Below are 104,260 nucleotides of genomic sequence, written 5' to 3' on the forward strand. Positions count from 1 at the left end.
GGGGACTCAGATACCACCACCCTTACTTGCCATTGCTTGCTGAGAAAAGGAATGACAGTTTTGCAATTTTTAAACACCTGGGATTGTATGCTTTCAGATTTACCAGAGAACTATGAATCAGGTCCACTTTTCACAAAGCAGCAGATCTGATTTCACCCTTTAAAGGCCACATCTCCATTCCCTTACTTCTCCTTCTAACAGGGAAACAAGGAACTCTCTAAAGCAAATTCCTTTTGTTCCCATTATTTTCTTCCCATCTGGCTTTCTTGCATCTTCTCGTAAAGTGCAGAAGGCACTACTGGTTTAGATAATTTTAAAAGGAGTGTAAAAGCCTCAGTAAACAAAGCACATCACTCTGGAGCCAGCAGCGGGTTGCTGCACCAACATCAAGCCCTCAAGGAGGTGACAGTGAGAGCAGGACACAAACTCCTTACACCCCACTTCTGTCCCCAGCTGAGATAGGCCCTGTCACACACACCACTTTTCCTCCCTGACATCTCCTTACCTTCTCTATCCAGAACAGGACCATCTGATGGCTATTCCCCCTCTTCAGAGTCTCCAACCACTTTCAAAACAAAACAGAGCAGCCAAAAGCCTCATCCAACACCCTCCCACCCTTGAGGTGGGAGCTAAGGAGCTGTGTTAAGTGCCCGAAGTGCCAGCTGAGTTGGGTGACCACATATGATCATCATCCTTAAACCAAACACATGGCTTGGAGTCATTACTTCCACAAAAGCCTGCCCAGATGCTTTATTGGCCACAGCTGTTGCCAACATGGCCCTGGCAACTGGGGCTCAACAGAACTGTCAGTCTGTGATGGACTGTGGATGAAATGGTGACTGTAATTTGAGATCAGGCCAGCCAAGCCTTGGACAATGACCCTGCTGCCAGCACCAGCCTGGGTAGGGTCAGGCAGCAGAGGCAGCTTAAAACCTGGAATGAAATGACTGAGACTCTGCTGCAGGAAACCTTGGGTTGAGTATGAAGGAGGGGAATGTGCCCCTGAAAGTGAATGAGAAGGTGAAAGGGGCACCCATAGCTCACATTAGCCACCCACTGGGAAGGGACACCAGTTCAAGCAATTGAAGTCTCGGGTGGGGTGTGTGCCTGCAATGGTGTGTGAATGCTCAGGCAGCAGCTTCTCCCTAACAATTGTCATGACTCCATTCAAGGAATGTTACAGTCTGTATCATATGCTGCTCTGGATCTAATTTCAGACTGAAATGGTGCAGCTGGTCACTAGTGTTACAGTACATGTTGACAGTATTAAGAGCATTATCTCAGCATCTGCAAGGAATGTCTTCACTGAGCTGGCATGACCTTCCCTTATGGATTTGTTTTGTTGCAATAGCCTTAACGTTTGGCTTAGCTTCATATCATCCTGGTCCTGGAGTTCCTGAAATCCTGCTTGGTTGTACTGTCGGGAATGCACCTCGTGCTCTCCTCTCAAGCAGAACAGGACTGATGTCTCCATGGCAGGTGAGTACAAGGACTGGCCCCACTGCATTTGAACCTGGGTCCCTTTCTGCTTCACACAGTGTAGCTCCAGGAATGGAGCCTGGCACCTTTACCTGGAGTTTGATTCTTTAAAAAGCTAGGAAGTAACATGAGTGATCTGGACACCTCTTATGACAGAGTGTGCTGGAAATAATACTTTGTATGTGTAGCTGGAAGCACTTGGGAACGACGATGCTGTATACATACTTGCTATATACGTACTTGCTGTGTACATGCTTATTTGCGCAACTTACAGCAGAAAAATAAAAAACACCTCTCCTCTGAGAGCAGTCTCAAATGCCAGATGACTTTGCAACCACAGAAAGAATACCATGGGACCAAGAGGCACATTTCTTGACTCCGTCTTCCATTTCAGATCTGCCTCAACATACGTAAGCTCTGACCAAAACAGTTTAGAAAATGACTGAAATCAGGTCTATTGTTCCAAACTAATAAAACACAGCAAATGCACTGAAGTTACTAACTCCAGAAGGGATTAGCACAGCAAACTCTCTGGCTCATCCCCTGAAGAACCTGAAGAAAATGAGCAATAGTCAGCACGCTACAAAGGTACAGCCTCACTCTCAAAGGCCTCAGTAACAACCTGGGAGAGGAGGCAACAAGAATACTTCAGGCATACAACCACATATCATCCACTACGTTACCCTTAATGAAAAAAACATCTAGCCAAACCTGTGCTCGTGTTTCCCTGGAAAAGAAACAGTAAGTCTGAAGGAGGGGTGGATCTTCCCCAAAGCCTCACCTTCCCAACCTCATCAGCCAGTGCTTCCTTTAAGCTCCTAAGAGAGACAGCAATAATTGGGACCAGTGAGGTGGGTTTTGTCATCTCAGATTGACAAGGCCTTTGTGGTTGGCCTAGGTTCAGCATTGATCTACCATGGGATTCCATAGAGAAAGCAGGACCCAGCCCTATCCATAACAATGATTTTGAAGCTGTAATTCTAGTACACACCTTCAACCGCTGCACAAAGCAACCTCAGGATAACTTCAGAAATCTCACACTACATTCATGACAGGACCAAGTGGTGTGGGCATTATTATTGCCATACGTCCTGCGCTCAAGACTGGCACCATGACACCGTATCTACTTCAGGCCACATGAAGGGGTTTATTGGTATTTTTTCACCAGTCCATTCTTGCACCAGAAAGAATTGCTCTTAGTTCACAGATGTTACTGTCCCACTCTCAGAGCAGAGCAGCTGTAAGAGTCCTCCAGAAATCCCACTGAACTTGAAGGCTCAATCTCCATGGCTGAAGGGCATTCAAGCATCTGGGGCCATTTGGTCTCTGCAGTAGTTCCAGATTTCTGAGACAGCTCATATGATTCCACTAGTCTTGATGCAAAAGCACCTGTCTTATCAGTTACTCCCATTGGTGTTTGAAAATCATTTTCTGTTCCCATATAAACATCACTATGGGCCTTTGTAACTGGCAGGACTGAGTTTTCAGGTTTAAGTTGTGGATCTTCTAAATGGAAAACATCTACTGCACCTTTCAGATGGTCACGAGTGCGTTTCACACTTCAGGCTGGGCAAAATGATCCCTCTTCTGGGAGACCACAACAAGCATTTGGAAGTTAAAAGTAGCCCATAAGAGCAAGTTCTGGGCTGCCAGATCTGTTTCCCACCAAAGGAATCACTGAGAGAGATGCGGGTGGGAGGCTTCCCACAGATTTCCTGCACACAAAACTGTCACGGGGGCCAGCAAATGCAAAGCAAGAATGCAGTGAGTAGAGCACAACCCCAGTGGCTCTTTGCAGGGGAGACTGTCACTGTTGCATTCCATAGATGACTCAACACATCTTTTTATGTAACTTATTTCATAGGAGCCTTCCAGTATCTGAAGGGGGCCTATAAGGACACCAGAGGACTCTGCATCAGGGTCTGTAGTGACACGTCAAGAATTAATGGGTTAAAACTTAAAACAGGGGAAGTTCAGGTTAGATGTAAGAAGGAATTCTTTAATGTGAGGGTGGTGAGGCACTAGAACAGGTTGCCCTAAGAAGTGGTAAATGCTGCATCCCTGGCACTGTTCAAGGCCAGGTTGGTCAGAGCCTTCAGTAACATGCTCTAGCGTGAGGCATCCAGGAGTTTGAACTAGATAATCTCAAGGTCCTTCCCAACCCCAACTATTATATGATTCTTTGCAACAGAAGCCTATTAGCAGCTTTTTAAAAACTGCTTCAGGAAAAACTAGTGGAAGAGTACTTAAAAAAAATTAGAATTTTTTTTGCTTTAAAAACAATTATGGGCTGTTTTTTTCTAATACAGAAACTCAATTTACAACCAGTTGTAAATAGGCAACATAAAAATGACACAGTGAATTACATGTGGGAACTAGCCAGCCCTGTGTATTTTAAAGCACTAATAATTAAATGTCTGGCTAACAGTTCAAATCAGAACCCCATGCAGCACAAAGCTGAAAACCCCAAACCCCACATCCTTTTCCTCCTGACCGATGGAAACAGCACCTTCGTATGGAAGAATGTGCATCTCTTTCTCCTCTTTACACTGTTGCTAAGGGCACTGAACTCTCTCCTCATACAGTTACCTCTGCTCCTACTTGGACTAGCCCTATTTTGGATGGAGTTTTATTCACGAGTCTTTTTTTTTTTTTTTTTATCTCACATTTTGAAAAAATATGTTTTCTACGATTTGCTAGAACAAAAGCAAACCTTTGTCTGAAATAATTTTTTATTTGCTTCATTGAAAATGCAGAACATTTAAACAAGATCTGCATAACTAAGTACCAGAAATTATAAATACAGCTGAAGTTCAGGTCACTTGCTCTTTAAGGTGACCTCACTGTTGAGCAAATCCTGACAGAAGTTAAATTTACACAAAGGCAGAAGAGCACCTGAAACTGTCCCTTTGCCAAGACTTTTATCAAATTAAGACCTCCAAATACAAATTAAGAACACAAATAAATGGGGCATTTCATGTTCAGCTGTAAATTAATACAAAATACCTGAAAAAACCCTCTTCATCAGCAAGACACATCATTAGCCATGACCACTGTAACAACAGTGTTTATGTGTGGGGATTTTCAATAGCACATTCCAGAGCCATCTTTGTTTCTGGACCCAACAGTTCCCCCTCTCATCCAGCACAGCATTTACCCATGGTTTTGGGGTTTGTTTTTTTTGCTCCTTTCTTTGTCACCTTTGGAAATCCATCAGGTTCTGTTACAATTTCCAGGACAAAGGAAGCATTTTCCTTTTCTGCTACCACCTGAAATTCCGACTGCACAGCATGCAAAGGTGGAAGGCTTTTCACTATAGCAATAGGGCACCAGCACTTCTGCTCCCAAGGCTCCAAAACCCAAACCACGTATGTATGGAGCCGGGTTCCTTCCCGAAAGAGTAGCAGAATTAAGTACTTCTGAGTTCAGCTACAAAGACTGTGGTCAATGGCAAAACACTCCAATGAGCTGCAGTGAAACCTCAGACCACGAGCACTACAAGCTCCAAGCCAGGAGACAGAGAAAGCCGAATGCCAACCTGTGCCAAGCTTTACTGCAATCAGTTACTCAGTGGCTGGCCTCACTGGCCTGCAGCCCAAGTGAAGAGGAACATTTTAATGTCAGCACTCCACCCTTTGCTGAACTGTGCTGTGCATTCCAGCTTAGCAGCTATAATATGGTAAGCCCCCAGTAGGGTCAAAGAAGCCCAAGAAAAGAGGAAACTCTTATGAGGGCACCCAACCTTCCCTGAACTCCACTGTGATGTCCCAACGCTTTCATCTCCTGTTAACAGCAGTACAAAATGTGAGAAACAAGACCATTAATTGCTACAACAGGCAGCTGAGCAAGAAAACTTTGGAGAACAGCATCATGACTTCCTAAAATGTGTTTCAGGAAAAACCTGGCAGATGAGGCAGCTCCACACTCTGTGCCAAGGCACAACCCACCGTCACGTCTCTGCAAGATCTAGAGTCTAACTGCCCCATGTAACACAGAACCACCACCAATACATTCTCATTAAAAAATAACCTTCAAGTTTCACCTGAATTCTTCTCTAACAAGTATTTTTGTTTTCAGGAGCGGTAAAGATCTGAATCAGACTTGTGCCATTACTTCATCAACCAACTAGAAGTCTGTCCATAGCACCTCTTGTCATTGTGAATTTTAAATCTCTAAGTACTGTTTAAGAAGTTTTTTTCTCAGTATTTTACACATTATAAAAGATCTGTTAAAACAGGATTCAGTTATAAGGCACATTATCTTAAAAAAAAAAACCCTGCTTGTAAGTTTTAGGACACTGCTTCCGAGTAAGAATTTTTAGCAGCAAGGCCTTGGAAAAACTACCTAAAGCAGGCTGACCTCTAGCATCCTGAGAGCCTTCAGCATTTGGGTATCACCAAGATCAAGCTCCTATGGCTTCCATCATCCATCCACCAAACCACAAGCCAGTATTCCTCTTACCAGCCAGGCGAGTGCATGTTTTTGTCATACTCATTGCTATAGCAACAGTGGACAACAGCACAAGGCAGCCATGGCACACATGTAAGACAAGCCACCTTAATGAGAGGTGGGCTAACAACTGTTTAAATTTGCACCTGCCCCAAGCTGGGGCATGAGTGAAACCACAGCTCCAGCCATGTTGTGACCTTGCCTTCCTGGCACAAGCAGCACCCATCTCTGCAGCAGTCTTTGAGAAACCCCTCATTTGAAGCAGTTCTGGGCATCTTACAACACAGAATGACAAGTATGGGAGGCATACCACACATTTAGTGAGCTGCAAGACTAAAGCACAAGAAGATAATTGCTCTAATCACCAAGAGCTCGAACAAACTTTGACACACACTTTGGGCACATAAAGCACTGAGAACTGTGGGAATCAAGTTCTGGTGGTTGGTTTTCAACCCCAAAAAACTTTCAAGTAGAGCTTTCAATATTGTACACTCTGAACAAAATGCAAGATGTCTCCATTTCTTCTCTGCCCCTACTTCATTTCCCTCTCACAGTAACTTGATCCAAGGCCAAGTGTGGCCTAACAACAGAAGAAAAGCTTCAGCAGAGCAGCTGAGGATCTAAGCAGATAAACAAATGGCCCAAAACCAACCTACCCACCCAGAAGCCTTGGCAGATGTTAGGCCTTTGGAAATAGCGTAAGCAGTAGTGAAGCACTTTCATATCCAGTTCCTGAAATTTATTTTGGAGGAATAACTCAGCATTAGATGTAAACATGGGAGCACATCAGTATAGTAAGCTTACATGCAAAATCATCATGTTGAAAAGCCCTCATACCCCACCAAACCAGTGCCAGTGTGTCCACTCCCCAGTGTGTATGAAGCCCAAATTAGGCCTCCCTACCCCCAGAGCAGTGCTGCTGTTAACAGCTTTTAGACTGCAGGAAGCCATACTTTTAGATACCTGCAGGACACCACTGCAACCAGAACCAGCTCGCTTTTTTAAATTATTGCAAGAAAGAAGAACAAGAACAAACCACCCAAAACACCTTTGTCATATGTGTATCACACGAAGTAAGACTGGGGACCAGGAAACTAAGTCATTACCTGTCGGAGAACCAGGCAGGATGCCTAGAACTTGCACCCACCCCTCCCCTTCCTCCTTAAGTTCACTGAACTTAAGCTTGTAACTACCCAAGGCACTGAAGAGGATTTGACCTGCACCAAGCAGCTGACAGGCACTGAAAGTTGCTGGAATTAGCTACTACCAACTCAATTTCCTTTTATTATTTCTCCTTCGGAGACAATGGTAGAAGTATGTAAGGACGCACAACCTAGTACTTTTTTGAAACCCTGTGCTATGTATTGTTCAGCATATAACACCATCACCTCAGTACAACACTAGCACCCAGGCTTGTAGGGGCCTAGCTCCGCATGTAGAGCCACTGGAAAACTGCTGTAATACGAACACAAAGGAAACCAAACTTGAGGCAAACAATCACTTCTTCAGAGACTAAAGCAGACTTAAAATATGTTGAGAACTGCTGAACTTTTATGTATTACCAGTTTGCAGTAGCACTGCAGCAGCATTGCAGATTTAACTCCCACTGTTAACAGACAAGTCTGTGACATGACTCATTCTTAACACTTTTATTCTTACAGTTCTAGGTTTGAACTGCACATGCAGAGTTGCGTCACAATAGAGATTTACAGTGGATTCTATTCTATGGTAGAGTGCAATCCAGAATCCTGAAACAGTATAAAAAACAACTTTAAACATCAAGATCTTGTTAGGAGGCAAAAGGGTTAAAGCTTCCCCAAATATTTCAGCTCTCCTAGATACCTAGTTACTAGGTACTGTATGTTAGACAGGTTTAGAGTTGAAGAGCTGTATTAACACAAACTTACTTGGAACATCCTGATGTCATACTGTCTTTGTTACCTCTTTCCCACATTTCTGGCAACTAAGAATAAGTCAAAAACCCTGCCATCTGCAACCAGCTAATAGAGACGAAAATAACTACTCCTTACTTGCCTGTTTAGGGTTGTACAGTGTTAAAAGAAAATATTCCCTCAATGGCATTTGTATCTCACATCAGCTGAAAAAGCAATGTAACAAAAATAAAGGTATAACATCTTTGAAAATAAATATAAGAGGGAATGCAGACAAAGTGTCTAAGATTTTTTTTTTTGGCAGGTAACATTCATAATATACAAAATATAACTTATTCGTATTAGCCAAGGAAACATTCGTGACTTCCTGTGAACTCATTTAATCCACCTCCTCCATGCGTGATGTGTCATCATCCCCTTCCAGAGGTGGCATCTCCTCAGTAACTGCTGGACTAGCTTCTTCTGCAGCAGTATCATCTTCATCAATGCCTGTGCAGGAAACAAATACATTGGTGCCAAGGGTGAGGATGCAAGATCTTTCTCCTTTGCACAATTTGAACTAACTTAATAAAAATATTAGAGGGTTCCCCCTTTCCCACAAGCATCAAAATGATCTCTGGACAGTCACCGCCCTCCAAAGGCCCAGCATTCATGGGAAACAAGACACATTTGTAACTTACCCAGGCCAAGTTTAATCATCCTGTAAATACGGTTGGCATGTGTCTGAGGATCTTCCAAGCTGAAGCCAGAAGACAGCAGTGCTGTCTCGTACAGCAAGATGACAAGATCCTTCACAGACTTGTCATTCTTATCAGCCTCTGCCTTTTGCCTCAGAGTTTCAATGATGGAATGATCAGGATTAATCTCCAGGTGCTTCTTTGCTGCCATGTATCCCATTGTGGAATTGTCTCGTAAGGCCTGTGCTTTCATGATCCTCTCCATGTTGGCAGTCCAGCCATACGTACTTGTTACAATACAGCATGGAGAAGTAACTAAACGGTTGGACACAACCACCTAGAAAAGCGCATACAAAGCACACATCTGGAATTTAGTATTTGAATGTGTGTATGGGATTTACTATCCCCCCTGATTTAACCAAGGTTTAACTACAAAATGCTGCTGGCCATGTAAGACTGAAGACTCACAAGACAAAGCAGAATTGTGCAATGCCAATTAAACAGAACCACTTAACTTCACTAAAAAAAAAAAAAAAAAACGAAAGACACCTTATCTGTAATACTGCATTTTGCATAATTACTCTCCTTCAGAAGGGCAACTGTAACATTATTACTTGAGCTTTTGCTGCAGCAAATTCATTTCAGACCATTAAACTTACTGCATATGGACAAACCAAGTACTGCTAAATTACCTTTTCTACTTTCTTTTCAAGAATATCTTTCATTATTTTGCAGAGATTTTCAAACTTGGCTTTCTTCTCCTCCTGCTTCTTTTTTTCCTCCTCATCCTCTGGAAGCTCCAAACCCTCTTTTGTTACAGAAACAAGGGTCTTGCCTTCAAATTCCTTCAGCTGCTGCACACAGTACTCATCAATAGGCTCAATCATGTAGATCACTTCCAGGCCATGCTTGCGAAGACGCTCCACAAAAGCAGAATTAGCCACCTGATCTTTTGTCTCACCTGTAAACAATGAAAAGGCCACAGTTGTGGTCTGAGCCTCAACACTAACATAGCAGCTTGTTTATTCTCTAGAACCTATGCCAAATTTTCACCATGTGATGCCCAGACCAGGGGAAAAAGGGGCACAAAACTAGTATCACAAGCAAATATTAGGCTGGCCCGTAGAGACTCAAACCTTTCAAACTGACACCCACAGCCTGTAGTACACTTCTTACTTGTTTGAAAGTAAGCAAAATTTCCTGTAATGCCAGGCAGAAGTGTTTCCCATTTCTGCCAAGAATAATGTGAGGAGACCTGTACAGCATTTACCTTAAAAAAAAAAAAAAAAAAAAGTATCTTATGCCGAAATAGTTAAGTGGATTGAACATTAAGTCTTAAAAAATTCAAACTCCTGGCTGTTAATAGCTAAAACCTGAAAAAAGTCATGTTAAAGCCACCATGATGATTCTAAAGCATACTTTAGAAAGTATGCTTACAAGTACAAAGATGGGCAAACTAGCTGTACAAAGGGCATTACATTATCTGTAGCTAGTTCTGCTATCCTCATGGACACAGTGCAGTATTTAGGGTTCCACTGACTACCAGAGTAAGTAATGACAAGCGTGTCCTGCAAGAAGAGCCACCATGGTTTTTTTCTGTTTTCTACCACCCCCCGAAAGATAAATTGTTACCAACTCACCAGTGATGTAGTAGACATGCTTCTGGTTTTCCTTCATCCGAGTGCAGTAATCCTTCAAAGACACCATTTCATCACCAGATGCAGATGTGTAATACCTCAGCAATTCTGACAGCTTCTTGCGGTTCTGGGAGTCTTCATGTATTCCAAGCTACAGAAATAATAAAAAAGTGATTTCTTCAGATAAACACTAGACTGTTGGTTAGCATTAGCTAACAAGTAACAGTATTATAAATCAGAAAGACTACCACAAACCTTGATATTCTTGGAGAACTGCTCATAAAACTTCTTGTAATTCTCCTTGTCCTCAGCCAATTCAGTAAAGAGTTCCAAACACTTCTTCACCAAGTTCTTCCGGATCACTTTGAGGATCTTGCTCTGCTGTAGCATTTCACGAGAAATATTCAGAGGTAAATCCTCAGAGTCCACCACACCTCTCATGAAATCTGGAAGATTAGAACGAGAATTGAGCATTGTAGACAGTGAGTGCTGTAGGTCTCCAAGAAACCAAAATTAGCTGTCACCACCTAAGTGGCTCTATACTTGCAAAATAATTAATTGGGGTCTACACTTTTAGACAACACCAAGCAGCACTTTCAACTCCCATTACATTTAAGGACTTGGCCTTCATCCTTCCGAATGTCTTTAAACATGAAGGAAAAACAAAAAAGACTGATAAGCACTTCCTCTCATTTTGGGAAACCCTTTCCTCAAAGATATACTCACTCAGATATTCAGGGATCAACTCCTCACAGTTGTCCATGATGAAAACTCTGCGTACATACAGCTTGATGTTATTCTTCTTCTTCCTGTTTTCAAACAAGTCAAAGGGTGCACGCCGTGGGACAAAGAGGAGAGCTCTGAATTCCAACTGCCCTTCCACAGAGAAGTGCTGTGAGGAAACAATGTCATTTTAGTATATCTGCATTGCTCTCATTTGCATGACCATTTAACAACTCTTCAAACACGCAAGTAAAACAATAACTATTAGAGATCTCAGACAACAAACGAAACATGGATCAGAAACAAGCACTTTCTCCAGTCAGACATATCCAACTTCTAGTCAATTGTTACTGAACAAGCAGATGAATTCTAAGACACACTCAGTTCCCTATATTACATATTGAGCTTCAGGAACCAACTAAATTCTTACAGCACCTCTCACTACAGACCCAGAAAAAAAAGCCAAACACTCACTCATCCCATTTAGCCATAGGCCTTTTTAAAACTAAGCTATAAACCCAAGTAACTCCCCTTACAATTACCTGAAACCTACTCCCCAAATTTTTAAACTACATTTGATAACAAGCTACAAACTAGGAAGGCAGCCTAAGTTTTACTTAACACTGATCTGGATCAAGGTTGTGAACACAGCCTTAGCAGCCAAAATAACTGTAACACAAGGTCTCACCCTCACATACTATCAACTCCAAATACAAAGCAACCTATCAGACTAAGATGTGGGACAATGCATCCAGTTCAGCAGCATCTTTACCCATTTTACAGCTTTAGGGGCAACAGAATTGTATCTCAAGACTGACAAGCACTTACTTTGACAGCCAAGTGGTCTTCCCAGTCATTTGTTAGACTCTTGTAGAATTCCCCATATTCTTCATTGGTTATATCATCTGGATTCCTGGTCCAAATGGGCTTAGTCTTGTTCAGCTCCTCATGATCAATGTACTTCTCCTTGATCTTCTTTTTCTTTTTCTTGTCTCCATCCTTCTTTTCTTCTTCTTCATCAGAACCAACATCCTCTATCTCTGGTTTATCCTCTGTCTTTTCCTCTTTCTCTTCTTTTTCTTCTTCCTTTTCCTCAGCCTCATCATCACTCACTTCCTTATCACGTTCTTTCTCCACCTACAATGAAATTATTAGTTTACTTGAGAAACCCAGAACTTCTTTTACCATCAGCCCTGAAGTATCCCTTGTAGTCTTAAAGCTAGAAATTACAATGGCAGCAGATTTTCCTCCTACATTCAGCTGAAGACTTCCATTCTGGGCACCAGAAAAAAAGGTGTTTCAGTTTCCACGTAGCTGTATAGTAAGTAGCTCAAGCTGTTTAGTTTAATCACACTTCCTTATCACTAAAAATACATCAAGATTAGGTTTTCAGTAATTTGGAAACTATTAAAAATATCAGCTTTGTTAAACATGTTACAGTTTTGAGTTTTTGTTATTTAAACTTAACTTTATGAATCTGTAATCAACAGCTCTGTAAAATGGAGTCCTATTAACAGAATTTAAATGCTGCATTCATATAGCACTTACAATTCTCCTTCACAGACTACTCTCCCACTTCAAAAACTCATTCTCTAAACTGGCAATACTTATTATTTAGCTTTCCAAGCAAGATACATACAAAGAGTGTAATAGGATAGCCGATGAACTGGGAATGCTTCTTCACGATTTCTTTGATTCGACGTTCTTCCAGGTATTCAGTCTGATCTTCTTTGAGATGCAAAATGACTTTTGTCCCACGTCCCAAAGGTTCACCTAGAATGGAGTTTACATGCTTTACATGTGAAGCAAATCAGACATTCTGTAACATGTTGCTCTTTAAACAGCCACTGCTCTACCAACAGATTTCTTCACCAGTGGAAGAACATAAGCTTCTGTGTACCTCACAAACATTCCCTCAGCCTCACTGTACCTAGCATGTACATTCGTAAGCTCGCACAGTGTAGAGTAATTGTAAGAGTCAGTATTTCCGTATGTAAAGCTTCGAACATTCAAGTCTTCATTATAATTCACCTTAGTATAACTTACTCACACATCCTGTTACATATAAACCATTACCTTGAAAAGTGGAAACAGCTGTGTCTGTGTTTGATGTAACACATGACTAATACCACCATCCATCTGGTGTTATTTTTGTCTTTTTCAAATCAAACAGTATCTGAATGACAACCAGCTTTAAGTTTTTTGAGAAAAAAAACGTTGAACACTCACCATTATCAAGCCTGACAGTGAAAGATCCTCCAGCTGATGACTCCCAAGCATACTGCTCATCATCATTATGCTTGGTGATCACTGTCACTTTTTCTGCAACCAGGTAGGCAGAGTAGAAGCCAACACCGAACTGACCAATCATGGATATATCAGCCCCTGCCTGCAGTGCTTCCATAAACGCCTTGGTACCAGACTTTGCAATTGTACCAAGGTTGTTGACCAGGTCAGCTTTGGTCATCCCAATGCCTGTATCAACAATGGTCAGAGTGCGATCATGCTTGTTTGGGATCAGGTTAATTTTCAGGTCTTTTCCAGAATCCAGCTTGCTTGGGTCAGTCAGGCTCTCATATCTTATCTTGTCCAAAGCCTGTAAAAAAGGGCACAGGCTTTAGCATTCCCTGAGCATTCCTAAAAAGTCCAGCATCCCTACTGACATGAAGCAGCCTGGGAGCCTATACTTACATCTGATGAATTAGAAATCAACTCCCTCAGAAAAATTTCCTTATTGGAGTAGAAAGTGTTGATTATCAGAGACATCAACTGAGCAATCTCAGCCTGGAAAGCAAAGGTCTCCACCTCCTCCTCCATTGGTTGGTCCTGAGTTTGCACAGCTTCCGGCATCTGTAAGGACAGAGCAAGCTGAAATACCATTCACAGCAGCTTGGTGCACGTAACCATTTGCAACCAGTAAGAACATTTAAAGATAAACACATTTAATTGTTGTTTCAAATACAGCACCATAGCAACACCAAAAAAACCCAACACCTAGCTCCGATTCCTCACCAGCAAAAGCTCAGAAATTTTGAGATACACAGAAACTAAGCAGAAGATTTTAACTACAGATTTGCACCGGTTTGGTGCAACACAGATTTTTTCCTCTCCTCCAGTAGTTTGGAAAGCAACATACAACTCCTGCTTCCCTTATCACAAAGCAAGTATAGATCGCGAAGAAACACGCTGATCTGGGCTCCTACATTTCATGAACTAGTACTTCCCCTTTCTCTTACCCACCTCGTATTTTGCTCGTACAACGTATCTTCAGATACAAACACTATCCACACAATTCAATATCGGAACTAAACCTGCTGCCCAGACTACCCTCTGTACGAGACAAAGCTCAGAAACGACGAATTCAACTCAAAACCGAAGACCTCTGAAACCACAGACTTTAATCGCTACGGAATGAATCGAGTCCAAGTATAGCACTGCAATTCCAATCAAACGCTAATAAAACAGAAAACCACCATCTACTGCACTTAACTCTAACGCCGCGGTGCCCTTTAGACGATTCCGAGCCAAGCCCGCGGGCGGCAAGAACCATCCCACGCGCCGCCGCGCAGCGCCCCCTGCAGGCTCTCCACGGAAGCACGAAAGGTTCTAGAAACTGCCAGAGCCTTCCCCACCCACCCCCCCTCCCGCGCACAGAGCGCGCTGCCGAGCGCCCCCCCACTCCGGCGCGGCCGAGCAGTCATTCATTGAGGTGAATGATCCCCAACCGTCCGACCCACTCCCCACTCCGCACCAAAGCGGGGCCGGGTCACCCCCCTCACACCCCTGCGAAAAGTAAGCTACTTCTGCCTGTGGTCCCCTCCGCAACCAAGAGCCTGCAACACCCATCATCTCCCACCCCCATCATGCGAGCGGAACATGGCCGTCCTCCTTCCTCCCCCCCCCGCCATTTTTTCCTCACCACCTTACTCCAAGGGCAGAAACACCAAAACTATCAACGATGCAGGCTTTAGATACATCAGCCCTCACCCCTTTCCAGCCATACCCCGACTGCGGGCCCCAAAAAGCCTCTGAACCCATTTCACTTTTTACAGGTACTATAAGGGAAGGTACTGAAAAAGCTGCAGCACCACACGGCCGCCTTCATCTCCCAACCCTGCATCCCCAGCACACGCGTCAGCATCCACCAGCCAGCAGGATCTGAAAAAAAAATCACTCCCTCAGCAAAACCATCCCCCTGTATAACCAACTATCACCACAGCCTCCCTCACCGCTCACCTTGGCAGGGGGGAAAAAGCTGCTAGTCTCCTCAATGAAACCACAAGGGCGCTTACTCTCACAAACGTACCTTCACCAGTGCGCGCGCCCTTCCGCTTGCTTGGCTTATATATGCCGGGCTCCGCCTCCTTCCAGAACCATCGGGAACCTTCACTAAGAGGAACGGTGGAGGGGGGCGGTGCTGCGGGCGGGGGGGTGACCAAGGGTAGGGCGGAGACCTCCGGCCACGCCGCTATGGGGCGGGGTCGAGCCGCTCGCAGCCAATTGGAGCCGTTAGTGAATAGCGTCGGCTGGTGCGCGGGTCTCGCGCAGGCGTCTCCCCCTACCTCACCCGCCCCGGCGGGGGCCGGTTCTGCGCATGGGCAAGCGGATGAATGAGCGGCGCGCTCCCCGCCTGTCCAACCGCCGGCCCGCCCGGGGAGCAGGGGGGAGGTGAGGGGAAGGCGCATGCGAAGTGGCTGCGTAGGGTGGTGGTTGGGGGAGCTGCCCGGGGGGTTGCGCAAGCGGCGGTGACGTCATCCGCTGCCCCGCGCCTCTCAGAACGTCCTAGAAGCGGGCGGTGCCGCGCGTGTTTCTTTTCACCCTTCCCCCGCGGTGGTCTGGGAAGGGACTAGAAAATACTCGGCTGCACCCACCGGGAGAAGGGCCCAGAACCGGGGTGTGGGGCGGCAGCCGCAGCGGCTGGGCTGGGCCGGGCCGTGCCCGCTGGGCTCCGGTTGGATTACTGGCGCCGGGCGGCTCCCCGCAGGCCGGTTGTGCAGGTGGCTGCGGCTGTGCTCGCTCCCTCTTCTCGGGCCAGACCTGTCTGTGCTGCCAGGCGTAGCCGCATGAATCGTGGCCTAGGGATGCTGTGGTAAAGCGTTTCGCGTAATCGGGGAAAACTCAATCACTTCACCCCCAGCAGTGTCAGTCTGCAAGTTAAACAAAAACGTCTGTCTTAGACTATATTTTTGTGCAGGGTCAAGTGATTAAATCGAAGAAGCTCAGTAGACCTACACAGCTATGCAGTTATTTAAGGGTTTAAGTGCTAATAGTAGCTGTCAGATGCCAATGCTGTTCAATTACCAGGCCAAAGCATGAAGCCTGATGGGATTCTCTTCCTGGATATGGCTATCTAATCTGTGGGAAATCTCAGTTGATGTTCAAAGGGCACAGCTTCATACATAAGTTTATCGATCATGCATAAAGGATAAGTACATGTCTGACTATACCCAGTAGCTCTGATTATGGCACGTACCAGGGGTGTTAATTTTATATTCTGAGCAACCTGATTGGGAGCAGGGAGTTAAATGCAGGTTTTCCATCTCTTACGAAAGTGCTCCGCATCACAAATGTTCCAGAGCAGGCTTCTAAAACTTTGTTGTTGGAGCTGATCCACTTTTGGGGATATAAATACCAAGTGAAGCCACATGTTAAAACTGTACACTGATGTAACAGTGAATCTAGACAATCTCTCTGCTCTAAGGAGTAGCTATTTGCTTGCTTGAGTAATATAAAAAATGTTTCTGTAGAAAGAATTCATACCAGGTGCAACTTTTTGGCATTTTCTGTTGGTTCTTAGATGTACCCCAGAGTGCTGTCTAGTTCAACATCTGACTGATTTTGGGGAATGAAATTTTTACACGCCTAACTCCCCTTCTGCTACTAAATTACCCTGGGTAGTGTGCCCCATGAATTAGATACATCAATACTTGGGTCTATTAATGTGTTTAACCAAAGATCCTCATGCTGAATTTACCATTCTTAGCATCCACTTTCCTGCAGTTTGGCCTAGACAAGCAATCTGATTGAATTGGGGCTTACAGGCTTGGTTTTGTTGCATCATTATGTCTTTTAGGGAGTTTTCAGTACTTCTCATTATCTGACAAGAAAATACATTAAGTATGCATGTAAACCGTAACATAGGACCCATCAAGGAATTAAAGTTACAGCTTGTTTCATTGCAGTTTCTGCAGTATCTGGGTCAGTATGTGCATTGATACAATGGCTTACAGGACTCTACCATTCTAAAATGTGCTACAGCTCTGATCAAAGCAGTAGGCCTACATACTGGGTCCTGCAGGTTGATTTAATTAGAAAGAAAAACTAATTGTGGTGTCAACAATAACATGAGGGTGTATAGATGAGCTGCTGCTCAGCACACAGGAGAGGAGTAGGAGTGAGGTTATTTGCTCACCATTCTAAGCCACTGAAAAAGCTGGATTTCAGCCAAAACTCAGCCTAGAAAGTTCTGCGCTTATGTCCGGGTCACCTTTTGGTGGGTACTCTGGTGGTTTTCTGAACCTTCGTCAAGTCTGATTTCAATGCATTTATGATCTCCATGGGTTTCTTTTTCCTTTCAAACACACACACTTCTACAAAATAATATGCACCAAAATAATTTCCTGAATATTACGTGTGCCTTTCTTTGCATAGTGATTATGATTTCAATGGTGTGACAGCTGCTTTGGTTCTCTGCTTCCATAAAGGAGCTTAATTGCTTTTTACCACTTCCCTAATAAAGTGTGGCAGTTATACCCAACCAGAATGATGGAACTTTCATGTTTTTGTTAGATTAAAAATAGTCCTGGTATAGTATAAATGCCATAGGACATGCCTTTTAGGCTGAAAGCCTCTTAAATTCAGATTCCATTAAATGTTTTCTAACATTTATTAGTGAAAAAATAACTGCCGTATTACAGAGAACTGCTAAACTATTACGATTTATAGAAATTCGCCCAAGCATTTTTTTTTCTCGCTAATATCCTACTGATATTATTCAGGATATTATTTAGTAGGACATCCTTTGGAGATATCCAGAATTTTAAGAGTACCACTTTTATCAAAATATTCAAGATGTTCTAAGAAAATCTTTTCCTCTCTAATCTTTTGGTTAATGTGGATTCAGTTATTCAGACTTAGAGACAGATGTAATTTTAAGCGTATGAAGACCTATATAAGGTTTTGCATATGTCTGCAGGATCATGCACCTTTATGCTGTCTAATGTAGCAGCCATATTTCTTTTCTCTTTTGTGATCATGTTACTCAACTTTTGAAAGCAATCTTCAAAAGCAGACTGATTTCTTTTGTCAGAGTTGTTTGACAAGTGCACTAGGAGAAAGTAATCTCATGCCAAACCATCTGAAGTTTTCCTAGCTCTGCTTAACCCAAGTTCCTGTGTGCCTGTGTAAACCAAATATTTTCTTCATGACTTGTAAATAATCTATATTCTTTCTGTTCTGGTATGCAGTGAGGGCTTATGAAGATAGGCACTTTGTTCCTATGGTTACTCTATTTTAACTGATCCTAGTTTGTGTTGCTTCAGTTTTAGGCTAAGCAGACTGGTTCCAGACTTGCTTTCTTTCTATTTTGGAGGAAAATCTGAGCAGAAGAGTTCCACTTTTCAACCAAGAGATTAATATACTTCATATTTTAACTGACCCCTCTCCCCATCATCCGAAACCCATCTATCCTTCATCTGCCTGCTTTTAATGTTCTGCCTGAGGGAGAAGCAGTATGTCCTAGAACTGGTGCATGCAGGTGTGCTTGGTAAAGGCCGTAGCTGTGCCACTTCCTCCTGGCTGTTAGGCCAGCAAACAGCGAGGATAAAGCTGAATTCTCCCTGCCACTTCTTCCATCAAAAGAGGCAACAAGAGCACATGGCTCTGTTGCCCACCTATTGATTTTGTAGACCTTAGTATCTCTGTGATCTCTGTATTTTGTTAACTTTGATTGAATTGGTTAAATAGGTCAAAATTATTATGGAGAGACTGACGGACAACAACCACATTGTTGCCTGTACTTCATTTCCTTAGGAATGTTTTTAGTCAAACATTCTTCCATTTTTTTTTAACAACTATTGTAGCCAGTGTCTGAGGGGTGGTTATATGGGATTTAATTTTTTCTGATTATACAGTAATAAATAAATAACATGGGGAAATTGCCATTTATTTGGTAAGATTTGCTACTTCAAACATTACTGCAAATGCAAAGGTAAAAATGCCCAACAACCACAATATTAAATTCTAACTCAAAATTTGAAGCCGAGGCAGGTAATTGATTTGCAATTTTCTTGTCAGAATCTGGGAAACTTTGGCTTTCAGAAAATCCAGATTTGAATCAAATGTTGAAGAACTATGTCTTTTTAAACCAGACACAGTTCTATGCCAACAGCATGTGCTAGGAAGTGACATTGCTGCGCTAACTGTATGGGCTGCAGTGTTGCGTTCGCTTTCCCAAGGATTAGCCCCATACTTGTTCCCTATGTGCATTTTAATTGTATTAGAGTATTTAATTACACAATTTCATAGGACTCCTTGCTCTATGAAAGTTACAAAATTAAAAAAGAACAAAGTAAAAGATGTTTGGAAAATACTTGTTTAATGTTTGAAGCATTGAAATAACCCAGGAAAACTGGGGTTTATTCTTGATCAAAGGCTTCTTTTGTTTTGCTGAATAAGACTTTATTTTTATAAGCCACAAAGAAATTAAATTACATTTGCATAGAGAATTCTGAGTCCAACATTTAACTAACTTTTGAGTGCTTGGTGTTGTAGCCTTAATGCTTTTGTAACATTGCTTTAAAATTAACTCTGTTGGAGTTCTGACAGTTTTGTGATGTTGTTACCTCAGCGCTTCAGGGTTTACTTAAGGAAAACAAAACAGCAGCAACTGAAATTACCTAAACAGTAGATTTCAAAGACTGACATAAGTAGAAAGAAAGTAGTTTTATTTAACACATGGAATTATGCATGTAAAATCTGTGTTATCATTAATGAAATGTAAAGCTGGCCAGGGATCTCTGAGCAAAGCTTCAGGCTTTCCTTGAGCCAGCTTGTTTCCTAATTTCTCATGTCTTACTGGAAGAAGAAGTGATCTTAAGATTTAAACGTCACAAAAAGAAGCGATTCATACTAGAAATAGGATGGATAGTCACTTAGAAAAAGTATTTTTGCGATGAAGAGGTATCTGAGAGACAGAGAATTACTCTCATAAAATGTAGTTGTACTTTTGAGCTGTAGGTGGCAGCAGTAATTGTATCGACCAAGGGCAATACGGACACATCTTTTCCTCTAAAAGCCTCAGGTTCTTGAAATGTGTGTATAGGGAGTGTGATAACTCAGACTCGTTGCTCTCAGAAGGAATTCTGAAGGGACTTAAACTGTTGTACAAGAATATTATAGCAAAAGTCAACAATTCCACTACTAACAAATGTCAGTTATAATAAAAGCTCAGCTGCGTAGGAAGGCTGAGAGAATGGAAAGGCCTAGATTCATGGAATGTTAACAAGGTCCAGAGTAATTGTTTTATCAGAAATTACTTTATATGATGGTTGCTACAAAACTAATGATTAGGTTCGGTTTATAAGCACTACAATTTGATATTTTAAATTGGTCCTCATCTTAATGTTTCCTTGTGACTAGAACAAGGGAAACTGCCTTTGTAGTTCTATACATTATATCATGATTTACACTTTCCCAGAATAAATACATAATTATGCATTTCTAAGCTGAAGTTTTATGTACAAAGCAAGAATTGTACCTATGCAAACTTACCAACACAGGCATGTTGTCTTCCACAGTTATAATTGTTTCTTTCTAGTATCTGGTTCTGCTCTTTGCTTCAGGAGCTTTGCAGGACCTGTTTGCAGAAATGTCTGCAGGTTTTGTCTAGCATGGGACCAAAAATCCAGTTGACACAGTTACTTGGTTTACAGAATGACAGTAGAATGTCATGCCTATCAGAATCCCCCTTAAATCAGGAATAGTTACATAAAAATGATAGTTTTGGAGGAAGAATGATAGGTATGTTGGCAATTGTAACATTTATTATCTAGAACTATGAGCTTTTTTCCATTCATAGGTATTAAGCTTAAATGGATCCTAAATCAGAGGGAGGAGGAACTTGAAGAACAAGCTCTTTCAGAGAGCAGGAGCTTCGACTAAAAAGCCCTCAGAAACAAAATCCAAGACGTCCCTTGAAGACGTAAAAAAATGATAGTGATAGTGAAGTTACATCCCTAGGAAAATTACTTAATAGTGCCTCAGCATCAACAAGCATGGAAATAAACTTGCTACTTTTTTCCATGTATGTATTTCAGTTCTAAGAATTGCATTCCGTGCAACAGTAAAGGCTGTGGGTTTAGTACATGTAATAGCTAAATGCTGTTGCATATTCACCTGCAGGTATGGGTATGTATGGATCACTTACCTTATTTTGCATGCCTGGTCAATTTGGTGACAAAACTATCCTTCAAGTCACCTTCAGAAAAGTAGAACTAAAGACTCTAAAATCTTAAATCTAAATTAATTAAAACTAGGAGATATCTACTACTGGAAACTATGTCACAAAGTATATATTCTGTACTTCACTAACTTATTCTTGATGTGATAGTAGTTATTTTTCAGCTTACTGAATACAGATGTCATTTCAGAGTTGAGTTAGATAATTAGAATGTGACAGAAAAGTTGATAGTAGAAAACAAATTTTGGATTCATTTTAAATGAATCCAGAATTAGAAGATAAGTTCTAGTTTTGGATTCTAAGCAGGTAAGCAGATGCAGAGGGTAATAGTTCATACAATCACCTGTACTTGAAAGATCACATTTTTGCATAAAGGAGATTTTATACGAAGAAGATACTATTTTATGCAAATAAGATACTATTTTATATAAAGAAGACATTTGGATCAAATTGGTTTAGTGCCTTCAACAAAAGCAAGAAGAAAAATTGATTGAAAGGCCTTCACCTACTTCAGGAACACTTCTGAATCATCTGCTTCTTAATAAGTACAATTTTTAGAGACAAAAAACCTTCAAAGAAACATTTACCTTAAAAATCAGAGGATTTAGGGAAAGAGTGAGAGCAATCTGGTGTAGAGATCTTACTTACACTTTCAGATCTAGTTCTGAATCGAATTTTAGCTGTTTACAAAGGGTTGAGAAAGTAGGTTTACAAAGCAGCAATGGCTGGAATCAGGGTAATTATGTTAAAAAAAAATCAGTTACACATTTTTATTGAGGATACTGAGCATGCAATAACCTCAACCATCTCACTTCTAAGAGGGCACAGAAATGGGAAGAACTAAAGAATCTTGTGGAACTTCTACTTAAATTAGTGTAAAAATCTGATGAATCTGGTTCTAAAAGGAATTTGCAGTGAGGACTTGTAGTTCATTACTGAGTTTGAATTACAGCTCGAAACTCGCTCTGATATCACACAGCCAAGTTAAGTTGGATCTGACTAGTATGAATGGAGCAGTGTGAGAAGAAGCTGTAGGAAACCTTGGCCAGGAGTTTGCCATCTTAGCTTAGGAGCTGCACTGAAGCCTGGGCCTTGGCTTTGATCTTTGCCTGAGCTGTGCCTGGGTTCAGCCTTGTACTTTGCTGATTCCAGCCTTGTTTTGCTGACCTGACTTCTTGGCTTGTCCTTAGACATACCTCATTATTACAGATGCATGTGGTGATCATTGACCTATTGGGTGCAACATCACTGGACCAGTTCTCTTCTTGTTCAGGTACCGTGGGATTATGACCTTGTCAGTATGCTCCCCTGCTTGGGCCTGCCTTGATTTTACCCTTGGCTTCTGGCTCATCCTTGCTGATGGAACAGTCTGCTCTTTTGCACCCTGACAGTATGGTCAGGCCCTCCTTGAAAGAGGTGACCAGGTAGAACACCTCATATTCTGGAAAACTTCTTTCAAAACTTATGTCTTCTTTCCTTGTGATGGTCAAGGAAACTCTGAAGAATGTTATTAATCCACTTGTCAACTTCTTAATTCTGCTCTGCTGCAGTATCTGTAAAGAAATATTTAAAGTCAGCTATTCAGAATTCAGAACACACTGGAGTATACTGTGAGTCTGCTACGTGCCTTAAAGTTTCACATTTCATCACAAAGCATGATTCAACAAAAATCTCAGAAGTCACAGGAATTCAAAAAATCTGCAGGTTCAGATTCCACATTTTTCAGAACGTGAGATCATTAGCATTGACCATGAAATTGATTATTTCTAGTATTTCAAACCTAGGATATAGTCTTTACTTTGGCACTCTATACTTGTAAAGAAAAGGCAAGAAATTGGTTTAAATCTGGCCATATGCTGTGGGTAGATTACTTAGTGCACGGATGATAGGGTTTTGTTTTTTGTTTTTTTTTTTCTTTTGTATTTCAGGCAGTACTTACATTTTATTAGAGATACACTGCTACAGGGAAAAAAAAAAAGGTACTAAAATGATGGAGTACTTTCAGATAATCATAGATAAAGGCTTCACAGCTATCCATGATGAACACTCTGCTTAGGCAGTTTAATGTTACTTTCCTGCTGTGTCAGACAGATCAAAAGATTTATTTCTTGTGAAAAAACATGAGAGATCTGAATCCCAGCTTCTTCTCCATGAAAGAATGCTGAAAGAAAGAATAGTAGCAGTAAGATAATTCTGATTAAAGCTGACTCTGAGTAGGTACTTTGAGAAATTTTGTCAAGAGCTGTGTAAGTACTTGATTAATCACACACAGATCTATCTGTAGGCTACAGTAACGAGGCATAGTGAATCAGAGGGAAAGTCAATTTTCATCTCTTTCAGAGATGCTTCCTGCCATACTGAGGCAAATCTCCTGAAGTAACTCGGCTCTTTACACTGAAATCCTGTGCAGTCAGCTGAGCTAAGGGTATTCTTAGGCTAGTTAGTATGCATGTCAGTATAATGCTCTACATTATACAAGTAGGACAGATTAGAGTTGCTAGAAGTCACCAGGTTATTTCTTGTTTGGAGTGGTGCTGCTTAATACTTGCCAGGAGATATTTCTGCCTTTTTTTCTCTCATCATTTACAAAACAAAACAAGAGAGAGATAAAGAACCCTCCAGAATGGCGCTTTCAGCTGGGTGGGAGTCATATTGACTCCTATGATTAACAAACCAAAAACTGTTTCAGCTGCTGGCAGCCCAGGATTTTTGCATCTCTACTTCAGTTGGATATGTATGGAATAGGAAAAGTACCTTTATTTTGTCAAATTTGAGTTACTTCAAAAATTTCTAGTGTTTAAAATAAAAGCAGCAAGTTCACTCTAACCAGAAAAGTTTTTTATTATAAAATAAATCTATAAAAAACTGATGACAAAATGTATTTTTCTGTGTTTTGTTTTTGCTGTCCTTCACAGTAGATCTGCAAAGCTAAGTTGCAGGAAGGGATTTTTCAGCTTTTATTCCTCAGGACATAGCTGCTCTTTCTAATGACTTACCTAAAATTGTATTTTCTGAGACCATTTGTTCACAATGAACTATCTCTCTTACCTGTGGTTCTGCAGAACTGTTACAAGTTTGTTTCATCTGACAGAAATACAATTCTGAATTTATACCAAATATAACTGTGATGACTTGGCTTCCCTATCTCTGGTTGTCCAAGACAGGAAGGTACAGTGGGCCATTCTTTTCTCTAGAAACCCCTAGGTTCACATTCACGTTATTTAATTTGCATGTTAATTCCATCTTGATTGATTTCCCTGAATATCACTGGTTTTTTAAGAGTGAACATCATAGAATCAACTAAGTTGGAAAAGACCTTTAAGATCATCAAGTCCAAAGATCATAATAAAAGTCGAAGATCATCATCATTGCAGGTCATATGAGAAGTATTTCCAACTTTGCAGTTTTGTAGAAATTATTCATTAAATAATACTGATACACTGGGCATTCAAAGAACCTTTCTAAATTGCCTTCTGCTAAGTTTTGGAACTAGAACCATAATAATTCTGGCTTAAAAGCCAGCATTACTAATCAGTCAGTGCCAGACCTCTTTCAGAAGCATGTCTAAATACGTCAGATTTCTTTGGCTCCAAATATACAATATTAGGATACATCAGTATAAAATACACAGAGTTTATTGTTTCACCTGCATAATTAGGATCCTTAGCTAGAATACGTATTTTCATTGTCAAGTAGTGCAGATTTTACCAACAGCATGAATTCTGTCTTGCTATATTCACTAGTATAAACGTTAGCTTTATAAGACATCCTCTGGATTGGTGCATGAGAAGCTCACCATCTAGATGCAACTGATACGTGGTATAGCTATCCTACATACGTAGGATCCTAGTACATAGGTAGTCTTCTTAAACTAAACCATAGGAAAACAAGAAGTTATCATACAACAGTATGTACAGTCATAGAATCATAGAATCATAGAATAGTTAGGGTTGGAAAGGACCTTAAGTTCATCTAGTTCCAACCCACCTGCCATGGGCAGGGACACGTCACACTAAACCATGTCACCCAAGGCCTCATCCAACCTGGACTTGAACACCGCCAGGAATGGAGCATTCACAACCTCCCTGGGCAACCCATTCCACTTGACCGGTCTTGTTCAACATCTTTGTCGGTGACATGGACAGTGGGATTGAGTGCGCCCTCAGCAAGTTTGCTGATGACACCAAGCTGTGTGGTTCGGTTGATACGCTGGAGGGAAGGGATGCCATCCAGAGGGACCTCGACACACTTGTAAGGTGGGCTGATGCCAACCTTATGAAGTTTAACCATGCCAAGTGCAAGGTCCTACACCTGGGTCAGAGCAATCCCAGGCACAGCTACAGGTTGGGCAGAGAAGAGATTCAGAGCAGCCCTGCAGAGAAGGACTTGGGGGTGTTGGCCGATGAAAAAATGAACATGAGCCGGCTTCAGTGTGCGCTCGCAGCCCAGAAAGCCAACCGTATCCTGGGCTGCATCAAAAGGAGCGTGACCAGCAGGTCCAAGGAGGTGATCCTGCCCCTCTACTCTGCTCTCGTGAGACCTCACTTGGAGTATTGTGTACAGTTCTGGTGTCCTCAGCATAAAAAGGACATGGAATTGTTGGAACAAGTCCAGAGGAGGGCCACGAGGATGATCAGGGGACTGGAGCACCTCCTGTATGAAGACAGGCTGAGAAAGTTGGGGCTGTTCAGCCTGGAGAAGAGAAGGCTGCGTGGAGACCTCATAGCAGCCTTCCAGTATCTGAAGGAGGCCTATAAGGATGCTGGGCAGGGACTCTCCATCAGGGACTGTAGTGACAGGACAAGGGGTAATGGGTTCAAACTTCAGCAGGGGAAGTTTAGATTGGATATAAGGAAGAAATTCTTTACTGTGAGGGTGGTGAGGCACTGGAAATGGGTTGCCCAGGGAAGTTGTGAATGCTCCATCCTTGGCGGTGTTCAGGGCCAGGCTGGACAGAGCCTTGGGTGGCATGGTTTAGTGTGAGGTGTCCCTGCCCATGGCAGGGAGGTTGGAACTAGATGATCTTAAGGTCCTTTCCACCCCTAGCTATTCTATGATTCTATGACTGTATTATAAAGCAAGAAAAGTCATCACAAGATTTGATTTATTATCATTAGTTAACTTTCCATTTACATTCTGGGACATCCCAGAGTTTAAATTTTACTGTTATGACAAAATAACAAAATAAGAAAGACTGGAGATTCTCACTGTCCTTTACCTGAAAGGCCACCTGTATAGGTACACTCTGAGGTAATGATTTAATTTTAAGAATAAGCTTGAAATTTCTCTGTGAAAATAAGAGATATTTGCTTAATTGGTATAATGGTGAGACTAATATGGACTCACTTATAATCCATTAAAGTCAGAATAATACTGCAAGGCAACACATTTTATTGTAAGTGTTGTAGAGTGCCTTCTGTTGATCATTTAATGGTAACCAAGCCTGAAACCACCCAAAGATGTAGAGTTCCTATTTAAGATACGCACATATTTAATGTTGCTATGTAAGTTATGCTTAAACAGCCCACATTATTAATCTGTGTTGAATAAAGACCATGAGAGCCTTGTGTCTCACTATTAGCTGATTTTATTTTGCCCACAGTTGTCTTCTGTTACAGCTGTGGGAAAGAGAGAAGACAAGAAACAAAATCAGGGTGACTAGAAAGATTAAAACAAGATTATGTTTGAATTTTCCAAAGGGAAGTGATGGAAAGAAACACACTGTAGCCACATTTCAGCTTACCTTAGCAGAGCAACTAATCTTCATGATCTAAGTCTGTCAGTAAAAGAATCACTGTTACCACTCATCTTTCTGCAGAATTGACTCTATGTAGGTAACCTTCAGTCCAAGCTTTTTTATAAAAATCAGCCATTACTTGGTAGAAACATGCAGCAGCAGAGGGAAGGTAGAGAGAAACTGATCAAGACTTCTTAGGCATGGAGCAAGTCATGACAGGTGCTGAGGGTGTATTACTTTGACATACCAAAGGCTGACTGGGTTTGCTAGCCCATATGTTAGAGGCAAGCAGCCTCCTCATTTGTTGTTCAGAAACTATGATCCTGATCCTGCACTTAAAAAGATCTTTTATAATTTATCCTTGCAGAAGGTAAGTAAAATGCTACCTACTCAAAATAATGTTGACTTATATTGATATTGCACAAATACAAATGATAAGGGTAAACCTACAGAATCACAGAAGGTTTGAGGTTGGAAGGAACCTCTGGAGGTCATCTCATCCAACCTCTCTGCTCAAGCAGGGCCACCTAGAGCAGGTTGCCCATGACTATGTCCACTAACAGCTGCTCTGAAATGAACCCATTGAAGGGTGACATCCCTTTACAGTTACGCAAACTGGAACCACAGCCCCCTCAGAAACAATTTTAAAGCTGGATGGTCTGCAAGAGCAGCTGATTCTGCCCCTCACGCATGGGCTCTCCTCAAAGAGCACTGAAGAACAGAAATGCTCTCTTTGTGAATGGGGCTGTTTGGCTAAAGTGTATTAATGTACTCTTCATGATTTTGAATGCAAATGAAGATAGTAGCACCCTAACTTGTAAGATCAATCCATTAAAGCAAAGGAGAAGCTTAGAAACTATGTTACTAACACACTAATGAGGTTTCCTCCTTGGTGCTTGCATTATTGCTGCAGTGGGCAAAGGGAGGAATACGGGTCTCTGTGTATGCCCTGCTACCAATCTAAGAGCTGGGACATGAGAGTTCAGCATGAAGTCTCTTTCGTTTGCAATGCTGTTAGAATTCACCAGATGGGGCTAATACAGCAAGTATAAATATTCTCTATAGAAGTTACACTGAACAAATATAGATAGGTAGAGAGCAACATATATTTGTACATATGGCATAGGAGTTTAAACCTTTTTTTTCTGAAGTTAACCCACTCAATGAGTCCATTATTTACAATAGAAACTTTATCTCAATAATTTTCTATGAACTGTATGCTCAACTATTCAACCATTCACCATCCCCCCCCAGAAATCAACAGCTGTCTCAGGAAATCTGTATGTTAGATTAGGCTTGCTTTTTTTTTTTTTTTTTTTTTTTTTTAAATCTCTAAACAACATCACATACATAAAAATGGAAGGGTATATATGTTGTCTTCCATTTCTAGATATTATGCTTTTTTCTGTGGTTAAATAAAAATACAAATAAAACTTAAAAAATTAGTTTAAGCATATAAAAGTGTACAGCTTTCCCTTTTCATGTGGTACATGAATAAAGAGACTGATCCTGTCTCCTAACTCCACCTCCCAGATTTAGTTTCATGTACAGACTCTGAACATACTGAGACATTGCAGTAAAGTTTTAGTTAGCTGTTTTTTGAGAAAGGCAATTCCTGTGTGCCAGTGCATCTGTCAGATGTCCTCATCTGTGTCAAATGACCGAATCAGGAAGTTAGTATCTGAAAATTGAATGTACTTGCCTGTGAAAGATGTCAGACTAATGTTCTCTATTAACAAGCAATTCTATCATTATTGCTATCAAAGGAGATGAAAATACATCAATATTTAGTATGTATCTACCTTATGTTTGATGTTAGCATGTTATACCTACTTATGAAAAAAAATCAGTAAAAAAATAGACATCAGATGTATTTAACTAAACTGACTGAACAGCTATTGGGAAATTACATTAATCACATTATACCTAGCACTTGGTCATAGAAGGATGGAGGCAAAAGACAGGGAATGTCACACCATTAATGATTACTTGATTACTGGTAAGTGTATGTTACAGAAGACTACATTGTATGAGCTGGATAAGGATGATAGTTTCAGGTAAACCAGAAAAGCAGGGACCCAAGAGCATACTCTACATAGGTAATCTTCAAACCACACTTCTCTTTAGTAATCCCATCATCTGCTTTATATGTGCAGTGAGAGAGAGTAGAGAGAAAATAAACAAGTTTCATTAAACATGGAAGAAGTCAGACTTCCAGTTAGGCAGTTAGACTGAGTGCTGGTAAGTTTTTATGATGAATGATTTTTTTGTATGATGAAATTATAATGTGCGTATGATAAGAATACATGCATCATATCAATAAATCCCCATTCTCCTCAGCCAACCTCTCCTTTGTCTTGTAGATGACAAAATCGCCGTAATGAAAAAGGCTGCAGAATTTGTATTTGAAAGTTTTGTCTAAACAGTTCCACAGTTCCACCCACTAATCTTCCAGCTCCTAGATATGAGTAAGTTCTGGACACCAGATGGATGACAAAGACTTGTGAATTTAACTTGTGTCCTTCTTGACTTACAAACCAAAGTCATGAGCGTGATCATAATAATGACCATTATGAAGCCAGCAGATAATTCAGAAAAATAAGCTCTCCTTTCTTTATACATGCAATGATTCTACTAGTGCTGAACGAACAGCCTGTACTATGCAGTATCCAAAGCTCCTGTGCTTCGGTGAACTTGTAGAGACTCCAAAAAAATCACATTAGAAGATCATTTATCTAAAACTTCAATGCTTCATCCAAAACAATTTGGAGACGGCCATTCCAGCCATGGAACTGAAATTATACTTATTACACTGATGGAGAATCTCCTTCTATGACTAGACAGAAAGCAGATAGTCATTCTTCTTCTGAAGCACTCTGCGACATCTTTGAGATAATATGGCCTCATGTGAGAAAGGTGATAAGGGAAAGTAGAATGTGCTAACAAGTTTTCAGTTTCTCTTTGAGAAACACACCAAAGCAACAGAGAAGGATCTCATCATCAGTTAGGCAGATGACCTGGAGGAGACTGAGGAACCTAGGATAAATTCAAGACATCATAAACATACCTCTCTTAAGTGCAAAATGCTCAGAGGCTCTCGATTCACCTTTTAGATCTTACTCACTTCTTTGTTTTAGGCTGGTAATGCTTCCCTTTCCTTGGCTGTTAAAGTCTGTTCTTTCCAAGGACACCTTTCTCAGCTTTCCTTATTTCCTGTTCTGCTTAGGGAGTCTTAAAACACACAATGGCAACAACTTTGCTCGCATGGATGGCTGTTAACTGTTACACCAAGTACAGGTTGCTTAGCTGACCTACAACACCTATCAGTAACCATGTATTATCATAACATGATAACCACAAGCTTCCCAATGAAAACCAGGTAAGTTAAATAGCTGATTCTGATAGAAGATAAAATAATTTTGACACATTTATGGACTGAATCTTTTGTTGCTTAAAAACACGTAATAGTCTACTGAAGACTGCAGTTTAGGAGTGTTCTCAACCTTCTCAACGGCACTACATTCTCACACTGCAGTACTGATAAGCATCACTGGCTAGAAATTCCAGTTCTGTAAGAAACTGAATCATTGCTGCTGGCCAACAGTCAGACCTTACTAATTCATAGGTTTCTCATTCCTCACATGGATTACAGCAATACTGTGTATGGATGTCTTCCATATTTAGGGAGTTTTGAGAAGTACATAATACTGTAGTACATCTTAGAAACACAAGGTATTTGCAGATGTATCACAACCAATCTCTCTGGCTTCCCATATAATTTAAATTAAATTAATTATCTCAGTCTTATCTTCAGAGAACATAATTTCCAGGACAGCTACAGCTTCAAGATAAGCACTGTATTGACAAGACCAGCACTTTCACTATGGAGGTATGGCAGTCTGTTCCAGAGGCAGCTTGGAGAGAGCTGAGTGCAAACACCAAAATGAAGCCTTCCAAAACCACAACAGAATTCACTGTTATCCAATCCCAACTGCAAAGCAGACTTCTTTTACCTTGTCTTCTTCAATCCAAATGTCTGTTTTGTAAAAATACCCATTTAGTTTTAAGTAATAACCCTCCCCAACTATGAAAACAAAATGTTTCACACGCTCTTGCCCTGGAGGAGGGATGAGAATACAAACAACATGCGATGTATTCTAGCATAGCAGAAACTTGGTAACAGCCTTTCATTTTGTAATACATATCATAATGCATTATCTCATGTATTTAGTGTTAAATGTATGTAGTGGTTAAGAAAAGATTCTTAACGCAAATAAAGTGCTACAAAACTAAGCCATAAGCAATATTTTCTCATGATGAAAGCAAGTTAGGAGTACTTTAAAGGCCATGTAAGTCATTGGAAGCAGATTTCCAACACTGTAATTATTTTTCTTCTCCCGATACTAAATGGAACTTGCATGCCATTCCCCTCATCAGCATCAATCTTTTGAGTAGTTCAGATGCGTTGCTTATGTATCTTTCTATGCCTCTGCCTGTTAGTAATTCACACATATTCATGATTTGTTAAAATTTGACACATTGCAAAGTTTTTGACTCTTACGACTCTTAAGCCAGTCACACACTAAATGCCTAAACTGGTTTTGGCATCAGAAATCCAAGGAAGACTTGTCAGTCTTAACTGGAGTTGACAGACACTGCAAAGATGGTCTCCTGGTTTCTATATCACAATCTGCAGGCAGTGCACACCAGAATAGATACCGTTTGCATGATGGAATATGGGTGTAGTCACCATCCTCTCTGGTAAAAGCATCACTAAGATCAGTTGTTGCACTTTTCAGCAAGTAACAGAGAGCATTCAATTAAAGCACCGAAAAGTTTTGTTGATAACTGTACTGTATTGCGTAAGTTTTAAGGCTGTAGTTTCCTTGTGGCCAGCAAAAGCACAACACTACATCCTGAAAAGCTGCAGGACCAATTTATGCCCTGCATATGTCAATCTCAAAGGACCATACTACTTTATTAATGTTTTATTGTTCACTCATGCATTAATGAGTGAATTTTGCTCATGTTCATTTTTCAGTTTGTCAAAACATTTATGAGAAGCAAAGGCATGATGCAGCACAATACTGACTGACCTGTATTTACTGGTTACACACTGCGTAGAAAACAGCACGTTTAGCAGTGTCCTCATGGGATCATTTCAGAACTATCATCTTTGGTTAGCTTGAAACAGAAGAATTTACGAGTGGTACAGAGAATTTTTTCAGAGGGCTTATCTCTGTAATCTCCTTTTCCCATTCTTTGACCAAGTATTTGATGACTATTGTTGGTGGTGCTGTACAATAGTGTTCTTGTGACTTGCAGCTGTGTTTTTCAAATGAATATTTGTGTTGGATACTCAGTGGAATCTCTCAGCAGCTTCTGTTGATGTTTCTTGGTAAATGTTAAACACTACATCAATTCTTCGACTTTCTGCACCATCATATACTGCTGATAACCAGGTACTTGTTAGCTTTGTTTATTCTTTGGATCACACTCATTCCATCAGTGACAGAGGGCCTGCTGCGGTTACAGTACAATTTGCATTCCACATGGTTCCTCTAACAAAGTTGCCTGCTTTGTTCTTCAAAGTGATCTATCCAATGTTGTCAGTGTGTAACGAATGAGATACAGTGAGTATGCCTGCTTAGAGTAATATTTTTTTAAAAAAAATCTTATGATGATTATGAAGAGATTCTTGCGCTTCCTGCTCCTTTTGGTGACTGAAAACATTCTTGCCTTCTCTCTGGAAGTCCATTCGTGAAATTTCCACATGCAAGAACCACACTCAGTACGATTCTTAATATAATTGTCCCTGCCCATGGCAGGGGGGTTAGAACTAGATGATCTTAAGGTCCTTTCCAAGCCTAACTATTCTATTCTAATTGCAGGTCTGCTCACCTCCTCTATGTGCTTTTAGATTATCAATACCATCTAGCAAGGTTGGCTGCTAACTTGATAAAATCTATTGGCTATTATTGATTGGTTTTAATCTTAAGAATTTCAGGCAAGACTTCAATACCTGACCACCTTTTGGAAGTTTGATTAGCTTGTACAGGTATTTACTCAGGTACATACTCTGCATGAGTTAACCTGGAGAACTTCGGCTGTTGCATGTCTCTCAGCTACCTTGTACTACTATTTTGATGGTCAGCAGCAAGAAAGTATTAAGCTGCAAACTAAATCTCTTTGAACTAAATTAATTTGAAACAATTAATCTGAAATCCCTTTAACCCCCTGGAGTCTGGATGGACTTCTGTGGTTGAGCTGACCTAGTGGAAAGAAGAGGAGGTCCTGCTTCCCTCCAGCTCTGTTGCGCATTCCTGTCCTCACACTTACACAGTCCATGTTTTTCATTTAACTCTATTAATCTCACATTTTATGGGAGTTTAATTCTGTATCCATTTATCTTTCAGAAATGGCTCATTACAGGCCAGATGAGCACTGCTGCTTGGGAGGGAAGAAACAGCAGCAGATAGTCACAGTCAAGAAAGCAGAGAGCAAGACAATGCCTTTGGTAGCAGCTGCACTGCAGCAACACACCTACAGCATGAAACTATACCTTTAAAGTGTGCTTTTACTATTAATATGGTGATTAACTCTGTGCTGCTTGTCTCCCCCTGGTTGCACATTCCCAAGTCCCTCTTTATTTTGATCCTAGCAATTCTGTGATGAGTTGCATCGGTCTGGCTGCTGATCAACAGTTGGCTTACCCAAGAACCTGTAATTTCTTTGTGTGTATTAGTTTTCAAGTGGATCTGACTCACCCTTTGGTTCCATGGTTACTAGAACTGATACAAGGGAGGTAATGGAGATATGTACCTGAAGACAGAAGTCAAACCCTTTCTTACAGGTGGAGATCAGTCTTAGATTTGTTTGAGTCAATCATGAGGCTCTCGTTAGTCAAGCTCTTTAAGCTGACACTGCTGCCAAAAGAAATAGTCCTGCCTCTGCCCAGTGAAAACAATCTTTCCAACCCTACACGACTTCCACCTGATGTTGATGTAGTTTGCTGTGCAACACAGCTGCTTGTACAGTTGCACGATGATCGGAACAATGAGGTGAGTTATCTGACAACCAGTTTTTCAGGTTACCGTTTCAGGTCACCTCCCCAGCCTGGCTGTGCGTGCAGCTAGCAGCTGGAGGTGGTGCACAGCTGGAGAAATGCCGATGCTGTCTTCTTCAGCGGCAGCGTGGGCTTGACATGAAGCGTCAAAGCACAGCTGCACACTTGTATTTGCTGTCTCAACTGATTTACCCGCGGGACACTCCCAGAGGGGTTTAGCAGCCCCACCTGACCAGGCTTGCAGGCGCTGGCGGGTGTTCCGGCAGTAACGTGTGGACAAACCAGCCCATGGACATAGCGAGGGCGATGGCGCCTCACTCTGATCTCTCACCCGGGAACTATCAGCCCCTCACTAGCGGCTCTGCCCCAGGGCAGACGGGCACCTCCGGTTCCAGCGCGGCCCCTCAGACGGTGCCGGTTACGCCCTCACCCCACGCACCTCCCACGTCCTGCGGCAACGGGTCCCTGTGAGCGCGCAAAGCCCCTCCTGACACCCTCCAGCCAGAGCCCACGCCCCGGCTCTCCCTGTTCCCCGCGGCAGCTCCCCTGCACCACTGCCTCTCCGCGCTCCATCATCTCAGCGGGTGACCCCCTCCACCCAGTGCCCCGCCCTTCCCCGCGAGGGCCCACCCAAGGGCAGGCGACGCGAGCCGGCGTGTGCGCAGACCCGCAGTAAACAGGTGCCGCCGCTCCTCCCCCTTACGTCGTTTGCGTGGCCGCCTCCGCGCATAGCCGTGCGAGCGCCGGCGGCGGCGGCGGTTGCGCAGTGGCGCTACATCCGGGCACTGGGGCAGGATGAATGCTCCTTTCCAAGATGGCGGCGGAGGGAGGAGGGAAGGAGATGAACGAGATTAAGACCCAGTTCACCACCCGGGAGGGGCTGTACAAGCTGCTGACCCATTCGGAGTACAGCCGACCTAACCGGGTGCCCTTCAATTCGCAGGGCTCCAACCCGGTCCGCGTTTCCTTCGTCAACGTTAACGACCAGAGCGGCAACGGGGACCGGCTCTGCTTCAATGTGGGCCGGGAGCTCTACTTCTACATCTACAAGGGGGTCCGCAAGGTACCCTGGCTTGGCCTCTGGGCTGAGGGGGGAGTGGCGGGGACTGTGCGCCGGCCGCCCGCCGAGGGTCCGCAAGCTGCCGGGGAGCGTGGGAGCCCCGCCGCAGGAGCTGCACCGTGGGCGGGGGGCTGAGGCCGCCTCGTTGGGCCGTCTCTCCTCCGACCCCCTTGCCGCCCGGCGGCCTTGCGCCTGGCAGCTTTTCGGTTGCGGCCCGGTTGTGGCTGGGACTTGAGCCGCTCTCCCGATTAACTGGCCTGCGGCGTAGTGGCTAGGGCAGGGGCAGCGAAGGCCTGGGTTTGGAGGGCTGTGTGACGAGACCGGCGCTGGCTCAGTACTAGAGAGCCACGTCAAGTACGGTGTCACCAACGGTTGTGTGTGTGAGCCTTTGAAGGGATGCAGTTGTTTGGGTCCTCCTTGGCGTGCAGGAATCAAGGTTGGCTTTCCATTGGCAAGGCAACCCTGGGCCTCCTTCACCTGCTGCTTCAGGTCTGAGTTTGCTGAATACCGATGCCTGTCATAATTATGGTGATGTCAGTCCCTGCTTCCAGAATCTTTCTAGCTTTGAATGGCTACAATATTAACTGTAATTTTAGGCCTTCACTGTGACTTTGAAGTGTGAACTGGTTTTAGGATTGTTTCTAAATGGGAGCAGTGGGATGAGCTGAGTTTTAAATGTCAGATAATTAACATGGATAAAGTTGCTTTTGCAGGCAAGAACCATTGATGCACTTGATAGAGACTCCTTACCTGTCATTATTTGATGCAGGACTAACAGAGCATGGATATGATCTTTTGGGTCACCACATCTATGAACAAACACTTTCTATTTGTTGTTTCTTAAGGTCCTTGATTTTATGGGATTTAGAGGGGAATTCAGAATTTGTCATACTGAGTGAACCTGTGTCACTCCTGATATATGTAAATGCAGGCACAACGATTGTCAGTTTTCTGTTTTATGTTTCCAAAAGTGGGTGTTTGTTACCTTACATACTTGGGACTCTGCTGCCAGAATGTGAGTACTTTGAAATCTTTTTGCTCGTAGCCCGCAAGTCAATATGGGCTGAAGGTACACAGAACTAGTGACATACACAAGGATGTGCAGGAAGCTTGTGCATGAGCAAGGAATTATATCTGAATCGATAGTGTTCTAAACTAGTGCCCATTTCACTCCTTCTCTGTATAAAGTGTAAGCACCAACTGGAGAGTAAAGGCTATGTGGTTATCTGTTGACTGTGACTTAACAGATCTGATATGTCTTGTATAATTATATGGGAAAGTGTGCATATAGAGTTTAGTTTCATCCTTTAATGAATTTTAATAGTCTAGTTTTGTTTTAAGTAGTACTTAAACAATAGTTTCTTTCAGCATGCAGTATTTTTTGTCAAATGGTGTTTGCTGTTTATAAGCAGCTGCTGTGTTTACTATTTACAAGGTATTTTGGCTGGCAGTTTTCTCTGAAAATCTATATCCTAAATTATTACCATGTTTGGATTCTGATATGTCCATGTTTTCCATACAAAGTAACTGAAGAGTGCTCTCACTAAGGTTGCAGAGCAGGGCTTTATGTAGTTTAGTAATGATACATGTGATTGTTGCAAGTTGTCTTAGTCATCTCTTGCTACACTTCTGAAAAATAAAAACTAAAGCCTGGAATTTCATTAAAAATAGGGAACTAATAACTTTTTCAAATTATAAAATAATTTTGAGTATTTGATTTTTTTTCTCCTTTTAAGATGCTAAAGCTGTTGGTGGGATACACAGTGACTGAGATCATTTTAGTTTGTCAGATTGTTAAATTGAGAGCTTTGAAGTGTACCTGTTAGTGTTGAATATTTTTTTTCTCGAAGTAGTATAAAAAATACATTGTTAGAACAGAATTAATTTCAGTAGCCTTTTACAGTGATAGCAATTTAAAATACAGTGTATATTCTGTATGTGTATGTAATACATTAGTAAAGTGAACCTAAAGAAATAGTTGAAATAGATTGAAACACAATTAAGAAAAATGCTTTAAATGAGAATGAGGAAGGTGGTCTGTCTTAAGCTTGTAATACTTGCAGCTTTAGAATTTATTTTGAAACTATTCAGTTGCAAGTCATTGCTTTTTCTGTGTACAAAGTTGACATAGAAACAGGCTGACAGTCTTTCAAACTGATTATTTGAGCTTTTCAGAATCAAAAGGTATCTTGTGGCTATCATAAAAGGGAGAGAGCTGTTATTATCTAAATTGACAGTATATAATTCTGCCTTTTAAGGACAAACTGTCAAACTGCATGCCGTTTTGGTCTTGGGGGGGCAGAAGGAGAGAGGGACTTCATCTATTGAAGACCAAGCAATTTGGGATCCACTGCACAATACATATGCTAATAACTCAAGCTTTAACTGTTGGTTCATAATTATCTAAGTATCCTTTAAAAGAAATTCCCTAATTACTTTAAGACTATAATTGTCAATTTCGTAAAGTCGTATTAGATTATGAGTTGAATTCAGTGAAGCTGTGTTGTGGGTATGTATCAGGTAGATAAGATCTTGCCTTTTTTTTTTTTTTTTTTTTTACCATTTTTAAGATCTGCTTCTTTTCTTGCTAAGAAAGTATTATATTTTTAATGAGTGGAAGAACCACCAGGACTTTAAGTGATTGTATCTGTTGGATATTGAGATAATTCTTGCATTGGTAATCCATTGCAGATCAGTACATATGAAGTAAGAGTCACACTTAAGCCATGAACAACACTTAAGAATAAATATTATGATATTGAATCAAAGATACCACTTGAGAGGACACATCTTGAAATCAGTAATGCTAAGATTCTTTTAATTTCCCTTAAATTCTAAATACATTGCATCTGCAATGTTAATTTGTAAGTCATCTTTTAAAGTAGTGTCCTGGGTTCAACCTTCATCTGTTGTTATCAAGAAGGAGAAAAACTGACTGCTACTGCTGAACCCAGGACAAGTAGACTGCTAATGTATGTGTTCTACTTAGGATATTTAACCCACTTAAAGAAAAAAAACATTTCTGGTGATGTTCCTCTAACCTTGATCCTTCTTCCACAAAACTTGGTTCAAAAGTTATGTCTAATGTCTAGGACAGTGGTGTGGAGATTGGAGTAGTAATAAACTGTGATAATAGTTTGGCAGAGAGACAAGAGAGAGCTTTGGGCAGCAGTTCAGGCTGTCTTTAGAGATGTTTTGAAGCAAAAAGGTATTTTCTCCCAACTTTGTTATTTGCCTCTTTAAAAAGGAAGCTGAACTTTTACTTTTTCATGCTTCCATGTTACCACTAAACTTTACTTTTACTATGAAACATCACCATGTTCCCATGATTTCTGTGTCATAGAAAGCACATCAATTATGAGCCAGTGCATTGTTGTTTTAATAATAAAACCTAGGCAGCTATCTTTGTGTTAATAAGGCAATGCAGGCCTCCAGAAAACTGCTGCTTTCTGACTTGGATCCATAGAAAAAAAAAAAACCAACCAAAACCCTATAGTTTAGTAAGGAGAGATTAAATTGTGATGGAATATCTGGTTGCTTTACCTACTTATGTATATAGTTATTCTCAACTACACTGTCAGTGGGGTTTCCCTTTCAGTCCTCCTTAACTTTGGTTCTAAGGTTAGGTGCGTACAGTGATCTCTTGTTAAACAGAAGGGGTAAACTTTCATAAACTCAGATATCTAGTCACTGCTTAAAATGATGGTTTAGCAGTATAGTATCCTCTTGGCAGTGTGCTCCTATCTACTTGTCATGTTTGGCAGTGCTCAGCCTCTGGTTGAGCTAGTTCAGCTTGTTAAACCAGCAGCAAAGTACTTGCTCTTTTTCTGGGTAGATTTTCTTTTCATTTGGTGAGTTGAACTTTCTCATCTTGGGGTCAGATATTAGCAGGCACAGTGAGAGCAAAGAAAGGGCTGGTGGTGGGTGAGAAGAAGGAACAAAGCTACCCTGTTCAGTGGCCTGAGCTATCAGGTCGGATGCCCTGCCTTATGAGGTATCTCCCTAATAAAGCCTTTACTTCAGCCTTAAGTCATATTTAGAGGATCTGTTTACATGGGATTGTTGACTGAATTTTGATTGAGAGTTATAGGTGTTAAAGGAAGCCCTTTTTATTATTTCAGGAGTTTGCTTCTTCATGGAGTAGGGTTATAAGGTAATAATTCAAAAATTAAATGCGTACATGCACGCACACACACACCACAGCTACCTAAAGCAGAAGTCAGTCAATAATTGTATATATTATAGCATATTGTAATGGTGTTGGAGTAGAAGCATACGTAGGTGATAAGCTCAGGTTGGCAGAGGCATGAAGGGCAGAATCTGTTGACAGTCTTTTTAACCCTACATTAAGCAGATTGCTTTAAAGTAATTGTATTTGGTCGATGAGAAAATGAACATGAGCCGGCAGTGTGAGCTCGCAGCCCAGAAAGCCAACCGTATCTTGGCCTGCATCAAAAGCAGCATGACCAGCAGGTTGAAGGAGGTGATCCTGCCCCTCTACTCTGCTCTCGTGAGACCTCACTTGTGTGCAGTTCTGGTGTCCTCAACATAAAAAGGACATGGAACTGTTGGAACAAGTCCGGAGGAGGGCCACAAGGATGATCAGGGGACTGGAGCACCTCCCATATGAAGATAGGCTGAGAAAGTTGGAGCTGTTCAGCCTGGAGAAGAGAAGGCTGCATGGAGACCTCATAGCAGCCTTCCAGTATCTGAAGGGGGCCTATAAGGATGCTGGGCAGGGATTCTCCATCAGGGACTGTAGTGACAGGACAAGGGGTAATGGGTTCAAACTTCAGCAGGGGAAGTTTAGATTGGATATAAGGAAGAAATTCTTTACTGTGAGGGTGGTGAGGCACTGGAATGGGTTGCCCAGGGAGGTTGTGAATGCTCCATCCTAGGTGTTCAAGGCCAGGCTGGACAGAGCCTTGGGTGACATGGTTTAGTGTGAGGTGTCCCTGCCCATGGCAGGGGGTTGGAACTAGATGATCTCAAGGTCCTTTCCAACCCTAACTATTCTATGATTCTATGATTTGTACTAAGATGAAAGTAATCTCATATTTAAACTTATTTTATTAAGAATTAGCAAACTGGCAGCCCCTGGTTATGAGCAAAAATATTGATGATATGTAGGATTCCTTTCTTTGCAGCTCTTTAAATTACCTTTTTTATTTCTGGCTTGATAATGGAGTCTTTGTCCAGTTGAGAAGTGTTATCCTTGGTGGTGATTTTTATTCAATAGACTGTTTAGCTAGGATCTTGTTGCAACAACAGAATGATAATGGGTGGCATTTGTTGCTGTGCTTAATATATTGTTCTGGCAAGGGTAGTGTGAGACACTTCTGGGTAGGAAGCTGGAATCTGTGGAGCAAACCAGCAAATTTTCTCAAAATGTGGCGGGAAGGTGAGTTTATATTACTGTATATTTAGACATCACTAAGCTGTGTCAGGCCCCTGAAAAAGATGCACCTTTTAATAGCAGATATGAGCTATAAAAATGCTGAGATTTGCAAGGATCTCTGATAATACACTTGCTCTGAAGCAGAGGGAAATATACCTGCATCTTCATGACCAGTTCTTAAACTCGCAGTAGTAACAAGAATTCACAACCTCCCTGAATAAGTTGTTTTGGTGCTTAGTTCATCCCTCTGCTCCCTCCCCAATATCTAACTAAACTTCTTGTTCAAGGGAAGCAAAACAAACTGCCAAACAAAAAAAGCAACCAGCAAAAAAACCTCACAACCAAACAGCCTGCATGCAGTTATTCATGGTGGACATAGAGGACATAGAGATCAGTTGATTATTGTCTTCAGTTTTTACATATTTGAAAACTTGTTAATTTGTCTTCTCACTTTTCCTAAGGTTCTTTTAACCTTTCTTCTGAGATCATGAATTCCAAATGTTTGATTGCTCTTCTGTTGGCTTCTGTTAGCTTGCATTTGTGGTAAACTAGATACATAGTACTTCCACTGTAGATACATAGTACTTCCACTGTGACTTCAGTGCAGAGTAAGGGGCAGTTATTGCTTGCTGTGTCTAATGTTCTTGCTAATGCATTGAATAATGATGCCTTTTTTTAATTCTGCTTAGACTTACTTGGATTGTTTCTTATCATATTGCTACTTTTCTCCATTTTTATCCATGCTTTGATATTTTTTGTTGTTTATAAATATTATGTACCATTTTCATTGATTTTTGTTGTATTTATTAGAGTGTTTTTATTTCTGATTGTGCTGCATATTGCAAAATATCAGTCTTGATATCATTCACAGATATGATGTGTGCTTTCATCTGTTAATGAGAACTTAAAAACCACACGTTACATTTGCTGCTGACCTTTTTCTCTAGTCCAGTTATTTTTTCAGAAGGCTATTAGATTTTTTTTGGTGCTTGCTTTATGCAAGTTTACCTTGTGTGCTTTATTCTCCTTTGTCTAGGTGCTTACAGTCTGATCTGTTTCAGTGGTTTTGATACCAAAGAAAGGCTTAGTGCTATGATTAGTTGAATTCTACTAAAAAGTGTTCTGCATTTAAATGTTTATTTATACCAGAATCAGACATCACTATTATTGTGAAAGAGATGCCAGGCAAATTGGTTAATGTACGTACCACAGTAAAGAGAGCAGGACTTTTTTCAAAGGTATCTGGTCCCATCCAGCATCTGGGAAGATAACAGTTTTTCTGTGCTGGAGGTATTCGCATAGTCCACATGTCTCAGGTGTGCTGGATGTGACACTGTAAGTCTGTTTTGTCCCTCTTCAAAAGGGTGTTGTAGATTCTTTTAAATTCCTTTCCCCACCAAAATCCCTTAATTTCTTGCTGAGCTTTTGTTTCTTCTCTATCTTGTAGACAATAGTTATGTTGGGACTGTATTTGCTAGTCCTGTGGAGGTATTGTGCCTAGATCAGAAATACAGATCAGCTGTTGATCTGTGGTTGTGAAGGTATTTGAAAGTCTTGGAGACTTGTTTCAAGTGTTTAATGGATGGATATACTTAGCACCTTGAGTTTTATGATGTAGATAGATGTTTTCTTTCTCAATTCTATCGGGGCTGTACTGACAAGACACAAAATAATCTGCAGTTTTCTGAAGGGTGTTTTTTTTTTGGTAACCCCTTCCTTCCAGTGACACTTCTGAAGGAAATAGTGAAGGGCTAATGTAGATTGCAGGAGTATAGATAAAGTGTTTAACTTCGTTAACAATTTGTTGTGAAGCTTATATAGAGCAGTTAGGACTGGCTCAGGGAAAGACTGAAAAGCTGCTTTAGAATGACAGTGTTAAACTGTTAAATGTTTCTTGCTGTGGGAGAGAGCAAAATATCTGCAATTGACAGTTTGCAAGATGATTGTTATCTGGAGGCTACTTGTGAGTTATAGATAGTGGCATTAGTCTGAAGTGCTTTTACTTCTTTTAGCCTGTGTTTCAAGCCTGTATCGCAACTGTTTTGACTTCAGTAAGCTGTTGCAGTATGGCCTCTGAAGGATTGCTCTCTGAGGTAACAGTTCTTTTATCTAAGGCTGCCTGTTTGGCTGGCATGTTTGAGAGTGAATACTAAGCTATGCTGGCCAAACCCCCAAACTGGTATGCAGTGTTTTGTAAACAGTGAATTTGTCAGGGATTTGTCTTTTCTTTTTTTTTTCTTCCACTGCTGGTATGATCTGTTCATTGTATTGGCGTGTATGTGTCATAATACTGTACTTACATGAATTCAGTTGGGGGAATTTGAATTAGTGTGAAGACGTTAATTGTGGCACTTAATCTTTGCAGATTGACAAAATTTTAGTCACTGTTTCACAGATGCAACTAATAGTCAATTGTAACAAATGCTTTTGTGTCTGTAGTGAGTTTTGTGGGTCAGCTTTGTCAGATTATTTCCAAGTGTTGTGCTATATGCTTAAATTAGGAGTTTGCATTATGCTTTGACATCTGATAGTCTACAAAACCCTTAAATTGTTAACCATTAATAGTTAGGATGTACACTGAGGATACCTCAAGCTCTAATTAAACGTTGCCTAGATCCATCTCTCAGAGATATGAAAGCCGTAATTGTCATGTTTGACATTCTAGAATCAAATTTAATGCCCTATTTTGAAATATTATTGTATTTCTCTGGCTAAGGGGAACCATCTAAAATACTTTCTTTTTAAGGACAGGTATCTGAAGGCCACTTGCTGTCCAGTTGTTATGACTGTGAGTTGACACACTTGGACAAATTAGTATTGAAAACAGTGCTGCTAGTGCCTAATAATACCCTTATCCTCTTAGAAAGCTTAAGAAAACTAAACAGTAACATTAAATGTGCCATACTGTATGTTGAAGTAATAATATTCTGTTGTATCCTTCTTGGAAATTGAGTATTTTTTCCTTCCTTTCCTCACCCCCCCTTTTAAGTCCAAAAGTATATGCAGTCCATATTCTAGTATCTACATCCTTCCCATTTCTTTCCCTCTGTAACTTAAAATGAAGCAGCTGCTTTTGCTTGTTCTGGCTTCTGTTTGGCAGACTGTTGGTAGACTAGATGAAGCCCTGTAGTCTTTGTGGGCAGGACCACTAGCTGCTACACTTGAAATCTTTCCAGTGGTAGTGTCAACTTGCACTGGGATTTTTCTCTTGCATTATTCAGTAAAGCTGTTCATAATGGAATGATAAGATCTCTAATAGATGCTTTCTGCAAAGTGATTTCAGTTTTGGTTTACCAGCTGTAATCTGTCTTTAATTTCATGAGTTAACCATAAGGTTCTCATGTGGCTGTGATGGTCAAATAAATACTTTTTTCATTCTGTGAGGGATTAGAACATAGATGTATTAAGCAGTTCTTGATTTAATAATGCCTCATTTTGTATGCCTAGTGAATCTGACAGCTGTAGTAACCCAAATGCTAGTCTAAGCAAGAACGTTAACTTAATGCCCTGGAGTAGGGAGAAAACGTTGGATGCTATAAGCAAACTTCATTATCCCCAGACTCCTAGGAATAGTAATAATATTAGTATTATCTTACAGGAACTTTACATATGTTTTGTCAGGGAAGTAATGTCACACTTTGAGAGGTTTCTAGTTTATGGCTTCAGTGCTCCCTTTCAACTAAAGAAAGGGGGAGCTTTGACAACATGAGATGCCAATACGTACTGAAACTGTCTGTTAAAAATCCACAAGCCTGGTGAAATAAACTGTTGGAGCGATGCTCTCAGAGCACTTTAACCTGCACAGTCACATGGATAACACAGTAAACCTGAATAGTTGTGCAGATTTTCTTCAGATTAGAGGTGGATATTGGAACATGACCCTGGTACAAGTTTGAAGCCATCATTGAAGTGAAATTTTGGCAGATGTTGTTGTAGAGTACTTTTTTTGTCTTGATTTTTTTTTCTGCTTTTCTGTTATTTACTGTCCTCAGTATTATAGAAGAATATTTATGATTTCTTTTTAAATTATGTTCATAAGATTTAAATTATAGTTTAGATGGTTGGGTTTGTATAATTTAGTGGTCTGAATCATAGGATCATAGAATAGTTAGGGTTGGAAAGGACCTTAAGATCATCTAGTTCCAACCCCCCTGCCATGGGCAGGGACACCTCACACTAAACCATGCCACCCAAGGCCTCATCCAACCTGGCCTTGAACACCTAGGATGGAGCATTCACAACCTCCCTTGGGCAACCCATTCCAGTGCCTCACCACCCTAACAGTAAAGAATTTCTTCCTTATATCCAATCTAAACTTCCCCTGCTGAAGTTTGAACCCATTACCCCTTGTCCTGTCACTACAGTCCCTGATGGAGAGTCCCTCCCCAGCATCCTTATAGGCCCCCTTCAGATACTGGAAGGCTGCTATGGCAAATACTACCTCTAAAAATCGGCTAACTGTATTGTGAAGCCATAGATAGAGGCTTAGCCTGCATTTTCCTTCAAATTTCCACCTTTGTTTCCTACTAGGATCTATATAGCAAACAGATTTATTTTTCAGACTGTATGCTGCTGAATGCAGGATTTCTTAGCTGTCTTATATCCCATCTTGCATGTGTCACTGTAGGTCAGTTCAAATCATTGATCTATTTTTTCATAATTAATGAAAGAATTATAAAAAAACCCCCAACTTTAAGAGTGGCTGTTCAGTGTGATGTATTAATCCAGGAAGATTTTTTTCAGAAATACAAGGTGAAGCTTGTAAAAGAAAGATGCTTGGGTTCACTAGAGAATTATTGCTGTTTAATAGTATTAGTGATACATCTCAAGAGGTGACTTCTGTGGTCCCTTGTACAGAATAACTTGGGGCTCTGTGTCACGTACAGTTAGCAAATGCCTGCCAAGTTGTAAGATGCTTTTTAAATTTCTGACCTTATGATAAGGGTGGGCAGAATAGATTCTGTGCTGGTGAAGTGACTGTTCAAGTGTAGTTCTATGTTTGAGCCAAAATGCAACCTCTATAAATGCATTAGACTGAACTAGGATCCTTAAGATCAGTGTCATCAGCAAACTTCCTGAGAGTGCACTCAATCCCACTGTCCAAGTCACTGACAAAGATGCTGAACAGCACTGGTCCTGATACTGAACCCTGCAGAACGCCACTCGTCACTGATATACACTTGGACATTAAGCTCTTTAGTGCAGCCATCCAGACCCAGTGTTCCATTCCTCAAATCCATGCCTCTCCAGTTTAGAGACAAGGATGTCACATGAGACAGTGTGAAATGTTTTGTACAAGTCCAGGTAGATGATGTCAGTTGCTCTCCTCTTATCCACCAGCACCATAACCCCATTGTAGAAGACCACCAAAATTGCCAGGCATGATTTGCCATTATAGAAGCCATGTTGGCTGTCACCAGTCACCTCCTTATTTTCCATGTGCCTTAGCATGGTTCCTGATCCATAAGCTTTTGGTTGGCTCCTCATCCATTCCCAGGTGGAGCTCTATGGACTACAACTGGTCACTGACACAGAGGGCAACACCCCCTCCTCATCTCCCCTGCCTATCCTGAAGAATCTGTAGTCTTCCACTCCAACACTCCAGTTATAGGAACCATGCCAGGTCTCCATGATGCTGGTAAGATCACAGCCCTGCAAGTGTGTACACATCTCTAATTCCTCTTGTTTATTCCCCATGCTATGTGCATTTGCATAGAGGTATTAATGCTGGGCCCTCGGTGAATCTGGCTTAGAGGCTGGATTGTCTGAATTCTTTTGTGCTGCTCTTCAGGTGCTCTCCTGCTGACCCGTGATCCCTCTCCAAGCTCTGGACATCTGTTGCTGGCATCTATTCCACCATCGTAGTGATAGGAAAGGGATGGATTGATGTTCCCCTCTCCTGGCAACTTTAGCTTAAAACCCTCTTCACCAGCTTGGCAAGCCTGTGCCTGAAAATGCTTTTCCTCTTCTCTGACAGATGGACCCTATCAGCATGCATGTATTTCTTCTGAGCAATAGTTAGCCCTTTTTGCAAAAAAGTATTTGGCTTGCATTGATCTGGTTGATCTGTGTATTTTTTGTTAGTCCTAAATTGATAGTGGCTTTGCTTGTACATAAGAGAGAGTCAAATGGGACTGTTTGTAAGACCAGTGCTTGGAGAAGTCCAGTCTTACGATGCTAGAAAATGCTTTTGCTGTGCCTTCTCTTCAGTCATTTGGGAACCCTTTCTTCATTTGTATCCCCTCTGATTAGTAGGTGTCTTGCAGCTGTGGCACTTCTAGTGCAGGTTGATACAAGAGAAATTTAGATTTGGACAGTCTGCTGGTATCAGTGCTGGATAAAGGTATTCTGGACAGTAGAAATCCCTAGTGTGTGTAGTATTAGTATGCCTGTAGCAGTGGGAGGGATGATTTAATGGCTGGCCCATGTCCTGTCAGTAGCTTGTGTTCGGTTCTGTGCCTTCATTTAGGCTTCTGTTAGGAACTTGAGCAAAACACTTCAGATATGGGCAGCTACTTAGTGGCCTGAGCTACTGTCTGCGAAGTAGATCAGTAGGTGACAATAGATAGATTGCTCACTGCCTCCTGCTCTTGAGACAAAAATCGGCCTGAGGAAAGAAACAGCGTTGTGTGGCCATTTGGTTTAACAGTTTTAGCCCTTTCATGATAATCTTTAAAGGAAGTTATTAACAGCTAGCAGGCAAAAGATTGGTTGTGTCCGTGTCCGTCCCTTCCCCCCCCCCCCCGCCAATATCTGTACTAGTGAAACTGTCAGCACTTAAAGTATCTTAATGCTTTGCTTACTTAAAGCTATTGGGAACACTGGTGCTGAAGTTGGGAGCATTCTGCCTTTTGCTCTAAAACTTCTGAAGCAGGATTCTGGTTTGTGGACTAGGTGGTATCCTGGAACTGCTACCTGTGGGATTGTGAGAAATCTGAGTTCACTGCAGTGCATCTGTATTAGGGGTTTGGTCCTTGATATTTGCTTTCTAGGAGCCTGGGCTGCTACTCTTGTTCTATAGCAGTTTTTACCTTATTGTGTTGGGTTGTTATGATATGTCTTCAGCCCCAGAAGGGAGATGCATTGCAAGTAACAACTTAAGAATAAGAGTTAAGGCAAATATGTTGTGTTGTTTGTCTATTACTAAATATGATCAGAAAAATCATAAATCGGTGGGTCTCATTCTGGTTTTGAAGCATAGGTTATATGTTTGGTTAATAATTTATTCACATAACTTCTTTGGAACTGTTCTGGAGCTCTTAGAATAAGACCAGTTGAATCTTATTTTTAGTACAAAAGTAATTAGGGCTTTGTTCTGGTAGTATTACCATGCTGCAACATGATGGAGTTATGGTTGCTTAAAACCACTGTATCAGAAATGTCTGGTATTCCTGCAGGGCTTGCAAAATCCAGCAGTAGCCAGAAAAGGCATAATTCAGCTTGATGGACAGACATTGCTTTGTTGTATTTGACTTTTATTGAGCTTTGTAATTAAAAAATATAACTTAACTGTAGCAGTTGTTAATTAATTTAAGTTTCTATAGCAACAGGGAATGCAGTGAACTACTATTGAGACTGCTTTTCTGCAACACACAACTTCTTATAAACAGTGAATTTACACTGCTGGACTAAAACATTGTTTTGTTATAGCAATGGATAATCCTGAACTCTTTTGTTGCTGCCTTTTATTTTTATTTTCTCTCCTAAAGAAATAACTTATGTGCTGAATAGGGGATGGGACAAACTTTCAAAGATACATACCAATGTGTAGACTGGTAGAAACTCAACTTACTCCTACTACTAGTCTGTATGGTTTTTAGTATAATGAAGCTATACTGGTTATATTGTATTAATATGAATTTATACTTCTACCTGTTGACAAGTCTACATGAAACTGAACTTACTGATTTAATAATAATGATCATACTGTAGCTTTCAAATTTCAAGTAAATCAATTTAGTTTAGTCCTAATGCTGTTCCCTGAATCAGTTGGTCTTTTGGTTATTTGTTCTTTGTAGGTTTGAAGTCTGTTTTGTTTGCTTAGATACTTTTGAATACCCTTAAAAAGAGAAATGTTCTACTTAAAGCTTCACTGTTAAAATTGGAAAAGATTAGGGTATTGTCAAGGGACGGCAGGTGTTGGGGTTTTTTTGCCATGAAACACGCTTGTAAAGCCAGCTCTTGAGTGTTACTATATTTTGATTTTCTAAAAGTTAGAAGAAATGAAGTTTGAACAACTTCAATGATTAACGTACACCAGCCTTAGTCTTTCAACAGGGAACTAAATTTTCTGTGGTGTATTTTAAGGATACTTAGGATGTCTGATCACCAAAAGAAAAAAAAAAAAAAACTCAAAAGCTGCAATTCTGTGTCTGGCAAGTTGTGTATAAAGTCAGCCTCAGTGAATGCTTTGATAGGTGTGCATGTATTGTTAAAGTGCATTTTTCTGCTATGTATAAAATCATAGCTATGTTTTGGAGAAGAAAAAAAAGAAGATTCAAAGCTAAAGTGAAAGTAATGGCTTTGAAGGTGTGACTGACTAGAACACTAGTCCAACAGGTCAGCTAACTTTTGCATGTGCATGAGGAGGAGGTGAGCAACGTGGAGATGATGCTATCATTCAGTCATGCAACGTTTCTAGTTTGTTCCATGTTTTGGGGGTCATCAAAAGGCAGTCTGCGAGCTCTTAATTTAAATGAGTGTCATCTTTAACAGATACAACTTTCTAATCAGTTTTGCTTACAGAGCTGAGTCAATTTAAACAGTTTTCCAGTGAAAGTAACTTAGTAAGTGTTTAATAAGTATCGCCTGTGAACTGAATGAGAACAGTTGCTGAATTGTGCCAGAATGTGTGGTTTTACTTGAAAGCTGTTTGATACTTACATACCTATTTTCCTTATTTGAATTTATTTCTTACATCTAGTATATGTATCTTACCTTTGTTCAGCTTATCTGAATCATGCCTCATTCAGCATTTACAAACAGGTGAGAAAGAACTGATTAGAAGTGTAGGCAACAGTGACTAGACTGGAGGAGTGGGAGGAAATGAAAGGATCCCCTGGAGGATAAGGAATAAAGAGGAGATCAGAAAGGTAGCTATTACTTTTTTACTTCAGAGCTATGACTCTGTTATAACTTCTAGATTGTGCCTATTAAGAAAGGAGTTACAGTTAACTAAGCATAAATCTTAAGTGTACCTTGCAAACTTAATTATGAAGTATGGTTAAGGAAAGCGGTAATTGTTATGATACACTTAATTTTTTCAGTTCCTCAAAAGTGAAGAGACTAAAATATGTGCTTCAGTGCATTACAGTTTTACAAAAGGAGGTATGTTCTTTACATGTGGCATGTGGCAGTCTGTAAGTAGTATTGCAGCATGAACTTCATTCGGTGCCTGTGAATATTTGGTATCTGCTCTCTGCTATTCTGAAATCAGTTCCATATTCCTAATAGTCAAAACTTCTGCTAAAACCCATTTGACTGCTAGTGTCAAGCAGGTATTTTCTTAAGGCACACCCTTGACTGTATTTAGAGAAAAACATGCAAGAGTGCTACTGAACACACACTCACTACCACAACAACAAACCCGCTCCCCAAATCCAAAACCCTGAGAATTCTTAACTGCTTCATATTACTTTCAGTTCTAGCTTTTGAAATTGAGGTAGTAGACTTCTGTGTGTTCTGTTTTTCTTAAAGTAAAAGATAGTTTCCCTGCAGTGGGAAAACATCAATGTATAATGGGCATTATATAGACAGTTTTATTTGAAGTTCAGCTGCTCAGTGTTTCTCGTGTAACACTCTGGTAGTAAGGAAGAACTTATGTTCATGTCTGTGTGTATACTAGCAATTTTAGATTAGTATAGCAGATGTTTTAATTGAGGGAGTCCTAGAACCTTAAACTCACTTTGCTCTGAAATGGGGAGAGAATGAAAATGCTTAGTTTTTGGTATCTTTTTACATAATTTACTGATTATGAGGACTGATTTACTGTGACAGTTCTTGAGAACTCAAGAGTCTCAAGTAGAGGTCTTCTAGGAGTGGTTTTGGAAACAGTACTTTAATTGGTGACTTTGGGTCAAAGAAGTAAGCACACGTACATGGTAACAAAATTCTCTTAAAGTTGAGAGGCATCATTTTGTAATCAGAGCATTTTATAAGAAGAAACAAGCTGATAGCAGAACAGTAAGTGAAGTTAAAATTCATTTAAAAAAGTACATATGGAATTCTTCCTGCAGCCAGAAAACTTTGAAAAGATGAAAACCAGAGTGTAATGTTGATCACAAGCTGAGCCAGCCTGTGATAACAGCTGTTGAAAGCAGGAGATAAATGCAATTCAAAGATACATCAAATGAGGTTTACGAATAGAAATAAGGAAGCATCTTTAATGCCATTGTACAAGGCATTGAAAAGATGGCTTTAATATTGTATAAAATTCTGATTGCTTGTGTTGATGAAGGTGATTTTCAACTCCTGCTACTTGGAGAAGATGGTGTCTAATGTAAAATTGGAGAAAGAAGAGTGTGATTTTTTTTTTTTTTTTTTTTTTAGTTAGCTGGGCAAAGCAATCAATATTTCTTAAAGCTGTAAATGGAAGAAGAGAAGAAAGACGGGAGAGAATAAATAATATAAAACCTTCCCTAGATGTATGAGACATTGCCAGGTCTCACATGAATCTCAGTCATGCAAAATTTACTATTCAGAAGAGTCCTGCTCTTTGACCTGCCCTGTTGTAAGCTGTTGCTGATAGTTAAACTGCATAATGAAAATACTGTGGTGTGATAGGCTGCAGATTTTATGGGAAATACAGAATAGATTTCTAAGAAGGGGTAGGATGTTTCATCCAGAAGCTTCCTAAGAGCTGAGCCAGATGAACAAAATGCAGAAAATGTATTTATAGCTTTAGCAGTCCAACTATCTGTGAGGTACCCAGTGAAGCTATCTTACATGCTTTTAGATGCAGGAGAGTAAATGAACTATAAAATATGGAGGAGCTGTAGACAGTAAAGTCCAATGAAAGGCTGAAGGTACAGCTGGCTTTGCAGATATCATGAAAAAAACATGCTATGTTTTATGGTAAAACTATCTCAGTAGTTTTGTAGGGAAGCTTCCAGGGGGTTTATTTTGTTGTTTGGGTACTCTTGAAGGTGGTTCTCTGTATCGTAAGCTTGCATTTATATAGCAGGTCAGAACTATTTCATCGTGTCTTGAGCCATGAGAAGAGTAAAGAATGAGAGGTTTTCTTGAATAGTAACATGAGGTGATAGTGGGTGCATTTATTTACTGTAAAGAGGTGACCAGCCAACTCATACTTGTTTTATATTTATTTGTTAGGTTTTTTTTAATCGTTTTTTATTTTAACTATATGCATTAGTGAGATTGAAAAAACTAAGCAGTAAGCTTTTTTTTTCCCTCCAGGTTTTCCTAATCTGTTTTTTTACTTATTTTTTAATTAAATTTTAATATGTTGAACTATGTTTTCTGGGAATTAGAAGAGATTTCATGCACTTAAATTGGGTGTTTTCTCATTCATGAGCCTGTATTTAAGATAGATGTTTGAAGAAAGCTTCCTTCAAAATGGATACAAAGAGAAGCTAGCAACTGTGGCCTGGCTTTGCCCTGTTAATGTTAATCCAAGATCTTCAAGTAAGATGTTAGCCAGTTACCTGGCCCTTCTTGCAACAGAGCGGTTTTCCACCAGGATGTAAGCTTTAATGTGTGGAATATCTTTCTCATTCAAATGTGTTCTTGAAACAAATATTTCCTTTCTGACATAAATGTAAAGTCTTCTCTCACAGGAGAGAAGATAGTGTCAAATAAAGACTCTGCTGATCCAATGTAGCTCCTTATATATTGAATATACCCTGTTCCTCAAACCTGCGTGTATTCTCGCTATTTTGTAGCTATGAAATGAAGTTTCCCGATTATTCTCCCATGTTAAACAACAGCAAAAATCTTTTGAGGTTTGCAATAGTTAATAAAGCGGTTCCTTCAGTATGGGAATTGCTCACTTTACTCCTTGGAATGCATTAGGATGTTAATGTATCTTGGTCAATATACAACACTAAACAGTTAAACAGAATTTCAAGTAGAGGCTCAGGCTGCTTGGTTACCATGGCAAACACAGTAGGAAATTCATGCCAAAGTTCGGAAACTAAGATACACAAAAGAAAACTTGTAAACTGAAATAATTGCGTTGGAGGGTAAATGTAGTTGTTTATCATTTTTTAGAGTCTATTTTCTAAAGAATACTGGTTTAAAATCCTATTTTTATCAGGCAAATCTTAATTGCCAGTTAAGAGTTTCACACAAAGCAGACAATATTCACAAGCAGGGAAGAGTGACATTCACTGGTGGCTTGCCCTCTTAACTGTAACGATGTTGAGTGAATAGCATAGCCTCTTGGAGACTGAAAAATATGACAACCATAAGTACTGTAATCAAGTAATTTATGTGCCATGTCTTGTTTAACAGATATGATTAGGGTAATATCTATGCATATATAATGATTTGTCTATATTAGTGATTATGTGTGTTAGATCATATATAGGATCTGTATATATTTATTGATTTGTGTGTTCATGATTATATTACATTTTTTAATGATCTGTGTATATTTAAGATCTTGTAGTATTACGTCAGTATACTTGGCAAAATCTGATATTGCATGTGACTGGTGTACAGTTTTCTATAGGTGTGTTTGTGTGCAAATCATGCAGTTATTTCTCTCTTTCTGAATGTAAATTAGGATCTATATTTGCATGCATCTTTTAAAAAAATGTATCTGCTCCCAAAGGGAAAGCTGTTATATAGAGGGGACAGTCTGTGGCTTGAGAGAGATAATACTAGAAACTTCTGAAGATTGAGGCTGGAGTTGAACATTGAGATTGTGTGCACCTAGCCTAATGTATGACTTGACCTCATGCATTATGCATAATGCATTGCATAATTTGGATTGGGGATTGTATTAAATAGTTGGAGGCTAAGAGAAATCAGTTTAGGTTATAATTGAGAAGCTGATTAATTTACCTCTGCTACAAGCACAAGGTGTCTTGGGAAGGAAGGCAGGCTTGATGTGATTAAGTAGGAAGTGGTGTTATTTGAACATGAAATGCTGGAGGTGGTGGAACAAACAATGTAGTATTAGGCTGAAATGGTATTCAGGAGTTCCCGTGAGTTTTAACTGTTAATAGGCTGAGCTGCAGACAAGTAGTAATGGTTATACTGAATGACAGGTTAGTCTGTGCTTTTTGCTGATCTCTTTAAGAAGGACTTACTGATCACTTTCTAATTAAAACAGAAGTAGAATGTGAAAAATCTGGAAGATTATACTAGGGCTTAACTCAAATGAAAGTAAGAACACGGAGGACCTGGGATGATATGAACTGTGCCAGTGATTAGCAGCAGTAAATAAAACTTTGAATAGGTTTCATCCCACAAAGTTTAACATATGGTAACTTAGAGTTCTGTGGTAGATCCGTAACACCAGGAAAAGAAATAAAGAGAAAAGCAGCAGAAATTGAAGGTGGACTAATTTGACTCACTAACTGGCAAGAGGCAGTTGTAATGAACTTGGGAGATGCACTAATGTTAGGTAACTGAGCAGGAGTATGTGTTCCCACTAAGCTTTTGGTGGCACATACTGGAAGAAAGAACTTGAGTCAGTTTGAAACCACTACACAAAAAGAAGAGGGTGTTGCTATAGATAGCTGTTAATTGATCAGTACTCAATTCCTAGCTTTTCTTTATTGTAAGAAATAGAATGAAGACTATTAGAAACAAGAATGGAGTAAATCATATTGCATTGTATAAATCAGTAGATCCATCTATAAGTGTTCATCCAGGTCTTAAATAAAAAAAAGTACTATTACAAAAATGTTCGGAGAAATGGTGAAAACTGTATTAACTGAAAACTTCTGCAGAAATACTGAGGAGGATGGAAGTGCTTATTCTGGTAAGCATTATAGGTGCTGTGTATGTAAGGAAAGCAAGACATCATTGTCTCTTCCTGGGAACAAGAAGGTATTCAGTAAAATCAGAGGGGAACAAAATTCAGAACTGGTACTTTTTCCACATATTTAACTTTATCAGGATGTCTTGCTTTGATCATTTGAGTTAATAATGGACAGAAAGTGGGTGTTAAAACAAAATACAGCAATATTCACAATTCCATGCAGTAGTTAATGCAAAGAAATCCTGTAAAGGGTTCTAAAACTTCTTTAATTGCAGTTTTGTTGTGGTTTAAGCCCAACTGGTAACTCAGAACCACGCAGCTGCTCACTCAATACCCTCCCTTTTTCCCGCCCTGCTCCTGGTAGGATGGGGAGAAGAATTGAAAGAAGGTAAACCCCATGGGTTTAGATAAGAACAGTCCAATAACTAAGGTATAATACAAGCCCACTACTATTGCCACCAATAATAATAATGATAAGGGCAATAACAAGGGGAGAGAATAGATAACTAAGTGGTGGCAAAAGGGAAAAACAAGCACAGGTGATGCACAATGTGGTTGCTCACCACCCACTGACCTATACCCAGCCTGACCCAAGCAGCAGTCTGAGCCTTCCGGGTAACTCCCCCCAGTTCATATACTGGGCATGATGTGCTGTGGTATGGAATACCCCTTTGGCTAGTTTGGGTCAGGTGTCCTGTCTCTGCTTCCTCCCAGCTTCTTGTGCCTCTCCTCACTGGTAGAGCATGAGAGACTGAAAAAGTCCTTGATCGGAGTAAGCATTACTTAGCAACAACTAAAAGCATTGGTGTGTTCTTAGACTAAAGTTGAAAACACAGCACTGCACCCGCTACTAAGAAGGAGAACAATAACTTAGAGCTGAACCCAGGATAAATTTACATGTCTTTCTGGAAGAAATCTAGCATGGACAACAATCCATTAATGCAGCTAACTCCTTGAATTTACTTTTGGAACTTATTTCTGCCTACTGTTGAATAAATGATATTGAAGTACAAAGTCTTGGACTGTGGCTCAATTCTGCAGTCCATGGTTATGAAATATGCATGTGCCATGACCTGTTAGATCTGTGTCTTAATTTTTAAGCCAGGGAAGGTGATACCGGTATAAAAATGTGACCCGTCACCCATGGTTTATTAATAGCCCTGAGATCATTGTTTTGAACTTAAAACTGCACAGTGAGATCTCTTTCTTACATATATCCTTAAAAAGAGCTGAGTAGGGGGAGAAGAGGAGGAAGGTGTCTGCATTGCATGCAGAATGTACGTGCTTCTGAATAAGGTTTCTTTTGAAAGGTTTTTATCCAGCAGGCTGAGCCACGGTTAAGCCAGAATTCTGTAGACCAGCCACTGGGAAGAGAAAATAAGACTGATATCATGCCACCTTTTCTCTTCTTCCTATTAAAAAATAAAAGGGCAACCGATTGCTTAAACCAAAATAGAATATCTAATTCGGTTCATGTCTGTTGGGAGTGTGTGATACAGTGGCTATATTCAGAGTTGTTTGAGTTTAAGCAGCCTGTTTACAGATTTAGTGTGGCCAAATGCCTAACACTGAAATTAAAATCTGTTTTTATCTGAATTGATCATGTCATTAACTGACATGCACAGTTAAGGTGAACTTTGCAAAAGGAACTGTGAAATACTGCTTTTCCTAACTGTTCTTCAGTGCAGGTTTCTGAGTGATTATTTAGATGCTCAAGAGCAAGTTCAAGCTCTTGTGCTCTTTCTGTATCATAGTAAAGCAGTATTGTGTGAAGTGCGATTTAAAGTATTGGAGTGCTTCTAGGGAGGAAATGGACACATGTTCTTCTGCAGGTATAGTAAAAATTGACTTAGTTAAATATGTAGATACAAACATCTTTTGAAAAGCTAAGATACAATGTCATGTCATTTCCCTGCAGTTTTAATGATTTGAATTATAGCGTGGCTTAAGATTGCTTGAGTTAATTGGAGTGCTTCCACTCTACTTGCTGGAGTTGGTAGGCTGTTTGGTTTCTTTTGAAGATGCTAAGCTCATAGACCTCTTCAGGCTGACCAGGCTTGCTCTGGGAGAGCTGTGCTGGAGGCTGTGGGCAGAGTTCATTAGAAAGAACTCTTTGGGTCTGACCTGGCTCTTTGAACAGCACTGTCACACTTACGTGGTTTGGCCTTCTACTCAAAAGGAGTAGTGTCAGTGTGGGTGTTATGGGTAAAATGGTACTCATTTTACCAAATCATTTTCATTATTTACTGAACCCAACTATTAAAATGGAGTTTCCATAGTAAAAACCAGGTGATGCAGCATGAACTCATCCAGAATCCCAAACTGGAGCATTCTCAGTTTAATTCAGGACTTGTAATACAATAGACTCATTGATCATGAAACTGATCTGGCTTGCGTTCCCAGTGTGGTCACCACCTCTATACTTTGGGAGGTATATAATAGAAGTGCTTAGCAATTACACATCTTTTTTCCCCTTCTCGGGTGGTCAACCTGTGAAGGAGACATTCCCTTACGTTCCCAGCCTCCCCCCCCCCCCCGCTTTACAGCATTATTTGAGAGTTCTGAAGGTTTTGAATGGCCTTTGGGTACCCTTGAGACCTGCCTGCTGATTGTGATGGGGGTCACCATGTTGGCACACATACAGAGTGTGTTTTACCCATGACCATTTCATCTGATCTCGAAAGTTAAGCAGAGTTGGGTTTGGGTCTTGTCTGGGGTTAGATGATGATATAGGAGGACCAAGAGATTTTCCCCGAGGCTGGACAGCTGTGAGTGACAAGGTGTGTGGGATAGTATGGGCAAGTATCTAGTCCACTGGGCCCCTCCAGTGCTTTGGAACTTCACCACTGAACAAGTGCAAAATCCAGAAAAATTAGTAAAACACTCAAATGAGGTGTGTTGTCATCCTGGTCATACCAGAGAGGGACAAATCATGGCAATGTGCTGGGGCTTGGCCTATGCTTACATTCAACACTATCCAGCACCTTCAAAGGGAAAAAAAGTCTCTGGGTCTCATAATAAAAATTACTCATTTTACCAAATGAGTAATGTATTGAATAGAAAATAAGTTTCTGAAGGAACAATTTCAGTGACTTAAGACCCCTGTTGGGTTGTGACAGGTGGAGGCAGCAGCAGTGTTCTCTGCTCAGGAGACAGAGGAGGTTTGGTTTGGTTTTTTTTTTTTTTTTTAAGTTGAGGGATTCAAAACCTTGTTTGACTTTCCCTCAACCTCCCTGCCTTACAGTAGTTCAGAGGTGTTAACATTCCTGTCCTACTTTAATGCCCTTTGCCCAGTCTTACAAGGAAACAAAGAGTGAGTTGAGTCTGTATGCACCTGTAAAGTAATGGGGATTTGAAACAAAAAAGGATTTTTCTTTTTTTGGGAGTCTGCTGTTCTGAGTTTCTGAACTCTTAAATAAAATTGTCTACTTTTTCCAGAGCTATACGTAGACTGGTGCTTTCATGTTAGATAACTTCCAGTAGGATGTGCTGATCTATACTGCAAACTGACAGATATTTTGGTTTATAGCCAACAGCTTTGTAACACTGTTATACTAAGTCATAAATCAAACAGTCCTTTACATAGGTTCTTCGTGGTGTTCGCATCTGCATTCTTGATTTTGCCAATTGTGTAACTATTGGTTCAGTGAATGTCACATAGATTAATTTCAAACCAGTGGATGCTCTTTGCTCCATTTGAGTGCTTAGAATAATTCTGCTAGAAACAGAATACAATTAGTGTATTGGATACTTCAGAAACCTAAGTTGATCTTTGCCTAAATGTGGATTTATGTCCAGTTGTCTGTACAGGAGCTTTTACCTTAATGTATGTGGTCATAGTTGTCTCTTGTATGAAAAAATGCTGAAGTCTTGTTAAGTAGTGCTTTTTTTTCTTTAAAGAGTCATGTATGCCTTCTGTGGCCCCAAGTGGAAGTTAAATCTACAAGGGAGAAGAGTGTCAAGTAGCTTCCCAAATTTACAGGCAGCTTTGTACAAAACTGATCTTTAAGACTTTGTTATGGAGGAATTGCGTGGAACACTTGAAAAAATTAGGTTAAATAAAATTACGTGGTGTCCCTGTTTTTACTGACAGAGCAGTTCTTACACAGTATCCTAGAAACTCTTTGTCACATGCCTTAAGTGTTCCTGTTCAGCATTTAATCAAGTGCCTTGTAACTTATAAAAAAAAACCCTTCTGCAAAGATATAGGAACCCATTTATGAGGAACTGTGTTGTTTGGGAGAGTAAATAAATGAGTGGAAATAAATCTTGAAATGCTTTTGTTGGCAGCAGGTATAAATGCAAATGATTTTAAACTTTAAGTGAGATTATTAAAAATATGTATTAGAAAAACAGAAGATTTGCCACCTATGCCAAATTAATAATAATCATGTCTCGAAGATCTTAAGATGGAAATAAAAATGGCACAAATTGGCAGCTACACTTTCTGGAGGTTTTCTAGAGAAAGCAAGCTAAAGTCTTTGAGGCAGTGTGTTAGAAGTAGCCGATCTTGTTTTCCTGCCTGCTAATTGTTTTGTCCCAATTTTGTAGTTTTTCATTTTCAAAGTTCGTGTTGTCCATTGCAGCTTTCATCCCTTGCTCATAGGTTCTTTTGCCTTCAATTAGTAAGGAACAAGGGAAAGTGAATGTATATGCTCATTCATACTTGTATGAACGTATGTGTTCTAGTTCATACTTGCCCTTATATAAATTGGCAGCAAATCCAGCACTAGTTGTGCTGTTGTGAGTGTCAAGCTGTTGGTGCCTCAATTCATAGAGTTGAAAGATTAGCCAAATTTTAGAAGCAAAACTAAAAATAATTTTCTTGAGGTTAACAAATGTGGCCAATCTAAAGCAGTTACATAGAACACAGTGTTGCCAAATAAAAACCTAAAATGTCCCTAGCAGTAATGGATTTGCAAGGCTTGGGAGACACTCAAACTAGTCTGTGTATACACAGAGAACACCTATTATGCAACCATTAAAGTGCTAAGCACATCATTCAGGTATGGAAAAAGCAGCTCTTCCTTAAGAAATCATCCTTAAAGAAACCTGTCATAGATATGTGTAAATAGAGCAATTTTACAAATGGTGATTGTCTACTGGCTTTTTATAGAATCCTAAAGAGAATTTATGCTTCTTTACAAGTATTCCCAGAAGCTCTTAGACTAGTTTATAAGTTTTTGGGCGGCTTTTGAGGAGTCCCTGAATGTATGTTCATTTGTACAGTACCTGAAAGGTTCTTGAATCTGACTCTGAAATTTATATGAGTTCTTGTCAGACATTAAACTTTCTGCTGAGAAAGCTAAGGTCATTAGTCAGCAGTTTGTCAGCCGCCATGCAGTTATATTTGTAGGAGCCAGCTTATTGCAGATTGGCTCTGGCACTTTGAATTTTATTAGGGCTTTGTAGTTGCAGGAAGCATTGCCTGGACTTTGTTGTGTGTCTCACATAAATTAAGCAGAATTTTTTTCTCTACATCAGCACTCTTCAGAGGGAAAGACACCTAACTTGTTTCTGTAGTTTTCTTCCTGCATAAAGTTCCTTTTAAACATAAGACAGATCTATTAAGTAAGCTGGGAGTGGCCATGTTGCTGCTGTTTTGATTGTTTCTAAGCTTAGGATTTCAGGGTTATTCAGGTAGGAAGGGACCTCTGAGAGTCTAGTCTAACCTCGTGCCTAAAGCAGGGTCAGACCAACTTGAAGCAATTGTGAAATAGCTGCAGATGATTTTATTTATTGCTAATGTTAAGAGAGCTGTATTGTATGTTTTGTATTAAAAAAAATCATCTGGAAATCTACTCCTTTGATAATAATGAGAGGGATTTCCAATGTGAATATTGAAGCTGGTATTTCTGGCAGAACTGCTTGTGTACAGAAAAAATAGAGCCCACCAGAAAATTCTACAAAAGTGCCTACCATAACTCTGCTTTCTTGCTGTATTCCTCAGCTTTCTCTGACCTTCAGCTAGCTCTGCTGTAAGGAAAAGAAGACCAGTGCAGGCATGGAGGAAAAATACACAAGCTGTAAGGGGCCTGATGGTTTCGTTTTCCCTGTCCTTGCTAATACAGTGAGCAAGTCGGTCCTGGAAGACTGCCCTGTTCATGAGGGGATACTTGGCAAGGTGCATCAGCAGGGGTTACCTTGCCTCTTTTTTCCAGCTGGGTTTTAAAGAGCATCTGTGAAGTTCAGTAAAGTTCACTTAGAAATCAGTTCCTAGTGTTATTATTCGTGTTACTTGTATAGCATTATAACAAGCACAGCTTTCTCAAATTGTTTTGGTTTTAGTCCAGGGACCATTAAATCCCTGGGCAGCAAAGTATTGAAGACAGATCAAGCTATGGGTAATCACTTGTGAATTCCAAGCTCCAGAAATGCTGAGGAAATTGCTTTCAAAAGTACAATGTCTTGGTTCTTTGTGTCTTCTCTTTTTATTTTGTAGTAGAGCTTTATGTACATAGCCAGTAATCTGCTGTTTAAGATCAATTAATTCTCTGGACAAGAGAGATTTTCTTAAGAGGATTTTCAGAAGTAAACTTTTTATTGAATGTTAAAGACCTAATATTCTGTCTCAGTCTCACAGCTATGACCCACTGAAAGCCGGTCTCCTGGCAAATCTGATATTAAATACTACTAAGTATCTAAAAGGAGCATTTTCATGACTGCAGTTGGAATTATCTGAGATAAATTACTAACTATTTTCTTTTTCTGAACTTGGATGTTTTGTAACTTGAAAGGAAATGTAGCATCTATGGTAAATTGCATTCAACTAAAATTTGCAGAAAGGTGCAAATTAAGTTAGGAAAGAAAAAGTACAGGAAGAAATCACATCTGTTGATGAGCATGTTTAAATACTGACTTTGAAATAACATGATTCACTTTGGGAAATCTTAGTATGAAAGCTCTAAGTCTTGGATCAATAGTACATAAACAGAATGAATCTTGGACAGGTATTAATCTGGCTTTGACCTTAGAATTACATACAGCTATGGAACAAAGGTTATTGATGCCCATCCTAATCAGACATTTCAAACATCGGAATATGAAAACTTAAATGATTTGCTTAAGACTTACATAACTGGGGTTTTTTTATTATTATTTTTTATTTTCCCAATTTTCTTCCTAGTGTTTTGGTACTTAAAGTTGTGTGTATTGGGTTTTCATGGCAAGGTTTTCGTAGTGGCGAGGCTACAGAGTGGCTTCTATGAGAAGCTGCGAGAAGCTTTCCCTATGTCTGTAGAGCTAATGCCAGCAGCTCCAAGATGGACCTGCCACTGGCCAAGGCCAAGCCCACCAGCTATGGTGGTAGCACCTCTGGGATAAGAGTTAAGAAGTGGGGGGGAAAGTGTGCAGGAGCAATTGCAGCTGGAGCAGAGATTGCTCTGTAGACCTTGATGAAGACCATGGTGGGGCAGGGTGTCCCCCTGCAGCCCATGGAGATCTGTGGTGGAGCTGATATCCACCTGCAGCCCATGGAGCATGAGCAGGGAGCATGAGCCATGCCAGAGCAGGGGGGATGCCTGAAGAAGGCTGTGACACTGTGGGAATCCCATGCTGGAGCAGGCTCCTGCAGGACCTGTGGCTGTGTGGAGAGAGGAGTCCACGCTGAAACAGGTTTGCTGGTAGGACTTGTGACCCTGCAGGGGACCCACGCTGGAGCAGTCTGTTCCTGAAGTATTGCACTCCATGGGAGGGACCCACACTGGAGCAGTTCATGGAGAACTGTCTCCTGTGGAATGGAGCCCACACTGGAGCAGGGCGAGAATGTGAGGAGTCCTCCCCCTGAGGAGGAAGGAGTGGCAGGGACAACTTGTGATGAACTGACTGCAGTTCCCTATTCCTTATCCACCTGTACCACTGTGGGGGAGAAGGCAGAGAAAATCTGGAGTCAAGTTAAACTCAGGAAGAAAGGAAGGGTGAAGGGACAATTTTTTAAAGATTTGGCTTTATTTCTCATTATCCTACTCTGACTTGATTGGTAGTAAATTAAAACTAGTTTCCCCAAGTCAAGTCTGTTTTGCCCATGATGGTAAATTGTTGAGCCATCTTCTCCCTGTCCTTATCTTGACCCATGAGAGATTTGACTTATCTCCATGAGACAACTATGTTTTAACTGAAAACACTAGCTGCATGTAAATAAAAGGCGGAGCATCCGTGTCAGTAGAAGCCTGGTTAATTCTGGGTTGAATTAGTTTATTTTTACCCCATTTAAGTTCAGACAGATTGTCACTGCCATCTGGTTCCCAGAGAACAGCTATAACAAGCATGGTAAAGTCTGTGCTTAGATCTAATTTATCAGAATTTCATGTCTTGCTAGATCTGTTATCACACAATTTCAGAAGACTGGGAACTTCAGTCACACCAAATTTGTTGGACGGCAAAAACAAAAGCTAGTGATATAAAACCTCAGTCAGACAAAAGAGCAAGGTATAGTTCCAGTCTGAAAATAGCCACCTATTGATTCTTTGTTGCTGAAAAGGATAAGATCCAGAAGGAGAAACACCTGGGAGTATTCATGTTTTCTGCTGGCTGGGAGAGTCTGTGGTTCTCTGATTGTTCAGCATGGTTCAGGCTGAGGTCTGTTTACTTTAAAAGGGATGTTCCTTCTTAGGCATTGGGTCCTGCTGGAGCCTTTGTCCAGAGAACACAACCTTGAGTCTCATAGGTTAACCTTGCTAACGCTGCATTTCTTTCTGTATGTTTCTGTAGAATGGTCTCCAGGTAGAGATGCTACCTCAGTTTTGAGAGTTAGCTCTAGGTATAATTTATTTTATAATGGTACAGGACAAGGGAGTCTTGCACAATATAAGAGGTATCTGTGTGGCCTCTAGGATTTGATCTTTGAGCTTCAAATTACAGATTTACATCTGTATGTGTGTTCTTTGGTGGTCATGTGTCTTATCCTATGATCTCCCAGCGGAGCTAGTATTCTATTTAAGTTCTCCTTGAAGAGGTATTGCTAATACTATTTTCTGGCTTATAATGGATTTCTGGGCTCTGGAGAATAACTTTAATTTGCTGACTTTAGAAGTTGGAATAAGTCATCTCTTTTGGAGTTTTCAACCACGAGGCTGTATACTTGATTAAACCGGTTTATAATAAATGCTGCAAAACAGAAGAGCAGCTTTAATAGTGTTATGTATATATGCTTATTGTGAGTATATCATGGTTAAATTTACTTTGGAAATGGCTCACATGACATGATTCACTGTGTAGCTAGTTACGATTTTTCTGTATTCATTGGTCTAGTTTCTGTTTGTGTAGTTCCATGCACACTGAGGATTTGCTGCTCTTTAGACCTTATCCTCAAGGGTTTAATACATTGGGGTAAGTTTCTTTTGTGCGAGGCTTTTCTTCCTCAAAGAAGTTTTGTTTTGTATATTGCTGGCTTGATTTCCTCTGACGAAACATACTGAAGAAGTGTATGTCAGAATTAGAATCAAGAGTCCCAAATCACAGCTACATCACAGGTCTGGAATATTGTTGAATATCTGCAGCTTTCTAATTACGGACTCTGAACCTGGTAAATAGGGATTGGAAAAAAAAAAAAAAAAATTGAACCTGATCTTGCATATGAAATGTGTGGGGTTTAATCTCTGGATGATGAAAGATTAGGTTGTCTTCACAAGTGATCTGGGGATAAACATGGGTGACAAAACTGAAAAGGCATTTTAAATTGCTTTTCTGTTTCTTTTGATTCTTTTGACACTTTAGTGCCAGATCTTCAGTTGTTTATATTGAAGTTCCTCAGTTTTGTTAGCACTTATTTTGTCTTATTTTAGCACTGTATTTGAAGTCTGTGTTCAGTGTCAGAAGCACAATTACTTTGTAGCTTAATGGCTTAAAATGTGTTTTATAATCACAGCATCAGCATCTTGAGTCAGTGTTCCTAGCAAAATGCTCTCCTAGGATCTAGTTGATATTTTTTAATTGAGACCAGTATTTTACATTTGTCTGTTATAAAAGGATAGACTTACAGTACAAGAATCAGGTGATTGAAAATATGCTGTTCTTAATCCAAAATTGGTTGTACTCAATATTGAGAAAGCTGCTACTAGGAAAGTAGAAGATAACTTGCTTCTGTGATGGTATGCCTCTTCTGGCAGGAGGAGCCTTCTGGGAATATATTGTCTTGAGGACTCACTGCAGCTTTTGTATTACCGAACAGTGGTCACTGGTTTGTGACAACCTGCAAAGGCTAGGGGTAGACGTAGTGTTTAGCAAAATTGAAAAACAGAGGTATTGCATTATATGAAAAGATAGACCTTTTGACAACATCTTGGGATGTCTTTCACAAATAAAAGGTTTCTTCTAAAAGTAGGATTTTGTGACTGCATAAATTATTGCTGAGTGTAAACCTTATTTGCAAATAGAGCTGGTTATATGCATGCATTGTGATAAACTGTTTTAACTCTGTTTGCTTTCTTTACAGGCTGCGGACTTGAGTAAACCAATAGACAAAAGGATATACAAAGGAACACAACCTACATGCCATGACTTCAATCACTTAACAGCCACAGCAGAAAGTGTCTGTCTTCTAGTGGGCTTCTCTGCAGGCCAGGTCCAACTTATAGACCCTATTAAAAAAGAAACTAGCAAATTATTTAATGAGGAAGTAAGTAGAAATCTTAACATTGTCTCATGCAATGTGTTTGTGGTATCAAGGATCCTAGATTCTCAAAGTTCTGTAGGTGGCTCTCTTTGTCTATATAGTTTATTGTTCAGTCACCACCTTTGTTTTTCAGCTGTTTCATTGGCTTGGAATGGCTATGCAAAAACATTATTCATGAAGAAATCTTTTGGGGTTAAGATTAGAAATTAGGACTTTCTAGTTTCTGTAATACTGTGACTAGTGTTAATTACAGTTAACTGAGGAGAAAGAAGGTCTGCAGAACTAAATGTTGCTGCATGTGCTCTGCAGTCAGCTGTTTCTGAGGCTTCTGGTTCTGAGTGAAGAAGAAAACATTTATCTTCTATTTAATTAGTATTCTGGTCAACATATTAAATAAGGTGAAAATACTAATTTTTATGGGTAGGATGTTACAGCAGACACTGTCTGTATCAAGGATTCCCGTAGGCTTGCATGGGCAAGACTACGATATCAAGCTGAATGCTGCATAGAAAAAGCCGAAGGCTTGTGAGGTGTTCGCCGTGTGATGTTCCTGAAAGAAACTCTTCACCTACTTTTTTTGCTGCTGAGTTGTAAGAAGATAGAAGGGGGTACTGTTGGGGATACTAATGCTTAGTTACCAGGCCACTGGCTCCCTTTATCTGGTAGTACTGGCATTCTAAGAATTTTAAGTGTCTGGATGCGAACAAGGAAGGAAATCTGGTAACTGGTACAACTTTTGACAGCACTTTCTGCAGAGGATAGCAATAGGAATTTGGGTGGGTTGGGGGAGATGATTGGTATTTTGGGGGTGTGGGGTTTTTTTCTCCCTTTTGTGTTTTAATCCAGCTGCAGGTGAACTGTGGGGGGTAATAGCAGATAGCAAAGAGCTTTGGTGGTTGGTTCAGTTTTGTGGCTTTTGTTTGTTTGTTTGGTGGTTTGGTTGGTTGGTTTTGGGTGGGGTTTTTTTGGGGGGTTTTGTGGGGGGTTTTTTTGGTTGTTTTTTTTTTTTTTTTAGCTATTTAAAATCTGGATAAAAGCTTTGCAGATAAAGGTAAGCCTTGCTCAGCTTTCAAACTGAGCAAGCATATCTTTCCCACCTCAGAGAGATGTGTTGCCTTGCTCTGTCTTTGTGCAAAGAAGGTTGAACTGTTGTTCTCAATGGGGATGTTTTATAATTAGAGCTGTCTAATTCCTCCTCAGATTCTAAAAGTAGCTACAGCTAGATCAGAAGAGGGGCGCTTTTCTTCTTACGTAGCATTTTCCCACCTGCTCTGTCTGCTTGTGTCGAGTGGGAAACAGTGCTGGAGAATCTCTTAATGTTGCAGAGTACTCTGGTAGAAACCTCTGCATACATAGTTGAAATGTTCATTTTAGCATTGTCCTAACACCCTTCTGCCTGCACTACTGCACTCCCCTTTTACTGCTCTTCCTCGCCACCACCCCCACCCAAAAAAAAAAAAAAAAAAAAAGCCAAAAAAACCCCAAAACAAAGCCACAATCCACCTCAAACCAAAAAACACCAAACTCACCACTGGGAGTGCTAATTTGGATGGGAACAAGTTATTTGTGCAAGTACAGCTTCAACTTAATCTTGCATGGTAATAGTGCAAGTATTACAAATGACATTAGAAGTACTCTAACAGCTAGAGTTTCATATCACAGAACAGTTCCCACTCTTGTAGTTGAACTGTGGTTGCTTTGGGAAAAACTTCTGCTGAAATATTTAATAAAGGTCCAGTGTGTGTTTACGTGCCTTTGTTATTTACTGTCTAGTGTCTACAGTTTAAAGAACTATACAGCCTTTAATGCAGCTTGTGGTAGTCCACAAGTGACAGAAGCATGGAAGCCACTTCCATTCGACACTATTGTCTTTTCTTTCTCTGGAAGCATTACTTCCTGTGGTGGGAATGCATCTTTTGGCAGTTTGGTGGAAAGTAAAAGAGATTATCTGTTTTCTACAAAGCTAGCATAAGGATTTGTTCAGTGCTACCAAAACTACGTGCAGAGTAGGCTAGAGTTAAATAACAAATTCTTGTTTTCTGCAGTGATGTTATGTGCAGATAGAACCAATTCTAAAACTCTGTATTTTTGATCTGTGAGTTACAGTATTGAAGTTTGGCCTGGAAGTGTTTGGAAGTTTGGGCTTGTAGCTAAAAGCCATTTCAGAGAAAGGTTAGTGAGCACTGAGTTGGAGCCAGTTTGCTTCAAGATGAACGTGGCTGTTGGGTTGAGTGTTTGAGAATAAACATGTCTTCATAGGCAGAAGGTGGTCTAAACAAGGGTTCATATATTTTGACAGATTTAGCATGAATGCTAGAGGTAATAGAATTCACTACCTGGCCTGTTAGTAATTTGGTGATTCAGGTAGCCCAAAGCTGTCTTTTGACTATCACCTGTGGTAAAGCAATCAGGATAGCGCTTAATCGTATGTGATATGTGAAATAACTTTACCTGTTATGACACAGAAAGTTATATTGAACTTAAAATGCAAAGACTTTAATACAGCATTAACTTGTTACTCTTTTAATTCTGTTGATATAGAAGACCATGGGGACTTGAAAGGCTGATATAAGTGCTACTATAAAGCTTGTGGCTGCCTACCTAGATCAGTCTGTAACAGCAGCAGTATTCCTTCTAGCTGTGTCAGAATTTAATTAGTGGCGTTTTCTTATTTCCAAAACCAGCCAAGTATGCCTCACAGATTCAGTTGTTTTCACATGGTGGTTGTTTCTTCTCAAGTTAGCAAATTGAATTATGATTCTTTCATCGTACTCTGTTTATTATAACTAAAATCTTAAGTTGCATTTTTATTTCCTAATAAACTTTTCCTATACCTGTGTTGCCAAAGCTCTTTGTCAGACCTTAATGCACATTCTTGATTGTCTCAGTTTTTTCACTCCTTGTGGCCTATGCTTATAGTTTTGTCCCTTCAGGCTTGTGCAAAACATGGCTACCAGGATAATCTTGGCTTGCCTTGTCTTTCCGACTTGTAACTGAAGCTCCTTCATTTATTATTCCTTCACCAAACTGGACATAAGCTCCTTATCCCAGTTACCTCCCTGATTGCTTTGTATTGCTTTCAGTCCATTTTTGTAACACAGCTGTTGGTCATACTGACTTCAGGTCTTGTTCCACTGTGCTGCAGAAGTGCCTGAGCCCAGCTGTACGCTTTTAAAACTTCAGGAAGTGCTAAATTTAGAGGTTTTATCATCTTGCTGAATTTAAAGCTCTGCTAGTTGAGAAAAGAATGAGTTGTGTGTAGTCAGTTGCTACATATCACCTTAAAGTCTCTCTGCATCTTGTCTCCTTGAGCTAATCTGTTCTCATTGCAGATGGCAATCTTCTGTTTTGTTCATGTTCTCCTTGAAGTAAAGATCAGGCTTCCAGGATTCCTGTACAGTATTTAAGATTGTGTAGCTGAACATGATTATGGACTTAAAATGTCATTTCTAGTATAAAAGTTGAGCAACTGCTCTTAAGAGTAGAGGGTGTATGTCAGGTTGAGCTACTTTAGTACAGGAGAGCAAGAAATTGTGCTGTGTTGCCGTGTTAGCGATAGTTTCATTATGAGAAGACTTTCACTTATAGCAAGCCAGCTGGGCTGGTGTTCCCTGACTGTATTCTCTTGGTATGTACCAGGTAACTATCTAATACTTGATACCATCATTACTAAAACATGAATAGTAAATATCAATGAACACATGACAAACTACCTAAAATATCACAACAGAAGCTAAGAATGTGTTGTTCTGAAGTTACTGCATTTGAGGAAGAGCACAGATTATTACATACCTCAGCTCCCAAGTACAAAATGGCTAATTTAACTAATGAGGAGAGAAGCTTCCTGGTCTTAACACTGAGCTGCAAAAGTATGATCTAAAATGATCAGATGCTGCTTTCCAGTGTTAGGTACAGGCCCAGAATGGATAACAGGCAATGCATTATCCATTAGTTTGGGTTTTGTTTGGTTGGGGTTTTTTGGTTTGTTGGGGTTTGTTTTTGTGATAAACAGCATAGCGAGTTTAGGGTTGTTTTGGTGTAGGTTTTTTGTTTTGTTTGTTTTTCTTCTTTGGTGTTTTTTTCCTTGTTTTTTGTTTTTGTTTGTTTGTTTAACATTTTTGTAACTTGTCCTGGTATTTCCTTAGGCTCTGTCTTTGCATTCTTGCCATTAGTGTAGCTCACCTTTTCTTTCAGCCTGTTATCAGTCTATGTCAAATGCAAATTTTCAGTGTGCATGTAAAGAATTACTTGTCTCCAAGTGGCATTTGAGTCATGCTATGGCCAACTTGGTATGTTTTAGAATCCCACCAGAGCTACACTAGCAAATTTAAGGAGTCAGACTTTATCTTTCAGTTCTTACAGAATTGAAGATATTGTGATCAGGAATGCTTGTTTAATGTGTGTGTTCATTCTTTTGCAATGGTAGACTGTATTAGAAAGCAACTTCTTAAGGTGGTAACTGAGTGGTCCTTGGCTAATGAAAGAAAAGTAATTGGAGGGTGGGGATTCCCAGGTGAAGAGTATGTGGTGCTTTTTCAATTCACTCACTGAACCTTGTGCATTTAGTTACTAACTTTCCAGCCACTTGATAACAGGGTGAATGTATCTGTAGCTTTTCCTCCCTGAATCAGTAAAACCTGGTAAAGGCTCCTAAAGCTTCCTTTTTTTAATTTCTTCTTCAGAGGATGGATCTTATTTGTGATTTCAGGTAAAACCAGAGTTTGAACTTACTGTTATTGATTTGTAACCTATGTAGTATAGATGAGTAACTGCCTTTTTTTCCCTTTAGCTAAATCTGTGTTTTCTTGGTTGTTTCTTTTTCAAGCTCTTCAACCTACACAGTGAGAAATAAAGCTAAGAACACTGCCTTTAGATTCATAACAACAGATTGGCTTGATTGAAGTTTGTTCTTTGTGGAATGTGACTGGACCATAATAATAACCTTTGGTAGCACTTTATCTAAAAATAATTTCCTGTTACTGCCTGATAACATAAGTTTTGGCAAATGCAGTAACATAAATCCCTCTTAGAAAGTTGAGTTCACTTAAGTATTGTTCCCCATCCAACTCCCTCCCCAAGCTGAGATTTACAGTTAATCATTAAAACTTTAATTTTCAGACTTTCTGATGTGTATCTTCTTTGTTTTTCACAGAGACTAATAGACAAGTCCAGAGTAACCTGTGTAAAATGGGTACCAGGTTCGGAAAGCCTTTTCCTAGTAGCTCATTCCAGTGGCAATATGTACTTGTATAACGTGGAGCACACTTGTGGTACCACAGTCCCGCACTACCAGCTACTTAAACAAGGAGAAAGTTTTGCAGTTCACACTTGCAAGAGTAAATCTACAAGAAACCCTCTGCTTAAATGGACAGTAGGTGAGGGTGCCCTGAATGAATTTGCCTTTTCCCCAGATGGGAAGTTCTTGGCGTGTGTGAGCCAGGATGGTTTTCTTCGTGTGTTTAACTTTGATTCAGTGGAATTGCATGGTACAATGAAAAGCTACTTCGGAGGACTGCTGTGCGTGTGTTGGAGTCCTGATGGGAAATACATAGTGACAGGTGGAGAGGATGACTTAGTAACAGTATGGTCTTTTGTGGACTGTCGAGTAATAGCGAGAGGCCACGGACATAAGTCATGGGTCAGTGTTGTTGCGTTTGATCCATATACCACTAGTGTAGAAGAGAGTGACCCGATGGAATTTAGTGGAAGTGATGAGGATTTCCAAGACCTTCATTTTGGCAGAGATCGAGCAAATAGTACTCAATCTAGGCTATCCAAAAGGAACTCTACAGACAGTCGTCCAGTAAGTGTTACGTATAGATTTGGTTCCGTAGGCCAGGACACACAGCTCTGTTTGTGGGATCTTACAGAAGATATCCTCTTCCCCCACCAACCTCTCTCAAGAGCAAGGACACATACAAATGTCATGAATGCCACAAGTCCACCTGCTGGAAGTGGTGGAACTAACCCAGGAAGTAATGGAAACAGTATCACAACACCTGGAAACTCTGTACCCCCTCCTCTTCCACGGTCAAACAGCCTTCCACACTCTGCAGTCTCAAATGCTGGCAGTAAAAGCAGTGTCATGGATGGTGCCATTGCTTCTGGCGTTAGTAAATTTGCAACCTTATCGCTACACGATCGGAAGGAAAGACACCATGAAAAAGATCACAAGAGAAATCATAGCATGGGACATATATCTAGCAAGAGCAGTGACAAACTGAACCTAGTTACTAAAACCAAAACGGACCCAGCTAAAACTTTGGGAACACCTCTCTGTCCCCGAATGGAAGATGTTCCCTTGTTAGAGCCTCTTATCTGTAAAAAGATAGCACATGAAAGACTGACTGTGTTAATTTTTCTTGAAGACTGTATAGTCACTGCTTGTCAGGAGGGATTTATTTGCACATGGGCAAGGCCTGGTAAAGTGGTAAGTTTTAATCCTTAATGCTGCATCAAAGAACTAGAACTCTGAATAGGTAGTTTTCTTGAAATATAAATGAATGTTGACTATAAAATTTCTTTATGCTTAATGTAAAAAAAAAAAAAAATCCTCAGAGCCATACTTTTGGATACTGCATGCCATATTTCTGAATGATTTGAAGTGTCTTGGATACAATTAAGTATAGTTGCCTTCCAGCAGAAGAAATAAATACTGTGCATCTAAACTATTGATTAGTGTTCTTATACTTAAGCATAACGACAATATGGTGAAAGCTATTTATGCGAAGATTGAAGTAAAACCTGTCCATCACTAAAATGATAATCCTTCTAATGTTTTCCACAAAATACAACACTTCTAGTGAGAGTAGCTTGTGAAAAGCTGTGGCTTTTAAGTCTAATGAGAAATATGAGCCTCTGAGACAAATTAAAACCAGTGTTTTATTCCTCTATCCTCTTCTGTGGTGGCCTGCCTTTAATGTAAAATCACTTCTTATTAAAACATCAGTCATTTTATGCACCAGTTTGCTAGCCCTTTACTGACTGTAGCTTATGCTCTTGAAATTGTGACTCAGTATAATCAAAGAGCTCTAATTTTAGCCAGGTCTTGATTTATGTATTTGTTAAGTTAGGGAAAACCATGCCAGCTTTCTGAGTAGTTTCAGTGTTACATTACTGTCGGTTTTGTTAGGCAGTTTGATCATCAACAAGCTCGTGGTTTTTGATGGCACCTGTTCTATCAGTTGAACCTTCATTAAGATACATTACTAGTTTTAAATCTTGTTGTTAATGTGCTTGAACACAGATAAAACTTCATTTTTCTTCTGTCCAATCCATAGCAAGCTAAATTTTGAATGAAGCTAAACATGGTGATTATTTTGTTAAAAAGTACTTTGTGCTACAGTAGCTCTTTTTGCCAGCAACATTTTAAAAGAATACAGCTATGAAAACATCACTGGAGTTGATCTAGCAAAAAAGACGGTTATTTTTGTGAAAATGTAGGTTATCACCTGAAGAAAATTAAGTAATCTGCTAATAGCCATGTTGGGCAGCCTAAATGAAAATCTGCTGTTCATCAGGTTCATAAAGCTTTTAACCATTTGGTTCATAAATCTGACTTTTGAAGTGGAGGTACTGTATATATTTATATACCACATCTTCATTGATAGAAACTTTTAAGTAAAAGTTGGTAATTTTTCTTAAACCTGTTTGTATAATGTAATTATCTTTGAGATGTTATCAAATTTGTCACAACACAGGTATGCCCAGAGAGCTATGTCTGCTCTGCATCTTAATGCATAGTTGAAGGCTGAATCTAAACCTAAAAGTTGTAAGCCCTTTTCTGGGGAGAAGGGGAGAATCGTTACCTAAAATGATTTTTTGCCTCAGAACTACAGAGCCAGCATTAATTTAATTACAAAAAAAAAAAAAAAAGAGCACCCCCCAAAACAGTGAGCTGTTTAAAATGTTTGTCCTGAATGCAGATGCTAAAGCAGTTATCACTTCTGTGACTTGGTGCAATTCACGTCTCATGAATTAACTTTATAAACGTACAGCACTGCCTCAGATTTCTAGTGTGCCCTATATTGTCCTTTTGTTCTGAAACTCCTTTACATACTGCTAAACACTACACTGTTAAATTACTTCCAGTGGCTGAGGTGGGTTTCGTTAGGCTGGGTATAACTTAAATATTTTTGTGTATTGACTTTGATTTGGAATATGACATTTCAAATATTTCAGAGATAAAGTATGCAGTACCAAAAATCAGGATTTATGTATTGGCCAATGTGGAAAACTTTAATTACAGGTAAGTAATTTTCATGCTGAAGTTATCACTTTCAAAATTAATATATTGCACACTGATGTAAATGCCATATTGTTTAGGAAGTATTTACTTAGAAATTTTGGAAATGAATTTGTTTTTCTGATTTCACTTGCATTTCTAGTGAGCTCACTCTGCTGGTAAAAACTAAACTTTGGTGGCATGTTTACAGGGCTTCGATAGGAAAATATTTGTGCCAGAAGGACTTTATGAGCATCCTTTTTGTTTATGGGAAAGCACTTAATAATTTTATTTAATGAAAGTTGTTGAAGTATAAAACACTCATGGTAATGTCTTTCTTACTGGGTTATATGCCATCATTTCCATTTTGCCAGCTGTTTTATCCTAGTCTGTCCCTTTACTCTGGGGTTTAAAGCTGCTATTTCTAGTCTTCCTTTTGAAATGTGGGTCCCCAAGTGATCTTGAAACTCCATCACTTTTTTGTCTGCCAACTCTAGAGTGAAAGCCTCTGAATCTTGCTGCTTCTTCCATCATTGCCTCTGAAGGCCTTCATTAAATTCATGCCACTGCCAGTCTAAAGAAAGAATTGGATGGAAAACTGAAGCAGGCTTGCAGTGTCCAACATAATTTCCATTGAGCCAGCGCTACCTTTTTCTCTCATTTTGAATAGCCATCAAAAGATGTGCTGGATAATTGGACAGTGTATGACAAGTTCTCTTCTTTTTTCTGGTTGGGCTGGTGCTGCCCTTAGTGGGGAGGTGAAGGGGGAGAAATAAATGTCTCTTCAGATGTCATGATATTTATTAGGCTGTACAGCCCTTACAGAGGGGCCTGACAGTTGGTTTATAAACTTTCTAAATTGCTACCTTTGTGTATACATAATCATACCTTGAGCTTCCTCACTGGATATACCATTCTTGCACTGCACTTCCAGAACTGCTGTACTAACGCCCACTCAGAGTGAGGTGAAGTGAATAGCAAAATTCAATTAGAAACAAGGTGAATGAGGCTCAGGGTTCATTAGTTCCAATTTTTACTCTTGATTTTGTTAGCCTGTGTCTATGGAAGAAGGTTCAGGGTGGTGAGAAAAATAGATTGCCTTAGCAAGAGTAAGAACTTTCTTCTCAACATGGTAACAATTAGCTGTTGCCTCTTCCCCCCCATCTTTCCTAGTCCCTGCTGAGAACTGTAAATGGGATTATAGAAGTGTTGTATTCATTTGAAAACACAGAAAAGTAATTTTAAAGGAACCAAGGTAAACTTCATGTGCTATCTTTATAGCTATTTCAAACTGAGTTACAGGACTTGCAGAAGCAATTAAAAACAAAAAACCCCACTCAAAAACAACCCACAGAACTACTGAAAAAAACCAAAGTGGTACCTGGATATGCAAAACAAGCTTTCTCTGAACTTAGCGGTCAGAGGCACTATCTATGCGATTCCTGTGTTTGACTTCAGAATTAACTATTGATCATCTTGTACAATGACTCCATGTTATCTAAGTCAAACTTGCTGATGAGTTTCCTTTGTAAGAAAGCTCAAGGTAAGATTGGCCAGAGAATTAACAGGTGAAATGGCAGTGTATAACCTGGCAAGACAAACATGCTACCGTTCTGTAAAACAAATGCACATGGAATTTATTTATTTGATTTATTGTACAGGAGAGCTTAGACTTAAATTATAACATCCTTGAATTTTCTAGTTAACTACAACTGTAGTACAGTATCATGTTTTAGTATGACTTCTGTTTTAGTGAAAGTACTTAAACATTCATGTACTATATTTGAGTGAGATGAGCAGCTATACATACTAATTCTTCCTCAGTGGAAAGGAGCATTTCATCATTACAATTGAAGTTCAATTGCTGGTATTTAAGTACTATCAAATAGATTTCTTTCAACGTGATACGGTATCTGTATAAACTTCAGGGATGATTATAGTAAAACTGAAACACAGCTATATGACTTCAGGTTACCATGCTAAAATTTGAAGCTTTCTGTAATGTGCATAATAGCGAAGTTGCACATAGCATACCTGCATTGTCAGGGTGAATTTAAACCTAGAACACTGGTGTGATACTTATAGCAAGGTATGTGTGTTTGTGCGTGTGTGAGGAGGTGTGACTAGTGGCTCGAATACAGCTAGGAGAGATCATAACCCTGTAAAGGTTTTATGATGAGGATGTCTGGATTAGGAAATAACATTACTTTTACTAAACACTTTTTAGAAAACCCATGTTCTGAATTATCACCTCTCAAAATATGTACTTGGAATGACTGTATACATCTGCCCCTTTAACAACATAAAGCCACTAAATTAATATTTAAAATGCTGGCCTGCTTATGTTACAGTAATAAAATTTATGTCAGTTAATTTACTGTCAATTTACGTGTAAAGATTAAACAATATTTTTTCTGCATTTTATGAATTCTGTATACTGGAGTTTGTTAAAGATTGACATGTTAGGTGATACTGTACAAAATTGTATTGACTACCTTTAGTGAAAATCAGAAGTAAAATTCGTATGTATTTCCTTTTTACACTTCCATCTAATTTCTTGACAACTTGAATAAATTTCATAGAGCCTTTCTAACATGAACTATTGTTAATTTAACTGTTGCAATAATTAAGCTTTAAGAAGTATTGTTGGTATATTTATAATTTTAAGAAGATCATGTTTGTTTCATACTGCTTATTTTTAGCTGTTCTATTGTCATTGTTACAGCTGAAGAACTTTACTAAATACTTGACATTACAAAATAACTTGCTGGGGTTGTCCTCTGTATACTGATGTTAAATAAAAATGTGTGATTGAACTGTAAATGTAGATAACTTTCAATAGTCCTTTCCACATTTGAGTTTTAATTTATCTTGCAGTCCTTAGGTGGTCTTATGCTTAACATAACGTGCTTAACAAATGGCCACAATGAAAGCTGTTAACTTGCCATATTTAAAGTAAGAAAATAATCGCATCCTGTAACCTGTTCTGAGTAAATATTTCACTTCATCTCAAGATGATGTGTATGTTTTGATGTTTAAATCTTGCTGATGAGGTCATGTCTCATGATACTTATGTTTTTTTAGGACTAGAGTAACATGAAATAGAATACTTACCAAACGACTTGTCAAGCTGGTTTAAACTCAGATTCAGTTAAACACAGACATATTTAGATCCTCTTTGCCTACCTGTCAAATAGGAGCTGGGGCAGAGTGTTGTTTATTCTAGGACTCTACAGGAGCTCTTTCCTCTGTGGACTTTGGTGCAGGGTATGTTTTTTATTCCAGCCTTGGATCTTGATATTTACCTAATGAATGCTGAATTTACAGCCCTGCGGGTATGGCTGACTCAGAAGATTCAGATGTTTCTGTCTAGAAAAGCTGTGGCTAGTCTAGAACTAAGCTCATCTCAACTAAAACTATAAACCAGTCCAAAACTCTGGCTGCAAAATTTCTTGGAACCAGTTTAGATGAAGACTTAAGACATTCCCCTTCCATCTGAGTGGACTGGGGATTGCATCACCCTTGCAGCTGTGGTTCTGTGTTAACTGATCAAAGAAATTACACTTACTAAAGTGTTTCAAAGGCACTTTTGAGAAATTTCAGTTAACTGTTGAGAAGCAGTTAGCTACTTTGGGCCGAGACTAAATGAGGTAGGACTCAGTTCATCTGTTAAGCAAAAATGCTCTGTAGAATAAAGCTGAGGAAATCGATCTTTCTTACGTGAACTGAAGAACTTTCTGGTACTTCAGAAGGTATTGACTGACCACTGTGATGGTGTGTGTATATATCTGCATGTGTGTATATACACATATATGTGTATATACACATATATGTGTATATGTGTGTATATACACATATATGTGTATATGTGTATATATATACATATATATGTGTGTGTATACATACACACATACAGATACATATATAAAAACATACAGGTATAAAGAACAAGTACCAATAGAGGAACAAAATGAAATCCATCCTGATAGCTTCTGGGAACATCCAGTTACATCAAATGATGCAAGAACTGGTTGGTCAAACTAGTTTCTCAGCAGTCAATGCAAGGATGAAATGAAACTATCTTCCATAAGTTCTGTGGTTGTAGAAGATACTTTGGCAAAAGATGCCTTGGAACATGAAAGTTTTCTTGTGTGTCTTTAATAAAATTGCTCAAAAATCTTGAGGAAATAACTTATATGTTCACATTATTTTCTGGGTTTTGAAGTTGGGTTTTTGGTAGGTGCTCATCAACCTTACCAAATTCATTTGGCTCATTTCTTCTCCTGCTAAGACCACACTTATTTTACAACTAACCCAAATGGTGTTGCTTTAAGTCATATGCTTTTCCCTGATATTTTCCCTGATTTAGTTCAATTTCATTCTTTTCTAATCTGAAAATTTTAAATCTTAGTGGCTTTTGTATTTGAGGAAGCTGGAGAAACCTTTAAGTATGTGAGCTCTTACTACTGAAATTAAGCTTAAGGTTCTATTGCTCGAGCCAGATCAGGTTTCTGCTGGCAAAAGCCTTTTCTGCTTTTCCCAGCACACTAGAGAAAATTTTTTGCAGTGAGAACAATCCACCACTGGAATAATCTCCCTGGGGAAATGGTGGATTCCCCAGCATTGGACAGTTCCAAGATTATGCTGGGCAGGGTGCTGGGCTATCTTGTCTAGGTCGTACTTTGCCTAGAAAGTTGGACCAGATGATTCTTGAGGTCCCTCCCAACCCAGTAGTCTATGATTCTGATTCACGTAGTTGCATCTTACTTTTTTTCTCTTGCATCTGTGTATCTTCCATTTGCCAGTCCTATGCTGGTCTTGAAGCACTCCTGCCTAATGCCACAAGGCAGATTTTTAATTAGTTTGCTGGCTTTCTAGCAGGCTTGATTTTTCTTTTTGTTGGCAATGAATAAAATGGTGATACACCTCTCAGGAGAAAAACTTTCTCATGTACACAGAAAAGTTGAAAGTGAAACTCCTGCTGCTGCCTGCTTTTAGCAGTATCAAATGGTTTAAGCATTTATACTTTCCTGTAACAGTACTAGAACAAAGAATTAAAAAGGCAAACAGAAGACAAATAATACACTTAAACTCTGTTTAGTGAATACATAGACTATGTAAAGTTATCAGCTTTGCTGTATCCCCCTAAATCCCATACAAAATCTATCTTGTATGTTATGTAAATGTTCAGCATGTGCTTCTTTGAACATTCTCAATCGATTTTTATGACTCCATTACGTTAGTATCTTGATTTAGTGAGTATATGCGGTTCAGAGACTTATGCTAATAAATGCTGAATCGTTTGGATAAGAAACTGTTGGAGATTTTGTTCATGTAACTCTTAAAACTAATTCAGCTGATTTGACTACAGAATTTTAAACAAATGTGAAAAATCTCACTCCGTTTTGGCATTTTGCTATTGCTCAAATACTGTATTGGACTGTGGGCTCTTCTGTCAAATAAAGGTCCAGATAACTTTTTCAGATTACTTCAGGAATATCACACTTCTGGACAGGAATAAATTACAGGAATTTTTATTTACAGGAATATTAACAGGAATAAATATGGAATATTCTTCCAATAATAAATCCCCCTTATTTCATATAATAGCAATAGCCGAAATGCTTTAACAAATCAGTGCTGGTTTTGTATGGGCAGTGATTAATTCAGCCTTTTTTTAAAACTTGGTTTAATTGTATCAGTGAAGTGAACTGGGAGACACCTCAGGGTTTTTTTATGTTGGTTGATTTTTCTACTTTTGATTTCTAAACAGAAAGTAGGCAAGAGGTGCAGAGTTCTGGCAGCAGTCCAGCAAGTTACTGAGCAGCAGCTGAGCTGTGTGGCTGGAGAAGGGCGAAGGCTGAGCGTGTGCCAGGAGCATTGTGAGGTAGCACATTGCCATCCATTTCCCGTCTCCTGCTCATGTGTTCAGACTTGCCGTTCATTTTCTATATTAGTGAAACTGCATATGATTGCATCTTTGGCTCCAGTGAATCCTGCTCTAATTTACATGAAGAAAATATTAACTCAGTAGTTACTGATGCCTTTTTTTTTTTTTTTTTTTTTAAATACATACTGGTATCTTCTTTTTTTTTTTTTTTTTTTTTAAATACAGCAGTTCTGATCTCATGTTTCATATTTTCTGTTGTGAAACCTTCTGTTTCAGATCTCTGGGGGGAAAAAAGGGAAAAAAAACAGGCTTTGGCTGAAGCATATGTGGAATTCTATAAACACCAACCCCTCCCCACCCCACCCCCCCCCCAGTCAGTTGTGAGTATGATTAACCCCAAGACTGCTGTGGGCCTTTCTGGACAGGGGACAGTTGTGAGTGCTACAGCCGTCAGTGGAAAGGACCTCTTGGATCGTAATTGTTACGGCTTTTCATTCCTACCCATGCACGCCTATTTTTACTGAATATGCCAACTCCTGAGTGTTTAGGGAAGTCAAAAAATGCAGAGACAAACCTGGAACAGACCTTGCAACTAGCACTGAAACAGCCTGCATGCAGTACTGTCCCTTTGATAACTGATGTGATTAAAACACCATCCTCTGCAAAAGCAGCATGTTTCAGCTGTAGAGTATTCCATTACGGTGGCAGAAGATGTAGGACCTACTTGGAGAGCCCTCTCTGAGGATTGCTTTAGCAAATTTCTGACTTGTGTCTCCTCACTGTTCCGTTTCCCACCCCCTGGTTAGACCCACATGCTTACAAAATGACACCACTAATAAAAGACTCCATTTATTTTCAGAACTTTCTTGAACAATCTCTTGTTTCTGCTGTTCTCTCAGTATGATCTGTTTGTTGTTCAGCTCTGAGCTGATGCACTGTACCGCATGGAGATCTGTGGTGCTTATGTCTTAACTCTGGTGTTTTCGGTCATGGTTGTTGAACTGTGCAGCTCTGCTGTTGCACTATTAATTACTGCAGCTTTTCTTCCATCTTTTACCACCTCGTTGATGAGGCTGGATGGTTTCATCACAGAAAACATTGCAGCCCAGTTTCTTTATTCTTCATTTACAGGTAGGAGCTTTCTGTGGTTTTTTTGGTTGTTTTTTTTTGTTTGTTTTTTTTTTTTTTTTTTTTATAACCTTATCTATCATATTATTCCCAGAGAACGCAATTATTCTGGTACCACATGCTTTGTACAACAGATCAGATTCTTAAGAGTAACTTCTGTATCAAACTTAACTCTTCTTGAGCCTTCTTTTGCTCTTCTAATACGACTTTCTGAAATTTCCTATGTTGCACCTAACATGATTTCTTAAACCGCCCTTGCTTGAAAGGCTGCAATACAATGGCAAATTCTGCGGAATCTTTTTGTTACTCAGGGCCCACTGAGAACAGTCATCGCTTTGGTAAAATTTCTGTGCCTAAAAACTGAATTCTTACTTTGCTGTTCCTGTGTGAAATCTGAGGTCTCTTCTGAAATTTGGTACTTGGAAGAATATACAAAACTTCTGACCTCTCCCCTGTCTGCAGTAACACAAGGGTACTGGTTGTCAGTCTTTCCACTTAGTGATCCTCTGGCTTGCCTGCTCACAGTTGCAGAATTAATGCAGAGCAAGGATTTTTAGAGGAGTTGTAGGAAAATGAAGGACTCTTCATTTTGTCTTCCAACAATTGGTTGGGTTCCAGTGTAAATCTGATAGTAGAATAGTGCGTATTTCTCTTTGTCTGCAAAGCATGGTTATGAACCTGTTGAAAAAGACCCAATATTATGTCATCCCTGGTACTTTTTGTGTGCTTAGAAAGCATGTATTTGCATATGTACAGCTTGGATCACTGATTTATTAAAGACTGAAAATAATACTTTTGGATGTCTTTTTCCAGGGTACTTAAAGTTGCTTAGGAGATGTAATCTTCTGAAAAGAAAGACCTTCCAGTAAGAAACTGTTTCCCATGCTGGCTTTAAGAAGAATGTTCAGTAATGAACTAAAGAGTTCTGATTCATCTTCATTACTTTCAAACAAAATTCTCTTGGTAAACGTTTTCAGAAGTGCTTCAGTAGCTTGTTTGCTTCAAAATTCTGCCTTTTTTTTCACCATCTATACCTTAACTAATAGCTATGAAACTTCCTATTCTCTTCTTGTGAAACATGCAGTATCTTTGTACTGAGTGTCGAACAAGTTTAAAGAAACAACCCACTTCAGTCTACCTCAGAAGTGTTTGAATCTGATACCCACTATGTAAACAAGTAAAAATAGAGTGTTCTGGTTCCTGCAGGTGTGATCTATGGAGGATACCAAATTAAGCACCACATACATTTATTATATATAAATGTGTGTACACATACACATAGTCTGCTATAAATCCCACAGATGTATCCAGAATCATCGTGTCTGAGCCAGTAGATTAGATGTGTTTTGAAAGGGCAGGCTATGATTTTAGCAGGAACTTGATGACTTGAATCCAGCCAGTGCAGCCCTCCTTCCACCTCTTCTGTGGAAAGGGTTTTCTTCCCCCAGCTATGACCTTTCAGTTCTTGGATCCAAGCAAGAAAGAGCTCCTGTAGGTTCTGAAGTTGTACGCTAATTCTGTGTTATATGCCAGTTGTCTGTCTGAGCTTGTCTAGTTTGATGGATCTGAGTCACAGGATCTTAATTTTGAGGTAAGATCCTAAGCTGGTAGCTGTTGAGAGGAACTGCTAAAAGTGCATTTACTATGCTTGCATAGTAGAGTCACACAGTGATACTCACTGGTGTGCTTCCAGCTTAGCTGCCGTTGTGCTCCTCAGCCTGCTGGCACTTGCTACAACTCAATCATGACCTTGCAAGAAGACTAAATTTTATTTTTATATTAAGCTTTTCCTAATTAAGTCTGATACACAGTTATATTTATGTAAATGATTAAAAAGGGGCTAGTATACATAAATCTGAAATGGAATTTATTCATTGATACCTAACCGTAAGGTATAGTTGTCTTAATGCAGAACAGCAGCCTCAGTATAGCAAGGGGTGCCACGCAGTCAGGTAGTGACGTCTGAAATGAGTAAGTCTCATTTTATTTAAGCAGTGATGTTGTTGAACGAGCTGGTGAAAAGTTTTCCTGAATGCAAACTTAACTTGTAATGGGGAGTCTTTTCTGAAGTTTTGCTCAGTGTTTCATTCTCTCTTAAAATTACCAGAATAACTGCTTGGTTAGATAATCTATTTTTCTATTTGAAGCTTGTAATATTCAGTAGTATTTCAGAGACTGTTTCCCTGTATCAGGTTAGATGTCAACCTTGTTGATACTGGAAAAAGTTGGTTTGTTGGTACCCTAATAAAACACTGACTATTTTTCTGGTGTATGGTTTTTAACATTTTGCAGTTCGCAATGACTCAAAATGCAAGGTAGATTAAATCAAATGCTGGGATCAGAGTCACTGTGCGTCATAACCGCACACGCTTTCTTTCTTACTTACCAAGAGCTCTTTTGTGTGCTGCCTGACTGATACAATAGCGGCCTAGATTCTTTTGTAGGGAAGAAGGTGCTGATGTCTAAAGTAAGCAAGTGGTGGTAAAAATAAAATGTACTCATTTTAGCTTCAGGCTAAGAACTTTATAAACTTAATGTCAGGTTCTCTTGCTGGATTAATGTAAATTGCTTTGTTTGCAGGGTTTATTGTCATCCCAAAACCAGGCCAATTCTCCAAGTGGAACTGTAGTATAGCCATCACACTACTGCTAGCAAACCTCTGAACGCAGGACAAGAAGTAATGACAGTGGAACCAGGAGCTGTTCTTCAGGCACAGAGCATCACAAATTGTAATGTGGCAGAGTGTAAACATGGAATTATGTGAATCACATAGTAATTTGCAAAGGAATAATGTAATGAGTTCTTATTACAGCTAATACTGCTAATCTGCGCACCCAAGGAAGGGTTTTCGTGGCAGGGGAAAGCTTCCTTTGGTGCTGCAGGAAATAATAGTAACATTTTTGGTTTTCTTTATACTTTTCAAGTCCAGTGTAATTTAATCTCTCTATAAATATATAAATAAAAGATATATATATATAATGTAAAATAAAGTATGTTTCTTAAATTCAAGTAAGTTCAATGGTTAAACTAGTACTTCACCATTGTTTATTTTGCACTGATTTTTTTAACCAGAGATGGCTAGAAGACAGCCTGGAATGCACTCATGGAAAATGAAAGTCATTACTTTCTGGCTTCAAAATGTTATTCAGGAAGATGGATGCTGCAATCATAGATTTTTAAAACAAAATTGTTTTGCACTTAAATAGTTTAATGCTAATAGAGAATTACTTTAAAAATGGTGTCCAGACACCAGAAAAACTATGTTGTGAAGAAAAGATCCTTTGTATCTATTAAACATTTATTTTAATATTGTTGTTTCCAACTGCCATTGGCTCTGTATTATATGTATAAATAATGTAATGGAGTGATGGGGAGGGGAATAACAGATCATTACACTAGAACTTCTCATTCATTTAAGAAAGTGATATTTCTAATTCAGAAAATACACATTAAACTATCTTCAATACGCATTTTTGTTTACTTTTTGTTCAAATTCAGTCACTTTTGATGTAATCAATCCTTTGTTGAATTAAATGTTTGGTACAGACATAACATCTAAACTTTGTACAACACATTCCTTTCAAAATTATCTCATCTAGAACACGGCTTCATATTTAATATAGTTGAATTTTGATTAGGAAAGTAAAATAACATTGTTTTGCTCTTGCTTGTAATGGTTTATCTCTAAATACATCATACAGCAAAAATTGTGCACACAGACAACTGTGCAGGGTAAGGATTTTGTAACCACGCAGTCCCAGGAGTTGTGAAGTGGAAGATCCAGCAGCAGCAGATGTACACGCTTTCTGACTTGGCAATCTAAAATTAGGTCAACATATTGGAGTTGATGTGTTTCTGAAACAACTTGTTTGTCTTACATCAGACATCTCATTTATGATTCAACATTCTTAAGCTGCTAAGTGTTATGGAGATAGACGTAGTGGTGTATTTGTACAGTTCAGTGTCGCTTAACACGTGGTATTTTTAATCAGTCTGCAACAGAACACTTACATTGTTTTCAATAGCTCTTGCAAAGATTAACCCCCCAAGAGATACTGCTCTGTGTCAAGCCCCAGAAGGACAGAGAACAGAAGTACCTGCTGTATCTTCCTATATTCCCTATATGGCAGTGTTCTCAATTAGGCTTTTGCTGAATCCTGCAGCAGGCAGAGCAGAGCAGAATAGAGGCCACTAGCCTGGGAATGTGGAACTTGCCTGAGTATGCACACACTGTATTTGAGGGCACGTTAATGCCCTTCCTGCTCTTGCAGTAGTAAAGTGGGGTAGAATTTTTTAAACTGCAAGTAAAGTTGAGATATTTTCTGGCATACGAAGTTTTTTTTTTTTTTTTTTTTCTAGGAATGAATGAAAATCTGGGGAGAAACAACTGCAGTGGCTACTTGTAACTAAGTCTAATTCTTGTAATTCAGCTACTGTGTAGAAAACCAAGAGATACATTTATAAGCTGGCAGTTAGATTGTCTATATTATTAAAGATGGAGCCGTACTTTACAATTCTTTCTTACATTCTTCTAAAGTATAAGGAATGGGGAAAACACTGAAACTGAGCAGGATTATTGTTCAGAAGTTTTGTTTTATTAACATAGCGGGTTTAACTGTTAAAATACAGATAAACCTCAGCACTGAAAGCTAGTGTAGTTACCTCCCTGATGTAAATGCTTCATACGGTCTGGGTAAAATGAATCAGTTGAGAAAATGTGTTACGACTTTAAAAGACTTTTCCTTGAGCTGGAAAAATACAAAACCCCTATGGAAAGGATGGGAGTATCTAACATCAGGGTAATAATTGCAGCTGCTTGCATATGCATTTGCGGAGTATGTCCCTCATAGTTCAACAGCGTTCAAGGAACATCTGTGGTAGTTCTTTTTTCAGCCTCCTCTTTACTATCAGGATGTCATCTAGAAGCTTGAACTGCCCATCCCACCCTTTATTCCATGCAGAAAAAAAAGTACTCCAGGAAGAAAAGGGATACTTATAACTTACCTGAAAAGAACTCTGGGTTCTACTATAGACACAGCTCTTCATAACATTTTCCTACTATGTTTAAAAAATAGAAGCGAGTGGAACACAGATCAGTTCATTATGGAATTTTAGCTGGAAGAATGAGGGTAAAAAGAAGACTTGCCACTTTGTAGCTTAAAGTTGAATGTATTTTAACTATAAAGCAGGTGGGAAAGTTCAAGTTTGCCAGCTAATCAACAGCCAGAGAAGTCCAAGTTGTCTCCAGGGGTATAACAGCAGAGAACTTGGTATTAAATAAATAGCTGTGAAGCACCATATATGCCAAACTGTGTAAAATCCTCCTGAAAGTGTAAAATAAAGAAAAATTCCAACGTTGCCCTTCCCTTCAAATTTCTAAGTTTCATATCAGAAGCAATCTGCTGAACATGAAATGGCCTTTTTCATTATAACAGCCTTGACAGCCACAGGTAGATAGTGACTATGTAAGACAGAATTGAAATACACAAGACTGTACCCTGATTGCTGCTTCTCTCCAAGTTTAAGCTTACCAAAAATTCTGACCGTATCAAAAAACAACCGCTTTCCTGGTGTATGAATAATTACCTACCTGAGACATCAATAATAGAAGCAAACAGTTGCAATAACACTTTTCAAATCAAACAAGACCTTGTGCAGACACAGTCTGAGGGAATTTTTTTTCTTTTTAGTTGAAATATTTAAACTTCAGCATCTGTGGTTTTAGGTTTCCAGAAACAGATTCTGGGAAGCTACCAATACAATTAACGTATCTCTATCAAGAACATACTCTTGATAATACAAGCCTTGGCCTAATGTGTAATGCTAGGAAGAGAACTCTGAGGCTGAATGATCAGTCAGATGTCAGTAGAAGGATTTGTCTTTTTTGGTTTTTTAATCTTGTAAGAAATTAGTAATTGCAGAGAGCAAGAAGATCCCATAGATACAATAAGTTACCTATTTTTAGACCATTTTTACTGCTGCACACCATGCTTAACTCCAAATATACTGGCACCAAGCCACTCACCATCTTCCCCTCTGGGAAAAAACACTGGATAAGCTCATGATGCTTTTGCTTAAGGTACATGGTCAGAGGTTACAGTTACACTTTGTTGCCTGCAGACCTACAGTCCTTAATTCTCCTTCCTAAGCTTAGCATCACACCTTTACTTTATACATACATACATATATGTATATAAAAAAACCCCCTGTAGTGAGTTTGTATATACAACACGGCCCCCGCCTGCCTTGTTTTTGATTGTGTTTCATTTGTTCATTATACAGAAAATGTTGAGCAGAAGCAGTCTCAGAGGGGGGTCATTACTGAAAGAAAAGCTGATCACTTCCCAGTTATGAGCAGAGTAGCTTTTAGAATAAAAAATAAAAAAAAAAAAAACCAACAAAAAAGGTTATTGGCAAAACCTGTCTTGCATGCGTACTTGGTAGGCAGAAGACTTTTAAACCCCCAGGTAAGTATGACTTGTACAAACGCATTTGCTTCTTAAACAGCAAACCTGTTTTGTAACACATCACCAAATTTAAGCATTGCAAATGAATTATGGCAGATTTTTTAAGAGATCTCAGATATTTAAAATCAATAGTATGAAACTGCAATAATGGCTCTTTCCAAGCTAGTTAAAAACTCTGCCTTTTAATTACTAGGAAACAGTGACATTGTTACTGATGATCCGTGCAAAATTTCTAAAACATAAGGTAGAAGCCCATACTGCTCTTTTAAGCAACTAACTGCAATATCAGTCTCTGTTAAAGCTTGAAGAAAACTACAACTCCATTTTATTTGCTTTGAATCAGATAAAAAGTTGCTTTAGTTTTTAGCTATAGTTCTGTAGCAATATTCAGCAATTACAAAAACTGCATCAAAATTAAGTACCTCTTATGATTCATAATCGGCACATCCTCAGTAAAAGTGGAGGTTGAATTTACTGAACACAGGAGGTGAACACTTGCCAGAGCTGACTGAAAAATACAGATTTTTTACATCTAAAGCTATACAAAGGTTAGCTGTCATTTCTAATGTAATATGAAATCCTGTATTTTGTAGATAATATTCCATTCTAATACTGAAGCTCAAAGAATCTTTTCATGTTATTTTTAAAAAACCTTCTCCTTCATCAGGTTCTAAAAGGAAAATAAACAGCTCAATGCCGGGTGTGTATTGAGCTCACTGAGCTCTGCCAAATAACACTTCAGCTAATTCTTTATTAAAAATTCCTGCCTCTCTTGATGTTTCTTGCAATTTTTCCCAAAGGAATTCCTTACAAAGCCTACATTGATGAACCCCAGAGTTAAACTGGTGGAAAAAGTCGCTGCTCCTATGGAAGGAGAGTTTGTGCCTTTGAGGTTAAACGCGCAGCAGAAAATAATTTATCCTTTTTTTTTTTTTTTGCTAATGTAATTTGCTTTTTTGAGAAAAACCTGTATTTGAGAGATTTTCACATAAACTTTCACACAGACTTTCACATAGACTTTTGTCTCACCTTGCCGATACAGGGAACTCTTCAGAGTGAGTATATCGAGTATTTTTCACATAGCTTGAGCATAAACTGAGTTTTAGTTTGCCAGAACTTTTAATCAGATTTTAACTTTTTTAAATTTCCAATGTGAAATACAAGTTTAGGATTTTCCCATTTTCTTATCTTCTTCATTTTCATATTTTTTAGGATATCATCTAAGTACAGGATAATTAAGTAAAAAAAATTACTTGCACAAGATGTAGACTGAAGGCCTGAAAAGAAAGGCAAAAGCACTTTGTGCCTCTGCTACAACTTCTTCTATAAAGCTCTTTAAATCAAAGACAGCAAAAAGATGATTATGTTAAAAAAACCAAACGTGGAACTGATTCTTTAAGTAAAAGCAACTATGATAAAAGTCTACTGAAGGGATTATGTTGGTATCACAGCTTCTGAATTCTAACTCATGTGTTTCAGGGCTTGGGGGCAGGGGGAAACCAAATAAAGATCAGTGTTCAGGCAGACTCAATAAAACCAAGTAATCAGCTTAAGTAAAACATTTGTTTCTAGCTAATAAGCTCAATGCCACAAATTACTTTCTCTAAGTGGTCTGACAATTCTTCCACTTAAATATTACCTGTCGTTTGACTTGCCATTGAAATGTGCCACAAACGCAGAAGTACTTGCCCTGATGTATTTCCCAGTAATCTTAATTTTTTTGTGTTTCAGCTGCCCTAAAAAGTTTGAGGAAAAAAGAAGAGTAAAACATCAGTTGTGCTTTAGGTAAAGTATGGACTCAATGCAAATAAATGAATTATGTTCATTGTATTGCAAGCTTAGTACTACCACTGTAAGCAAACTTCATTTCAGTCCACTTTAAATAATAAGTACATAGTGCTCCCCCCACTTTTTAATTTTAGTCTTCAAGATTGAAGTGATTTGAAGTCACTTGCCAGAGTTCTTGAAAATAAGGGTGCTGTAATGCTTGATGGGCAGCAATTCTCTCATCAGGATCACATTTTATCATTGTGTACAGGAGAGAGAAGCCTTTGGAAGGCAAACTGTGCACAACAGGAGGTATTCCTTTTCCTTTTTTAAAGGAGAAACCAAACCTTGCAATTCTTGACCTGTGTTAAGGAAGTTGAGAGAAACAGTTATTCATGCATATTCAGAGAGCATTACATTACTGAAAAAAAAAACCAAAACTCATCTGATTTAGGTAATCATTTATTACGGATAAGTCTGTAATAACTGGCGGGGGGGGGGCAAGGAAATGTTTTCTTTCCTAACAAGTTATGTCATTGGCCTTAAAGATACTATGGAAATAAAAGGCCATATAAGAATGATACAGGCTCAGATTTCCTCTGTTCTGCCTACAAGCAGCATGAATGTGACAGTCTCTGGGTAGGGAGAGAGGACACCGCTTTTCAGTGTCCCAGTAGAGTTAGATTAGCATGGTGGTTCCCTGAGCAGAAATTGCAGTTGTACAGTCATACAGTGGCTATTTAAACAGTGAGATTAATAACTAAGGAGGCACATACTTACTGCTTGAACTTGTGGAGAGAGCTTTGTTAGCCAGAATGCCTGTAACATCATGGATTTTTGAAATTTGGTCCAGCTCATTAGATCCAGGAAAGAGAGGCTGAAAACTGCAAGGTAAGAGACTGTATTAGCACTAGATAATCATAGAATACTTTGGGTTGGAAAGGACCTTACAGATAATCCAGTTCCAACCTGCTGCCATGGGCAGAGACACCTTCCACTAGACCAGGTTGCTCAAAGCCCCATCCAACCTGGCCTTGAACACATCCATGGATGGGGCAGCCACAGCTTCTCTGGGCAACCTGTGTCAGCACCTCACCACGCTCACACTAAAGAATTTCTTCCCAATACCTAGTCTAAATGTCCCTGTCATCCTAAAGCCATTCCCACTTGTCCTATCACTACATGCACTTTTAAAAGGTCCCTCTCAAGCTTTCTTGTACACCCCCTTTATGTACTTGACAGCTGCTAGAAGGTCTCCCTAGAGCCTTCTCCAGGCTGAACAAGCCCAACTACCTCAGCCTGTCTTCATAGGAGAGGTGTTCCAGCCCTCTGATGATCTTTGTGGCCCTCCTCTGGACCCACTCCAACAGGTCTACATCCCTCTTGCGTAGAGAGCCCCAGAGCTGAATGCAGTATTGCAGGTGGGGTCTCATGAGAGCAGAGCAGAGGGAGAGAATCCCCTCTTTGGCTTTCTGGCTTTTTTCCCCTTGGTTGGCTTTCTGGGCTGTGAGCAGACACTGCTGGGTCATGTTTTATTTCTCATCAACCAACACCCCAAAGTCCTCCTCAGGGCTGCTTTCAATCCATTCTCCACCCAGCCTATATTTGTGCTTAGGATTGCCCTGACCAAGGTGCAGGACATTGCCCTTGGCCTTGTTGAACTTCACGAGAAGACACAATTAAAATAGTTAAGGTAGCACAATTGTCACTTTGGTTAAAAATAATTCATTTATGAGGTAGATGCATTTTAGAATTATTCATTTGTGGACAGTTAAATACCAACCAACAGCTGAAGGATAATGTAAGCAGTAGATTCATACAACTGCATGTCCAGATGCAAAGATGGGTTACTAAACAGAAACCTGTAGCTGCCCTCTCCTCACAGGTTTGAGATAAAATATGTAAAGAGAATCATAGAATCATAGAATAGTTAGGGTTGGAACGAACCTTGAGATCATCTAGTTCCAACCCCCCTGCCATGGGCAGGGACACCCCACACTAAACCATATCACCCAAGGCCTCATCCAACCTGGCCTTGAACACCACCAAGGATGGAGCATTCACAACCTCCCTGGGCAACCCATTCCAGTGCCTCACCAACCTCTCAGTAAAGAATTTCTCCCTTATATCCAATCTAAACTTCCCCTGTTTAAGTTTTAACCCATTACCCCTTGTCCTGTCACTACAGTCCCTGATGAAGAGTCCCTCCCCAGCATCCCTGTAGGCCCCCTTCAGATACTGGAAGGCTGCTATGAGGTCTCCACGCAGCCTTCTCTTCTCCAGGCTGAACAGCCCCAACTTTCTCAGCCTGTCTCCATACGGGAGGTGCTCCACTCCCCTGATCATCCTCGTGGCCCTCCTCTGGACTTGTTCCAACAGTTCCATGTCCTTTTTATGTTGAGGACACCAGAACCGCACACAATACTCCAAGTGAGGCCTCACGAGAGCAGAGTAGAGGGGCAGGATCACCACTCGTTACCGGTCTCCAGCCAGACATCGAGCCATTGACCACAACTCTTTGCGTGCGGCCATCCAGCCAGTTCTTTATCCACCGAGTGGTGCACCCATCAAATTGATGTCTCTCCAATTTAGAGACAAGGATGTCGTGTGGGACAGTGTTGAATGCTTTGCACAAGTCCAGGTAGATGACGTCAACTGCTCTGCCCCTGTCCATCAGTTTCGTAGCCCCATCATAGAAGGCCACCAAATTATACTGCCTGGTGAAAGGCAATGGATATGGGATTGTGTTTTCTTCTAGTGAAGTGGCAGATCTCAGAAAAAGATTTTAAGACAGCAGAGTCAAGCAGTCTTTCTTGCTGTGTATATACACAGAAATATGTATTTGTAAGAAACATTCCATTCCTAACACACAGGTTCTTTGCAAGCTGCAGTACTGGAAAGATGGCAATTTGAACTGCACTCCTGAGCTTGATTCTCAGTTAATATAAAACTTGCACAGAGTCCTCGAAAATACTATTATCACAATAGAGCAATCTGATGTAACAAGTTAGGTCCACTAACATTTGCTTCTTGTACATGTTGCTTTTTCCTGTATCAGCAGAACATTGCCTTGGACTTACAATTGAAGAAACACTTCAGTAGCACCACATGATCCTTGACATGAAAACACTCAGCCCTATTTGTAGACGGGAAACTTCTTTTAACTGTTTGTAAATTCAATCAAACAGCTGGCTGCACACTTCTCTGAATGTCTTCATAAGACTTCCGAGTAGAGGAAGGAAAGAAAAGGGATCCGATTCATGTTCTGTAGCTACATCAAGACAAGCGCTAGTAGCTTTTGTGTGAACTACCAAATGTAGTTTAGTTCTCCTAAATGTAAAACTATAACACAGTGAAGAACAACTGTGTAGTCCACCAAAAAACCTGTAATTCAGGAAACATGATTTATAAGGAGCAGACAGAGGGAGACCATGATTTAAAAGATAAACACAGCTGCAAAAAAGACTAAAAATTCTTACACAATGTGGTGTGAAACGTAAAGGCTTTCACAAAACATTCAACAGCAGAACTGCAAAATGCATTTAAAAACAAGTCCATAGCTTCCTTTAGCTTGGCAAGATTCTAATTTGGTAATTCCCAGTAAACATCCCTCATTTCTCTTTGAGCACATCTGTCAGGTCTCTGAACATATGCAGTGGTTGCAAAGAATGAAATTGCTACATTAAGCTAAAATTACATGGAAATATCTCTGAGGTTTTTTGCCCTAAGAAAACTTAAGTTTGTGGTGTGTAATTTTCTTGCCAAACTTCAAAGCCCACCTGATTCAAACAGAAATGGAAATCCACAGCATTTTTAAAGCTTTTGGTCCCATTACACTGCAAGAGAACTGCCACATTTAGGATTTTTTTTGGTGAACAGTTTTCTGACCGAGGTAGAGCTGTTTCTACAAGTTAGCAGGCAAAGCATAAGGGTTGTCATTTAATGCGATGGTGGTGGCAGCAGCTGCACTTGCCATGTGGAGGAGGAGGAAAGAAGGAAAGCAAATGTTACCACTCCTGGTTGCATATCAGAGACGGCAGTGTGGGAAGAGAATAAAGAAGAACTGCTGCTGTTGCTAGGGCAGAAAGATAGTGGAAAAATACTCATGGTGGTGATTCTACCTTTTTAATTGAGGACTAGTGATGATTTTTTTTACTTATAGTTTCATCATCATCAAAAAGCTTAAAGGACTTTGTGTTTTCCTGATCTCTTCCTTCATTGGAATATGACTTCAAAATACTCCAGGACATCAGGTCCTGGTACAAGGGTCTTAAACACACTATATTATAAATCAAAGTGGTAAATCAGAGGAGTGTCTTCTCTCATTTCCTCTGGTTTTGCAGAATAGCGAATCAAAAAAAGAGGGAAAAACTGTACCATCAAGTGCATTAACAAGATTGAGAATAGCTAGTGATGCTCATGAGAGGAGATGAGCCATACATACACTATTCAGAGATAAAGCAGAGAAAATCCATTTTTACCAAACTCAAATATGAAGCCAATGAGGGGGGGAAAGAAAAAACAAGGAAAAACAAACAACAAAACAACCAACTGCTCAAAAATGTTATTTTCCTTGTAAAAAGTTTTTGTTGGTATTAAGTTTTCTTGAACATCCCACTGCTTTATTACTAGCCTGCCATAGGGTGAAGACAGTGCCAGACAAGGCAAGATTACTGCCTCATGAACCTGCAGACTAATCACTCCCACAAAACCCTGAAAACAAAGACCGTATTACCCACAGCACTTCCTCCTGATTTATTTACCTTTGATTCTCTTCATTAATAATAACAAAATGCTCCACTGAACACTGTACCTTGTAATTTCATAGAAAACACAGCCAACACGTCACATACTAATTTTGCAACTGCAGTTGCCACTTGTTAGTAAGCTGTAGTAACTGTAGTAACCACTTGTTAGTAAGCATTCATGTGTTCTGTACCAGCATGTGGAGATGATTCTGTATGTGGCTGCTTAGAATAGATACTCCTCCAAGATCCCAAACCTCCTAACATCAGGGTATTTTGATGTTAGGATACAAAAATAAAGTATTTTGACAAATTAGAAACACTGAAATATTCAAGCTAAGATTTCCTTTAAATGTGTGAAGTAGTCATTATAAAAGAAATCACACATTACTTTAAGAATAAACTTTCAGAAATCCCCAGAGTAGTAGTATAGCAGTAAAACTGCATTTAAATGGCAAGTAAGTCCAGGCTTGAAGTATCTGTGTCCCATAATATAGAATCATAGAATAGTTAGGGTTGGAACGAACCTTGAGATCATCTAGTTCCAACCCCCCTGCCATGGGCAGGGACACCCCACACTAAACCATGTCACCCAAGGCCTCATCCAACCTGGCCTTGAACACCACCAAGGATGGAGCATTCACAACATTCCAGTGCCTCACCAACCTCACAGTAAAGAATTTCTTCCTTATATCCAATCTAAACTTCCCCTGTTTAAGTTTGAACCCGTTACCCCTTGTCCTGTCACTACAGTCCCTGATGAATAGTCCCTCCCCAGCATCCTTGTAGGCCCCCTTCAGATACTGGAAGGCTGCTATGAGGTCTCCACGCAGCCTTCTCTTCTCCAGGCTGAACAGCCCCAACTTTCTCAGCCTGTCTCCATACGGGAGGTGCTCCAGTCCCCTGATCATCCTCGTGGCCCTCCTCTGGACTTGTTCCAACAATTCCATGTCCTTTTCATGTTGAGGACACCAGAACTGCACACAGTACTCCAAGTGAGGCCTCACGAGAGCAGAGTAGAGGGGCAGGATCACCTCCTTGGACCTGCCAGTCACGCTCCTTTTGATGCAGCCCAGGATACAGTTGGCTTTCTGGGCTGCGAGCGCACACTGCCGCCTCATGTTCATTTTTTCATCGACCAACACCCCCAAGTCCTTCTCTGCAGGGCTGCTCTGAATCTCTTCTCTGCCCAACCTGTAGCTGTGCCTGGGATTGCTCCAACCCAGGTGTAGGACCTTGCACTTGGCATGGTTAAACTTCATCAGGTTGGCATCAGCCCACCTCACAAGCGTGTCAAGGTCCCTCTGGATGGCTTCCCTTCCCTCCTGTGTACCAACCGAACCACACAGCTTGGTGTCATCGGCAAACTTGCTGAGGGTGCGCTCAATCCCACTGTCCATGTCACCGACAAAGATGTTGAACAAGACCGGTCCCAACACCGATCCCTGAGGGACACCACTCGTTACCGGTCTCCAGCCGGACATCAAGCCATTGACCACAACTCTTTGCGTGCGGCCATCCAGCCAGTTCTTTATCCACTGAGTGGTCCACCCATCAAATTGATGTCTCTCTAATTTAGAGACAAGGATGTCGTGTGGGACAGTGTTGAATGCTTTGCACAAATCCAGGTAGATGACGTCAAATGCTCTACTCCTGTCCATCAGTTTTGTAGCCCCATCATAGAAGGCCACCAAATTGGTCAGGCAGGATTTCCCCTTAGTGCAGCCATGCTGGCTGTCACCAACCACCTCCTTGTTTTTCATGTGCCTTAGCATGTCTTCCAGGAGAATCTGCTCCAAGAGCTTGCCAGGCACAGAGGTGAGACTGACTGGTCTGTAATTCCCCGGGTCATCCATTTTCCCCTTCTTGAAAATGGGGGTTATATTTCTCTTTTTCCAGTCGTCAGGAACTTCACCTGACTGCCATGATTTTTCAAATATGATGGACAGTGGCTTAGCAACTTCATTCGCCAGCTCCTTTAGGACCCGGGGATGGATTTCGTCAGGTCCCATGGACTTGTGTATGTTTAGGTTTTTAAGATGGTCTCGAACCAGATCCTCTCCTACAGTGGGCCTAGGGTCTTCATTCTCACAGTCCCTGCGTTCGCCTTCCAAGACTTGCGGTCAGAGACTTTGCCAGTGAAGACCGAGGCAAAGAAGTCATTAAGAACCTCAGCCTTCTCCAAATCCTGGGTAGCCAGTTCTCCTGATATCTTCCGAAGGGGGCCTACGTTGTCCCTAGTCTGTCTTTTACTCGCTACATACCTATAGAATCTCTTCCTATTATCCTTAACATCCCTAGCCAAGTTCAATTCTAACTGGGCCTTAGCCTTCCTCACCTGGTCCCTCGCTTCCCGGACAACATCCCTGTATTCTTCCCAGGCCGCCTGTCCCTGCTTCCACCTTCTATAAGCCTCTTTTTCCCTTTGAATTTTCCTGAGCAGCTCCTTATCCATCCAAGGAGGTCTCCTGGCCCTCCTGCTGCACTTCCTTCTAGTTGGGATGCAACACTCCTGAGCTTGGAGCAGGTGATCCTTGAATAACAACCAAGAGTCTTGGGCCCCCCTGCCCTCTAGGGCTATATCCCATGGAACCTTACTAAGCAGGTTCCTGAAGAGGCCAAAGTCTGCTCTCTTGAAGTCCAGGGCAGTGAGCTTGCTGCACGCTCTTCTCACTGTCCTGAGGATCTCAAATTCGACCATCTCGTGGTCACTGCAACCAAGGCTGCCCTGGAGCGTCACATTTCCAACCAGCCCTTCCCTGTTGGTGAGCACGAGGTCAAGCATGGCACCTCTCCTTGTCGGCTCCTCTATTACTTGCAGAAGGAAGTTACCTTCCACACAATCGAGGAACCTCCTGGATTCCTTGTGCCGGGCCATACCTTCACTCCAACAGATGTCAGGGTGGTTGAAGTCTCCCATGAGAACAAGGGCCTGCGAGCGTGAGGCTGTTCCTATCTGCCTATAGAGCACTTCATCCACAGATTCCTCTTGATCAGGCAGTCTATAACAGATCCCCACAGTAATGTCCCCCATCGCTGCTCTCCCTTTAACCTTGACCCACAAACTCTCTGTCGACTGCCCACCTGTCCCCAGACAGAGTTCCATACTCTTCAGCCTATCCCTAACATAAATAGCAACTCCCCCTCCCCGTCTGCCAGGCCTGTCTTTTCTAAGGAGCCTGTAACCTTCCATTCCAACACTCCAGTCATAGGAGCCATCCCACCATGTTTCTGTGATGCCTACTATATCATACCCCTGTAGTCGTGCACACATCTCTAATTCCTCTTGTTTGCTTCCCATGCTATGGGCATTTGTATAGAGGCATCTGAGCTGAGCTCCAAATGAAGCCGGCTCATTGGCTGGAGCGGCTGGAATATCACTGCATCGCTCCAAGCATTTATTGTAGGTGCTGGCAACTGACTGGGTGTGTTGGGATGGAATGATGCCCCCCTCCCCCAACACATCTAGTTTAAAGAAACCTTGACCAGCCTGGCAAGCCTCCTACCAAAACCTCTCTTCCTCTTCTTTGTCAGATCAGCTCTACCAGCCCCCAGTAGACCTGGCCTACTAACTTGGGTCCCGTATTCAAAACACCCAAACCCCTGACTATGGCACCATCCTTTTAACCATTTATTAACCTGGCCAATCCTCCTAGCTTTTCAAGGTCCCCCCCTGTATCCTGGAGAATTGATGAAAAGACAATCTGAGCTCCAGAGCCCCTAACCACCTCTCCCAGGGCTCTGTAGTCCTTCTTTATGTTCTCCAGCCTACTGCTATCAACATCACTAGCACCCACATGGATCACCAGAAGTGGGTAACAGTCCGTGCGACTCACTAGAAAATGTGGATATGTGCAAATACCCTCTGTACCTCATTAAAGAAAGACCTAAGAGTTAATAGATAAACATATGGACTATTATTGAGGGGAAGACTGCTAAACAGAACATCTGGATTGTTATTTTCTGAGGGTCCTTGTGTTTAGCAGTGATATAGCAGGTGGCTTTGGCTCCTCTTTGTAATGGCTTCTCCTGTACACTTTTAAGACTTAAAAGAAAAATTTATGTCCAGAAAATCAAATTCCATAAACTGAATTTTTAAATCCTTTCTTGTCAGATATTAGCAAAATAACATTCTGAAACAGTCAGGAGAATAGATTTCAATGAAGAAATCTTCTGAAAGCTGCCACCTTCTGCTCTATTTGTATAACTTCCACTAAATGTAGGAATTGAATGTAGAAAGATTGAGCTGCAGAACTGAGCCCTATTGCTTGTTCCTAGGTTAACACAGAAAGGAAGATATATATTAATAAATGATAGAGAACAGGCTTTGAGATTGGAGTCAGCACATGCAGGCTATAGTGCATCTGATTCAGTTCAGATTTTAGCCAATAACAAACTTCCTTGTTCATTCCTGTAGATCAGGAATATGGTATTATAGGTAACTGCCTATATATTTTTTAAAACCTGTGCTTTTATTCATGACGAAGCATTACCTTCTCAAAAGAGAAAAACACTGATACACTCCACTTGTAGTTAAATATTCTCATATAAAATGGATTACCATTATTAATATGTTTTCTGGTTTCACATCTCTGTGAAATATCCCATTTCTGTACCAATATAAACACATCAGAGAAAACAGGTCAGTAAAAAGAGACACATTATCAGTGCTTCCAGTTATTTGTAACAAACAAACAAAAAACCCTTGAAGAAACTAACACTTTCTTCAAACAGCATAATAAAAAAAAAAATAGGATTTTGCCACCATGGTGAGACAACAGCTCCAGGTATGGGAGTGGGGAAAGGGCAACCTCAAGGAGAGGCCAGGCTTTTTGCTTTTGCTCTCGCCAGCGTTACCAGAGGTTGTAAGGGCCGCCCGCCCCCAGAGGGCTTCCTGCAGCAGGTACCAGAGCTCCCCTGAGGAGCTGATGGCCGCTCGGGCTGCTCACTTGCTGCCCCAAGGTTCTGCTATAGGCAAAGATGCATCTGTGCAACAGCCTGTTCTCTCCCTGCAGCAGTCTGCGGACCCAGGCAACTCTAAGCCTCTGCTTAGAGATGACTCTAGAATAAATGTATGATACATTTACTGTAAAGCTGCTGTTGAACCAAGTCTCTTACCTATGTATGCAATCAAGAGATTTGCATAACTAGTACATGGAGTTCTTAATATTTTTTTCAGGTAATGGCTTTCTTCCTAGAATTAAAATTTCAAGTTGTACAGGTCCTTTTTAGCAAACAACAGAATAAAACCCAATTACTCTTCAGCTTCCAGCAGTGCATCGATATTACCTTTTTCAATTATACTATTTCCATCACTTATTGGTAGCCTTGCAATCCATTTCTACTCAACCTCAGACATAATTTAGATTTCAGCATGTACTAGAATAGCTCAGCTGTCAATTCATAGTATGTAATCTGCCTTCGCTTTTGCTGCATGTTTTTCCTGCAGTATCTGTTTCCTCAAGTTCTAACAGAACTGCAGTATTTCACTTCTAAACATCTAATTTCCTCTCTAAATAAAATAACTGTCCTTAAGGTTCAAGATTCATATCAATCACCTCACGTTACTGCAGTGCTTAAATGAGTGATTCACATTTGACTTGCAAATTAAAGGTTAACCTATGTAGTTTAGCCTGCCATTGCTGTTGCACAATAATGACTGTTATAAAATTTATCTATTTTTCAAGAGCTATTCAGTAACTACTCAGCTTTTTTGTTTATAGGCTCCAAAGGCCTTTTAATCTTGCTATAATGCCTTTATGTAACACTGCAATGTCATCAAGGGAGGCAGAAATGATCACATTTTTGAAAAACAAAGCAGGTACTGATCTGCCTGATGACAGCAGTATGAGTAATTGGCTGGGGAGGAGGAGGAGGGAGATTATCAGGACACTAACTCATTGAGGCTGCAAGTCCTAGCAGCTAGGGGGACTTGTGTTCCTAACTGATTACAGTACTCCTCCAGTCAGCCACATAATCCACTGAGCAGGATTAGATAACAAAGCACTTGAAACAGAGCACCATTGACATGGGGAACTGTGGCATTATTACCCCAGTAGAGATCAACAGTGTTTTCAACACCAGGATTTTTGTCATTTATGGTAGAAAAGTTTTATTTTATAAAATGCAGGTATTCAAACCAACTTGGATCATTATTAGTATTTAAGAAATCAGGCCTTCATAAAAAAAAGTCATGCTCAATTGTTTTTTCATTACAGATCACCAGTAAAATCTGGAGCAGATGCTCTTCTACTTCCAGATTTATCATTAGAGAAACCCCATTTGGAAGTAATGATGAAGTGAATCATAGCACTTGAGGCTGCAATCATTCCCGCTTGAGGCATCTTCCCCACCTCTCTCTGAGCCATAGTTTTTTCATTGCTTTATATGTCTGAACAAAAGGCAAGTCCATTTTTCAGTTATTAAATGACTTGTGATACCGATATTAATAATTAATAGGAGTAGAATTATGACTTTGTAAGACAAATAGCTTTGTCTTGATTGAAATAATGTGAATCTGTCAGTTTATTACGGAAAACACCAAAAAGATCAACTTTCCACATTCATAGCATTACAGTGAACTCATAATTACAGAAGTGTCTCCATACACCTTGTTAAATTAGAAATTCCTTTTCAGTCAACCCCTGCTTCAAGAATTTTTTCTAACTTAAAGCTTTATAAAATTGCTCTGCACCTCTATTAAACTTCATCTTGCAAGACAGAGAGTGGTCAGGAAATGACAAGCATTCACGTTACTATGTAGGAATTTACAAAAGACTACAAATCATCTGAAATGTAACTACTTCTGTACACTCTGAAACCTGTTTTGTGACAGAGCATCGCTAATGAACAATTTAATTGTTCTACAAATTAGTAATGCACTCCTTCAAGTCACAGCCCTGAAAATTCAAAAGGAGCTCTTTCACTTGCCACTGCTACCAAGATATCCTCAGTCAATACCTGGTCTGGCTCAGAACTAAGATTAAGTTTTCTAGTTTAATTAGGTACTTGGAGTCTTTGCCCTATTTATTGTTTGAGATGATTGCCATGTTACACTGCATGGCTTTGCAATAAGCCACAAGGAGAGAAAACAAATAAAAACCTATTTCTGTCCCATAGGAAACTGTGCTGTTGACACATCTACTTTGAAACTCAAAAATTCATTTCTGAAAAATGCAAAGCACTTGACACAAATTAATACTTAAAAATATCAAAATATATTTTGATTTATTACAATCTTGACAAGAATCTGTTTTTCATTTTCCCATTTTATCCTATGATTTGACAAGCTCTGCCCCATCTGCCACCACCCTTTGCAAAGTGAAAAAAAACCCACTATCATAGGAAAAATCAATCCAGACACAAAATCCAGACCATAAAAAAATTAATTAGCAATTAATGGAAGTTTAGGTAGACCCAGATTAATGTTCAGATAACCCCTAACTGCAGCATTTCAGTTTACAACTGAACACAGATTCACTTTGAAATGATTCCGTGCCACGGAAAAGGAGGGTTTTAAAACTAAGTGGTAGGAAAACAGTCATCTTATGGAAAACTTGAATTTGATAAAAACTGTATTTTAAAATAAAAAACAAACACAGCAAAACATACTGAAACTATTAGACTAAGTCACATCTGTATACGATGCTTAATGTAGCAGGCTTTTTCACATGAAAAGAATGAGAGACACTGACAAATGTAACCAAAAGAGTTAAAGAAAAAACCTAAACGTTTTGATTTTTCATGACTGAACTACAGTATCTTTCCTGGAAGGAGAAGATGCTTGATTGTTTTTAATGAGGACTCTTTCCTATATGCTATTACTCTGACCTTCCAACTTAACAAATTTATCCTGAAAGAATGAAATGTCTTATTAAAGCCAGCAAATACTAATGTCTGCTTCAGTGATCTGCAAAAAACTGTATTTTAATCTCAAATTTTATCTAGGTCAGGAACAGGGTTACTCCCTCTGCTAGAGATCTGAATGCTACTGTCACTAATGTAATGTTTGGGAGCAAGTCTTTATCCTGTTACTGAATGACAGTTGCATGCTCAGTTATTTAAATGAATCTCTCAACTGTTAAGGCATTACAATTTTTTAATTATTCAGAAAAAAAAAATCCTCTTTTAATATTGAATTTTAAGTGCCCCTTCATTTGCTGTATCCAGCTCCTTTGGTGTTTATATGTGATCTGGTTTTAAATCAGCTTTTGTTCTAAACTTCCATGTAGGAACTCTCCCTTAAGTGTCATGGGCTCTAATCTGCTCTGACAAACATCTCGAGAATTTTCACATACAGGAGGCTTCAGGGAACAATGTGATTTTATAGAGAAAACTTTCTAAAAGGCATTTTTACTAGATATAAAACTTGAAAATCATTAGCTGTTGATTCAGTAGGTTTGAAACAAATGGGAATAATTTTCATTTCACACACACTTCACACTTCACTACACTCCTGACCTAACAAAGAAACTTTCTGAGTTGTATTTTTTTTACATAAAGCAATTATTTTCTGTTTTGCCATCAAGGTTATTTCCCTGTTTTCATGTCAAGTTTGACTGTAGAAACAGATGGCCATGGGCCTGAATCCTTAGAAATCTGCATGTGTCCATGCCTTAAACAAGTGCTTATATTGCACTGGGAAGAAGTGTAAAGCAGAACAAGACAAAATTTCCTTACGAGTTTTAAAACATGTAACTGTGAACAACCAAGTGAAAAATAATTCATTCCACTTTGTGATCTACAAAGTGGATCTGCACAAGGAGGCCTTGTGTGTTTCTTAAGTATATATTACATACCTTTTATCAGCTCATAAATACTCATATCCATAAATTCACATATCAGTGAAAGGGAGCCAGCTATTTTATTACTGAAGAAACAAATAAGGAGGCTTCAAGCTAGAAATAAAATGTACAAGTCGATTTGTACACAGCGTAGGAAAAAGTACATAGTTTAACCAGTATTAAAAGGGTCATTTTAATTTTTAATTGATACTTTCTCAAAGAAGTTTTTCAACTTAGGGTCTGAGGTATCATAGTTTTAGTTCATACTATCCAAAGCATCCATTGCAAGAGTTAATTGATTTACTCCATGAAGTTATTTGAGGCACATTTCCTGGCATATCACACTGATTAGTATCAAGAAATTTCCAGTAAACTAACTGATACAATCTTACAATAAAAGGTAGGAAGGTCATTGCACCATACATGAAAATACTTTCTAGCTATGTCACCAGTAGTGTTCTACTGCATGCAAATGAGTATCTGACCGGAACCTGTGCTTTGCTGACAACAGCAATTTTAAGTATTATCATGATATGGTAATACCTTTGATACTTAATTTTCCATTTCACTGCCCTGCAGATGACTTTAGGTCTTCAGTTTTCTTGCAAGATAATTGCATTAAAGTATATCCCCTTTGCAATGTTCCATTAACCCAGACAGCAAAAGGTTGAGGGTGTAATCTGCAATTCAGTTTCCAGACAGACTGTGACAGAGCTGGGTAAGTTGGCTGGCCATCTGGATCACACCGAGTTAACAACACAGCAGCTGAAGCTGAGAATTCCAGAAGCTAAGCTGCTAACACCATTACAGGTTTTCCATGCATTGGTAAAACCAGGCTTGTCAATAACAGCACAGTACCAGAGCCTTGTGCAGAGGAATAAGACAGCCTGAAGAGCAAGAAAAAAATATTTTAGACTACTCAACAAGTTGCATGTCAAGTATTTGAATAATCAAGTATATGTCTGCTGTTGCATAGTGAAGTGTAACACATGTTGTAATGGAGCAACTGCGTCATAAAACCTGATCTCTTTGTGAGACAGAACATGTCCCCAGAAGACACTTAAGTGCCTAATGAGGCTACAGAACTCAACTTTAGCACTGACTGATCTCTTTCCAAATTCACAGCTCAGTGCTGCCTAATTCAGAGACCTAAATTTCTGTCATTTGTAAAGGGATATCTGTAAAGTTGCCTATGAAATGATACTGCCAAATAATTTGCCTTGATCCCTAGTTTAAACTGAAAGTCAAACCAAGATCCCTTAAGTACCAGAGCCTATTCCAGCAGATCAGCTCTGAGTATGTCTAACCAAACTCCAGCCTCCAGCAGACATGATGTTGTGCAGTTAAATCACTCACTGGACATGGGCTGAAATCACCAGCAAGTATTACATATTATGACATGAAGTTTAGCTATGCTTGAAACATATCTAGTGTGTAATTTGAATACTGATCTTGAAATATTTTTGGTCTGCTGCAAAAAAGCCATAGAAAGTGACATCTACATTAGACTTTCTTATAAAAATGACACAGAGACTTTAGACTTTGTTTTTTGGTTTGGGTTTTGTTTTTTTTTCATATCTCGATATAAATAATAATAATAGTAATAATAATAATAATAAAGAAATAAAAAGCTGGTTAAGTTCCTACAGGTTGCCTCTAGACCCCAAAATTACTGAATATGATTCAAATAAAGAAGTAAGAAATGAATGCACCATACTTACAAAACAACTTCATGTAACATAAGGCTACTGGGATGTGGACAAGCCTCCTTAGTGCTTGTATTTGTCTCCAATTATTCACTTGGTCCATATAGGAGTTGAATTAAAAAGCAAAAAGGAAGGCTGACTTGCAGTCAGGGACTGGATTATAATTGTTCTTCTTCCCTGCCATGAGACTGTCAGAACCTTCTGCACCGTAGTCTGCAACTGAACTTTCAAATGCAGGACATGATAAATTGTTTGCCTGCTTTGTTTCTTTATGGAGCATATCAGTGATCAGTAAATGGCTTTATTCCTTCTCACAGCATGGAGTAGCCAGACTTATACAAATAGGGTAAGTAGTAATATAATATGCTCCAGGTATCAGCTCAGTGCCAAGGAGCTATCTAGAAGGAATT

At 39.8% G+C, this 104,260-nt stretch overlaps 3 protein-coding genes across 12 annotated transcripts; 1 reads left to right on the forward strand and 2 right to left on the reverse strand.

Moving 5' to 3' along the window:
• Nucleotides 1–7,562: 7,562 nt before the first annotated feature.
• On the reverse strand, nt 7,563–15,248 carry HSP90AA1 (heat shock protein 90 alpha family class A member 1). The gene is made up of 11 exons (XM_080617872.1): nt 15,094–15,248; nt 13,549–13,707; nt 13,087–13,453; nt 12,497–12,630; nt 11,686–11,994; nt 10,861–11,026; nt 10,390–10,580; nt 10,138–10,285; nt 9,190–9,458; nt 8,501–8,834; nt 7,563–8,309 (listed from the first exon to the last, which is right to left on the reverse strand). Exons 2-11 carry the CDS (start codon nt 13,705–13,707, stop codon nt 8,200–8,202), a joined length of 2,187 nt encoding a protein of 728 aa, XP_080473998.1. The 5' UTR covers nt 15,094–15,248; the 3' UTR covers nt 7,563–8,199.
• Nucleotides 15,249–34,866: 19,618 nt separating this feature from the next.
• WDR20 (WD repeat domain 20) lies at nt 34,867–87,834 on the forward strand. Of its 10 annotated transcripts, none has more exons than XR_013956797.1 (5): nt 34,867–35,182; nt 64,961–65,143; nt 70,293–71,570; nt 73,322–73,388; nt 73,862–87,834. XR_013956797.1 is itself a non-coding variant. In XM_080617516.1 (4 exons), exons 1-4 carry the CDS (start codon nt 34,919–34,921, stop codon nt 73,874–73,876), a joined length of 1,740 nt encoding a protein of 579 aa, XP_080473642.1. In that variant the 5' UTR covers nt 34,867–34,918; the 3' UTR covers nt 73,877–87,834. The 10 variants fall into 10 exon arrangements, 5 of the variants coding, with proteins under 5 accessions (XP_080473642.1, XP_080473641.1, XP_080473644.1 ...); XR_013956798.1 differs by having other exon boundaries at nt 82,963–87,834; XR_013956799.1 differs by lacking the exon at nt 73,322–73,388 and having other exon boundaries at nt 82,963–83,111; nt 83,455–87,834.
• Nucleotides 87,835–87,957: 123 nt separating this feature from the next.
• MOK (MOK protein kinase) lies at nt 87,958–103,953 on the reverse strand (the record flags this gene model as incomplete). Its single annotated transcript, XM_080618224.1, is given in 13 exon segments — nt 87,958–88,585; nt 88,805–88,978; nt 89,397–89,416; nt 89,419–89,500; nt 93,430–93,461; nt 93,465–93,571; nt 93,574–93,640; nt 97,923–97,971; nt 98,480–98,508; nt 98,512–98,555; nt 102,160–102,230; nt 103,866–103,905; nt 103,908–103,953. Coding segments are annotated over 13 exon segments (786 nt in total). The 3' UTR covers nt 87,958–88,560.
• Between the last annotated feature and the right edge of the window lie 307 nt (nt 103,954–104,260).

Source organism: Psittacula echo (genome assembly GCF_963264785.1).
Source record: "Psittacula echo genome assembly, chromosome: 5".
In the NCBI taxonomy this organism is placed as follows: domain Eukaryota; kingdom Metazoa; phylum Chordata; class Aves; order Psittaciformes; family Psittacidae; genus Psittacula; species Psittacula echo.

Bases quoted from the DNA above. Each gene is read 5' to 3' on its own strand.
- WDR20 (XM_080617515.1), top strand. From the start codon at position 34,919: ATGCTCCTTTCCAAGATGGCGGCGGAGGGAGGAGGGAAGGAGATGAAC. The intron at 65,144-70,292 runs GTAAGTAGAAAT...TGTTTTTCACAG, and splicing joins GCAAATTATTTAATGAGGAA to AGACTAATAGACAAGTCCAG. The intron at 71,571-82,962 runs GTAAGTTTTAAT...CTTTGTTTGCAG, and splicing joins GGGCAAGGCCTGGTAAAGTG to GGTTTATTGTCATCCCAAAA.
- HSP90AA1 (XM_080617872.1), bottom strand. From the start codon at position 13,707: ATGCCGGAAGCTGTGCAAACTCAGGACCAACCAATGGAGGAGGAGGTG. The intron at 11,027-11,685 runs GTAAGTGCTTGT...GTTTCCTCACAG, and splicing joins AAGACCACTTGGCTGTCAAA to CACTTCTCTGTGGAAGGGCA. The intron at 8,310-8,500 runs GTAAGTTACAAA...TTTCCTGCACAG, and splicing joins GATGATTAAACTTGGCCTGG to GCATTGATGAAGATGATACT.